The 144,179-nt window shown below is 45.5% G+C and overlaps 1 protein-coding gene across 1 annotated transcript; it reads right to left on the bottom strand.

Annotated features, from left to right (window-relative positions):
- Positions 1-43,388: 43,388 nt before the first annotated feature.
- On the bottom strand, positions 43,389-95,421 carry LOC309545886 (glycoprotein-N-acetylgalactosamine 3-beta-galactosyltransferase 1-like). The gene is made up of 4 exons (XM_082245302.1): positions 95,230-95,421; positions 72,467-72,661; positions 53,209-53,870; positions 43,389-43,708 (listed from the first exon to the last, which is right to left on the bottom strand). The coding sequence occupies exons 2-4, from the start codon at positions 72,657-72,659 to the stop codon at positions 43,448-43,450; spliced, it is 1,116 nt and encodes a 371-aa protein (XP_082101428.1). The 5' UTR covers positions 72,660-72,661; positions 95,230-95,421; the 3' UTR covers positions 43,389-43,447.
- Between the last annotated feature and the right edge of the window lie 48,758 nt (positions 95,422-144,179).

The raw sequence follows: 144,179 nt of genomic DNA, 5'->3' as shown, positions 1-144,179 counted from the left end.
CTGCCGGAGGGGGATCCATGGCAAAACTCCCATGGAAAATTACGTAGTTGACGCAGAGTCGGGTTTTAATCCATAAAGGGCATAAATCACCTAATATTCCTAAATTGTTTGGAATAACGTGCTTTAAAACATCCAGTGTGTGAATACGATCAGGTATGATGTTGTATTGATCAGGTAGTATAAGGGTTACGCCCGCTTCACAGTGACAGACCAAACTCTGACAGACCAAACTCCCTGTTTAAGGCACCGCAAACAACCACAAACAGTCCATTTGCAGTGGGCACAGTACAGTCTGTGGGCCTGAGACTCACTGGCAGGCAACTACAATTATATTACAGAGGAAAAATGTAATTACTTTTTTATCTGCAAGGTGCTGTGCCACCCTATATGAGTGGTGGGCAGTGGGCATAGTACGGTCTGTGGACCTGACACTCACTGGCAGGCAACAGCAATTATATTACAGAGGTAAAATTTAATTAATTTTTTAACTGCAAGGTGCTGTGCCACCCTATATGAGTGGTGGGCAGTGGGCACAGTGCAGTCTGTGGGCCTGACACTCACTGGCAGGTAACTGCAATTATATTGCAGAGGAAAAATTAAAATATATAAATATCACTACTTGTACTAAATTAATAGACGATGTTGTAATCCACTGCGCTTTAGGAAATACAGATAAGACAAACCTGACAGAATAACACAAATAACACAAATTGCTGCTACTTAAATGAGTAAATATAATAAAAAATAAAATTCATCCAGAAAAAAGAGGAACTGGCTTTTTCATTCGAATTTCAGTAGCGCAGGGATGGTGATAACCTCTTACCAAATAAATAAGATGATAACATATACCAAAATATATGAATCAGATGTGATAAATATAAGCATAAAATGATAAATACATAAAAGCATGAAATCGCATCAATAGGAGTCCATAAAGTCCATAGGTATAAAGTGCATAGAGCAATGAAAGTGCAAACATGAAGGATCACAGGTGCAACTTATGGGGACCACCCTTGCTTGCCACCACCACACAGTGCCGGGAGAAGTATCTGAAATTCAGACTCACCAGACGCCTATGCCATACCACTCTCTTGGACTGGGCAACAACAGCATATAGTAAAATCAGGTTTCCTCCAGATCTCTGATTTGTGCTGCAAAGACTCCTCTGGAAGATTTCCTGGTAAATTTATAGTGCACTAGTGAGTCTGAATTTCAGATACTTCTCCCGGCACTGTATGATGGTGGCAAGCAAGGGTGGTCCCCATAAGTCGCACCTGTGATCCTTCATGTTTGCACTTTCATTGCTCAATGCACTGTATACCTATGGACTTTATGGACTCCTATTGATGTGATTTCATGCTTTTCTGTATTTATGATTTTATGCTTATATTTATCACATCTGATTCATATATTTTGGTATATGTTATCATCCTATTTATTTGGTAAGAGGTTATCACCATCCGTGCGCTACTGAAATTCGAATGAAAAAGCCAGTTCCTGTTTTTTTCTGGATGAATTTTATTTTTTATTATAGGAAAAATGTAATTAATTTTTTATCTGCAAGGTGCTGTGCCACCCTATATGAGTGGTGGGCAGTGGGCACAGTACAGTCTGTGGACCTGACATTCACTTGCAGGCAACTGCAATTATATTACAGAGATAAAATTAAATGAATGTTTCATCTGCAAGGTGCTGTGCCACCCTATATGAGTGGTGGGCAGTGGGCACAGTACAGTCTGTGGACCTGACACTCACTGGCAGGCAACTGCAATTATATTACAGAGGAAAAATTAAATGACTTTTTTATCTGCAAGGTGCTGTGCCACCCTAAATGAGTGGTGGGCAGTGGGCACAGTGCAGTCTGTGGACCTGACACTCATAGGCAGGCAACTGCAATTATATTACAGAGGAAAAATTAAATTAATTTTTTTATCTGCAAGGTGCTGTGCCACCCTATATGAATGGTGGGCACTGGCAGTGGGCACAGTTCAGTCAGTGGGCCTGACACACACTGGCAGGCAACTGCAATTATATTAAAGGGTAAAAATTAAATGACTTTTTTATCTGCAAGGTACTGTGCCACCCGATGAGTGGTGTGCACACAGTACAGTCTGTATATATATATATATATATATATATATATATATATATATATATATATATATAGAAAAAAATAAATAAAAGCTGACTGATGTATCAGCCCTTAAAAGGGCTTTTTGGGGTGCTGTCAGGATGCTGTCCTTACAGCAGGAGTGGACACAGAACACTGGCCTAGCTAATGATTTCCCTATTAATTCAGCAGCAGCACTCTCCCTGCTCTAACTAACTCTGCAGCTTCAGAATGAATCTAAGATGGATGCTGTCCTTGCTTTTTTATAGGAGGTGGGAGGGTCTGGGAGGGAGGGTATGCTGATTGGCTGGAATGTGCCTGCTGACTGTGAGGTACAGGGTCAAAGTTTGCTCAGTGATGATGTATAGGGGGCGGACCGAACATCGCATATGTTCGCCCGCCGAGGCGAACGCGAACAAGCGATGTTCGCCGGCGAATAGTTCGGGACATCTCTACGGACAGGCTGACCCCCCACTCCTTCAACCTCTGCAGCAATGCTGGCAACACTCATATGTCTACTTCCCAAAGACAACCTCTGCATATGACGCTGAGCATGTGCACTCAACTTCTTCAGTCTACCAAGACGAGGCCTGTTCTGAGTCGAACCTGTCCTGTTAAACTGCTTTAAGGTCTTGGCCACTGTGCTGCAGCTCAGTTTCAGGGTCTTGGCAATCTTCTCATAGTCTAGGCCATCTTTATGTAGAACAATTCATTTTTTTCATATCCTCAGAGAGTTCTTTGCCATGAGGTGCCATGCTGAACTTCCAGTGACCAGTATGAGAGAGTGAGAGCGATAACCCCAAATTTAACACACCTGCTCCCCATTCACACCTGAGACCTTGTAACACTAATGAGTCATGTGACATGGGGAAGGAAAAATGGCTAATTTTTCCCAATTTGGACATTTTGACTTAGGGGTGTACTCATTTTTGTTGCCAGCGGTTTAGACATTAATGGCTGTGTGTTGAGTTATTTTGAGGGGGCAGCACATTTACACTGTTATACAAGCTGTACACTCACTACTTTACATTGTAGCAAAGTATTATTTCATCAGTGTTGTCACATGAAAACATACATTAAATTATTTACAAAAACTGAGGGGTGTGCTCACTTTTGTGAGATACTGTATGCCCAGAAAGACTACTTTTTGATCTTCTTTGATTCCCAGATTGTAAGCTCTAAGGAGCAGGGCCCTCTGATTCCTCCTGTATTGCATTGTATTGTAACTGTACTGTCTGCCCTGTCTGTTGTAAAGCGCTGCACAAATTGATGGTACTATATAAATCCTGTATAATAATAATAATATTCTTTGCCATCTGATTTTTTATTTTTTGACATTTAGTTTTCTAATTTTCACATTTGTATTCTTACTTTACTCACTAAAATTTTTGTCCCACATATCCTTTTCCAGTATTTATCGCTCTCACCTCAATCACAGACAATCCAAAAGAACATGGATAGAATCAATAAGAGCAGAACATTGCTTTCCACTGAACTAGTGAATGATAAGGTGACTTTAAATGGTCTGTTTTACAAACTAGATGGACTTATGTCCCTTGAGTCCTGCCTCTGGTGGGATTTTACTTCTTTAGAAGAATATTTAAAAACTACCAGGATCCCTAGAGGGCTCAAAATTAAGAAATTTCCTTTGAAGATGAGGATGAAAATTTCAAATCCCAATGGACCAACAGAAGCCCTTAAGGTTAAGATAGGCAGAACACCCCCCCCCCCCCCCCCAGTTCGGTTTGCACCAGAACAGTAGAACATTGCAAAAAGTTCAGACTTGAACACTGAACTTGAAAAATCAAAAGGCCCAATTTTAAAAGCTTATATGCAAGGTGCTTGCCATAAAAGGGGTATGGGGGCCTGGGTACTGCCCTGTGGGACATGTATCAATGCAAAAATGTTTTTTAAAAATAGTTTTTAAAGGATCAGTGATTTTAATGATGCTTAACGTGAAACAAGAAAAATGAAAAATTCCTTTAAATATAGTGCCTGGGGATGGGGGTCCCCTTACTGACATTTCTAAAGGAAAAAAAAAAAAGCATTTAAATGTACTTCATGGCTGCAAGCTATTGCTGGGACCTGGCAATACACAAAGCAAAAATGGAAAAAAACAGTGTGGGGTCCCCCCAGTACATACCAGGCCCTTGGCCTTGGGTCTGGTATGGATTTTAAGAGGAATCCCACGCCAAAAAAAAAAAAAAAAAACAGTGTGTAGCCCCCCCCAAATCTATACTAGACCCTTAACCAAGCATGAAGCCCTGCTGGTCAGGAAGGGGGGGGGCAGGCAAGCTCCCCTCGGAACCATACCAGGCCACATGCCCTCAACATGGGGGGGTGCTTTAGGGCAGGGGGGCTCAACCTCCCCCCCACTTCAAAGCACCTTGTCCCCATGTTGATGGGGACACGAGCCTCTTCCCGATAACCCTGGGCTGTGGTTGTGGGGGTCTGCAGGTAGGGGCTTATCGAAGATCCAGATGCTCCTGTATGTGAATGAGTATGGGGTGCATAGTACACCTATCCATTAAAAAAAAAAAAAAACATGCAAACTGTTTTTGACAATTCCTTTATTAAAAATAAAAAAAAAACATGTCCGCTCATGTAGATCCATCGTCAAACACGACTCCACCACCGTCGGACCCCAAAAAATAAAAATATGCTCCGCCTACAAAGAATAAGCACCCACTGCAGCCTCCGCCATTTGACAGTTTTTATATAGGTAAGGGAACGGAACCACGTGGCAACGTCCCCTGGTGGCACTGCCCCCTTCGTGAAGTCACTGTCCCAGCATGCACTGGTCTGGTCGGTGCTGTCACAAGGGGGCGCTGCCACCAGGTGATGTCCCCAGGTGGCTCCACTCCTTACCACTCCTTACCTATATAAGAACTGTCAAACGGCGGAGCCTGCAGTAGGAGATTAGCCCTTGTTGCATGCAGAGCGTTTTTTTTTTCCTATAGTGTATAGGTGTATAGGGTTTGGTGGTGGCGGTGTGATCGATGATGGGATCTACATTAGGGGACATATTTTTTTTTTTTTTATAAGGGATTGTCAAAAACGATGTGTTTGCAGTAGGGAACAGACACAAAGGATGCTAAGTGTATCTTTTGTGTCTATTTCCTACTGCAGTAGTTTTTATTTATTTGGAACCACTATATGAGGATAGGAGTTGCCTATCTATAAAATTTCCATAACAGATGGCGAGCTTTGCCTAGGAGGGAATTTACAGGTGTACCTTGAGAATCCGAAACAAGGCGCTTGAGACGGTTCAGGAATTTCTGATAATCAGCTGGCTGAAGTAAGCCTTTTGCTTACATTTGGGTTATCAGACTTCCTTGATCGGTAAGGCATTTTCAGGAAAAACGGTACCTCTTTTACTCCCCTTAATTGGACTGTATTGATTGTTGGGTATATGTTATGTCATCACTGTCTACTGTCCATCGAAGTGTTATAGATAAAAAAGGGAAGAACAGTGCTGGTAACAGGTTATATGAAGCACATATCTGCTGTAATAGTAGTTTAGAGGCAAGAGGGTATAGGCACATGTAGACAGGGCCGCCATCAGAAATTTCGGGGCTCATTACACAGATTTAGGCCTGGGCCCCTCTGGGCCCGCCCCCTTGCCGTCCCACCGAATCCACCCACTGGCCATCCCACAAGTCCTTCATGCACTCACTTCTATTTTAACACTCTTACCACTTAAGACATTTAAAAATTAATCCAAGACAGCAAAGAGACATCCCCATATATTAAGAAAAGAGACATCCCAATCCAGCAAAGAGACAGCCTCATATATTCAGCAAAGAGACATTTCAATCTAGTAAAGGGACGGCCTCATATATTCAGCAAAGAGACATTACAATCCAACAAAGAGACGGCCACATATATTCAGCAAAGAGACGTCCCAATCCAGTAAAGAGACAGCCTCATATATTTAGCTAAAAGACATCCCGATCCAGCAAAGAGACAGCCTCATATTTTCAGCAAAGAGACAGCGCAATCCAGCAAAGAGACATCCCTTCAGCTGTATCGGCTTACTCTGCAGCCACCCTGTTTTAGCTATTGCTAGTTACTACAGCAGCAATAACTCGGTCTCATTGGTTGGGGTCTGGGCAGCCGGGCCCCTCAGAATGCTGGGGCCCCCTACATGTGTATGGGCTGTCCCCCCCTGATGGCTGCCCTGCATGTAGAGAAGAGAAAAAGACTGGCCAGTCATTATGAGCATTAAATTAAGTAAGGGAATGAAGGGTAAGAGATCCTTAAAAATGCCCAGCGCAAGAGGAGCACTAGAAAATATATGAACCAAAGGTGCGGTTCCACCTATACTGAGCCCCTAGATAAAAGAGTAAAGTGAACAGGGATCCGCAAGGCATAACAGGGATACCTAGTCCATAGGGACTAAGAATCGTGCAGATTAAACAGCTAGAGGAACAGCAATCTATGTGAGCAAGATGGATTAACCACTTCCCGCCCGCCCTATAGGCGATTGACAGCGGGAATGTGGTTGCATTATCCTGACCGGACGTCATATGACGGCGGCAGGATAATGCGCTCTGCGCGCCCCCGGGGGGCGCGCAGATCGGCGATCGGTGATGCGGCGTGTCACACTAACACACCACATCTCCGATCTCGGTAAAGAGCCTACTGACGTAGGCTCTTTACCATGTGACCAGCTGTGTCCAATCACGGCTGGTCACATAGTACACAGGAAGAGCCATTGATCGACTTTCCTCAGTACGTGCCTGACAGGCACGAGTAAAGGAGAGCCGATCTGCAGCTCCCCTGACAGGGGGGGGGGGGTCTGCACTGGTAATCAGATCATTAATTACCAGTGCAGACACTCGGGGGGGGGGGAGGGTGCCACTAGAACCACCAGGGATGCCCACCCATGACCCCACGGATGCCCACTAGAGATGGCTTTGCGGTTCACCTGGCGGTCGGTTCGCCGCAAATTTTGCTTGTTCGCTACCCGCCAAATTTGCGAACACATGGCGTCATTCGCGGCGGCCATATTTGTTTACATTGTCGAGAACTTTGACCCATGACACAGCCGTCAGGTGGAACGGGACAGCCAATTGAAACATTCCAGCACATGGACAGTCCCCCTACCCTATAAATAGACCTGAGCTATCGGCCATTTCACATTCCGCTTTCTGCCAGTGTAGGGAGAGGTCTGCTGTGCTTATCAGGGAGAGTTTGCTAGACACATAGCGCTTTGAAGATCCACAAAAGTCCTTTTCAGGGCTGGTATTCTTCGATATAGGTCTACTAGTATATTTTGAGCTTAGGGAGAGGTATCCAGGGGTTGCTTTAGGGGCAGTTAGAGATCTGCTGCAGTCACACACAAATCGCTCTGTCAATGTCCACAAAAGTAATTTAAAATGCTCCAATGTCGTTATAGGGTCTATTACAGTCTCTTATATAGGGAGAGGTATCCGGTGGTTGCTTTAGGGGCAGTTAGAGATCGGCTGCAGTCACATACAAATTGCTCTGTTAATGTCCACAAAAGTCATTTAAAGGGCTGCAAATTTTTTGGTATTGCCGTGCAGTGCACTAAAAAGGGGGGGGGGAGGGGGGTAATCCACAGTATAATATACTTTGTAGAAAGCATATTATAGTGGATTAGTACTATTATCGTACACTGTGCAGCATTGTGACAGGTGTGGTGATGAGACTGAGCGTTTCTGCAGCAACACTACACACGGTGACAAAAGCACTTATAATGTATTATAACTGGCTGGTGTGATAGACCAATTGCCCCCCCCCCCCCCCCCCCCAATGCCACATATTGAAGTGGGGTGTTATCTGAGTAAACTTTTTCAAGTGTATTTGTGTCATGCAACAATATTGCCTAGTTTGCTGAGTTAAGTCTGGTACACACAGTGCCAAACTCACTGGCCAATTTTTTGAACTGGTGTGCTACACCAATGCCCCCCATGCCACATATTGAAGTGGGGTGTTATCTGAGTAAACTTTTTCAAGTGTATTTGTGTCATGCAACAATATTGCCTAGTTTGCTGAGTTAAGTCTGGTATACACAGTGCCAAACTCACTGGCCAATTTTTTGAACTGGTGTGCTACACCAATGCCCCCCCATGCCACATATTGAAGTGGGGTGTTATCTGAGTAAACTTTTCCAAGTGTATTTGTGTCATGCAACAATATTGCCTAGTTTGCTGAGTGAAGTCTGGTACACACAGCGCCAAACTCACTGGCCAATTTTTTGAACTGGTAAGCTACCCCAATGCCCCCCCCCCATGCCATATATTGAAGTGGGGTGTTATCTGAGTAAACTTTTTCAAGTGTATTTGTGTCATGCAACAATATTGCCTCGTTTGCTGAGTGAAGTCTGGTACACACAGCGCCAAACTCACTGGCCAATTTTTTGAACTGGTGTGCTACACCAATGCCCCCCCATGCCACATATTGAAGTGGGGTGTTATCTGAGTAAACTTTTTCAAGTGTATTTGTGTCATGCAACAATATTGCCTAGTTTGCTGAGTTAAGTCTGGTACACACAGTGCCAAACTCACTGGCCAATTTTTTGAACTGGTGTGCTACACCAATGCCCCCCCATGCCACATATTGAAGTGGGGTGTTATCTGAGTAAACTTTTCCAAGTGTATTTGTGTCATGCAACAATATTGCCTAGTTTGCTGAGTGAAGTCTGGTACACACAGCGCCAAACTCACTGGCCAATTTTTTGAACTGGTAAGCTACCCCAATGCCCCCCCCCCCATGCCATATATTGAAGTGGGGTGTTATCTGAGTAAACTTTTTCAAGTGTATTTGTGTCATGCAACAATATTGCCTCGTTTGCTGAGTGAAGTCTGGTACACACAGCGCCAAACTCACTGGCCAATTTTTTGAACTGGTGTGCTACACCAATGCCCCCCCATGCCACATATTGAAGTGGGGTGTTATCTGAGTAAACTTTTTCAAGTGTATTTGTGTCATGCAACAATATTGCCTAGTTTGCTGAGTTAAGTCTGGTACACACAGTGCCAAACTCACTGGCCAATTTTTTGAACTGGTGTGCTACACCAATGCCCCCCCATGCCACATATTGAAGTGGGGTGTTATCTGAGTAAACTTTTTCAAGTGTATTTGTGTCATGCAACAATATTGCCTAGTTTGCTGAGTGAAGTCTGGTACACACAGCGCCAAACTCACTGGCCAATTTTTTGAACTGGTGTGCTACACCAATGCCCCCCCCCCCCATGCCACATATTGAAGTGGGGTGTTATTTAACAGTATAATTTTCTAAGAGTGTATTTTAGTCCTGCAAAAATTTGGCCTCTCGCTGTGTAAACAGGGCTACACACTGTGACAACAGTTACTGGCCAATTATTTGTAGAACTGGTGTAATAAACCTGTGCCCCCCCAATGCCACATATTGAATTGAGGTGTTATTTAACAGTATAACTATAAATAGGGAAGGACCCTAAGAGGACTGGGAAAGGCTCAAGGTGCCAGAGCCAAACACCTAAGAAAAAAACAAGCAGGGAAAAGAAAATAGGAAAGAAATGGAGCAGGAAAGGAAAGAAAGGGGGGGGGGAGGAAGGAAAGGGAAGGAAAAAGGGGGGGGAGGAAAAGGAAGAGGAAAAGGAAAGGGGGAAAGAATAGGGGGAAAGAAAAGGGAGGGATGAAAAAAGGGGGAGGGAAACGGAAAGAAAAAGGGAAACTGGAGGAGAAGAAGGAAGGAAAGGAGAGGGAAGGAGAATGGAAAGAACAGAAGGGAAAAAAGAGGGCTAGTGGGATTTTAAATGGTACCGTAGCTCATGAACTTGCAGAATTTTTCAAAATATAAAATATTTATTGATCCATGTTAAAAGCAAAACAAAAATCAAACAAATACAATATCAAGAAGAACTGTGCAGTACAGATACATACAATATTATTGCAGCAGCAGCATATACATAATCCAATGAAAGACTCATCGGAATTTAACCCGACATGTTTCGTGGACTAGGATGATCCGCTTCTTCAGGGGTATGTATCATAATGTAGAAAATGTGCCTTTATTGACCTACATAATATAAATAGCAAATATTGTTATCATCATCAAAAGTATCAGGTCATGCATGCATAAATGGCGCTCCCATGCGTACACCAGAAATCTCACCCATGTCAGATCACCGAAAAAGGACCAAGAGGACAGACGTGCATCCCAGAAACGCCTCCCCAACGGATGTGGAAGGAGAAGAAAGGCAGAGCTGCCCAAATGACCAGCAGCAGGAGAGAGAGTTAATCAAGAATATGACAGGTGTCAGTGTATATAGACACCAGTGAGGAACAAGCCCCATCACCAAGGGGAAGAGAGAACCTAAGTTCAAAATAAATACCTGGGCGAAAGCCACTATTGGAGGTACTGCAATAAATGCAACATGGACAAGTGCCTAATGCGGAAGCATTGACAAGGGGATTCCTGCATACAAACAAATGGCCATAGATACATTTTATTTTTATTTTATTTTAAGATTTTTATCTATAGCCATTTGTTTGTATGCAGGAATCCCCTTGTTGATGCTTCTGCATTTAAAATCCCACTAGCCCTCTTTTTTCCCTTCTGTTCTTTCCATTCTCCTTCCCTCTCCTTTCCTTCCTTCTTCTCCTCCCCTTCCCCTTTTTCTTTCCGTTTCCCTCCCCCTTTTTTCATCCCTCCCTCGCCCTTTTCTTTCCCCCTTTCCTTTTCCTCTTCCTTTTCCTCCCCCCCCCCTTTTTTTTCTTCCCTTTCCTTCCTTCCCCCCCTTTCTTTCCTTTCCTGCTCCATTTCTTTCCTATTTTCTTTTCCCTGCTTGTTTTTTTCTTAGGTGTTTGGCTCTGGCACCTTGAGCCTTTCCCAGTCCTCTTAGGGTCCTTCCCTATTTATAGTTATATTCAATTGGGATGTCGGTACTTTTATACATAATTTGATACAAACACGATTAATCCTTATTTAACAGTATACATTTCTAAGATTGTATTTTAGTCCTGCAAACATTTGGCCTCTTTTGCTGTGTTAACTGTGCTACACACAGGGACAACAGTTACTGGCCAATTATTTGTAGAACTGGCGGACTGACGGAACGGCAGATAGGGAGGAGAGGCAGGCAGAACTTGCATTGCACAAGAGGGAGAAAGCAGACTGCAAATGTATCAGGAGCGAGCCATCAACCATGTACAGTCACATCTGGCGCTCCCAGGACGCCTGCACATGGATCCGCAGTGTGGGCTTTTTTTAATGTGTTCTTTGCTGACACCAGTGTTGCCATCTGCAGCCTTTGCAGTCAACGCATAAGTCGCGGTAAGGCCAATACTCACCTAGGGACAACTGCCTTAAGAAAGCACCTGAAATCCCATCACCAAGCCCAGTGGGAGCAACACCGTCAGAACCCACAAAGCCACACTCCATGCTCTCACCTTCCAGCCTCTTCTCCTTCTCCTGTCTCCTCACAGTTGTCCAACACTCCACCTTCCATGATGCCGTCGTCACGTTGTTCTGGAAAAAAGCAGGCTTCTGTGGCTCAAATGTTGGAGCGTACAAAAAAGTACGACTACATTGGGTTAATGGCCGATGTGGACGCTCTGAGGAGTGATGAACCCCTGGACTACTGGGTGGGCAGCCTTGACCTCTGGCCAGAGCTTGCACAATTTGCAATGGAACTGTTGGCTTGCCCCCAGTCCAGTGTCCTGTTCGAAAGGACGTTCAGTACAGCAGGGGGGATCGTGACCGATAAGCGCACTCGCTTCGCTCATGACAGTGTAGACTACCTCACATTTATAAAAATGAATGAGGCATGGATCTCTGAGGAATTAAACACATGTGACCAGTAGACCAGGTTTCATCGAAATTCCTCATGCCAGGCCACAAATATCCGAAAGACCGCCATCCACTCACAACAATTCCTGGTCCTTGGCTTCGCTAAATACAGCAGCATAAAAGGCATTCCATGTCCATTGAATGGCTAATTTTTGCAGCCTATACAGGCCGACACTTACTGTTCTGTGTACTGTGAATGCCTACTGTACCTCTAGCTATCATATACTAAGTTCTTTGCTGTCAGTTCAACCCATGTGAGCTAATTTTTGCGGACTATACAGGCCGCCACCTACTTCTGTATACTGTGAACGCCTACTGTACCTCTAGCCATCATATACTACGTTCTTTGCTGTCAGTTCAACCCATGTGAGCTCATTTTTACGGCCTATAGAGGCCGCCACCTACTTCTGTATACTGTGAACGCCTACTGTACCTCTAGCCATCATATACTACGTTCTTTGCTGTCAGTTCAACCCATGTGAGCTAATTTTTGCGGCTTATACAGGCGCCCCTATCTAGCTCACAGCTAAATTAAGCGCTTGTGGGGAATTGTATCAAACGCCTTAGCGAAATCCAGGTACACCACATCCACTGGTCTGCCCCTATCTAGCTCACAGCTCACCTCCTCATACAATGTTAAGAGATTGGTTTGAAAAGAACGCCCATTTGTAAACCCGTGCTGATTACTGCTGATTATGCTGTTGTCTTTAGCAAACTCTACGATATAGTCCCTTATCATCCCCTCCAGAAGTTTACATACTATCGATGTCAGACTGACAGGCCTATAATTACCTCTGCCCTTTTTTGAATATCGATATCACGTTAGCTTTCCTCCAATCCCCTGGTACATTTCCTGTCATAATAATGTCAGCAAAGATCAGGAACAGTGGTCTAGATATAACCTTACTGAGTTCTTTGAGTACTCTCGGATGTACACCATCCGGGCCTGGTGATTTGTTTGTGTTCATTTTATCCAGCCTTTCCCTGATTTCACCCTCTGTTAGCCATAGTGGCAAGTCCTGTGTATTACTACTAACCATACAGTCATGGTCAGTGTACCCCTCCTTTTCCTGAGTAAAAACTGACAAGAAAAAAGTGTTCAGCACTGTTGCTTTTTCAGTGTCCTCTGTAACCATCCTCCCATCATCGTTAATTATGTGTGCAATATGCTCTGTTCTAGTTTTTTTGCTGTTGATATATTTAAAGAATTTCTTCAGGTTCTTTTTTATTATCCTCCACTATTTGTCTCTCAAAGTTGATTTTAGCCATTTTGATTTTGCATTTACTTTTCTTATTTGCCTCCTTGTATTTCTCGAAAGCCGATACTGTGCCCTCTGATTTATATTTCTTGAAGGCCATTTTTTTTCCCCTAATAATTTTTTTAACATTACGGATTAGCCAGCCAGGTTTGGCCTTGTCTCTTCTAAATTTATTTCCCATAGGAATGCACTGCAAGATGCCTTTGTTTAATATGTTCCTAAAGCATTCCCATTTTTCCTCCATGATCAGTGATCCTAGGGTTTGGTCCCAGTTTACCCTTTCCATCAATGAGCACAATTTAGGAAAGTTTGTCCTTAACAGAAAAAGTTTGCCCTTAACAGAAAAACATAAAACAGTCAAACCAATTCAGATAAAATAATGGTTGCAGATCCTTGACAACTTTGGAGTCTGTGGTACCATTAAGTTAGGTTCTGTCCTCAGCCTCCAAAACACTGCCTCAAGAACTATCCTAACTGACCACAGATCCCTACCACCTATACTACCCGGTCGATCTAGACTGAACCAGACCAACCAGAGAACTGCATACCTGAGATGGGTCCCACCATTTTATTGTTCGACACCAAGTTTTGGATCCTCATCAAGGACCCCAACTGCCAACATCCAACCTCCTTAGCAGAACAACAGAAAACGGAATCACCAGGGCAGGCAGGAGGGACGTTTCTGCTAGGATTTCCAGTCTGCAAGTGAAACCCCTTCACTCCTCCCCTCCAACTACTCTCTCTCCTGCTCCTCCCCATCACCTCGTCTGTTTTGTCAATAAGGAAAGAGTCCTGACCTCCCATTTCCCAACAACTAATTTAACCCCCTACTGCAAGGTTTTAATTCCACCCTGTCATGTATGCCCTATGCTTATCATTTCCTTCAAGCTCCGGGTGTGTCTTGACTAGGGTAGTTCCTAACCTGTTTAACCATATTATCTGGATCAGTACCCAACAACACCGCCCTTTACCTTTAAAATGACAATACAAATTCAGCATTGGGATTAAATGGCAGGTTCAGCCTTTTATTAAACAAAACCGTAAATAACAGAAAAACATAAAACAGTCAAACCAATCCAGATCAAAGAATGGTTGCAGATCCTTGACGATACCATCTCCCACAACTTTTGAGTCTGTGGTACCATAAAGTTAGGTTCTGTCTCCAGCTGCCAAAACACCGCCTCAAGGACTATCCTAACTTACCACAGACCTTACCACCTTACACTACCTGGTCGGTCTAGACTGAACCAGATCAACCATAGGACTCCATACCTGAGATCCGTCCCACCATTTTATCGTTCGACACCATGTTTTTGACCCTCGTCAAGGACCCCGACCGCCACAGCAGCACAAGTGTGAAACCTTACACTTGTGTCCGCCGCCACACTCAGAAAGCCCTCTGGATACCATACTGTAATCCCAAGGCCTACAGGTCAATACCCACCACATTGAGATGCACTCCATCCCCTCTCAGGTACAACCATGTGTCCGTCTCCAGCTCCACATGTCTAACCACTAATCCACCATTCCTAGCAATGAATCTGCCTACCTCCTTATTCACCTTTATCTGGCATTATTCAACTTCTCTGCCGATGTTGCCCCTCTCTATGCAGTGTGGGCCACCATATCTGACCATACTTTGATCATGTCAGGGAGGGAAGACCTAAGTTGCAGGAAGTCCAGTTTCACATCCCTAATCAGGTCCCTCATAAAACGTAGAATTAAGTTATTCCCACCAACATATAAGACCAAAACATCCGGCGGGCTGTCCGGCAGGGCAAATCGGTGAACCTCAGTTAAGACCAGTGGTGGGATTCAGCCAGTTCGCACCGGTTCCATAGAACCGGTTGCTAACTTTCTGCAAGTTCGCAGAACCGGCTGAATCCCTCTGCGCGTCTGAGGAAGCGCAGGACAATTGAATGTCCCGCGCTCGGACAGACGTGGCGGCCGGGGGGCGGAGCAGTGCGCTCCTCCCCGCCCATTCTGTGACAATAGCGAATGAGAATTAGCTATTATCACATGATCCTCCTCCTGGCCAATCAGGGAGCGGGTCCTCCCGCTTCCTGATTGGCCGAAAGGCAAACACTGTGCCATTGGACGAGGAGGAGGCGCCGCGGGAGGACTCGGAGACGCGGGGAGCCGACTGCGAGACCGTCCATGAGGTAAGTGCATGGGTCTCGCGGGGGGGGGATCGCTGGCACTCTGCAATTGGGGGCAATGTTGTGGCTGGCACTCTGCAATTTGGGGCAATGCTGTGGCTGGCGCTCTGCAATTGGGGGCAATACTCTGGCTGGCGCTCTGCAATTTGGGGCAATGCTCTGGCTGGCACTCTGAAATTGGGGGCAATGTTGTGGCTGGCGCTCTGCAATTGGGGGCAATACTCTGGCTGGCGCTCTGCAATTTGGGGCAATGCTCTGGCTGGCACTCTGCAATTGGGGGCAATACTCTGGCTGGCACTCTGCAATTGGGGGCAATGTTGTGGCTGGCGCTCTGCAATTGGGGGCAATGTTGTGGCTGGCACTCTGCAATTGGGGGCAATGCTGTGGCTGGCGCTCTGCAATTGGGGGCAATGCTGTGGCTGGCGCTCTGCAATTGGGGGCAATGCTGTGGCTGGCGCTCTGCAATTGGGGGCAATACTCTGGCCGGCGCTCTGCAATTTGGGGCAATGCTGGGGCTGGCACTCTGCAATTGGGGGCAATGCTGTGGCTGGCGCTCTGCAATTGGGGGCAATACTCTGGCTGGCACTCTGCAATCATTAGGGGCAATGCTGTGGCTGGCACTCTGCAATCATTAGGGGCAATGCTGTGGCTGGCACTCTGCAATCATTGGGGGCAATGCTGTGGCTGGCACTCTGCAATCATTGGGGGCAATGCTGTGGCTGGCACTGTGCAATCATTGGGGGCAATGCTGTGGCTGGCACTGTGCAATCATTGGGGGCAATGCTGTGGCTGGCACTCTGCAATCATTGGGGGCAATGCTGTGGTCACTATGCATTGAAAGGGGGGCACGCTGGTCTCTCTGCATTGAAAGGGGGGCACGCTGGTCACTGTGCATTGAAAGGGGGGCACGCTGGTCACTGTGCATTAAAGGGGGCATGTACACTGGTCACTGCATTGAAAGGGGGCACGCTGGTCTCTCTGCATTGAAAGGGGGCACTCTGGTCACTGTGCATTGAAGGGGGCATGTACACTGGTCACTGCATTGAAAGGGGGCACGCTGGTCTCTCTGCATTGAAAGGGGGCACTCTGGTCACTGTGCATTGAAGGGGGCATGTACACTGGTCACTGTGCATTGAAAGGGGGCACGCTGGTCTCTCTGCATTGAAAGGGGGGCACGCTGGTCTCTCTGCATTGAAAGGGGGAACGCTGGTCACTGTGCATTGAAAGGGGGCACGCTGGTCATTCTGCTGGGAAAGTCGGAACTGGTTACTAAAATTTTTGAATCCCACCACTGGTTAAGACCCTCTGCCAGAGTATTCCTGGCACCCCAATCCATCTAACAAAGCCCTCTTCTCTTGAAACTCCCAACTGCTGTCCATTGGGCCTAACCTCCACCCTCTTTGCCACCCAGAAGACATAAGAGTGCCCCAGAATCCAGATAAGACACCGGGGAAAATCTGTAAAGACTTAAAGATGACCATGCACCAACTTTACTGGAAGGTCCGGCAACAAAAAACATAAATAATGCAAAGAATGACAGGAAAAACAGACAGGAGGAAAAACAACACCTATCACTGATAAATTACAGCAGGTGAGGCCGCACATATATTTTGTATTTCTTGGACTCCCACCTGCCTCAGTGGCTGCCCCTATGTGCAAATAATGGGAGAAACACTCTCCAGCAACCAACCCCGCCTCCAATAGGCAATTACGGAAAACTGCAATGAGTTGAAACTTGGACAGAAATTTACCATCCGAGTGGATGAACAAGGCACCCTCCCCTCTGGGCCGCACATTCAGAAATTGTTCCATTGCTAAGACTGGACAAAGCTAAGTGCTATTGCCCCTAAACAAGTAAACCTGCACTCCCTTGCCTCTCTGGTCAGTCTTGGATTGCCTAATCCAGAGCCTTACCAATGAGGCAGAGCACATAGCACCCCCCACCAACATTTCTCCAGAGCTCTCCTGGATGGGCTAACTAGCTCGCTAATCCGAAAAGCACAAAAAAAAAAGGCCCCAAACAAAGTCATCTCTGATGAACAAACCATGGGCAAACTGTCCAGCAATGAACTCAGTACTGAAAAGAAAACTGGTTGCCTAGAATCACAACTACGCTTTCCCCTCCGGTAACCCTTAAGCGCCTGACACAACACAAACGACTTGGTGAAATCTGTGATACCTGCCAACTTAAAAAAAAACGCAAATCTCAACAATTTTTGATCCACCATGGACAATGAGGTACCCTGCGTAAGATTAAAGCAAATTAAATATAGCACCAAAGATGACAGGTCCACCCCAAAATCCTCCCCACTTACCTCCTCTAATAAAAATAACCATTCCTTCCACGCTTTGGAGTAGGACACCCATGTTGCCATGCTGAGCGAGTCCTGTATCAGTCCAGCGGTGACTCCAATGCAATCCTCCATAGACGCCGAGGACAAGGCACCCCATGTTGCTCCGCATCCGGTGCCAACACGCAAAACTTGCCCCACTGAAAAGAAGACAAAATGTCTGCTAATTTGTTGGTAGCTCCCGGGATGGGAATAGCATGAATAAGTGTATTCAATTGCAAACAACTCAAAACCAAGTAACACAGGAGCCTAATCACCGGTGGGGAAGAAGCTGGAATGTTATTATTTGCTAAAACCATGCCCATATTGTCACAATTGAATCACACTTTTTTGTTCTGAAAAGCCTCCCCACAAAGTTCTACTGCCAAGACAATGGGAAATAGCTTGAGTACCACCAGGTTCCTCAAAAATCCAGCAGTGTGCCACTCCTCAGGCCATGGCTCAAACCTCCAGCCATAAGGAATGGTCGCTAAAAGATTCAAGAAAAATATCCCAAATACGCAGGTCGACCCTGATCCCCATTGAAAGCTGCACATAATGGCCTGGGGAGGGCCTGGGAAGCTGCCGACAAAGGCCTGAAAAATATCCTGCCCATTGGAAATATTTCTGCAAGCACCCATAAGTTATTCCTGCGCATGCTTGTACCACTTCCATTCAGAGCCAACAATTTATCCATAGGCAAGCTGCATTCCATGGCCACTGAATTGATGGTTATTCTGAGAAAAACCTGTGCCGTAGCCGGGCCTTCTGTCTTTTCCGGTGTAAAAGGCATGCCGAAACATTCCGCAAGATGTTGCAATGTCCCCAGCAGGATCTCACAAGTCCTTGACTCCAGCGGTCCAATGCACAAAAAATCATCCAGATAGTGGATGACTGAGTTCTCCCCTTGAGACCCCCCTAACTATCCATTCAAGGAACAAACTAAACATTTAAAACAAGGCACACTAGATAGAACAACCCATCGGCAAGCAACGATCTTCAAAGTAAGAACCTTGCCAACAGCATCCTAACAAATGGAAATTCTGAGGATGGACTAGGAGCAGCTGGAATGCTGCTTCAACATCAGATTTAGCCATGAGCGAGCCCTGGCCTTATCTACGTACCCAGAAAACAGCTGTGTCTAATGATGTGTAGGTAACTGCACATTCCAGCGGGTCGATATCATCAATTATCTGTGCCTCCTTTAGGATACGAGAGAAGAGGAATCGTCCGAAATTTTCCTAAACTAAGATGGAAGAGGCGGGAAAGAAAATGGGCTCTCATGCGACCCAAGATCACTTCTTTCAGCAGCTTCTTTGACACAACCGACAGTAGAGATGGACGAACATTGGCCGGGGCGGTTCGCGAACGTCAGCCGCAAATTTTCTCAAAAGTCTGCGAACCGCAAGTTTGCGGCGGGCCCCATTGACTTTAATGGGAGGCAAACTTTAAAAACCTTTAGGTCATATTTGTATCCACAAAAGACGTACTAGCTGTGCACAAATAGTCCCAGCACATGGACAATGTCATAACAGAAGTATTGCAATTGAAAAAGTTGCCCTAATTTTTTTTTTTTCAGCAAAAAATATATATTTTTTTTTCATAAATCAGCCAGAACTGACAGCAGCTGGTAAATACATGTCTAATACATATAGGGTCCATTCACACATCTGTAAAATGGGTCCACATCCGATCCACAATTTGGCGGAACCTTTACAGACCCATTGATTTTCAATTCCAGTCTGAAAAATTAGGCATTCACAGGATAAAGAAGTAAGTGTCGGCCATTCCAGGCCCCAAAAATTAGCCCACATTTGTTTACCTGACAGCTAAGAACATAGTATTTGGTGGCTGGAGGTACATTACGCATTCACAGGATACAGAAGTAAGTGTCGGCCTGTATAGGCCCCAAAAATTAGCCCACATAAAGTGGCACTCTGACGGGGACACACTGGATATAAAGGGGCACTCTGACAGGGACACACTGTCAGCCTGTGTCCCCCCTCATCCAGCCTGTGTCCCCCCTCATCCAGTCTGTATTCCCCCCTCATTCAGCCCATGTCACTGCGGTCATGCAGCCTGTGTCCCCCGTCGTCATTCAGCCTGTGTCCGTGTCCCCATCAGAGTCCTCCTTTACATCCAGTGTGTACCTGTCAGAGTCCCTCCTTTACATCCATGTCCCCATCAGAGTGCTCCTTTACATCCAGTGTGTCCCTGCCAGAGTGCCCCTTTATGTGTCCCGCTCAGAGTTCCCCTTTATTATTCCTGTCAGAGTGCCCCTTTATTATTCCCGTCAGAGTGCTCCTTTAATATTGCGGTCAGAGTGCCCCTTTAATATTGCGGTCAGAGTGCCCCTTTATTATTCCCGTCAGAGTTCCCCTTTTTTTAATTCCCGTCAGAGTGCCCCTTTAATATTGCGGTCAGAGTGCCCCTTTAATATTGCGGTCAGAGTGCCCCTTTATTATTCCCGTCAGAGTGCCCCTTTAATATTACAGTCAGAGTGCCCCATTAATATTGCGGTCAGAGTTCCCCTTTATTATTCCCGTCAGAGTGCCCCTTTAATATTGCTGTCAGAGTGCCCCTTTATTATTCCCGTCAGAGTGCCCCTTTAATATTACAGTCAGAGTGCCCCATTAATATTGCGGTCAGAGTTCCCCTTTAATATTGCAGTCAGAGTGCCCCATTAATATTGCGGTCAGAGTTCCCCTTTATTATTCCCGTCAGAGTGCCCCTTTAATATTGCGGTCAGAGTTCCCCTTTAATATTGCGGTCAGAGTGCCCCTTTAATATTGCGGTCAGAGTGCCCCTTTGATATTGCGGTCAGAGTGCCCCTTTATTATTCCCGTCAGAGCTGCAGCAACGCTCAGTCACCACACCTGTCACAATGCTGCACAGTGCACAATAATACTACGAATCCACTATAATATGCTTTCTACAAAGTATATTATATCGTGGATTACCCCCCTCCCCCCCTATATAGTGCACTGCACACCAATACCAAAGAAATTTCAGCCCTTCAAATGACTTTTGTGGACATTAACAGAGCGATTTGTGTCACTGCAGATGCCGATTTCTAACTGCCCCTAAAGCACAGACTGGATACCTGACCCTATACTGAAGAGAGACTGGACCTATACCGAAATACCAGCCCTGAAAAGGACTTTTGTGGAAATTAACAGAGCGATTTGTGTGACTGCTGCCAATCTCTAACTGCCCTGAAAGCACCGACTGGATACCTTCCCCTAACCTGAAAAGATACTAGTAGACCTATACCAAAATACCAGCCCTGAAAAGGATTTTTGTGGATCTTCACAGAGCTATTTGTGTCTGGCAATCTCCCCCTCATGAGTGAGCACAGGCAACCTCTCCCTACGCTGACAAAATGCGGAATGTGAAATGGCCGACAGCTCACGTCTATTTATAGGGTAGGGGGCATGTCCATGTGCTGAAATGTTTCAATTGGCTGTCCCGTTCCACCTGACGGCTGTGTCATGGGTCAAAGTTCTTCTGAATGAAAAAGAAAATGGGGGTGCGGACATATTAGCGAACATCAGCAAAAATCCGACTTTTTGCGAATTTGCGAACAAGCAAAATTCGCCGCAAACCGACCGCCGGGCGAACCGCAAGGCCATCTCTAACCGACAGATTAAGGAGCGCCAAATGTAAATTATTGGAAGGGACCTCCCGCAAGGTACTTGAGATGCGTCCTTTCCAGCCTCACTGGCATCGTCCCTTTTTCCAGAATTGTCGCTGGCACCCCCTTTTACTTGTCTAAAATGCGAATGAGGTAATGATTTCTTCCGTAACCTGAACATTTGTATTTAAAGCGGCAGGCGTGTCCAAACCGACACTTTCCTTCATTAAACTGCCAAAAAAATCCCCTTCCTTTCCTTCTCTTCCTTTCCTTCTAGGGGTTGGTGATCCAGAGGTGGAGGCACCGGCCCCACCCCTGCTCCTTAGGAAAAAACTGCCCCCCAGCCCTGGAAAAAGTCATCAACTTCATCCAGCGGCTCATATCTTTGTGATCCCAGCGTATGGAGGGGGGGGGTGTTATTTTGTTGACGAAACTGTTCGTCATAGTTGATCCATGCCAGCCCCCTGTATACCATGTGAGCCTCACTAATGGCTTCCATGTAGCAAAACAGGGCCGAACAAGTTCTCCAGTGCTTTTTCCCTGATCACACTAACAAAAATTGCAAATGTTTGCAACCAATTCGCAAATGTCCGAGGAATACCTCCTCTTCTCCTCGTCCTCCTTCGGGCTTTTGTCCTGTATAACACGATCCAAGTAAAATTTTTCAAATGGAAGCAGGGAAAATATTTCCACATACTCACCCTTCCAAATTTTTTCACGAACTTCAGCTTTAAAGTGTGCCCCCAACGGTCCCTCGAAGCATACATATACCCAGAGATGTATAGTAACTAAGTAGAACTACTTCACTACTGTACTTAAGTACCGAAAGGCGGTATCTGTACTTTCCTAGAGTAGAATTTTTTTCTCCTACTTCCACTTTTACTTCACTACATTTTTTCAATGATTTCAATACTTCTACTCCGATATATTTTTTTTTGTGCTGCATAGTTACTCATTACAATTATAAAAATTACCACTGCCAGAACAGTAGATGGCAGGTTTCATGAAGCTCAAAACATGTGTATTATCAGCGCATACGGAAATAAAAGCTACTGTATGTAGAAATAAAAGCTGCATTTGAAATAATGAAAAACAATATGATGTTCAAACTTTTGACTTCTTTCTTTAATAACTACATAACACAGTACTTGTACTTTTACTTTCAGTACTTGAGTAGTAATTTTTTTTCAAAACTACTGGTACTTTTACTTTCAGTACTTGAGTGGCAAAATTTAAAAAAAAACTACTTGCAATACTTAAGTACAAAAAATGTTGAATACTTTAGTACTTCTACTCAAGTCACTTTTTGATCGAGCACTTCCACTTCTACTCAAGTCACTTTTTGATCGAGCACTTGTACTTTTACTCAAGTATGTGTTTTGAGTACTTTATACAACTCTGCATATACCTCACATTTTGCTGAGTCAGCTAACGGCACCTTTTCCACTTCCTTGTCTCCATCCTTTGAAGTCTCAGCGGTGATCGCTACAGCTGCCACCATGTCCCCATCCATTTGTGTGCCCATGACTACCGCCGCTGGCGTCACTGACGGAGCTCTTGAAAGAGCACAAACACCCCCTGGAAAACATCTCCCTTCCCTGAGGGGACCCCACAGCAATACTGGCAGGGAGTCCCTCGTCACCCTTGCTTCCAATCTCCGCAGCAAGTCCCGCAGACTATCCCAGAGGCCCCTGCCAGCCTGACCTGAACCCCCCCCCCAACAGAAGAAAACATTGCATGTGCTGCTCCTGTGCTGGGGTACACTGAGGGCTTAAGAACTGTGGTGTAAGGGTGGAAACAGTGGGAACATCTGGCCAATCAGGAGTGACCCAGGGGACCCTATTAATATCCCCTCCTTCGGGTGCGGCCATGCGGGAGACACGTGTAGGAAAGAGAGGCATGTCGTTCACGAAAGGAGTGAAGAGTGTTCCCGCTATTGCTGCCACCATGGGCAAGAACACTGTGGAGCAGAGCCAAGAGTAGACCCACCAGCCCAATCCCCTTCTAGTCTAGGATACCGGTATCTGGATAGTGCCGGACGGCGGACTCACGTTGTGCACCGGAGGAGGTCGGGGGTTCCTTGGAGTGGTATGTCCCCAGTATGCCACTATTACTCTTAAAGTGCAGGCGTGGGTCCAATGTGGGCAATGTGGTGATCTGCTGCTCAGGGCAGAGAAGAGTGAGGGCCGTCCCAAGAAGTTGACCGTTATGTGGGAGACAGGCCTCACTCAGGAGGTGACCGGCAACGAGTCAAAGTTCCTCCGCGGAGTCGGGAGAGGCATGTTCTGGCTGATGATGCAGCTGGATGCCCCGCCAGCAGTCAATGGGCCTACAGTCTGCGGGAAGGGAGTTCAGTCGCAGAGTTCCATAGGGAGGGGATCCGTGTCCACCCAAACAGTTGGAGAATGGCCAGAGGTATCTACCGCAAGGGCCATAACGGGATCCGCCCCTATCAATGTTCCACAGCCTGTTAAGTCAGAAACAGTTCAGGTGTCATCTTCCAGCACCAGCAGTGAGGGTGAGAGACACCCTGTCAGAATTGATTCCCCATCCTTTTATATAAAGTATGGATCACTTACGGAAGACATGGATGATTGGGGATCAATCGATGAGACAGCTCCCCTGGTCCCGAAGGGAATGCACCATTGGACCAGGAAGCCAAGGAGGCTATTGAGAGGGGGGAACTGGCCCAGAAATTTGGGTTCTGCAACGCCTATGTTGCAAGGGTCCCAGACCTTACCCCACCAGGGAACATTGCCAGGGAGCAGAACACAGCGTACGAGGAAATGATACAGAGGGTATGTACCCCATTTTCTCCACCAGAGAGAGGAAACAGGAGAACCCTCCCCCAGTTGTCCAGGATGCAACGGTGGATGCAGAAGAAGGTTGCACTGGAGTACGGCTATGATTACCCCTATGCCCCCAGGGAGGTAAAGCTTCTGGTAGAAAAATTACGGGATTTCTGTTGTGATGAACTAATTTGGGACTTCCTATTTGTTCCAAAGCCTTACAGGGATTCCCCGGAAGAGGGGCTTAAAGAAAAGTTTAACAAAGTAAAGACTCAGTGGTACTATGGGCGCTCTATTTATATAGACAGAGTAGAATTCCTTCGCCCGGATGGGTCAAGACATGCTTGGTCCATCTGAGTCAAGAATGAGCAAGTGGAGTATGTCCAAGTACCCCACCCGGAGTATTACATCTGAGATTGTTAGTATCTTATCCAGAGGAGGAGCTTCAGGAACAGAAAAAAAAAACTGTGTGGCTGGCTGGCTACCACAACTGACCAAGGAAACTTTAAAGTGACATAATGCTGAATCCAAGTTTGCAAGTGTTTGAAGTTCAAATAGACCCCTTGGGCCATCGGGCCAGGGTCTTTTGAAAGTCAAGTATTGCTGTTTCAGACCTTTTTGGGCCATCGGGCCCAGGTCTGCTGGAAAGTGTTTTTTATGATAGATCCCTTGGGCCACCGGGCCAGGATCTTTTGTGAGTTACAAATGGCTGTGTGGGACGTCATCCACAGTTTTGACAGATGAAGATATTGTTACAAAGTTCAAGTGTGTCCAGGAGCTTTAGTGGGGGGTGCCCTGTAGGGATGATCGAACTTTTGAAAAGTTTGGTTCGACCAGAACACCCGAACTTCCCGAAAGTTCGGCCCGGATTTCAGAACCCCATTGAAATCAATGGGACCCGAACTTCGGTAATCAAAAAACCCCATTTTGAAGCCCTAAAACCCAATAAATGCCCCTAAAAAGTGCCTAGGGTTCTGGGTCATGCCCCAGGGACTATTAATCACACAAAAACAAGTTATTAAAAATTGTCATTTTTGATAGAGAGCCAATTATTGAAAAAATCATTGGAAAAAAAAATGAGATTTCTTTGGATTGAGTGTCTGGGGGGGGGTCTAAAAACTGTACCTGTGAAGTTTCAGCTCTGTAGCATGTCCAGAACCAAAAAAAAAAAAGTTTGTTTGTATTAGAATTGCAGTGGAGCAGGATAGTGGCTTCGCTATTTTCACACCTGGCTTTTGGTGCAGGTGTTTATAGGGCTTTTTTGTGGACGTGTTTGGAGGCAGGCATGACATCTGAACTTCTGTGTAGGGGTATATATACACACACACATGTATGTATATATACACATACACATATATAGGTGTGAAAGTAGCAGAACCCTATGCCAGCGCTAATAAAATAATTAGCAGGCATAGGATTTCGCTCCTATCACACCTATATGTGTGTATGTGTATAAATACATATAAGTGTGTGTGTATATATACCCTTATACAGAAGTTCTGATGTTATGCCTGCCTCCAAAGACGCCCAAAAAATGCCCAAAAAAACGCCTGCTACAAAAACGCCCAGGTGTGTTGTTGCAGGTGTTTTTTTGGGCATTTTTTGGGCGTCTTTGGAGGCAGGCATAACATCAGAACTTCTGTATAGAGGTATATATACACACACACTTATATGTATTTATACACATACACACATATAGGTGTGATAGGAGCGAAGTCCTATGCCTGCTAATTATTTCATTAGCGCAGGCATAGGGTTCTGCTACTTTCACACCTATATATGTGTATGTGTATATATACACATACATGTGTGTGTGTGTATATATATACCCCTACACAGAAGTTGTGATGTTATGCCTGCCTCCAAAGACGCCCAAAAAATGCCCAAAAAAACGCCTGCTACAAAAACGCCCAGGTGTGTTGTTGCAGGCGTTTTTTTTGGGCGTCTTTGGAGGCAGGCATAACATCAGAACTTCTGTATTGGGGTATATATACACACACACTTATATGTATTTATACACATACACACATATAGGTGTGATAGAAGTGAAGTCCTATGCCTGCTAATTATTTCATTAGCGCTGGCATAGGGTTCTGCTACTTTCACACCTATATATGTGTATGTGTATATATACATACATGTGTGTGTGTATATATACCCCTACACAGAAGTTCTAATGTCATGCCTGCCTCCAAAGACATCCACAAAAAAGCCCAATAAACGCCTGCTACAAAAACGGCCAGGTGTGAAAGTAGTGAAGCCACTATCCTGCTCTATTGCAATTCTAATAGAAACAATCTTTTTTCTATGGCGGTCACCCTGACATGGAAGGGTTTGGTCACCCTGCCATAGCAGTCAGAGTCAGTTAACCCTACACTACACTACGGTCACCCTGACACTTAACACTTTCCCTACAGAAACTAGATTTTTTAATCTAACTATAGTGGAAAATAGTACCCTAACTACACTAGATATCCCTTTCCTCACACTAATAATTGCTAAATGACACTTTGAAGCAGGAGTAACAGAACTGCTTCCACTCTCTTCCACCTCCCTGTATTACAATGCTAGAGATTTGGCGGGCTATGTTATATACTGGGGGGCGTATTCACTACTGATTGGCCTTTGGAACCCCTAGTCACTCCAATTACATTCCTAGCATCCTCCTGCCCCCTCAATTGGCTTTTACTGATGGTTCTGGTCCAATCACAGGCTTTTAAAGCCCAGTTCCTGTCCCATTGCATTTTGGTCGGTTCTGGTTCCCGAATTCCGAACTTTTTCAGCAAAAAGTTTGAAATTCGGCCGAATTTCGAACAGTCAATGTTCGGGTCGAACCGATGGTCGACCCAAACCGTTTGATCATCCCCATTGCCCTGCTGGACCCCTGTGATGTTTCCTTGACTCAGCAGGACTGTAGGCCATGAGAGACTGTGACCTGCCCTGTTTCCTCACTGAAGTGCTTGGAAGGACAGCAGAGGGCGTTGTGTTTCACTTCTACAAAGGACTCTGCCTAGACAGTTAGTGTTAGGGGACAAGTTCTTCAAGGGAGGAGAGAACCCTGGTGTGTCAAGACACTGGCTAACAGAGGCAGTCAGGGAGGGAGTGGAAATGTCGCCCTTTCAATCCAATGAAGGAGGATCTTTCCACTCAACTGTTCAGATAGTTAGGCTTGTATTTCATATGTGATGCAGTTGACTAACTTTTTCTTCCTTTTTCTCCATACAGGTGGGTCCACCTTAGAGCTAGACAGTCAGCATATTTGCATTGTATTTTTCTTTGTTGTTCCCCACCATGTGAGTTTATTTGGTGGGGGTGCATCAGTTATCATGCACCTTAAACTGTGTATCATACATGTACAGCAGAGTGTAAAGATCTATTTTGTTCATGCTAATTTATTTGTAAATTCGTTTTTTTTTTCTCTTTTCCCCTTTCCAGGTTTTTGGGATACTTCTGATTTTTTGGCAGACTTTTGACAGGAGGCGGCTGCCTCAGAGTCAGAGGGACCTGGCTCAATTTGGTATGGGGTGGGTGTAGAACCCTACAGGTAGGTGCTAGGCAAATGTATAGTGGGCCTTGTCTGCCTAACAGCAGGGCCATGATTTATTTTTGCTAGGGTGTCATGGCTTCCAGGTGTGCCTGCTGAGAGGGGACTCTCCCCACTGGTCCCTGTGAGAGACTTCTCATAGGGCGGTGGAGGAAACCCAATCAGGGAACACATTCAGGCTTGTAACTACCCCAGAAGGCAGATTATGCCGCAAGGGATTCTGGGAGTGGGTATACGTTTGTGGGAAGTGCGTGACTGGGTATCTTTGGCGGAAGCAGAGTCCCAGGAGGGAGAGAACGGCTGTCTCTCCTCCTGTCTGAGGAAGCAGATATCTTGGGGTGTTGCCTGAGAATCCAGAGAGTGCTGAGTTGAGCTGAGGGGATCCGGTGTGCCGAGAACCAGCGGAGAGCAAGAGGGGTCCAGTCCCAGGAAAGCCTACACAGGTCGTGAGTACTTAGGATTGCCCCTGGGGGTCTGCCTGAAGTATTAGAGGAGGCCACTCCGGAAAGAGGTTCTGGGATCCAGTGTCAGCTAGCTGTAAAGGGGGTACCCAGGTTGAGGACCCTGAAGTGACAGAGGGGGTACATAGTCAGTGGACCCTGAAGAGCTAAAAGTGTAAAGGGGGCGCCTGCAGTTTGGGCCCTGAATTGTACAGAGTACCAGTTGAGAGTTGCAGCCATACAGGAATTCACAACAAGCTACCTCAAGCCAGTACAAGGCTGGAGAGAGTAATCAGTGACTTTGCAGTGCAGCAGTGTCAGTAGTTCAATACTCCACAGTCCTGAGTCTTCTGGACTTAAAGTCGAGGATTCAGCACTTCTTCCAAGTTACACTGTGCTCTAAGCGTCAGTGAGCGTTGGCTAGTGTCGGCTGGCGTCAAGTCAGCATTAACAGACATTTTTCCGGATAAAGTTCCAAGTTGTACTTAGTTAAGCCTAAAGGAGTATCCCACTCATTCCCTTCTCCCATCCCCTAAATACAATAAAACAACAAAACAAAGATGCCGGAGTTGTCAATGTCTCAGTTCTCACACCCAGGGCTGCAGCTCACATGGGCTGGAGAGGTAACCGGTAACAATGACAGACCCACATCAGGCTCAATGCCTGGAAAACCTGCTAAACACCTCCTATTATAGAATCCAAAAAAAAAAACGGGGATAGTAACAACACACCTTCCATACACCTTGCTCTGTCATTCTCTTATAAAATCACATCAAGGGTTGATAAATTAAAAGGAGATTCCTGTTCCCTCTCAACCATCAGGATAATGTATCGGAAGAATATTAACTTGTGTTTAGAATCCACCTGAACAAATGTAATGTGAGTCCCTGCAGAGGGATCTTTTATCATTTTATATTTTATATGAAACTATATGATATAGTTTATATCATAAACTAAACCTTATCAGGGGGAAATGAATTCAGTCTGTGGACTCTTGATCATCTGTTGTACACTCCGAATCTGTCCACAAGTGCCAGACCTTCTCAAATTTCCTAGGGCAACCCCGGGACAAATAAGTAGCTTTGTATAGGGGTATAACCTTATTGATTAAACACTTCCAGAAGGGCAGATTAGGGTCTGTGTCTGATTTCCACCTGAACACTATCGTCTTTCTGGCATAAAATATTAAGAGACCCAAGACAATACGCATCCCCCTACTAACAGCCAAGTGTTGACACGTTTGAAGTTTCCAAGTACAATCTATGTAATTACATGCTATTGACTTTAACAATGCTCTTTAAGTGCCGGTTCACACTAGGGCGACCTGTGAGGCGACCTGGTCGCCTCACAGGTCGCCGCAGGTCGCCTCCCATAGGGAAGCTGCGGACCCGTTCTAATAGGAGCGACACAAGTCGCTCCGACTTAGAAAAAGGGTCCGGAGCTTCTTTGGGGCGACCAGGAGGCGACCGCCATAGACTTCAATATTATGAAGTCCGTGGCGGCCGCTCCGAGGTCGCGGCGCGCTGCTCGCACCGCGATCTCGGAGGTCGCCCCTGCAAGTAGCGTCACGGTAATGTGAACCGGCGCTTAGGTTAGCTCACAAGTTAGATATCTGAATAAGCTGGTTATCCAGTACTGTAACTAGAGGTTATGCATTTACAATGTTTATAGTAAAATACAAAAACAAAATGACAAAAGATCCTTCCAAGAACTTATACAAGCACTAGATAGGCTTATCCTTACATCCTTACATCTAGCAGGTCAGAATCTGCAAGAGGTTTGCTAAATTCCTTGACATGTATATAACCAGGGCTTTTTTTTTTTAGAGAATAGGTGCAGGAACTCCCTCTTTTACCCACCTCCCAATACTGCCCTTTAAGACAATACAGAACCAAGTATCATTTTGTGGTGTTAAGTAATGTGTATGGAATTTGGGAATGATAACAAGAAAAGCAGTAAAATAAATCCCCTGCAGCCAGCAACAATAGATCCCTTTAACAACAATGGACCACCCGCAACAAAATTTCCCCCTTAACAACAATAGACTCCCAGCAGCAACAACAACATATCTCCCTACAGCCAGCATTAATAGGCCCCTCCCTCAACAGTAGATCTCTCCCAGCAACAACTGACCCCCCAGCAACATAAGACCCACCCCCAGCAACAATAGATCCCACAGCAGCAAAAATAGACCTCAGTAACAACAGACCCCCCTGCAAAAATATATCCCTTCTAGTTAGAATAGATCCCCCAGCAGTTATTATCAATAGACCCTGCAGCATACCCCAGCACCCTTTGCCATTACATACAGTCAGTCCTGGAGGTGCCGGAACTGCGTTCCCCCGCTGAAAAAAAGCCCTGTATATAACTGACCTGGAGAGAATTGCCTTTTAAACACAAATGGAGTTCCAAGTTTATTGTGATATTTTATTACAAAGTTGAAAAAAAATAAAATAAAAGGACATTTTCCAGGACAAAATTCCTTTGAAAAAAACTTCTGAAAAGCATGCAATTCTCCATATAAGAGACATTTGCCAAGTATAACATTGGCAGATTTCTAAACATGCCCTCTGCATTATTTGAAGAATTACTGTATTATGTTATTCCCTTTATTATATGCATTTTTAAGCAATCCAGTTCAAAATAAATTCTTATTTTGGTCAATCTAGCTTTAATGTAAACAAATTCAAGTGATATTAACCACTTAAGCCCCGGAGGATTTTCCTGCTAAACGACCAGGGGGTATTTTGCGATTCGGCACTGCGTGACTTTAACAGACAATTGCGCGGTCGTGCGACGCTGTATCTAAACAAATTTGGCGTCCTTTTTTTCCCACAAACAGAGCTTTCTTTTGGTGGTATTTGATCACCCGTGCGATTTTTACATTTTGCGCTATAAACAAAAAAAGAGCGTACATTTTGCAAAAATAACAATATTTTTCACATTTTTTTATATGAAATTCCCCCAAAAAAAAATTTAAAAATCTAAATTTTTTAAAATTTTCAGCCAATTTGTTTTATGCTATCTATGTTTGGTAAAAAAAATCGCAAAAAGCGTATTTTGATTGGTTTGTGCAAAAGTTATTGCGTTTACTAACAAAGGGAAAGATTTCTGTCATTTTTGGTGTTTTTTTTTTAACGTGTAATGGCGGCGATCTGCGATTTTTTTTGCGGTACTGCGACATTGGGGCGGACAGATCGGACCCTTGACTGACATTTTTGACACTTTTGGGGTTACCAGTGACATTTCTACAGTAATCAGTGCTATATATATGCACTGTTACTGTAAAAATACACTGGAAGTGAAGGGGTTAACTTTATTTGGGAGGGAGGGGCTGTGTGTGTCCCTAGGGGCCTGCTTTCTACTGTGATTGGCTGTGGCTCTAGCTGTAAGGACACTGATCAACGGATCTACATACTAGATCCGAGTGATCAGTGTCTTTACAGCGAGGAGAATGACAGGTGGCTTGTTTACACAAGCTGCCTGACATTCTCCCTCTCCCCCGCCGATCGCCGAGTGACCGGCGGACATCGGGTCCGCTGGTCACACGCGCGGGGGGGTCCGTGACCGCGCGGGAGCGGGAGCGCGCCTCCGCGGGCGCGCGCTCGCTCCCCAGAGCCTCACAGGCGAGCGACGTAGACCTACGTCGCTCTGCCTGTGAGGGGCTGACTGCCGCAGTAAATATACTGTGAGCAGTCGGCAAGCGGTTAAATCCAAAAACAAACATTTTATACTTTGTAGTTTACCTGTTCCTGGATGTGGTGGCTGTTATTTTTTAGACTTTTTGCCTTTACTGTCACCTGGTGATCCTGCCAGTAAGTCAGTTATTTTTCAACTTTCTTTAAAAGACCAACCTGAAAAAAAGTGGCAGTTCGAGGTTTGAGACAAACCATTTAACACCGACAAGGGTGCTTGCAATGGTAATGCAATATAAAGCAAAAGGTAGTGCAGCGCTATCAGATATGGTGCAACCCATATACTTGAAGGTGAAGTGTTAAAATAAAATAAATGACACTAAATAAAACAGTGAACAACGAAGTCCATAGGGTGATAAAATGTGAATCCAAAACTAAAAAGTCCCAGAGAGGTGATAATAGACCCGAAGACTTGAATCCAAAGATAGAGGCAGGAGTACACCCGTGGGATATAAGTAGCAGAGTGGCAGCTTACCAGAAGCTGAGGCCTCCAACTTAATGGAACGGCCACATACGCCAAGTAATGAATCCAAATGGATCGCCTCCTTCAAAGACCAGGTAAACAGGTATATTCCTCTACATCATATGGGAACTCCAAACGTGATGTCATAGGTGTATAAGGGGAAATAAGCAGCACATAGCGTTTAATTCACACAAAGATTTATTAAAATTGCACTTACATAGGTATCTTGCAAATAAGCACCTCAGAATCATCCAAAGCCAAGGCAGAGACCACGGCGTCCCGCGTGTGTGTAAAGCCGGCGTCTAGGGTGCGTGACAGTTAGGCGTCCGGTACCGCCCGACCGGTTTCATCATATGTGACGTCGTCCGGGGCGTGGTTACCGGACGCTACTGCCACACCAATAAATCCCCCAGAGGCAATGACACGTCCGCATCGCGGGCCAATCAGGTGAAGTAAGGGCACGTAGGGCGGAAGTATCACGCATGTACATGCCGAAGTGAGGGAAAGGAACATCGATATCACCTCAATGTACATCATATATCCAGTACCAAATTCATACAGATATCTAATGGCTTTGTAGCATTAGCGGCAAAACCACTTTTGAAAGCAAAAACAAAAAGAATATCTGCATGTCACAGATGACATCGCTGACATCGGTTCTTATGAAGCTTCATAAAGGGGGGAAAACAATAATCTGAAGTGTAAAGAGAGTATACATATATGAATATATATACACTATATAAAAAAATGTATTAAAATTGTGTGAGGAAATAATCATAATTGTAAAAAGTGGTCCGTACATACACTAGAGACTCAATAGGAGCTCCACTCCATCTAGTGGCAAAATTTGGGTGTAGGACTCAATGTGTGCGTTTAAAACTACCTAAAATATCATGGAGTAAATGAATGACATTTCCCCATGTAAAGGCAACTGCTGCATAAATATCATATAACATCATCATATAAAATATATAAAAACAGCAATTTGGAATATAACAATTAAAAAAGACTTAAAAAACAAATGTAAAAAACCCATAAAAAGTTTACCAGATAAAATACATATTAATTATTATTAATAAAACAATTAATATCCCATTCTATATTCAAGCCATGGGGGACATAAGTTTTGAGGCTATACATCCACCGTGTTTCAGCATGGGATAATTCTCTCTTGGTATTGGATCCTCGCCAGTTGGGAACATAACGGTCAAAGGCTACAAATAAAGTGTTTTTGGGATTTCTCCGGTGACACAAGTCAAAATGTTTTGAAACGCTGTGACTGGGGAATCCCTTACGAATGTTGGCTACATGCTCACCCATGCGTATTTGCATGTTGCACAAAGTACGGCCGATGTACTGTTTGCCGCAACTGCATTGGTGTAACGCTGAGCGCTCCGGTCCCTGCTTCTGGACCGGAGCGCTCGCAGCGTTCGTTCCAGATCCACTCACCTGTGCCCGCTCCGGCTCCCTCCTCCGCTCCCCGCTCACATGGTTCCCGGAGCGTGCGCCCCTGCACCATAGGGCGCGCACGCGTAGGTCATTTGAAATTTAAGGGGCCTGTGCACCAGTAATTGGTGCCTGGTCCAAACCTCCCTTCCTGTTTCCTGTGACCTGTTTCCTGTTTCCTGTGACCTGTTTCCTGTTTCCTGTTTCCTGTGACCTGTTTCCTGTTTCCTGTGACCCGTTTCCTGTGACCTGTTTCCTGTGACATGTTTCCTGTTTCCTGTTTCCTATATAAGTGACCTGCCCCTTCCAGCCATTGCCGGATCTTTGTTGCCTTGTTGCCTTAGTGAAAGCGTTATTTGTGTAATCCTTTGCCTGTTGCCGAACCCTTTGCTAACGACTATCGCCTCTGAACCTGTGCTGCCTGCCCTGACCTTTGCTACGTCTGACTACGCCTCTGCCTGTCCCTTTTGTACTACGCCTATATCAGCAGTCGGTGAGGTTGAGCCGCTACCAGAGGACACGACCTGGTAGTTACCGCCGCAGCAAGCCCTTCCCGCCTTGCGGCGGGCTCTGGTGAAAACCAGTAACTACTTAGAACCGATCCTCCGGTATGGTCCACGCCAATCCCTCACTGACACAGCGGATCCACTCCCTGCATCGCTCCTGCTACCAGTCCGGACCCTGACAGTAAGATCCGGCCATGGATCCCGCTGATGTGCCTCTGCCTAGTATCGCGGACCTTACTACAGTTGTGGCCCAGCAGTCGCAGCAGATCGCTCAGCAAGGTCAACAGCTGGCACAGTTGACCGCCATGCTGCAGCAGCTTCTTCCAGCACAGCAGCAGCCGCCTCCACCGCCTGCATCTGCTTCACCACCGCAGCCTGTGGCCGCCGCCACTTCTAGAGTCCGTCTGTCCATGCCGGACAAGTATGACGGTGATCCCAAGTTGTGCCGCGGATTCCTATCCCAATGCTCCCTTCACCTGGAGATGTCGGCTGACCAGTTCCCCTCGGAACGAGCCAAGGTGGCATTTGTCGTTAGCCTGCTTTCGGGGAAGGCCCTGGCCTGGGCTACACCACTTTGGGACCGCAACGATCCTGCCACTGCCAGTGTCCAGAGTTTCTTTGTGGAATTCCGGAGTGTTTTTGAGGAGCCAACCCGGGCTGCCTCAGCAGAGACTGCGTTATTGAACTTGTCCCAGGGGAGTTCCTCTGTCGGAGACTATGCTATCCGTTTCCGCACCCTGGCTTCGGAACTCTCCTGGAATAACGAGGCGCTCTGTGCTACCTTTAAGAAAGGCTTGTCCAGCGCCATAAAGGACGTCCTGGCCGCACGAGAAGTCCCTACCAACCTGAGTGACCTCATCTATTTGGCCACCAGGATTGACCTGCGTTTTGCTGAGCGACGAGAGGAACTGCTACAGGAAAAGGGAAGTGCTCGTCCCAGACGCTTTCCTCGTCTGGTGCCTATCTTCCAGCCTCCACCGCAACCCTCTTCTGGGCCTCCCGCCGAGGAAGCAATGCAGGTGGATCGGTCTCGCCTGACCACGCAAGAAAGGAACCGCCGTAGAGACGAGAACCTCTGTTTGTACTGTGCCAGTACTGAGCACTTTCTAAAGGACTGTCCTCTCCGTCCACCGCGTCAGGGAAACGCTCGCACCTAGTCAACGTGGGAGAGGTGTTGCTAGGTGTGAATACCTCCTCTCCGCGCATTACGGTACCCGTGTGGATTTCCGTGTCCGCCAAGATCTCCTTTGCTGCCTCTGCCTTTCTGGATTCCGGTTCAGCCGGTAACTTCATCGACGCCTCGCTGGTGAACAAGTTCCACATCCCTGTGGTTCGTTTACTGAAGCCCATCTTCATCTCCACAGTTAATGGAGAGAGACTCGACGGTATGGTGTAGTTCCGTACAGAACCCCTCCAGATGGACATCGGAGTCCAGCATTCTGAGCGATTGGAGTTTTTTGTGTTACCCCATTGCACCTCAGAACTCCTCTTGGGTCTGCCCTGACTCCAGCGCCATTGTCCCGTTCTGGATTGGACCTCCGGAGAGGTTCGAAGCTGGGGTTCGGCTTGTTTCGGCAGATGTCTCAAGTCAGTACGAGTCAAGTCTGCACCTGTTATTTCTCCTCCTCCCGGTCTGCCTGAACCATATGCGGATTTTCCAGACGTTTTTTGCAAGAAACAGGCAGAGGTGTTGCCTCCACATAGGCCATATGACTGCCCCATTGACTTGCAACCTGGCACTACGCCGCCTAGGGGAAGAATCTATCCTCTCTCCCCTCCAGAGACTCTAGCCATGTCAGAGTATATCCAGGAGAACCTGCAGAGAGGGTTTATCAGGAAATCCTCTTCTCCTGCCGGAGCAGGATTCTTCTTTGTTGCGAAGAAGGACGGTACCCTTAGGCCTTGCATAGACTTTCGGGGTCTCAACAGCATTACTGTAAAGAACCGTTACCCTCTTCCCCTGATTACGGAACTCTTTGACCGGTTACAAGGCGCCAAGTACTTCACCAAGTTGGATCTCAGAGGGGCCTATAACCTTATTCGCATCCGAGAGGGTGACGAGTGGAAGACGGCTTTTAACACCCGAGACGGGCATTTTGAGTACTTAGTCATGCCTTTCGGGCTCTGTAACGCTCCAGCGGTCTTCCAGGAGTTCGTTAACGACATTTTCCGAGACCTGCTCTATACCTGTGTCGTGGTCTATTTGGAAGACATCCTCATCTTCTCTACTAACTTGGATCAACACCGTGCTCATGTCCGCTTAGTACTCTCCCGTCTCAGAAAGAACCGTCTCTACGCTAAATTTGAAAAGTGTTTGTTCGACCGTACCAGCCTTCCCTTCCTGGGCTACATCATTTCTGCCAAGGGACTACAAATGGATCCTGCCAAACTGTCTGCCATCCTGGACTGGCCTCGGCCCTCTGGCCTTAAGGCCATCCAGCGATTCCTCGGATTCGCAAACTATTATAGACAGTTCATCCCGCATTACTCCACCCTTGTGACACCAATTGTAGCCCTAACCAAGAAGGGGGCTAACCCGAAATCTTGGCCGCCCCAGGCCGAGAAGGCCTTCAGCGCTCTTAAGTCTGCCTTTGCCACCGCCCCAGTTCTGTCCAGACCGGATCCTACTAAGCCGTTCTACCTGGAAGTAGACGCTTCCTCTGTTGGTGCTGGTGCTTTGCTCATGCAAAAGACTACGAGAGGCAAGTCGGTTACTTGCGGGTTTTTCTCTAAGACTTTCTCTCCCGCTGAAAGAAATTATTCTATTGGGGATAGAGAATTACTCGCCATCAAGCTGGCCTTGGAAGAGTGGCGGCATTTACTGGAAGGATCGGTACATCCCGTGAACATCTACACGGATCATAAAAATTTATCTTACCTCCAGTCTGCTCAGAGACTAGATCCCCGCCAAGCTCGCTGGTCTCTATTTTTTGCCAGATTTAACTTCCGGATCCACTTTCGTCCAGCGAGCAAGAACCTCAGGGCCGATGCCCTCTCTCGTTCGTCTGATGTCACAGGAGAGGAAGTCAAGCCACAGCACATTGTGCCCCCAGAATGTCTGGTCACCGTGGCACCTATAGACTTGCGTAACCTCCCTCCCGGAAAGACCTATGTTTCTCCCCGTCTTCGCCTAAAGGTTCTTAAGTGGGGACATTCTTCTCTTCTCGCAGGACATCCTGGCGTCCGAAAGACTCTACAACTTATCTCCAGGAGATATTGGTGGCCATCCTTGGAGAAGGACATCTCTGAATTTGTACAGTCCTGCTCTGTATGTGCCAGAGACAAAACCCCTCGCCAAAGACCCGCCGGCTTTCTCCAGCCACTTCCCGTACCAGAGACCCCTTGGTCCAATATCGCGATGGACTTTGTTACGGACCTACCACCATCTCACGGGAAAACGATAATTTGGGTCGTCGTAGATCGCTTCTCGAAGATGGCGCACTTCATCCCGTTGCCAGCCTTACCATCCGCACCTCAGTTGGCCAAGCATTTCCTCCGACACATCTTCCGGTTACACGGCCTGCCTTCACATATTGTCTCCGATAGAGGAGTCCAGTTTGTGTCCAGGTTCTGGAGGGCTCTCTGTGGACGGCTTAAAATCAAGCTGGATTTCTCTTCTTCATACCACCCCCAAACCAACGGACAAGTAGAGCGGGTCAATCAAATCTTGGGCGACTACCTTCGCCACTTCGTTTCCTCCCGTCAAGACGATTGGGTCGACCTCCTCCCGTGGGCGGAGTTCTCCTATAACCACAAAGACTCTTCCGCCACCAACAAGTCTCCCTTCTTCGTGGTTTACGGTCATCATCCTCTGCCTCCTCTGCCGTTATCCTCCTCCTCCGGTGTACCTGCAGTGGATGACCTGGTGCAAGACTTTTCTGCCATCTGGCGTGAGACGCGCCTGTCCCTCTTACAGGCCTCATCCCGCATGAAAATCCAAGCGGACAAGAAACGTCGGTCTCCTCCTGTCCTGGTTCCTGGGGACAGAGTTTGGCTCTCCTCCAAGTACGTCCGCTTCAGGGTTCCTAGTTACAAGCTTGGTCCTCGTTATTTGGGACCCTACAAGGTCAAGAAGAGGATCAATCCTGTGTGTTACCAACTCCATCTCCCTCCCTCCCTTAAAATTCCCAACTGTTTTCATGTCTCCCTCCTCAAGCCTGCGGTCTTTAATCGCTTTTCCCCCAAGAATCTTCCTCCCACGCCTGTATCCGGTACCTCGGATGTCTTCTCCGTTCAGGAGATATTGGCCTCTAAATTGGTCAGGGGGAGAAGATATTTTTTGGTGGACTGGGAGGGCTGCGGTCCTGAAGAGAGATCCTGGGAGCCAGAGGAGAATATCTTGGACCGTAACCTCATCCTCAGGTTTCTGGGTACCAAAAAGAGGGGGAGACCAAAGGGGGGGGTACTGTAACGCTGAGCGCTCCGGTCCCTGCTTCTGGACCGGAACGCTCGCAGCGTTCGTTCCAGATCCACTCACTTGTGCCCGCTCCGGCTCCCTCCTCCGCTCCCCGCTCACATGGTTCCCGGAGCGTGCGCCCCTGCACCATAGGGCGCGCACGCACAGGTCATTTGAAATTTAAGGGGCCTGTGCACCAGTAATTGGTGCCTGGTCCAAACCTCCCTTCCTGTTTCCTGTGACCTGTTTCCTGTTTCCTGTGACCTGTTTCCTGTTTCCTGTGACCTGTTTCCTGTGACCCGTTTCCTGTGACCTGTTTCCTGTGACATGTTTCCTGTTTCCTATATAAGTGACCTGCCCCTTCCAGCCATTGCCGGATCTTTGTTGCCTTAGTGAAAGCGTTATTTGTGTAATCCTTTGCCTGTTGCCGAACCCTTTGCTAACGACTATCGCCTCTGAACCTGTGCTGCCTGCCCTGACCTTTGCTACGTCTGACTACGCCTCTGCCTGTCCCTTTTGTACTACGCCTATATCAGCAGTCGGTGAGGTTGAGCCGCTACCAGAGGACACGACCTGGTAGTTACCGCCGCAGCAAGCCCATCCCGCCTTGCGGCGGGCTCTGGTGAAAACCAGTAACTACTTAGAACCGATCCTCCGGTACGGTCCACGCCAATCCCTCACTGACACAGCGGATCCACTCCCTGCATCGCTCCTGCTACCAGTCCGGACCCTGACAATTGGAGCATGTAGACAACATTCGGTGTTAAGCATGTGATAAAGGAATTAATAACATATTCCCTTCCTGTGCTGTTGGATTTTATTTTTTTATTCTCCTCCCCTTAAAGGAATTTAAAGTACAAATATTGCATTTTTTGCACGGATAGAAGCCCTTAAATTCGGGAAAGAATAAGGGTCTATTGGGTTTTTCTATCACGTTGCAAGCTATTTGACTCCTTAAAGAGGGGGCTCCCCTAAATATAACATTTGGTTGTTCAGGGAGTGTTGGACCCAGAATGAGATCATTTTTGACCACTGACCAATGTTTACGGACAATCTTCTTAATCTCATGGTGTTGTGTGGAGAATGAGGTAACAAAACTATTTTTAAAAGACCCTTCATTTGAATTACGACGACTACTTGGAGCCAGTAAGGTAGATCTTTCCAAATTGGCAAACTAATGGTTTTATCTAGAGTTTCATGTGGGTAGCCCTTATCCAGGAATTTTATTTTTAGCTCAGATGCCTGTGTCAAAAAATCCCCCGAATGGGTGCAATTGCGTCGTAGCCTCATGAACTGTCCCTTAGGGACAGCCTTTAGCCATGAGCTATGATGGCAGCTGTCCATAGGGATAAAACCATTGCGGTCAGTTTTTTTTGAAAAACGTTGAAGTAATTAGTTTGTTCTCCTCTGCCTTAATTGTTAAATCAAGAAAATTGATCTGTGTAGTACTACTACTACAATCCAGCTTGATCCCCCTGTCTTTCATATTCAAATTTGACATGAAGGAATCAAGAGAGGCTTGATCTCCATCCCATAGGAGGAGGATGTCATCTATATACCTCCGCCACAGAATGAGCTGTGGCGGTCGGTCCCCATAGATGACATCCTCCTCCCACCTGGCCATGAACAAGTTAGCCAAACTTGGAGCAAATTTGGCTCCCATGGCCACACCATGATATTGTAAATAATATACACCGTTAAACCCAAAAAAATTGTGGGTCATGGCGAAATTAAGTGCATCCAAAATAAAGCTTATCTGTTCCCTCTCTAAATCGCTGTTCCGGTCTAAATAATATTTGGCCGCTTCTAATTCCTTTCGATGGGGGATAATGGTGTACAGTGACGTTACGTCCGCTTTAACCATAATGAAACCATCTTTCCACGTCACGTTATTTAAGATGTTAAGAACGTGGGTGGTGTCTTTTAGATAAGACGGCACCTTTACCACTAGCGGCTACAGGAACTCGTCTATATGTTTTCCAACACGGGAGCAAAGGGAGTCAATCCCACTTATTATAGGGCGTCCCGGTGGCTTCACTGGGTTTTGTGCACTTTGGGGAGAAAGTAAATAACTGGTAAACGTGGGGCTAAAGGAACTAAAACATCTTTTTCTTTTGTGGTCAAAATACCATCATTGTGTGCCTTGTCCACAAGAAGTTGCAATTCCCCTTTAAATTTAAGAGTGGGGTTACCATTAAGAATTTTATAGGTATCCCTATCACCCAGGATGTTATTCATCTCAAGGACATAGTCATCCTTGTCCATAACGACAATACAGCCACCCTTGTCAGCCGGACGGATGACTATGTCCTTGCGTTCGTTGTGTTTGTATAATGGTAATGCAATGCAGCTTTTATTATTTTATGCAAAACCTTTATCTCAAAAGAGAAATAAAGTTGCTGTAGCTGCCTAATTAGTGTTAGCTGGAGTTAACCAACTACAGTTAGCTTTAATTTGTAAGTCAAATTCATCTGAATCTGCTAGGGTATCTAACTCTACACTCTCCCCAGGCGGAAAATGCTGCTGTCCAAAGGTGTCTAGTTGCTCCTCCATCCACAGTGGAGACACCGTAAGACAGGAAGTGTGGTAATGGCCAGATCATTGACTGAAAATAAAGGCAAAAAGCGTAAAGATAGAAAACCAATGCAGCCACCACATTTAAGGATTGCTAAGCACAATATATATATTTTTTTTTTCGGCTTTAATACTGCTTTCAATAGTTTATCTTACTTTTTGAAATGCATTTACCATTTGCTTTATTGCTCATGCAGTAACCTTCAGCAAGCAGACACAGCCTGAGCAGAAAAACTGGTCTATGGTATCATGCTGTAGGGAAGGAACTTTTGCTCTCTGTGCAGAAGCAGTTCACTTCATGAAGTCATTTGACATGCCCCCTTCTAAGTTGGAGCTAGAGCTCTTCATATAGTAAAGCTCATTCTTCCATGCAGATAGGAGAGCTCTAGCTCTGACTCAGTAGGGGGCATGTCCGACATCTGCAGAGAGATCATTGTTTCCATACAGGGAGCTAGCATCCTTTTCCTCAGCATGCTGGCAGGAGACAGGCTTTTCTATTCAGGCCGTGGAATAGAAATTACTACACAGCACCAAAGAGTTATCCTACTAGGTCCTAAGAATAGGAGAACTTTTGGTGAGAGAACCCTCCACAATCAATTCAATGCAAAAGAAAGCCAATACACAATAGATATAGGCTCTACCTGTCACCATACTCACTAAATTGTCAATTATGACTATTGCATGAAACACACCACTTATACCCCTCTAAATACATAACTCAGCTCCCAATTAAAATATAATCAAAATCTTTATTTCATATAGATTAAAAATTATTCCACAGACAACATATAAACCTATATGGTTAAAAACAACCTGCTGCCCCAAATTCACCCATCCAACCTATATAAAGCTATTTAACCATATGTTTATATGTTGCCTATGGAATAATTTTTCAACTATATGGAATAAAGATTAAGATTATATTTCAACAATTGGGAACTGAGTTATATATCTAGAGAGGTATAAGTGGTATGTTTCATGCAATAGTCATAATTGACAATTTAGTGAGTATGGTGACAGGTAGTGCCCATATCCATTGTGTATTGTCTTTCTTTTGCATTCTTCTAAAGAAAGCATACTGTGAGATGTATACCTTTTTGTTTTGAAGCACTTGAAATAAATGTACCAATTTAACTAAATGTAGTACCCTCCTAGGTAAGTGCTAGTATAGGTGTATATAGTTTTTAGTTCAACTGCTTAACAGGGAGACAGCCAGGTAAATCTAGGAGCTGTCTGGTTAACAGGGACATGTGATTGTTAGATAGGACCTGCCCAGCGTGCTCTGATGTTGCTCATCCTGGCTTGATGTTTCACATTGATCCAATAGTGTTGCAGTGTATTGGACAATGGGAGGAAACCATGCAGAAGTGTTGTATGGTTCAGCAGAAGCTCTGCTATTCACTTCCACTAAGTGAGGTGGGCCAAGTAAGAGTTGTCCTCACCTGTACATAGTTGAATTTGGAGTATCCCACTAATGCCTTCTCCTATCCAATTTCTCCAAATAAAACACCAAAAAAAAAATACCCTGGACTGGTCATTGAAGACAATGTGCGCAAGTGTGTGTCTGTGTGTGTCTGTGTACACCTGGCAGTGTGTGAAAATACCCGGTATCTGGCAACAGGAAAATCATAGGGAGACGCAAGATAGTTCTATACTCAGCAGCCCCTACAGGGGTAGGGCTACATAAACGTTAACTTATGCTTTGAGGTTTGGCTGCTTTGGGGCACAGGAACTGGCAGCCCTTTTCCAATCCACTGCAATTACAATATATTCAATAAATAAAGCACTTCTCCCAATACCTCAATCAGTTATCCTAATAAATATATTTCTAACTTATGACAGCTTCAGTACAACCCTTTTCCAATAAACTGAAGTCTCAATCTATTCAATAAATAAGGCACTGTACAAAGTCTTCTCCCAATAACCCTAATCAGTAATCACTATAAATATAGTTCTACATTATGATCTCACAAACATTCCAATAGTTCTGCATGTTGAAACTCAATTCCAGAGATTGATCAGCTTCAGTTTTGTTGTTGCAAAAACAGAGTATTTGCTAACATAACTTAATCACATTATCCCAGGGTTGCAGGTAAAACATAAATAATGTGTATTGAGACTGATCTTTTTACAGTTTGATTCACAGCCTTCTCAAGTGTTCTGCATGTTCTACTTTTGATTTTCTTAGTAACTGATTTATGTACATGTGGTAATAAGAATGTAATAAAATGTTCTATCCATTGCACGTATTTCCTCCTTTAAACTGTGCTACATAATCCAATTGTTAAAGCACACCCAGTTCATGAGGAAGTGGCTGTGTCATTTGAGTGTTTAGCATTCAGCTTGGTTGCAGAATTTTTTTTATAGGGCATTGGAAATCTGTCTTTATTGGCCACCTCTTCATGCATTGGCAACTTGTCTGCCGCCTCTGGCAGTTTGGGCTCGTAGCGATACAGGTATCCATACGCCCGCAGGTGGTAAACATAGTACTCCAGAGTATGCATAAGTTCAGGATTCACATAGTGAAAAGATATAGCCAAATCTGAACAGCACTGAGGACCCTAAAGAAGAGAAAAATATATATGATTCATATAAAATATAATGGACACAATAAATGACACATAATATGGTAACATTAGAAAAGCACTACCATTACCATTCACAAATGTTCATGACTCATGACAAATTTTAGAACTATGGATATTAGGGCAGATGATTTTTCTATATGCAGAAGACTTTCTACCTGGATCTTTGCAAATACTTGAATTTAATGAACCAATTTAGGGCCAGTTGCTTAACACCAGGAACGGTAAAAGCTTTATATTGATTTTGGTAAAAGTTACATTTCCCAAATTCCAGAGATGGAACTCTGATTTCCACAAAGTGCCCTTACTTCATTCACCTTAGGCTGGCCATAGAAGGTTCAAATCTTGGCCAGTTCAGGAGGAACCGGCAGAGATTCGAACCATGTGTGGGCAGGCAAAATGGACCAGGTTGATCAATCAATCAAATTGGGTACAACCAGCCTGGCAGATTCACTTGCGATTATCGCTAGCAGCTCCTATAGCCACTCACAATAATCAATGTCTTCTCCCGGCAGGGAAGACTTAACCCGTCCCCGCCGGGAGCAGACAATTGCTCGGCAGGAGGTATTCCCCTGTCAGCACTGTCTGTGTTGATGGCGGAATCATTCAACCCGTGGTTGCAGGAAAGAAATTTGCCTATGGCCTGCCTTAGACATGTTTTAGACCAGATTAGCCTTGCTTTAACAGAAGGACTGAATAAAGCCTGCAAACAACAATTGCAGGCTTCTTAAAAAAATACAAATTAACAATACACTGTAGTACAAAGTAATGTGTTCAGTGCTTCTATTCAGATCAATGATTTGTCCTTTGATATGCACATAATGGCATTGACCTAAAGTGGTTCTAAAGGCAGAAGGTTTTTTTTTTATCTTTATGCATTCTCTGCATAAAGATAAAAAACCTTCTATGTGCAACAGCCCTTCTCAGCCCCTCTAATACTTACCTGAGCCCCATCTCGATCCAGCGGTGTTGTAATAGAGTCTCGGCTGTCTGGGACTCTCCCTCCTCATTGGCTGGGACACACAGCAGGCGACATTGGCTCCCGTTGCTGTCAATCAAAGCCAGTGAGCCAATAAGGACAGAGTGGGGGCAGGGCCAAGACTGCAAGCTGCCTGCAGTGGGTGCACTTGGCAGGGAGGGGCCAGGAGTGGCAATGAAGGACCTGTGAAGAGCAGGATCTGGGCTGCTCTGTGCAAATCCACTGCACATAGCAGGTAAATATTGAGTTGGAACACAAGGAGGAGGGTACTGGCAGTGAGGGGAAGGAGGAATGTTTTGGGATTTAGGGATTTGCTGGCACCATGCCAGAAGGAGCCCACAATGCGGCACTTTGAGGATGTGCTGTGAACAACCCAGTGATTTTTTTTTTGGGGGGGGGGGGGTAAGAGGGCGATTTGTGATAGGAGTGAGAGTTTTTGGGGGTAGAAAATGTATGTTAGGAGGGGGGATTTGGTGGGGAGAGAAGATTTATTCTGACAGGGGGGGGTTCGAGGGGAAGCAGGATTTGTGTTGGGGGAATTCAGCTTTTTCTGTGCAGTCAGTGCCCTAGTAGAATTGAATGGGCTACCTCCATCCAAGGACGTCCTCCCAAAACCACACCCACCCCCCCTGGGGAGCGCAGTCAGCACTCTCTGTGATAGCTGTGTTCTTCAGATACAGCTGATCACAAATCAGTTATCGGCAGTCATCTCCTCATTGGCTGTCACAGCGTGACACTGACTTTTACACTGACAATCAGGGCACCGATCATCAGTATCCTGATAATCAGTGCAGCCCTAACAGCGCCAATCAGTGCTTTTCAGTGCCCATCAGTGATGCCTACACAGCATTTTGCTATATGGAAGTAATATTAAAGTGGAGTTCCTCCCTGGGAACACTTTTTTTAATAAAAATACCCCCGGGACAGTCAGGGCTAGTACATTCCACAATGGATAGCCTCTGATCTGTCCCGGGTTGCACTTACCTTTTAGAAGAAATACTTACCTTGAAAAAGTATTGTCCAGCGCTGCCATCTCAGGTGTGGGCAGCTTGAAGCCAGCGCGATCCTCTTCTGCGTCCTCTTCCGTCTTCTTCGGTCCCATGATGCACTGCACCGGCCCCGCCATCACTTCCGGTGCGGCAGCGTCATCCCTGCACAGCTTCTGGGCATGCCCAGAAGCTGTTTAGCAAGGTATGACGGCGCTTGCACCGGAACTGACGTCGGGGCCGATGCAGGCGCATTGATTCCTGGGAGCGATGACGTTCAGCTCCCAGGAATCATTGCAAGTCAGGAAGTGACGAATCGCCGTGGCCGCCGAGGGGAGGAAGAGGAAGTAAGGTAAGTATATTTTCTTCTAAAGCAGGTAAGTAAAAAAAAAAAATTGCGATTATCCATTTGTTTTTCAGGTGACCCCGGGCATGAAGATGGAGGTAAGTTTAATATTAGGGTGGAACTCCGCTTTAACAGCGCTTGCCCTCACAATCTGATATAGAATGCAACAATAACAATCATAAAACAATTATTCAATAAAGTGTTTGTGTGCAATAAAGAATATTCACTAAAGTGTTCATGTGCAAAATATACATAATATACATAACATCAATGAAGTGCTAAACTGTTGATGTGTATAAAATTCATCACATCAATAAAAACTTTAGTGTTCAAACAAATTCTTATAAAGTTTCTGATCAACGTGCCAAGGTGCTCCAATGTGTCCACACCGTATACTAAAGTGCTTCAAAGTGAAAAAAAAGTGCTGGGGTGCTTCAAGGCAGAACATGTGGTGTGGGGTTCTCCTGTGTCCCCACTCACCAGAAATAATGGACCCTCAGCTATTTCAGTCTGGGGTCGGCAGAGCTTTAAACCAATGAGATGGAAGCCATTTGAATATCTGGATATTGCCACACCACCGCTGTACACTGACTTGTTAAAATCTTTAGGGTAGAACAAAGGACTGTGAGGAAGCAATTTTCTATGCACACCACACTTCCTGTCTGCAGAGGTGATGAGGGACAAGTGTTTCACTGGGAGCCAGTCAGTGCAGAGAGAGGTCTCACTGCGCAGATCCTGCAGGCCTTTGTTCTACCCTAAAGATTTTAACAAGTCGATGTACAGCAGTGGTGTGGCAATATCCAGATATTCAAATGGCTTCCATCTCACCAGTTTAAAGCTCTGCCGACCCCCAGACTGAAATAGCTGAGGGTCCATTATTTCTGGTGAGCGGGGACACAGGAGGGGGGTGTACTACCCAGCACCACATGTTCTGCCTTAAAGCACCCCAGCACTTTTCTTCACTTTGAAGCACTTTAGTATACTTTGTGGACATTTTGGAGCACCATAGTATGTTGATCAGGAACAAGAATTTTTTTGAACACTCAAGTTTTTATTGATGTGATGAATTTTATACACATCAACAGTTTAGCACTTTATTGCTGTTATGTATATTTTGCACATGAACACTTTAGTGAATATTCTTTATTGCACACAAACACTTTATTGAATAATCGTTTTATAATTGTCATTGTTTCATTCTTTATCAGATTGAGAGGGCAAGCACTGCTAATATTACTTTTCATCTAAGTTTTTACTTGGTGAACAGCAGCTGCACATTTAATTAATTTTTTGTATCATTATATATGTTTTAGCGTGGGTTATTTTTTGAAAACGTCATTTTGCTAGCTAAGGGAAATTTAGTAAGGGCTTACATCCACTTTAGGAAACCAGTGAAAACAAGCGCCAAGCTAATTTCTCCCTATGCACATTTTCATTATCAGCAGCAACACTTCCTATGTTCTCCCTATCACAGCTAAGCGCATAATCAAAATGGCTGCTAGAAGTTCACAGTTTTAAAGTGAGGGGGCTGGTTTACCCAAACATCCCCACTTTCGCCCTTCTAAGCCATATGACCAAAGCTCAGGACAGGAAGTGCAATATTGTTGGTTGGTTGCTATTGCGGTGAAATTCCACATTCGTTTAACGCGTCTGCAAACTGTAAACCCAATTATCTCTGCTTCTGACATGTCTATTTATTCTCTATGGTAGCTACCATCCTGCTGCTGATTTAAGCAACTTTGATCAGAATTATAGGTTATCTAAATAAAAAGTGTGCAATTTTTTTAACCACTTCCCGCCCGCCCTATTACAAATTGACGGCGGGAAGGTGGTTCAGTTATCCTGACGTCATATGACGGCGGCCAGGATAACAAGCTGCTGCGCGCTCCTGAGAGCGCGCACCGCAGCGATCGGGCATGTAATGTGTCCCTCGGACACAGCGCATTCCCGATCAGGGTAAACAGCCAATAAAATTGGCTGTTTACCACGTGATTGGCTGTGTCCAATCACAGCCGGTCACAATAATAGTGCTGGAGCCAGCGGTTTCATTTAGGAGCTTCTGCGCGCTCCCGAGAGCGCACACTGCAGCGATCGGGTATGTGGTGTGTCCCTCGGACACAGCGCATACCCGATCAGGGTAAACAGCCAATAAAATTGGCTGTTTACCACGTGATCGGCTGTGTCCAATCACAGCCGGTCACAATAATAACAATGAGAGCAGTTACTACTGATCTGAGCTGTTCTCCTCACACACACCGATCGTGTGAGGAGAACAGCAGAGATCAGTTACCTGTGAGTAAAAATTTTTTATTTTTACAGTAAAAAGTGCACTACACAGCCCCCCCCCCCCCCAATAAAGAGGACCTGTCACCAGTGTCACAGCCCATCTGTCACATCTGGATCTGTCAGAACATCAGGATCTGTCACCACATCTGGATCATCTGTCAGCACATCAAACAACCAGCCAGTACCCATCAGTACCGCCAGTACCCGCCAGTACCCGCCAATACCCACCAGTACCGCCAATACCCACCAGTACCGCCAATATCCACCAGTACCGCCAATTCCCACCAGTACCGCCAATACCCACCAGTACCGCCAGTACTATCAGTACCACCAGTATGTCCAGAAGGCTTTTCACAGCACAGGAGGCATTTGAAATGCTAGCCATGTCAGGTGATGAGAGCGCCGGGGAGCTCGCATCATCCGATACTGGCTCGGAATATGAGCCAGTGGAGGATAGCGGATCAGACCTTGAATCCGAGGAGGAAACAGTCCGTCCTCCTAAAAGGATAAGGAGAGTAAGCCCAGAACACCATCCTACAACTAGCAGCACCAACACCGCCGCAGCTAGACCCCAAGAAGAGGAGCCCAGTACCAGCACTGGAATAATGAGTGCAACCCGAAGAAGCCGGGCCCAAACCCACCTTCCCGATGCCCTGGCAAACCCTGTATGGTTGCCTGCCAGCTCAGGAACAGCTATAATCCCCCCTTTCACCGCACAGCCAGGTGCAGGCCAACACTTCCAATTTTTCCCTATTAGATTATTGTTATTTGTTTTTTCCCCAAGACTTGCTGCAGTACATGGTGGACCAAACAAACCTTTACGCAGATCAATTTATTGCCTCCAACCCCAATTCTTCCTATGCCCGCATGTTCAATTGGCGCCGTCTTACAGTGGACGAATTTAAAATATTTTTGGGACTTACACTCAACATGGGACCTTCTAAGAAATTCTAATGCCTACTGGTCCTGCCACCCCATCCACCACATGCCTCTTTTTTCCGCTGTCATGTCCAGATAACGGTATGACATGATCATGCGCTTCCTCCATTTCAATGACAATTCACAGTGCCCTCCCCGAGATCATCCCAACCACGACAAACTATATAAATTGCGCCCCCTAATAAATTATTTTTTACAAAAATTTGCGGAAGTGTATGTCCCAGACAAAAACATCTGTGTGGATGAATCCCTTATTCATTATACTGGCCGGCTGCATTTCAAGCAATACATCCCAAATAAGAGAGCCAGGTATGGGGTGAAAATGAACAAACTATGTGAGAGAGCCACTGGGTATGTCTATGCCTTTCGTGTCTATGAAGGCAAAGACTCCCAGCTCCAGCTCCAGCTCCAGCCCCCCGAATGCCCAACATACATTGGAACCAGTGGGAAAATTGTCTGGGACCTGGCATACCCCCTGTTCAAAAAAGGATACCATCTTTAGGTAGACAATTGTTACACCAGTCTTCCCCTTTTTCATCACCTGTACCTGGAAAAAACCCTGGCCTGTGGTACCAGCAGAAAAAATAGGAAGGGATTCCCACAAACTTTGGTCCAAAAAAATCGACAGCAGGGGGAAACCGCATTTATGAGGAATGAGGAAGTGTTGGCCATGAAGTGGAGGGACAAGAAAGATGTTTACATCTTGTCCACCATCCACAATGACACCGTGGCCGAATTACAAAGCTGGAATGCGTCCACGAATATAATTTGTTCATGGGGGGGGGGGGGTGGATTTAAATGACCAGATGCTGCAACCCTACTTATCAACCAGGAGGTCCCGTTACTGGTACAAAAAAGTTGCATTTTACCTTTTTCATATGGCCATGTACAATTCCTTTGTCTGCCATCAAAAAACACCAGGAAACCAACACCTCCACTACCTCAAGTACATTGAAGAAATCATCACTGCCCTAATATACCAACAAGGACCGGTCCCAGAAAGCATTCGCTCGGATTGTGTGAGTAGACTTCACGAGCTACATTTTCCCTATAACATTCCCCCCACAGAATCAGGAAGAAGGCGCCAAAAGAGATGTCGTGTGTGCAGCAGAAATGGAATTAGAAGAGACACAAGTTTTCATTGTCCCGATTGTCCCTCCCAACCTGGCCTATGCATTGGAAATTGCTTCAAAATCTACCATACAGCTATAAGATTTTAGATCCCCTTAATTTTAAGACTGCCATTTCCCATTTTGAAATACCCGTCCAGATCATTTGCCTGCTACCATGTTTCTACGTTACCAGACCCTGGCCTGTTTACCGACGATGCATTTTAAAAACCACGTTTCTGAAATCCACGTGCACCGACCTCAGCCTGTTTACCGACGATGCCTTTGCCTGCCGTTTTAAAAACCACATTTCTGACATCCATGTGCACCGACCTCAGCCTGTTTAGCGATTATGCCTTTGCCTGCCGTTTTAAACCAAGTTTCTGACTTCCAAGTGTACCGACCCGGCCTGCTAATCAACCACGCTTTTTGCCTGCCACTTGGACTGATCTTTTGCCCTTCTACTTCAGTAGACAGAGGTCTCACACATATGTGAGGGGCTTCAGAAGAGAGTTTGGAGTATAGAAAAACCGTTTTTGGTTTTCTGTGTTCCCATAACAGGGTCTGGAGTCCGGAGGCTTCAAAGCGATTTGGGTGGGAGAAGCCTCTACCCCGTCCCCATTCTTTCCTGACAGAGGCCTAAGCGTGATGGTCCTTCCTGCTGCCTGGATCAATATTTTGGCTGTGTTGAACATATCGCTGCAAATAATGACCCAGGACTTTATAGACCACATCTCTGCCTGCTACCTGGACCAATGCTTGGCTGTGCTGACACTATCCCTGCTTGCTGCCTGTAATGACTATGGACAGTATCCCTGCTTGCTGCCTGTAATGACTATGGACAGTATTCCTGCCTGCTGCCTGTAATGACTATGCACAGTATTTCTGCCTGCTGCCTGTCCGATTGCTTTTGCTGTCACGGACCACATCCCTGCCTTCTACCTGGATGCTCTCCTCTGTGGACCACTACTAAAACCACAGGTAATCTTTTGTTTACCCTTTGCTCAGCAGAATATATTTTGGGGTGTAATTGGTATGTACATGCTATGTGTTAGAAATATGAAGGGCCTTCAAAAATGCAATAGGTTGTCAGGAAATTAGATGTAAAATGCATGCTCCTAGAACGTCTGAAGGTGTCTACTTGGATGTTGGGTCTCGGTTTATGGCTAGGCGGTGTAAAAGTCTCACATATGTGGTATCGCCATACTCAGGAGGAGTGGAAGAATGTATTTTGGGGTGTCATTTTTTCTATGTACATGCTATGTGTTAGAAATATCCTATAAATTGACAACTTTGTGTAAAAAAAATAGATTTTCATTTTTTTCCCACATTTTCCAAAAACTTGTGGAAAAAAAATGACATGTTCAAAAGACTCACAATGCCTCATAGAATATACGTTGGACGGTTTTCTTTCCAAAATGGGGTCATTTTGTGGGCAATTCCATTGTCTTGGTGCTCCAGGGCCTTCAAAAGTGTGATAGGTAGTCAGAAAATTATGTGTGTAATTTATGCTCCTAGAATGCCTGGCGGTGCTACTTGGATGTTGAGTCTCTTTATGTGGCCAGGCTGTGTAAAAGTCTCACACATGTGGTATCGCCATACTCAGGAGGAGTGGCAGAATGTATTTTGGGGTGTCATTTTTGCTATGTACATGCTATGTGTTAAAACTTTCCAAAAAGGGGTAATTTGGGGGGTATTTGTACTGTTCTGACATTTTAGGGCCTCAAGAAAGGAGATAGGCCGTTAGTACATCAGGTGTGATCAATTTTCAGGAATCGGTACCATAGCTTCTAGACTCAATAACTTTCACACAGACTAAATAATATACACTAATATGGGTTATTTTTACTAGAGATAAGTAGCAGTATACATTTTGGCCAAAATGTATGAAGAAAAATTAATTTTTTGCAAAATTTTTTAATAGAAACTAAAAAAAAGTGTTTTTTCTTCAAAATGTTTGCTCTTTTTTTGCTTATATCACAAAAAATAAAAAACCCAGTTGTGATCAAATACCACCAAAAGAAAGCTCTATTTGTGTGAAAAAAAATAAAAATTTTGTTTGGTTACAGTGTAGCATGACTGAGCAATTGTCATTCAAAGTGTGAGAGCGCTGAAAGCTGAAAATTGGTCTGGGCAGGAAGGGGGTCTAACTGCCCCGTATTAAAGTGGTTAAATTCTTCTTAGAGCAGGGCTCGACAAAACCCAGGCGCCAGGTTGCAATGGCGACTGGAAATCGCATCCTGGTGCCTGGGTTATACCGCAGCAGTGGCACAGACTAGTGTCGGGCTGGCCAATAATTGAGGCCATGGGTTTGCTGCCTGCTGCAGCGGGATATACGCTCCTATGTGAAAACCGGTGCTCTGGTGGACAGTGCTGTGATGAGCGCGGCTTGCTCTCACTGCCTGTCCACCTCCGACATCATCTTCCCAGGTTGAGAGCTGGGCTTGATCAGTCGCCCTTTTCTTACTGCCGCTGAGTGGACGGGGAGTGCCATCTATCAGTGCCACCTCATCAGTGCTTATCAGTGCCACCTGTCAGTGCCCATCAATGCCACCTGTCAGTGCAGCTTATTTGTGCCACCTATCAGTGCCGCCTAATCAGTGCAGCCTAATCAGTTCCCATCAGTTTTTTTCAATGCTCATTTTTTTTTTATCACTTATCACTTGGCACCAAGCGTGAGCAATTCTTATGCAGTTCTGGGTGCTGTGCAGGAGATTTAAAAAAACTGTCTCCTAACTTTTTTTTTTTTTTCTGGCTCCTAGATTCTAAGCAAATTTGTCAAGCCCCGTCTTAGAGCACAGATCCAGCAGTAGTCTTACTGTAAATCTTACCTCCACAATAGGATACATGCAGTAACTCCAATACCAAAAGCTCTTATCATAATGGTCAGTAAGATGGGACCCAGGTGTAAATGGGTGGAATGTTTCTCTTTTTTCAGTGTCCCTGGAATCTCCAGCTTTAACACCCATTTTCTCCATACACTGGCCCAGTGCCAAGTCCTCCACAGACGTGGTGTGTTTGCATGTCCCATTACGGAAACCTTCCACAAAGCGATTCAGGGCCTCTTTACTAAGTACATATCCAGCTCCTCCACTCATGTAGCCCTGCTTGGCAAATGGTTTAAATCGCTTTCCAAAGTAGATGGGCTGATCAGCTGTATAATTTGAAAGCATCCAACGCAGGTTCTCCATTACAACATAGGTATCATCATCTGCTTTGAAGAACCAGTCAGCTTCCTCTAAGTAGTTCTTGTGCACATAGTGGAATGCTTTAATGGTCTTCCAGTATAATTGATCTCTCCCTTCCCTGGTTTCCAATCCCACTGTTGGGAAGCTATTGTTTTGGACAGAACTCATAAATAGGGCAACATTACAGTGGCGTGCCCAAGAGTACTTCACATGAATGGCTTTGGTGTCCAGATTTTTTGGTCCAGTCATAATCCAGCAAAGTATTCTGACTTTTTGTGAAAGTATATCACTTACTTCACGGTTATCTAAAAAAAACAAAAAAACAGATAAAAGAACTATTCACACATGTGCGCATTCTTATTAATCTACGTAGAAACAAACTCAACAGTCAAAGTTTACATTTGACTTCTGATTGCTGACATGTTTTTTGGGTGACAGCCTCACACCAAGCATCACCTTATTCAATTTTCCCCCATGCTCCAGCAGTTGCCACTGTGTGCAAGGCTATTACCCAAACAAATTTCAGCATTTCAGCACATCAAATTTTATGTGCAACTCAATTTCCCATGATGTGTAGTCATCTACAGGTGTCCCAACAAAAAATGAAGGGGGCTTTAGAAGGAAGTCTTTTTACTGTGTTCACAGTTTTCTAATGAAATTCTATAAAATTGATGGTACCCATAGATTTGAGATTACACATGGCTACTGAATAAGTCAACTCAAAAGGTATCAAAGCAAAAAGGAGCACTGGAATGTAGGCTCGTGGGTGAGTGACATACCCATATGTCACTTTGCCCAGGAGAGGCTGACTGCCGCAGTACATAGTCGTGCGTCAGTCGGCACTCACATTAAAATCCTTACACAGGAAGCATATTTGAAGAGGTAACTTGTAACCAGGAGTCCCCAGAAGAGCCACCAGTATGGGTTTTCCAGCTTGAATGGAGCTGAGGTGCGATTTGAGAAACATATGCTACCGGTAGCACAAGAACCTCTCCCACAGTCTTCCGATTCTTTGTCTGAGAATTTTCATGTGTGGGTGCATTACTTTTATTTCATTTTTGCTTTGTTGTTTTTAAAGTTCAAAGAGCTCTGCACTCTGTTTCTCCAAGAGATGTAAGGGAAGAATATGTGGACATTGCATCATACAGTATATACAAACTTTTTGGTCTTATATGGCTTATATGTAACTCTTTATTTATTTATTTTTTTTTATTTTACTTTGTGATTCACATTTACTTCCATGGAGGGCTAGGTAAAAACATCAGTAGGTTACTCTCTCTGACTATAGTTTTGTTACATACATGTTAATGATATAAACCATGCTGGAATAAAACCCAATAAAGTTTTTTTTTGGAAATATAAAAACATCAGTGAGACTCTTACACTATCAGTACCATCACACCACAGTACCAGTACATTTTCAACTAACCAGCAGAGGACACTGCCATTACACATTTTGTTGAGAAAAGTTGAAAGATAGCATTAAATTATCTTATTGGTATTGCTATCTTAAAGAGGAAGTAAACCCTCCTCGTACCTATATTAAGGCTTACCTATAGGTACTGTAAATATCTCCTAAACATGTACCGTTTAGGAGATATTTACATTTCATGCAGCCAGTGACGTCACTGGCGCATGCGCTCTGAAGGAACGGCCGATCGTGCCATTCCTTCAGAGCCCCGTGCCGTGACCGTCGGCTCCCGCGCGCGTGCGCGGGAGTGACGTCACCGGTGCTCTGGCCAATCAGATGGCCGGATGCCGCGATCCCGGAAGACGGGCGACATGTCCAGTCGCCCGTCTTCCGGGATCGCGGCATCCGGCCATCTGATTGGCCAGAGTCATAGAGGTACGCGAGCGGCGGGGGCTAAGGTAAGTATTTGATAATGAGCTAGTATGCGATGCATACTAACTCATTATGTCTTTCTCTTTCAGGATGTAAAGAAAAAAAAAATGTTTTTCTCGGTTTACAACCTCTTTAAAGTATTGATGTTGAAGGCTACTTTTTGATATTGTCCTCCTTACCTTTATTGGAACATAGTTGTATTTGGACCTCTTTGTAGTGATGTGGCCATTCAATTTCCGTTTCTGTCGCATTCTACAATTTTTAGTCACTTTTAGAGATGATAATTTTCATTATTGAAAATAATATGGTTAATTTACTAAAAGCAAATATACTGTGCATTGCAAGTGCACTTGCTCCAGAGCTTGGTAAATGAGGTAAAGCTTCACTTTGCTAAGAATACCCAATCACATTCAAGGAAAATAAAAAGAAGCTTTTCTGGTTGCACGTGTTCGGATGATAGAAATTAGCAAAGCTTCCCCTCTTTTCACTTGCAGTGCACCGTATATATTTTCCTTTTAAGCTCAATGTTTATAGCCTTATATATCTAAGACTCACAATGGTCATTCCAATACCAGCTAAACTACAGAATTAACAACATTGTGAAAGCTTGTATTTTATTGTACTTTACTTCCCTGCTTATAACAATTTAGGGGATGTTTGTCAATACTGTTTTAAAGGTTTTGTTTGCTAATCTGTCACAAGCTGATTACAGGGAGGTGACTAAGCAGTTTTCATTACCTATAGTGGAAAAACAGTGAGGTCACCATAGGGGCTTTGCTGACTGGCAGAGCTGTGTAAATCTCAGGTTAGGCTGGGCAAAATTACAAAGTCTTTGCAAATGAAACAGCTCCCGTATTTGTATTCCAGCTATGTATGAAAGTTTGCATAAAGTTGAGTTGGAACTAAACCACATCCCTGCAGTTAAATATTTTTTCCTTATGTAGTACTGTCCCCTTAGGGCCTGCTGGATGATGACTTGATGGGTTCCCCCAGTTACTAGCACACGGTTACCTTGAGATATAGTTCATTGATCCCTCCTTGCTCCTGCTGGCTCGTCACACAATAAAAAGTCTAGGGGTGTTGTTTTTTTTATGTTTATTTGGTACTTGGATAGGAGAAGGAAATAGTGGGGTACTCCAATTAGAACTATATACATCAGCTGAGGACATCTACAGTATCCCTAGACCTCAAAGGTTAATTGGCAACAGCTGGGATGCTCAATCCACACTGCCACAAGTGTGGAAAGGATTAAGTCCCTTGCTCTTCACTTCCTAGCAAAAGACTTAGTGGATGACAACTTATCTTCAGGATACTCTCACTAGCATCCCTTTTCAACTGACACCCATCCCCTAACTAATCTAGGAGCAGGGGTGGCCCCCCTCAGGGCTCCTTGACACTAGATTCTGTACTCCCTGTACTGCAAAGCCAGATCTTCCAGTGGCTCCCTTCTCGGTCAGCTCCTCTGGACCTTCGGGTTCAGTTCCTCACTGCTACTCTCCATGCCCTCAGGATGACCCCCTGAGGCCTCATGACACCTCTGCAGAGGAGGAGGCAGCCACCCCCACCCTCCAGGACTCCACTATCCAGACGAAAGACCTCAAGCACATGTGTTCCTGGCTTTTATACAGTATCCCAGCATGCACCAAAGCACTTTTCCTCTGACAAATTACCAGGGCTGTATCAAAAGCCTGTGCACTCATTCGTCAGGTTTACTCCCACTGTCCAATATGGCTCCCTATTGGACTAGTGTGAAACACTCTCCAGACAAAATGAGTTGCATCCTGAGCACAATGAGCAGACCTCACTAATAGATCCTGCTCTCTGGTAGGCAGAGAACAATATAGATTTACCTGCAGCTCTTCCGGTAAGCAGACAGAGCTCAAAACTATACTTTCTCACTAGCACCTACCTAGGAGGGTGCTACACTTATAATTAACTCACTGAGTAAAAATTTCTTCAAATGACTATACTTTTTTTTATTTTTCAGAAGAAGGTGGTTTACATATTCTGCAATTCTTTCTGCATGTATTATTTGCTTAAAAAGGAACTTCACTCTACCTATCTGAAATGAAATTCAAAATCCCTAACAGTTCTCCCTTTATGAAAATTAAAAAAAAAAAAAAAACATACTTACTAGTCCATGCAGTCCAGCATTGTCTTCTTGCTGGCAAAGTTTCCCTTGCTATACATTAAAAATATGTCTGCAATTGTGTAAGTAGTAAGGGGTAGAAAGCAGGTGAGAGGATGTTTTCTAAATGTACTGTGTTAGCTGTCGATTATTGAAGAAAATTTGGAGTTTAAGTGATTCTCTTTATTGGCTAACTTAATTTTTTAAAGAGGATTTTGGGATGCCTTATGCCTAGTACCCACTACAATTTTTTTTTTGTTCAACCCAGCAGATTGAATGAAAAAAACTCTCAGCTCCGGTCGGAGCCGCTGTACATAACCACCAGTTAGTACAGCAATCTCCCTCACTGAGCTATTGTGTTCTGACAGCGGGACTGACCCCCCCCCCCCACCAGAACACACCGGTCAATGCTCTCTGCCATTGGTAGTTGGTCGGCTGCTAGTTTTCCAGCATGCTTGTCCGACGAAGCCGACATCTGTCAGACAGACCAAGATACACACAGCCCAAATGTCGACCATTTTTTTTTTCCCAGCCAATGTCTCCCAACACTTAGCCGTGTTGGGCTTTAGATTCCTTAATCAAAGGTAGTACAATTAACTGAGATACTGTAAATTCAATTATAAACCTGTTAAGGCTGGTACACATGGGTCGAATATCGGTCAGTATCGGCCGGTTTAACAGGAACTAGCCAACATTCCACCTGTGTGTACAGAAGCCTGTCTGGCAGAAGCCGGCTAATGACCAGTTTTTATGGAACAGGAATGCTGGAAAACCAGCATCTGATCAGCGCTTGCAGCCTGTAAGCATTGCAAGTATGTTCTGGCGGGAGTCCCTCTGTCAGAACACAATAGCTCAGCGGAGAAGATCACCACGCTAACATCGCTTAGTTAGTATGGTGATCTCTCAGTAATAATTTTTTTATTTAACACGTAGGGTTGAACAAAAAAAAAAAACTCCCCATGTGTACCAAGAATTAGGGGAAAAATACAATACTTTTGCTCTCCTCTTTGGAGTTGAAAAATATTTTTTCCCCAGAATATATCTGGTGCACAAAAAAAAAAGGGGGGGGGATGGTCTAGCTAGAATAGTTGGGTGTAATATCCCTGGGAACACCGCAAGTATGGTGTTCCTTCCCCTGGCTCTAGGACGTGTGCAGAAAAAAAGCTATACTGGAAGGGACCATTAGACATGAGTAGGTCAAATAGAATGTGTTTTATTGGTGTAAATATACACAGTTACAGACTATGGTTCCAGAAGAGGAGTACAGAGGTGTGGATAGTGCAAATAAGGGTGTATAGAATAACACTTGTAGTGTAACCAACATGGGGAGAAGTGGTGAAAATGATAAAGTAATGTGATAAACAATACAGTACAATAAAATATAAAAACATAGATAATGCATAGCTTCGTCTGGGCGTCATGTTGACGTCATTAGCACACAAACGCTGATGGGCGGAGACCGGCAACAGCACGAGGAAGCACAAGCACAGGCGGACCCGTAGACCGCAGCGCACTGTCTCCTCCACTATCGCATCCCACCCCAGAACCCCAGTGACCCCCACGGACACTACAGAGAGCCCCACCCGGATCCCCAGGACCCCAGGAATCAACACACTCGAAGACGAGACTAAAGAAGACTCAGAAAGAACCGACAGCAGCGGAGCAGCAGTGTAGAGCGGTGATTCATCCATCCCCTCGCTTCAGAGAGAGACGGACTACACAGAAGTAACAGGAATCAGGCGGGTTGTGCTCCCAGGACTAAGGTACTGTCAATTGACCCCCATCCCAGGAATCCCTGTCAGAAAACGGCTTACGCTTGGTCAATCTGTGGTACACCTACATCACCTGGGGTACTACACTGTTCCCTGCCAGATCCCTGGCACCTGTAACCTACGAATACTGGCCCAAGTTTGGCCATCCTGTGGGACACTCACACCCCCCCCCCCCCCCTGTGATACTACACTGCTCTTTGGAAATTCAGTGTATCTTTGCCAAACCTCTGGCAACTTCCAGCCCATGCATACCACAGTCCTGTCATTGACACTGGCTACCTATGTTCCCCCCTCATACTGACTATCCACACGGTTTATTATAAGCACTAAGCCTGAGGGATATCTCTACCAGTGCCATCCCCCCCAACAGACGTCTGATTGATTCATTGCAATCTATATGTAACTTTTGTTTATTGTTTATCACATTACTTGATCATTTTCACCAATTCTCCCCATGTTGGTTACACTACAAGTGTTATTCTATACACCCTTATTTGCACTATCCACACCTCTGTACTCCTCTGCTTGAACCATAGTCTGTAACTGTGTATATTTACACCAATAAAAAACATTCTATTTGACCTACTCGTGACCCTGTGGTTTCATTATCCATCCCCAAAAGGCTCTCTTTTTGTCTACTTGTCCCTTCTAGTATAGCTTATATCTGGTGCAGTAGCTTCCCCTTTGTCACTTTTGAGCAGGCAATTCTCACTGTTTTCAATTTCCACAACCCCATAACCCCACCTTGTCACTGAACTTCAGCCCTGTTTTAAACCAATTGCCTATGCAGATAAGGGGCATCCGCAGATAAAAACAAACTGTGTAGCTCTGACTAAAGTCAAATAATACCTTGCTATAGGTGTAGGTCATTTACATACCTCATGAAGCCTGACTGTTATACTCCCAGGACGTTGCTTGGATGTCGCTATGTGAGGCTTGGTCATTACTGCTTACCCTCACCATGGCAGGGAGTGGGCTTTTAAAAGCTGAGCTCAAGGCTACAACTTTAGAGGGGAGAAAGAGCATGTGAGGTAAAGGTAAACAGTAATAGCTAGGCTTCACTTAGCAACGTCCTTGGTGTATTCCAGTCAGGCTTCTTGATGTACTTAAATGGCCAACACCTATGAGAAGGTTTTATTTCAGCTTTAGTTAGATCCACACAGTTTGTCTTTATCTACAGACACCCCTTATCTGCATAGGCAGTTTTATTGTGAAGGTGAGCTAACCCTTTAACAAATCTCTTCCAATATAGGGTGACCAGACGTCCCGGTTTCCAGGGGCAGTCCCCTGATTGAGGACACTGTCGCCGGACTAAAGGCCCGTACACACGTACCGATCGTCGGCATACAAACGTCGGTGGACGAAGGATCTGCCGATTGTACGCGTGTTAGTATGGTGCCTCCGACAGATGTCTGCGCACAACACGCGGACAAAAGTCTTTCTTGCAAACATGAAAATTTTTGTATGCCGACACCAGAACGGACGATTGTTCGCCTGTCAGTACACAATTCGGCCGACAGACCGCAGATTTGCAAGACTGGGCATGCTCAGAAAATAGAAAACACAGGGAAAGTTAACCATTACATGACATCACTTCTGCAGTCGGCGGACAAAATTCTTGTGCTGTCCTTGTGCTGTCTTTGCACTTTTCAGCAGACACCGACATCCCGGGGAGAAAAGAGGAACATTTGTAAGCCGACCATCGGTACGTGTGTACGGGGCTTAAGTCTATCCCCGGTTTTGTCCCCAGATTCAGGGCCCGATTAATGTAGACAGGTCATCCCATGTTGGATGAGAAACAGCCTGGTGGACGATCTCATTGCCGCTCCTGCAGCTGTTAAGTTGAGGAGAGGCAGAGCCAGAAATTGACTGTGTGAAGGGCTGAGACCGGGAGGTAAGCAGATTGGGGTGGGGAGGTCTGTTTATACACAGGTGAGGGCAGTGGGGGAGCAGGGGACAGAGATGATGCAGCTGCATGGAGAGATGGAGAGTTTAGTTGTTGTGGGGGGAAGGGCTAAAAGGTGACTGCAAAGATAATCGGTGAGAGAAGGGTGCAGAGGTAAGCTATGCATGTGGGGCAGAAGTTTCCTCTGTGCATAACAAACCTCTGAACCCTGTACTCTATGCCTAACACCCTCCTGTATATTATGTAGTCCTGTGCCCAGCACTCTGTGTATTATGCATCCTGTGCCCAGTGCTCTGTGTATTATTCAGCGCTCTGTGTATTATTCAGTTCTGCGCCCAGCACTCTGTGTCATATGAAGTCCTGTGCCAAGCGTTCTGTGTATTATGCAGTCCTGTGCCCAGCGCTCTGTGTATTATCCAGCGCTCTGTGTATTATGCAGTCATGTGCCCAGTGCTCTGTATATTATCCATTGCTCTGTGTATTATGCAGTCCTGTGCCCAGGCCTCTATGTATCATGTAGTCCTGTGCCAAGCGCTCTGTGTATTATGCAGTCCTGTGCCCAGTGCTCTGTATATTGTGTAGTCCTGTGCCCAGCACTCTGTGTCATATGAAGTCCTGTGCCAAGCGCTCTGTGTATTATGTAGTTCTGTGCCCAGCGCTCTGTGTATTATCCAGTGCTCTGTGTATTATGAAGTCCTGTGCTCAGCGCTCTGTGTATTATGAAGTCCTGTGCCCAGTGCTCTGTGTATTATGCAGTCCTGTGCCCAGCGCTCTGTGAATTATGTAGTCCTGTGCCCAGCGCTCTGTGTAATATGAAGTCCTGTGCCCAGCACTCTGTCATATGAAGTCCTGTGCTCAGTGCTCTGTGCATTATGCAGTCCTGTGCCCAGCGTTCTGCGCATTATGCAGTCCTGTGCCCAGCGTTCTGTGTATTATGCAGTCCTGTGCCCAGCGCTCTGTGTATTATGCAGTCCTGTGCCCAGCGCTCTGTGCATTATCTAGTTCTGTGCCCGGCACTCTGTGTATTGTTCAGTCCTGTGCCCAGTGCTCTGTGTATTATGTACAGTGGCTTGCGAAAGTATTTGGCCCCCTTGAACTTTGCGACCTTTTGCCACATTTCAGGCTTCAAACATAAAGATATAAAACTGTATTTTTTTCTGAAGAATCAACAAGTGGGACACAATCATGAAGTGGAACGAAATTTATTGGATATTTCAAACTTTGTTAACAAATAAAAAACTGAAAAATTGGGTGTGCAATATTATTCAGCCCCTTAACTTTCAGTGCAGCAAACTCTCTCCAGAAGTTCAGTGAGGATCTCTGAATGATCCAATGTTGACCTAAATGACTAATGATCAGGGCCGGTGCAAGGACTTTTGACACCCTAGGCGAAATCTAATTTTGCCGCCCCCCCTTGGCTCTGCCCCTGACTGCACCCCCTTTCCCCTGCCCATGTATACGGTGTAGGTGGCAGGGGTCAGAAGTGTGTAATGCACAGAATGCAGGGGAGTGCAGCGTTGCGGGGTGCGCTACATACTGCGTGCAGGGTTGAGGGATGCACTACGTACTGCGTGCAGGGTTGCAGGGTGCTATTCGTACTGATTGCAGTGTTGAGAGGTGCGCTAGGTACTGTGTGCAGGGTTGAGAGGTGCGCTAGGTACTGTGTGCAGGGTTGAGAGGTGCGCTAGGTACTGTGTGCAGGGTTGAGGGGTTTGCGCTAAGTCTTGAGTGCAGGGTTTTGGGGTGCACTAGGTACTGCGTGCAGGGTTGAGAGGTGTGCTAGGTACTGAGTGCAGGGCTGCGGGGTGCGCTTTTTGGATAGTGCAAGGTTGTGGGGTGCGCTAGGTACTGTAACTGAGTGCAGGGTTGAGGGGTGTGCTATGTACTTCATGCAGGGTTAAGGGGTGTGCGTTAGGTAGTGAGGAGGGGGGGAGGAGAGGGGGATGGAGAGTAGGAGGAATGGAGGGGGGGTGGAGAGGAGGGGGTGTATAAAGAGGAAGGGGGGAGAAGGAGGGGTGGAGGTGTATGGAGAGGAAGGAGGGGAGGAGAGGAGGGGGTTTATGGAAAGGAAGGGGGGGGAGAGGAGAGGTGGATGGAGAGGAGGGGGGGGGGGGAAAGGGGGTTGGAAGGGGGGGAGAGACGAGGTGGGGAGGATTCTCAATTAGTGTAGGCTGCAGAGTGCATGCTGGGAGTTGTAGCCCGTCATCCCAACAGCATGATGGATGTGGAGCCCCTCAGAACCACTGCAGATGGCATGCTGGGCATTGCAGTCCATCTACCTCACTGCACAGGGCATGCTGGGCATTGCAGTCCATCTGCCTCACTGCAGAGGGCATGCTGGGCATTGCAGTTCCTCAGGATCACTGCAGAGGGCATGCTGGGCATTGCAGTTCCTCAGGATCACTGCAGAGGGCATGCTAAGCATTGCAGTTCCTCAGGATCACTGCAGGGGGCATGCTGGGCATTGCAGTTCTTCAGGATCACTGCAGGGGGCATGCTGGGCATTGCAGTTCCTCAGGATCACTGCGGTGGGCATGCTGGGCATTGCAGTCCATCTGCCTCACTGCAGAGGGCATGCTGAGCATTGCAGTTCCTCAGGATCACTGCAGAGGGCATGCTGAGCATTGCAGTCCCTCAGGATCACTGCAGAGGGCATGCTGGGCATTGCAGTCCCTCAGGATTACTGTGGTGGGCATGCTGGGTATTGCAGTCCATCTGCCTCACTGCAGAGGGCATGCTGCCCAGCGTGCCCACTGTAGTGATCCTGAAGAACTGCAATGCCCAGTATGCCCACCACAGTAATCCTGAGGGACTGCAATGCCCAGCATGCCCTCTGCAGTGATCCTGAGGGACTGCAATGCCCAGCATGCCCTCTGCAGTGATCCTGAGGAACTGCAATGCTCAGCATTGCAGTTTCTCAGGATCCCTACAGTGGGCATGCTGGGCATTGCAGTCAGTGGCGTCACTAGGGGGGGGCCAGAGGGGGCCATGGCCCCACCAAAACTAGTCTGTGCCCCCCCATGTGCCCCCCCAATTTATGTGCACAACAAAAGTCATGGATTCTCATTCTGCGTCTCCGCGGATTGATGGGAAGCCAGGCAGCTGCAAGGAGAGAGAGTAGAGCTGTCAAAATGTAGCTCTGATGTCGGGGATGGGCGGAACTGTTATGCGGGACCCGCCCTCTTTGTCAGACAGCCCATGCACAGACAAACAGCGGAGGTTACATTGCTGGGGAGGAAGGAGACGGGGAGGGACTGATTGTAACTACTGTATGTGGACACAGCAGTGTATAATTCAGGTTTATTATACATGCTGTGGGTACACATACAGTAGTTATAATCAGTCCCTCCCCATCTCCTTCCTCCCCAGCCAGCAGGGATGGGGGGAGAGGTGGGCAGTGAAGGCACCTTGGACAGTGGCGTACCAATGGGGGCGGGCCGGGTGCCACGCACTAGGGGGTGTCAGCCGGTGTCCTGCCCAGCGTGTTCTGACAGATCCTATGTGCAGTGGCTGCTCCTTCAGTCTGCTGCTGCTGGCAGGCATCGGCGGTAATAAGGGGGCGGGGCCTCGGCGGGAAGAAGGGGGCGGAGCCTCGGCGGGAAGAAGGGGGCGGAGCCTCGGCGGGAAGAAGGGATGCAGCCTCGGCGGGACGGAGCATCGGCTGGGAGAAGGTGAGTGCCCAAGTACAAGTGTAAAGTGAATAGGGAGGTAATTGGCGCTGCCAGATGTAATTACACAATTAAGTAAAGTGTAGGTGTCAGTGTGGGGGTGTCAGTGTAGGAGGGGTCAGTGTGGGGGTGTCAGTGTAGGAGGGGTCAGTGTAGGGGGCTCAGTGTAGGTGTCAGTGTGGCGGGGTCAGAGTACGTGTCAGTGTGGGGGTGTCAGTGTGGCGGGGGTCAGTGTAGGAGGGGTCAGTGTAGGTGTCAGTCAAGGGGGGTCAATGTAGGGGGGCTCAGTGTAGGAGGGGGGTCAGTGTAGGTGTCAATGAAGGGGGGTCAGTGTAGGTGTCAGTGTAGGAGGGGGGTCAGTGTAGGGGGCTCAGTGTAGGAGGGGGGTCAGTGTAGGTGTCAATGAAGGGGGGGTCAGTGAAGGGGTCAGTGTAGGTGTCAATGAAGGGGGTCAGTGTAGGTGTCAATGAAGGGGGTCAGTGTAGGTGTCAGTGAAGGGGTCAGTGTAGGTGTCAATGAAGGGGGGTCAGTGTAGGTGTCAGTGAAGGGGTCAGTGTAGGTGTCAATGAAGGGGGTCAGTGTAGGTGTCAATGAAGGGGGTCAGTGTAGGTGTCAATGAAGGGGGTCAGTGTAGGTGTCAATGAAGGGGGTCAGTGTAGGTGTCAGTGAAGGGGTCAGTGTAGGTGTCAATGAAGGGGGTCAGTGTAGGTGTCAATGAAGGGGGTCAGTGTAGGTGTCAATGAAGGGGGGTCAGTGTAGGTGTCAATGAAGGGGGGTCAGTGTAGGTGTCAATGAAGGGGGTCAGTGTAGGTGTCAATGAAGGGGGTCAGTGTAGGTGTCAATGAAGGGGGACAGTGTAGGTGTCAATGAAGGGGGGTCAGTGAAGGGGGGTCAGTGAAGGGGGTCAGTGTAGGTGTCAATGAAGGGGGGTCAGTGTAGGTGTCAGTGTAGGTGTCAATGAAGGGGGACAGTGTAGGTGTCAGTGAAGGGGTCAGTGTAGGTGTCAATGAAGGGGGGTCAGTGTAGGTGTCAGTGAAGGGGTCAGTGTAGGTGTCAATGAAGGGGGTCAGTGTAGGTGTCAGTGTAGGGTAGGGAGGTTAGTGTAGGAAAGGTCAGTGTAGGAGGGTTAGTGTAGGAGGGGTCAGTGTAGGTGTCAGTGAAGGGGGGTCAGTGTAGGTGTCAATGTGGGGGGGAGGGGTCAGTGTAGGTGTCAGTGAAGGGGTCAGTGTAGGTGTCAATGTGGGGGGGGGGTCAGTGTAGGGGGGTCATTTTAGGAGTCAATGTGTAGGGGGGGTCAGTGTAGGGGGTCAGTGTAGGTGTCAATGTGGGGGGGGGGGTCAGTGAAGGGGTCAATGCAGGGGGGTCAGTGTAGGGGTCAGTGTAGGTGTCAATGAAGGGGGTCAGTGTAGGTGTCAATGAAGGGGGTCAGTGTAGGTGTCAATGAAGGGGGGTCAGTGTAGGTGTCAATGAAGGGGGTCAGTGTAGGTGTCAATGAAGGGGGGTCAGTGTAGGTGTCAATGAAGGGGGTCAGTGTAGGTGTCAATGAAGGGGGTCAGTGTAGGTGTCAATGAAGGGGGGTCAGTGTAGGTGTCAATGAAGGGGGGTCAGTGTAGGTGTCAATGAAGGGGGGTCAGTGTAGGTGTCAATGAAGGGGGGTCAGTGTAGGTGTCAGGGAAGGGGTCAGTGTAGGTGTCAATGAAGGGGGACAGTGTAGGTGTCAGTGAAGGGGTCAGTGTAGGTGTCAATGAAGGGGGACAGTGTAGGTGTCAATGAAGGGGGACAGTGTAGGTGTCAATGAAGGGGGGTCAGTGAAGGGGGGTCAGTGAAGGGGTCAATGAAGGGGGTCAGTGTAGGTGTCAATGAAGGGGGGTCAGTGTAGGTGTCAGTGAAGGGGTCAGTGTAGGTGTCAATGAAGGGGGTCAGTGTAGGTGTCAGTGTAGGGTAGGGAGGTTAGTGTAGGAAAGGTCAGTGTAGGAGGGTTAGTGTAGGAGGGGTCAGTGTAGGTGTCAGTGAAGGGGGGTCAGTGTAGGTGTCAATGTGGGGGGGAGGGGTCAGTGTAGGTGTCAGTGAAGGGGTCAGTGTAGGTGTCAATGTGGGGGGGGGTCAGTGTAGGGGGGTCATTTTAGGAGTCAATGTGTAGGGGGGGTCAGTGTAGGGGGTCAGTGTAGGTGTCAATGTGGGGGGGGGGGTCAGTGAAGGGGTCAATGCAGGGGGGTCAGTGTAGGGGGGTCATTTTAGGAGTCAATGTGTAGGGGGGGGTCAGTGTAGGGGGTCAGTGTAAGTGTTAGTGTAGGGGGGGTCAGTGTAGAGGTCAGTGAAGGTGTCGGTGCAGGGGTCAGTGTAGGTGTCAGTGAAGGGATCAGTGTAGGGGGGGTCAGTGTAGGTGTCAGTGAAGGGATCAGTGTAGGGGGGGTCAGTGTAGGTGTCAGTGAATTGGGTTCAGATCCCCATAGACAGGTCCCATCCTTCTACTTATTTCTTTTCCTACCTTTTTATCAAGCACCTTTTTTTTGCTTTTATGGGTCAAACTGGGAGGAGTATGTGCTTCATTGGTGTACCACCCCATGTCTGACTTCCCTCTCCTCTCCTCTCGACCCCCTGTTCTCCTCTCCTCCTCTTCTCTCCTCCTGACCCCCTGTTCTCCTCTCCTCCTCTTCTCTCCTCCTGACCCCCTGTTCTCCTCTTCTCTCCTCCTGACTCCCTGTTCTCCTCTTCTCTCCTCCTGACCCCCTGTTCTCCTCTTCTCTCCTCCTGACCCCCTGTTCTCCTCTTCTCTCCTCCTGACCCCCTGTTCTCCTCTTCTCTCCTCCTGACCCCCTGTTCTGCTCTTCTCTCCTCCTGACCCCCTGTTCTCCTCTTCTCTCCTCCTGACCCCCTGTTCTGCTCTTCTCTCCTCCTGACCCCCTGTTCTCCTCTTCTCTCCTCCTGACCCCCTGTTCTCCTCTTCTCTCCTCCTGACCCCCTGTTCTCCTTCTCTCCTCCTGACCCCCTGTTCTGCTCTTCTCTCCTCCTGACCCCCTGTTCTCCTCTTCTCTCCTCCTGACCCCCTGTTCTCCTCTTCTCTCCTCCTGACCCCCTGTTCTGCTCTTCTCTCCTCCTGACCCCCTGTTCTCCTCTTCTCTCCTCCTGACCCCCTGTTCTCCTCTTCTCTCCTCCTGACCCCCTGTTCTCCTCTTCTCTCCTCCTGACCCCCTGTTCTGCTCTTCTCTCCTCCTGACCCCCTGTTCTCCTCTTCTCTCCTCCTGACCCCCTGTTCTCCTCTTCTCTCCTCCTGACCCCCTGTTCTCCTCTTCTCTCCTCCTGACCCCCTGTTCTCCTCTTCTCTCCTCCTGACCCCCTGTTCTGCTCTTCTCTCCTCCTGACCCCCTGTTCTCCTCTTCTCTCCTCTTGACTCCCTGTTCTCCTCTTCTCTCCTGACCCCCTGTACCATGCTCCATAGCACCCCATGTCTGACCTTTGACTGAGGGGGGGGGGGGGCATTGGGTGGAGTATGGGCGGTACTTTTTAAATGTGGGAGGAGCTTAAGCTGGACTTTAAAATGTGGGAGTGGTTATCAAATTTACCTTCGGGCTGAAGCCCCTGGTCTTTTTCCCACCTAGCAATGCCCCTGCTAGCAACACAACAGACAGGCCGGCGGGTGTATGTATATATATATATATATATATATATATATATATATATATATATATATATATATATATATATATAAATTGCGTTTTATAGTTGGCCCCCTACTTTTGATCCCGTCCCCCCATGTGCCCCCCCTAAATATAAAAGCTGGAGACGCCACTGATTGCAGTCCCTCAGGATCACTGCAGAGGGCATGCTGGGCATTGCAGTCTGCCAGCTAAGTATCTTTAAACCCAAGGCAAGGCCATGCTGAGAGCTCCCCTATGGTACTTACCACAGACAGTGAAGTTGTAGTAGACAGTAGTCGGCACACTCGGCTACAAGTCATGTGGCTGCTCTGACTATACACTGACTTCTCTCTTCAGCACGCTGCTCACTCACAAACCACGCCCCTTCACCGGCAAATTGTACACAGCTATAGATGCATAGTCAGTACAGTAGTTGGACCCGCCCCCTCCACCTTCTTCTCCACCCACCAACCACTGTTGTAGGGGACAAAGGGGCGGAGCCCCGCATATCGGCCCCGCCCTTCCCGACATCAGAGAGTGCATTTGACAGCTCCAGGCCACCTTCTTCTCCGCCCACCAACCACCCACCGCTGTTTTGTCTAGAGACTACAGTATACAGGGGACAAACGGGTGGAGCCCCGCATATCGGCCCCGCCCTTCCCGACATCACAGCATCAATTTGACAGCCAGCTCCACCTCCACTCCGCTGGCTTGGGATTCAAGGTATGCTGCTCCTTCTCAACAAGTGCTGAAGGCAGAGAGGGGGAGAGAGAGGAGAGCGAGGAAGGCAGAGAGGGAGGGCGGGCGCCGGGAGGGCAGGCGCCGCCCCCACTGATGTGCGCTCTAGGCCACCGCCTACCTTGCCTATAGGTAGCGCCGGCCCTGCTAATGATGATAAATAGAATCCACCTGTGTGTAATCAAGTCTCCGTATAAATGCACCTGCACTGTGATAGTCCCAGAGGTCCGTTTAAAGCGCAGAGAGCATCATGAAGAACAAGGAACACACCAGGCAGGTCCGAGATACTGTTGTGGAGAAGTTTAAAGCCGGATTTGGATACAAAAAGATTTCCCAAGCTTTAAACATCCTAAGGAGCACTGTGCAAGCGATAATATTGAAATGAAAGGAGTATCAGACCACTGCAAATCTACGGAGACCTGGCCGTCCCTCTAAACTTTCAGCTCATACAAGGAGAAGACTGATCAGAGATGCAGCCAAGAGGCCCATGATCACTCTGGATGAACTGCAGAGATCTACAGCTGAGGGGGGAGACTCTGTCCATAGGACAACAATCAGTCGTATACTGCACAAATCTGGCCTTTATGGAAGAGTGGCAAGAAGAAAGCCATTTCTTTAAGATAGCCATAAAAAGTGTCGTTTAAAGTTTGCCACAAGCCACCTGGGAGACACACCAAACATGTGAAAGAATGTGCTCTGGTCAGATGAAACCAAAATCTAACTTTTTGGCAACAATGCAAAACGTTATGTTTGGCGTAAAAGCAACACAGCTCATCACCCTGAACACACCTTCCCCACTGTCAAACGTGGTGGTGGCAACATCATGGTTTGGGCCTGATTTTCTTCAGCAGGGACAGGGAAGATGGTTAAAATTGATGGGAAGATGGATGGAGCCAAATACAGGACCATTCTGGAAGAAAACCTGATGGAGTCTGCAAAAGACCTGAGACTGGGACAGAGATTTGTCTTCCAACAAGACAATGATCCAAAACATCAAGCAAAATCTTCAATGGAATGGTTCACAAATAAACATATCCAGGTGTTAGAATGGCCAAGTCAAAGTCCAGACCTGAATCCAATCAAGAATCTGTGGAAAGAACTGAAAACTGCTGTTCACAAACGCTCTCCATCCAACCTCACTGACCTCGAGCTGTTTTGCAAGGAGGAATGGGCAAAAATTTCAGTCTCTCGATGTGCAAAACTGATAGAGACATACCCCAAGCGACTAATGCCCCGTACACACGTGCAGATCGTCGGCCGAACGATCGGCCGTCTTTTGTCCCCGGGCTGTCATGTCTGTTGAAAAGTGCAAAAGACTGCACAAGAATTTTGTCCGCCGACTACAGCCGACTGCAGAAGTGATGTCATGTGATGGTTAACTTTCCCTGTGTTTTTTCTTTTCTGAGCATGCCCAGTCTTGCAAATCTGCTGTCTGTCGGCCGAATTCTGTACTGACTGGCGAACAATCGGCCGCTCTGGTGTCGGCATACAAAAATTTTAATGCTTGCACGACAGATTCTTTTCGGCCGAAAGTGCGCTGTTGGCTGTCGGAAGCATCATACTAACAAGCCGAAAATCGGCCGATCGTTCGGCGGCCGAACATTTTCGGCCGACAATCTGCACGTGTGTACGGGCCTTTACAGCTGTAATCGCAGCAAAAGGTGGTGCTACAAAGTATTAACTTAACCACTTTACCACTAGAGCATTTTGCTGTCTTACGTCTGAGCCACTTTTTGTGATTCGGCGCTGTGAGAATTTAACTGACAATTGCGCGGTCGTGCGACGCCATACCCAAACTAAATTTACGTCCTTTTTTTCCCACAAACAGAGCTTTCTTTTGGTGGTATTTGATCACCTGTGCGATTTTTACTTTTTGCGCTATAAACAAAAAAAAGAGCGTAAATTTTGAAAAAACAACAATATTTTTCAAATTTTTTTATATGAAATTCCCCCCAAAAAAATGTAAAAATCAAAATTTTTTAAAATTTTTGGCCAATTTGTTTTCTGCTACATATGTTTGGTAAAAAAATTCACAATAAGTGTATTTTGATTGGTTTGCGCAAAAGTTATTGCGTTTACTAACAAAGGGAAAGATTTCTGTCATTTTCGGTGCTTTTTTTTTTAACGCGTAATGGCGGCGATCTGCGATTTTTTTGCGGGACTGCGACATTGCGGCGGACAGATCGGACCCTTGACTGACATTTTTGACACTTTTGGGGGTACCAGTGACATTACTGCAGTAATCAGTGCTATATATATGCACTGTTACTGTAAAAATGACACTGGCAGGGAAGGGGTTAATTTTATTGGAGAGGGAGGGGTTAATGTATGCCTGGTGCTTACTGACGTGTGGGGGGGGAGGTGACTGTGTGAGCCAGAGACAGATCGGATGTCCAGCTATGCTGAACACTCCGATCTGTCACTCCCTGTCAATTGGGAGATCCGCCCGCTCTGTTTACACAGGCGGGCGGATCTCCACGCTAGATCCCCGACGATCGGGGCAGAGCAGCGGCGATCGCCGCTGCTCCTCCCCTGGCCCGACTCCCGCTGTGACTGAATACAGCGGGAGCGAGCCTCCGGCGGCGCGCAAGCGCCGCCCACAAGGGGGAGTGTCTGACGACGTAGGTCTACGTCGTCAGACGATAACGAGCCACTTTGCCGCAGTAGTACTACGGTACTCAGTGGCAAAGTGGTTAAGGGGGCTGAATAATTTTGCACGCCCAATTTTTCAGTTTTTTATTTGTTAAAAAAGTTTGAAATATCCAATAAATTTCGTTCCACTTCATGATTTTGTCCCACTTGTTGTTGATTCTTCACAAAAAATTACAGTTTTATATCTTTATGTTTGAAGCCTGAAATGTGGCAAAAGGTCGCAAAGTTCAAGGGGGCCGAATACTTTCGCAAGGCACTGTAGTCCTGTGCCATTTGCCAATAAAAAAAAAAATATGTCCCTGGATTTCATTTTAAAAAACTGGTCACCCTATTCCAATAGCGCTCCTACTTGTTGAAAAAAGTGCCTTGGTGGTGCCCCAGAATGATGATATTCCTGCAGTGGTACACGCCTTATTATTAGGGAAATGCTTTTCTTTACTTTGTAAACAGTTGCAAAGACACTGTTGATCCAATAATCATTTATAGTAAGTAGTTTTATAACTTAATTGAATTAGCTATTGATATTATCACCTAATAAGCTATTGATCTTATTTACCTAAAAGGTGAACATGGGGAAACCCATCTAGTGACTTTAGCTTCTCCATATTTCTCCAATACTGAATGGCTGGAGGTTGCTTGTTCCTGGAACTGCGAAAGACGGTGTGAAAACAGAGAAATGTTGTGAAGAAACCCATCAAGATGCCAAGAATGAGTGCCATCCATGATTTCTTGCCCGGAAAGAGTGTCATGGCTGTAAAGACAAGTGTAAAAATGTAATACATGGTTTAAAACTAACAAAACTTGCCACACTTAAAGTGATTCAAAGTTTAAGTCTAAATGTTTTTTACCCTAATATATTCCCTGCAGTATGGTTAAAAATGTTTAGCTACCTTTTCTAGCCCCCACTTAAACACTTCAGCTCTTCTCCCTTCACTTCCTCTTCTCACAGGAGACTAAAGGCCTATACACACGATAAGAAAATCGGAAGTAAAATTTCATCCGACGAACGATCTGCCGATTTTCGGATCGTTAGTATAGTGCTTTTGACAGTTGATTACGAATTTTCGTATGATAAAAGCTGAATGTGCAGGCTATAAAATTTTTACCGTAAGTGAATGCAATGTCCAATTTTGTTTTAATTACCGTAGTATAGTTTTCATCTTATTAAAAATCATAAGAGTAAGACTACGCATGCTTGGAAACAAAAGAATACATACAAAACAATTCAACACATAACATCACTTCTGAAGTTGAATTCTGTCGTAACTAAAATTTTCGTATTTGAAGTAACCTCTTCACTTTTCATATGAGACCAGCATGCAACAAAAAAACGGACCAAAATACATCCAATAATCTGTACAAGGCTTTAGGCTGGCCATACACAGCTCGAATCTAAGCGGGTTTAGCAGGAAGTTGTTCGATCAATCAACTTTAGTACAACCAGCCAGCTGGATTCTCTTGCGATAATCGCTAGCGGCTGCTTTACAGTGCCTTGAAAAAGTATTCATACCCCTTGAAATTTTCCACATTTTGTCATGTTACAACAAAAAACAAAAATGTATTTTATTGGGATTTTATGTGATAGATCAACACAAAGTGGCACATAATTGTGAAGTGGAAGGAAAATGATGAATGGTTTTCAAAATGTTTTACAAACAAGTATCTAAAAAGTGTGGAGTGCATTTGTATTCAGCCCCTTTTACTCTTATACCCTTTAATAAAATCTAGTGGAACCAATTGCCTTCAGATGTCACCTAATTAGTCCACCTGTGGGTAATTTATTCTCAGTATAAATACAGCTGTTCTGTGTAGCTCTCAGAGGTTTGTTAGAGAACCTTAGTGAACAAACAGCATCATGAAGGCCAAAGAACATCCCAGACAGGTCAAGGATTAAGTTGTGGAGATGTTTAAAGCAGGGTTAAGGCCCGTACACACGTACCGATTGTCGGCCGAAAATGTTCGGCCGCCGAACGATTGGCCGATTTTCGGCTTGTTAGTATGATGCTTCCAACAGCCGACAGCGCACTTTCGGCCGAATAGAATCTGTCGTGCAAGCATTAAAATTTTTGTTGGCCAACACCAGAACGGCCGATTGTTCGCCAGTAAGTACAGAATTCGGCCGACAGACAGCAGATTTGCAAGACTGGGCATGCTCAGAAAAGAAAAAACACACGGAAAGTTACCCATCCCATGACATCACTTCTGCAGTCGGCTGTTGTTGGCCGACAAAATTCGTGTGCAGTCTTTTGCAGTTTTCAACAGATACGACAGCCCTGGACAAAAGACGGCCGATCGTTCGGCCGACGATCGGTACGTGTGTACGGGGCTTTAGGTTTTAAAACAAATATCAAATATTTTTAACATCTCACGGAGCACTGTTCAACCCATTATTCAAAAATGGAAAGAGTATGGCACAAACCTACCAAGACACGGGCATCCACCTAAACTGACAGGCCGGACAAGGAGACCATTCTCTTTAAACTTCTCTAAACCTCTCTAAAACTTTGGATTTCCTGTAACTTTCTGACCAGGTGGTAACCAAGGCCAGGGCCATCTTACCGAATGGGTATGCTGGGCAGTTACTCGGGGGGCCCCACTTGCCCGGGGGGCCCAACCTACCCAGTGACCCAGCCCCAGTCAAGCATTAGTCCTGATTCCCGTGTGCATCCTGCCGCTGAACTTAGCAGGTGGTAAGCGCCTGTCGGCCCTGCTCTGCTGTCAGCCCACAACTGCAGGAATGCCTGTCCGACCCCATGGGAACAGGGCCACACAGGACATTCAAGTCTGACCCCCATCTGTGTGTGTGTTTTCCATACCCAGCCGCCGAACCTGGAAGCTGTCATTAGCCTGGCACTGCTGCACCAATAAATATTGCCTTATCGATAATTTGCATTTTTATTCCCATGGGTGGTTGTGTAGGCAAGGCCCTAGTGCACTGCATTGCACAGGCCCTTTAATCCTCTTAAGAGAGAACTTATCAAGGCAAATACCAATTTGGGATCAGTAGTTTATAAAATATTGAATCTATTGGAAAGCACCACAGCAAGACAACTAGGCTTTTCAGACAGAAAAGTCAGCAGTGGCTGCTTACATATTTCTTTTGGCGCAGGTGTCCATGAGTAAGCTTTTACAGAATTTGACAATATCTAATGTTGCCACTAGGTGGTGCACAAGTACAACACTGTTATGAAAAAAACAAATTAAACAATTTTACTAAAGTTGGCAATGCACTATTAGAATTTTGTTTAAAAATGCTAGTTTTAGGAATATTCATTTGACTTCCTAATCATTAGTAAGGTCGATCCGACATTCGTATTTTGATGGTAATGAAAAGAAAATTTGAAGAAGCATGATTGAAAACTTTTCTCAAACAAATTTCTAACAGTGAATGCGGTTTTTGAAGTAATTTTGAACTGAATTTTTCAAGACACTCATGCATAAATATAAAAGTGTACACATTTATTAAACACTTACAGTATCTCTATAGACACACTGGGGGAGATTTAATAAAATTGGTGCACAGAGAATCTGGTGCAGATGTGCATAGTAACCAATCAGCTTCCAGGTCTTAGGCTGGCCATACACTATACAATTTTCTTGTTCAACTTTCCTTTAGATTTACCAAAACCATGTAATATAGGGTCAAACCTAAACACTTTCAATTGGTATGCAGTCAGGCAGGCCCTTGCACTACATAGTTTAAGGTAAATCTAAAGGGAATTGAATAAGAAAATTGTATAGTGTATGGCCAGCCTTAGCCCTCGTTCACATTGGAGGCGGGTTTAAATCATGTCAGTTCAGCTGAACGCGCATAATTGCAAACCTGCATTTCATTGCGAGTTCTGTGTCAATTTGAAATCCATCTGTGCGGGTTCATGCACAGATGTCTATTGAAATTGCCCCCGAAGTCGCCAAAAGGAGTGCAGGAATCGGACGGTGCCATTGCCGGCAATAGGCTACAATTTGGCATTTAACATGTCAAATCGCCCTGATGTGAACGGGGGCTTATTGTCAAAGCTTAATTGAAGAAGCTGAAGTTAGAAGCTTATTGGTTACCATGCACATCTGCACCACATTCTGTGTGCTCCAGTTTTTGTAAATCCGCCCCCCCCCCCCCCCCCCCCGTTAAAATCACCTGGCCAAGATAGACTTAAAGTAAAGGACCAACACACCTTTGCGCCCCATATTGTCGGTTCCTGTAAATGAAAATATGAAAAACTTGAACCCACAAAGATCATGTGAAGCACCTCGTGACAATCCAATGCCGTAAAACCTGCATATATAATATGACAATTTCCTTTCGCAGATACAGGTGGTAGACCTTGGCCTACATATAGAAGAAATCCTACTATTTGCATGCCAAAATCTACCTCCTGTAAATTTGTATACTTTTGTATTGATACATTAGTGTTTTGAGCAGTTGATCTGTTACTTTTCTTTTAAGAAAATTGATATACTGTATAATTGTGGGTGTTTTAGTCTTAAACTGGTTTTATTGGTGTTCAACAGTGATTAAGGCCCCTTTCAAACTTATGCGATGCAATTTTACCGCGCGATTTTGACGCGACTTTGCCGCGATTTTGAAAGCAATGGCTATGGCTATATACCTCAAAACGCATTAAAATTGTGCCAAAGTAGTGCATAAACTACTTTGAAGTCAGTGCGACTTCAAAACGCACTGATATGAATGGGGCTCATTGAAAATAATAGAACACGACTTGTCATGCGATTTTGCGGTCCAAAATCGCGGGACAAGTCGCACTAGTGTGAAAGGGGCCTTACCGGTGAATTCTCCCCTTTCACCCTGTTTCACCTTTTTTTAGGAACCTCACGTTTTGTTATGTTGCATGAGAATGTGTGCAAGGTGTTTGCAGTTCATATTCTAGCTTTTGTTGCTGAACATCTGCGAATATTGCGCCATTCCCTGTTTTGCGATTGTCTGCGGCCAATTTGCAAATTTCTGCCCATATTTGCAAATTTGATGCCAGTTTAATGGAGTAGCTTGCAACAGAATTAACACAATGATCTGTTGCACAATTAGGAAGTAATGTGGACCACTTTTCAAATAGGCATGATAAACTGAAAAACGCTTTTTAAATGCTTAACTGAGCCCTTTTTTTAAGGCAAATTGCAACAATTCAGCAAATCTGCCACATTTTCACATAATCCGCAAAAACAACAAGCAATGCAACACATTTTTTACATGACATGCAACATCAGGATAAAGCTGGATACACACTATCCAACTTTTGTGGTTAGATTTCCTTCAGATTTACCTTTTCTATGTAGTGCAAGGGCCTGCCAGATTGCATACAAATTGAAAGTGTTTAGGTTTGACCTCATATTATATGGTTTTGGTAAATCTAAGTGTCGGTTCACACTTTGGCGACACGACTTAATGAAGTCGCCGTGCACCGCTACTTCGGCGCGACTTGCACCGACTTCACATAATGGAAGTCAATGCAAGTCGCTCCGACTTTGTCCAAAAGTAGTGCAGGAACCCTTTTCTAAGTCGCTCCTATTAGAACGGTTCCAATTGCACAGCACGGTCCGTGACATGTCAAGCGACCAAGTCGCCTGACAAGTCGGAACAGTGTGAACCGGCACTAAAGGAAAAAGTCTTCAGAAAATTGTACAGTCTGTATGGCCCATAACTCCAGCGCATTTCTATGACAGATTAACAGACTTCAGCACAATATGAGGCTGCCACAGCCTAGCTTCTGGAAGTGCTATTTGCCTGGCTGTCACTCTGACCCTTTGTAGTAAAAGAAGAAGTACCGTTTTTTTTTTTTTTTTTTTTTTGTACAGCAATTTGGTTTCCAATGGGACAAGTTTAGGGTTGCCACCTCATCACTTTAAAGCAGGACACATATTAATTACACAGGTTCTGAGGCTAATATAATGCACATAAGGTGAGATTAATTACCACCTTAATCAGCCACAGAACCTGTGTAATTAATGTGTGTCCTGGTTTAAAGGGATGAGGTGGCAAGCCTAGACAAGGTACATGTAGTTTATTTTGTCCCATGGGGTACTTTGTCCCATCTGCTTAGGTGCCCTGTAAATCTAACTACAGCGTCGGGCAGAGCCCCCATCCTTGGCGCATAGTCGCCCAACATCACAGCTAGCAATAAAATGGCTGTTTTGCAAGAGAGACCTTGTCTCTGCCCCCCCCAAACCCCCCCCCCCCCCCGCAATTGTCGAAGGCCAACATAAAGAACAGGAATGCAAAGGGAGGTTAGACGGGTCAACCTCACGTCATGGTTGACTTTGGCGACATTTACAAAGATACCTTCATTTTGCCCTAAATGGCAAGGTCATAGCGTCCTTAAAAAAAAAACTGCATGAGACAAAATGTCCAGCTCATACAGCTTAGCATTTAAAGATATGAAAGATGTGAAAAAAGGGCCTGTAAGGAGCCCTAACCTCTGCTACTGACAATATCACATTGTTACATAGGTCATACCCCTCCTCCTCCTCAGCTGGTCATAAAACTTAATGGTTCACAGGCCACTAAAGTTTTTACAGTCAGGCCAACTTTTATACACAACGTTTAAACAATGGGAGGAAAAACATAAGTGTCTTGATTTCTGGTTTCTCTACCAACAGGGGTTCAGTTCTTGGGAGTATTCTAAAAACCTGTTTGCATATGTTTTATTTTTATTTTTTTATGCAGGTTGCAAAGCTAATTTTCAAGCTAGTATTCAAATAAGGGCCTTGGGAGGTGGGCATTGACATGCGGGGCAAGAACATAAAGAAAAATACCATTCAGTGTTTGTATTATCAATAAAATATCTTTTTCAAGGTGTGTTACATTTTACTTTTTTTTAGGGAATATGTAATAAGGTGTAGTAATGTATTCATTCACCTTTCAGCGGGTGGATACCTAGTTAGAATATGAAGGGATGCCCCACGCTGTTCTTTCCCTTTTTTTTTCTTTAAAGACTACATTGTACTGTTCCATAATACCATGTGTAGATTTAAAGTGGTAATAAACCTTTTTTTTAACCACTTGCTTACTGGGCACTTATACCCCCTTCCTGACCAGGCCAATTTTCAGCTTTCAGCGCTGTCACACTTTGCATGACAATTGCGTGGTCATGCAGCACTGTGCCCTAATGAAATTGTTATCATTGTTTTTCACACAAATAGAGCTTTCTTTTGCTGGTATTTAATTAGCATTAGGTTTTTTATTTTTTGCTAAAACCAAAAAAAAAAAAACTTTTTATAGTTGTTATAAAATTTTGTAAACAGGTAATTTTTCTCCTTCACTGATGTGCACTGATGAGGCTGCACTGATGGACACTGATGGACACTGATGGACACTGATGGGTGGCACCTCTAAGAAAAGTTGATTACCGGCCTTCCTTTTTTTTTCCTCACACTGAAAAAAAAAAGCTAACAACCGTCTCTTGTTTACTTTCATGGACGCCCTCCCGGCATTTAAGCCTGGGCTGTAGCCGTCTTTTGGCTATAGCGTGGGTGCCAAGTGGTTAAAGACTTGCAGACAGGCAGGGTGTTTATGGTCCTATTGGTCTCTCTTCTGTCATAATGCTCACCCTGTCTATCAGCTCTAATGTATACTGAGTAGCGCATGCGCAGCTCAGCATACATTTACGGCACACACTGTGTGTTGTGTTGATGAGACATACATGTGCATGAGCGAGAGTGACATCATCACGGCCCGCTCAATCAAGAGTCTGAACAGTCAGAACTTGGAAGAAAAACTGGGAAAAGATACCTGTGGGATCATTGAAAGCACAGTGCTGGAGGCCTCTATTTAACAGGTAAGTCTGTCATAATGTACTAATATGTGGTACCTATTAACACATTATTGCATAACCCACCTGTGGCTCATGCAGTTAAAACAAAAATTAAAAAATAATTTATTACTGCTTTAGGGCATCCCCAAAGCATGCTATTTAGAGGATGTTTGTATGTTCAGTGTTGCATTTTTTTTAGGCCCCTTTCACACAGGGAGACCGTTCAGATCCACCTGTCATTTTTTTAAGCAGATCTAAACGGATGCCCCGTGCATCTCTATGGGGCATCGGATGTCACCGGAGGCATGTCCACTGACATTCAATTCGATCCGTCAAAACCGGACGGATGGAAACCCTATTTGGCGGATCAGATGAAAACGGACAGACAGTCTGTTCCCATCCAACTACCCCATAGAGAAGAATGGGGACCTGAAAACTGTGTCTCCACACACAGCACGGAGACACAGCTGTCATCCGCCTGCTAAGTGGGGGATTGGCGGATCGATCCCCCGCTGAGAAAAACGGGGTCTGTCTGACAGACTACAAGTGTGAAAGGGGCCTTAAAGTGTTACTTTAAAGAAGATCTTCACCCTGTAAAAAAACATTTTAAAATCAGCAACTTCAAATACTGTAGCTACTGACTTTTAAATAACACACACTTACCTGTCCCAAGATCCAGTGATGTCTTCACCCGACCTGGTATTCAGGTCCAGGTGCCGGCATCTTAACTATGGGCAGCCAGCTGTGACTTCTTGCAGCTTCACAACCGGCTGCCCACTGCGCATATGCGAGCCGCGCTGCACCCCATGAATAGTTCCGCATTCTCCTGTGACGTGTCCCAAGAGGCTTCGGAGGGTGAACTTCCGTTCTGATTGCCTAGGCAGTCAGAGCAAAAGTGGGAGCAGGTACCTGGCAAAATCAGGTAACCCCCCCCCCCCCATCCAAAAAAGGTTCCAAATATGGGAAAAGAGGAGGAAGGTGAAGTTGTTTTCACCTTTAGGGTAAAGTTCTGCTTTAACTTGTAAACATTATCTGACTCTGGGGCTAAACTTTTCATTTACTATTTTTTTTACCTATTTACATATATCACTAGAGGGGTCCAGTGAATTTCTATCAAACTGTGATTAAGGATTGGTTCACCCCTACATGTTTGACCAAGTGTGGGCCCATTCCCGCACGTGGCTTGTAGGAAAGGCTATTCATTTCAATAGGCTACCCCTAAATGTGGGAAATGCAGAAAAGAAGTCCCAGATTCTTATCCAAAAACACATTGCACAAAGACACTTTAATGCACCTGAGAAAGGTGCATCTGCTAAATGGCAGTGTGTTCCTCTGCGTGTCAGGAAAGTGCACTATTTTGTATGCTTTCCCAGTATGCAGTGTGAACCTAGCATAAGAATTAAGAGATCACAAATGATGCAGTTAAGCCCCGTACACACGTACCGATCGTCGGCCGACGGAACGTCCTACAAATGTTCGCGGCTGGTGTGTTTGTTGTTTGTCTGTTGAAAAGTGCTCTAAACTTGCCCAGGACATTTGTCTTCCGACAGAAAATGACGTCACTACGTTCCACGCACGTTCGCCGCTACAAAAGAGGAAGTAAGTGTTTGGCCGTGACCCTTCTGGGCATCTCGCGCTGATTTCGGTAGCATTTGTTTGGTTGACGACATTTCGCTATTTTCCGAGACATCGTTCGAGAATTTATTATGGCGACCGTGAATTCGTCCGTTGCTGTCGTTAGTGTTGGAGTTTTGGCTCTGAGACGACGTACGAGCAATAGGAAGAAGAAGCGGACCTCCTGGACGAAAAATTGGTTGCTTAACCGTGATCAATTTTCTCATATGTCCTTGCTGAGGGAGCTCCAGGAAAATAATCCTGATGACTTCAGGAATTATTTGAGGATGACGGATCCCATCTTTTACCGTCTTCTTGCCCTGGTGTCCCCCTATATTCTGAAGCAGGATACTTGTATGCGGCTTGCAATTACTCCTGAGCAAAGGTTAATTGCGACGTTGAGGTATCTTGCAACAGGGAGAAGCCTGCAGGATCTGAAGTTCACCACAGGCATCTCCCCCCAAGCACTTGGAGTCATCATCCCTGAGACCTGCTCTGCCATCATCAAGGTCTTGCAGAAGGACTATATCAAGGTATGTTTGATTTTTTACATTACATTACATGTATTACTAGTTTCACCTGAATTATGATGTTTTTGGATGTACAGCAATTGACACAGGCCATTATTTGTAAACTACCCTCTGTCCGCATGCACATAGTAGTAAAGATGTAGATTATCTTTAACCATTTGTAAAATTACCCACTAACCACCCCACCATTCTCTCCTATGTGTCCCTAAACGCATTGCCTGTTAACAGTATGTCGAATTTATCTAATTTTATTGCTTTCCCTCAAACAATTATTCCTTGGCCAATGTTTTAGTACCTAGTTAATGATTTATCTAAAATACATCAGTCCATCCATTCCCACCTATGATTCTGTATGTTTATGTAATGATGTTAAAACCTTCACTGACCACAAGCCCTTATTGATGTATAAATGCCCAGTTTTACTTACCCATCCCCCACCCACATGCTAAATCTCAAAGTCAGCATATACCAAAGCTCAAGTTCAGAGGTCTTCAAACTATGGCCCACCAGTTGTTCACGAACTTCAATTTCCATCATGCCTAGTCATGTCTGTGAATGTCAGAGAATTACAAGGCCTCATGGGATGTGTAGTTCTGCAACAGCTGGATGGCCGTAGTTTGTAAATCTCAGCTCTAGCTGGTGAGTATAATGGGCCATACACACTAGAAGATTGTCAGAACAATTTATCCTTCCAATTTACCAAAACCAAATAATATGAGGTCCAACAAACACTTTCAAATCCTATGCAATCTGGTAGGCCCTTGCACTACATAGAAAAGGTATATCTGCACGAAAAAGTCTTCAGAGAATCTTCTAGTGTGTATGGCCCTTTACAATATAAGAACAATAGGAGGTTGAAAATAAATGTATGTAGATGTTACATCCCCATATCCAAACCTTTGCCTTCCTGTTGTATATTTTTTTAGCAAGTTGCATAAGGATTTAACAGACAACTGTGTGTGTAATTAATAATGTGATGTGCTCAAGCACTAATTTTATTTTTTGTATTTTTTCCCCACAGTTTCCTTCAAACGCAGAGCAATGGCTGGAGATTTCTGATCAATTTCTGGAGAAGTGGAATTTTCCCAATTGTGGGGGTGCTATTGATGGGAAGCACGTCCGCATTGTCCCCCCTCCGAATTCCGGCACATTTTATTATAATTATAAAGGTTTTTTTAGTATAGTCATGCTAGCCATAGTTAATGCAAACTATGAGTTTATTTTTTTGGATATTGGCAAAAATGGCCGCAATTCGGATGGGGGAGTTATTGATCAGACGGAGTTCGCTCGTCGTCTAAAGAACGGCACTCTGAACCTGCCATCCAGGGAGCAAACTGTTGAGGGTATGAGCTTTGTGTTTATCGCAGATGAGGCTTTTGCGCTTGGGGAGCATCTCATGAAGCCCTACCCTCAGAGGAACCTCACCCCAGACCAAAGGATTTACAACTACCGGTTGTCCAGAGCTCGCAGAGTTGTGGAGAATGCTTTCGGGATAATGGCCAACCGGTTCCGGATATTCCTGACGTCCATAAACCTGGCACTGTACAAAGTGGATAATGTGGTCTTGTGTTGCTGCATTTTGCACAACTTCCTACGCAGGAATGCACAAAATTATGTATTGCAGCAACTGGATACTGACCCTGCTATGCCAGGTACAAGTGGAGAGGCCCAACCTTCTAACCAAGTGGAGTCCATGCCGTCAATGGAAGTTGGACGGTCAGCATTGGCATCACACAGGGCCCGTCAGATCCGCCAGGAATATCTGGACTATTTCGTGGGGAGAGGAGCTGTGTCCTGGCAGCAATCACTGTCACAAACACATTAATCTTGTTAAAGATTGGACACACAAGATAAATGTCAGAGATATATTATTTTTCAACACATTAAACAAAAATTGCAATGATTCTGTATTGTGGATTATAATCATTTGGGCACATATGCCAAACACAATTATTTGGGTTAATCATGTGTTATATATGTGTGACTTTGGAAGGGTTAATACATTCATCAGTGTGTTTCTTGACTGTAGTCTCTCACCAGCTGATCCAAAGTGATGATGGCCATGTGTTATTTTTTAGCCAGTGGTGTAAATACAAGGGCCTTCTGCACCCCACAAAATGTACACAAACCCTGTCACATTGAGAACTAGGTCACACCCAAGGTTCATCTAATGTCACCTTACATTGGTGTTCATTGTCCAGAAGTTGCCCATACTATATATTTCAGATAATACATTAGGGTATTAACAAAGTACCTACATCTGTTATGTTGTGTTCATTTATGACATCCTTCTCACTGCCCACCAATGTTAGGATATGTCAGTGTTATGTGAAACTTGATCATTGTTCATCTCAAAGTGTTGTATATATATAGGTAATGGAAAGTGAACTAGAGCAACGAACAAGCAATACACTATAGATTACACTGATCTCCCTACACTGATTGCTACTGGCAATATCAATGCCATATTGAATCCTAGGACTGCTAGTACCTTGAGTGTTGAGTCACACTTATGCGATGCGGGAAGTCTGCGACTTTGCAGCCTTCCAGCATTGCATAAGGGTGACCCGCCACTTACTTTTTCCACAGGATTGTATTCCACAAGTGTTAAGCACTGTGCGATCCAATCCAGATACATCAGAAATAAAGGGTCATGTGCGACTTGTATGCGTGTTCAGTGCGAATGTAGCCATACAAAGTGTATGTCTCAATTCACACTGCACATCTGATGGCATGTAATATCGTAGCGCACTGCTCCTTTATTACATGCGATCAGATGTTCATGCGAAAATCAGCTATACAGTTTGTATGGCTCAATTTGCACTGCACTCGCACAAAAGTCGCACATGATGCATTTATTCAGCCGCATCAGGATAGGATCGCACAGTCGTTCAAACTTGTGTGATCCGATCCTGTGTGAAATGTCAGATCGCACTGTGATATGCGTTAAAACTGGGGGTATCTTTAACATTTCATTGACACCTCCAGCAACTTGCATATGGCAGTGTCCAAAATGCTTTCATTAACATGTAAATATGTGAATAGGACAGCCATCATACATTTAGTGCTTCTTTACACAGCTTTAGACCTCGACCCCCCAACGAAAGTCTAATAAAGAATTGAACACACATTGTTGAATGTAAAAATGTTTTAGTATCAAACATTCACAGGGTTAGGGTTAGGGTTAGGGTTAGGGTTAGGGTGTTGGAAAGTGCTTTTCCCAAACTTGGGTACACTCTTTAACATCTGAGTGTCATAAAACTGGCATAAAATATTATATAAAAATGGGAACATCCCAATACAAACAGTAAAAAATTTTAAAATAATTTTTTTTAAAATTTGGCAAGCATGTCCACAAAATCACGCATCTTTCCTTGCAATGCCGTTGCAGTCTCTTTTATTTGCTCGAGGTCTGAGCAGCATTGAAGAGCCTCACGGGTCAATTTGGCCAATGTGCAAGTATGTAATACATGATCTGGAAAATAAAATACAACGGAGTCAATGTGAATCACCTACATGAGGTCATAATATAGAAACATTTGGTGTGCAGGTAATCTTTAAATTCCTCTCGAGTTAATACCTACCCTGTTCTTATGCTCTTTTGCCCTAGGCTCTTCATCTTCCTCCTGACCTCCTCCAATGCTGTTGCTGATGATTCTGCCGGTCTCCTGAGCTTACTATATATTCATTAGGGGTGTGAACGCATGATGACGTCATTGTGAGGGCATGGTTGTAATGTATATATATTAAGATGCAGAGACCAGAGACGGGCAGAATGCACGGCAACAGCATTGGAGGAGGACAGGAGGAAGAAGAAGAGCCTAGGGCAAAAGAGCAGACAACATAAGAGCAGAAGATTGGACAGCAGAAGACTGGAGAGGAGAAGATCCAAAGAGCAGAGTGGAGAAGACCGGATGAAGATCTTTAAGAACATTTCATAAACGTCTCCTGTCGTTATTCACATACACTTCCATTTATGTGGTTAATGTGTAGGGGTACTATGTACCCCATACCCATTCACATAGTGATTGGGGTCTGGGATCTGGGGGCCACCCTTTGTTAAAGGTTGCTTCCAAAGTCCTAGGAACCCCCTGGCCGCATGACCCCCCAAAACCACCAGACAGGGTTGTGGGGATGAGGCTCTTGTCCTCCTCTACATGGGAGTAAGGTGCTTTTGGGTGTGCGGTGCAGAGGCCCCCTGGCCCAAAGCAACAAAACCCCCCCATGTTGAGGGCATGTGTCCTGCTGTGGTCCAGGGGGTGTTTGGTCCGCTTGCTCGTTCTCTTTCCTGGCCTGACAAGCTGCATGCTTGTATAAGGGTCTGGTAGGGGTTTTGGGGGTAACCCACGCTGTCTTTTTGTTGTGGGCATACCCTCAAACTCAATACCACACACAAAAGGCCTGGTTGTGAACTTGGGGGGACACCCACGGTGGGTTGTTCAATTTTTTGGTGTAGTTCCCCCTCAAAAATCTTCACAACGCAAGTGGCCCCGCAAGTCAGAGCATCCTGATCCGACTTACGGTGCGACTTCCATTCAAATAAAGAGGCTCCCATAGGGAACTAGTGTTGTAAATTGGAGGCTAAAAATAACACTGATAAAAATCATTCTGCAAAAACCTACGTGGGCACACAATTGGCTCTTGGACACTTGGTCCTGGTTCCTCCACAGTTTCGGAACTGGCTTCCATGCTGCTTGGCAAGTTGCCAGGAGATCGGGCTTCTGACCTGGCTGGGGATGCCACATCCTGGCATGATGCAACATCTGCAATGTAAATTTGTAAGGGAATACAAGAATATAAGGTTAAACAATCATTGCAAATACACATATTTCTATGATCCCACTACACAAAAATCTGTGACTACCAACCTTCTTGTTGCTCTGGTGTCTCATCACTTGTTGGCTCCACCAGGATTATTTCCGGAATAATGTCTTCATCTACATAATACAAAACATTGGCCATATCATAAAAGTCACAAGAGGTACATTTGTTAGGACATGGTGCCCTGCTTGATAGCTCTTTTAGTAACAAATATGAAGACATGTACATGGTTATCTACGAAAAATATGGTACATTAATGTTTGACAGTGCATAGGAACCAATTACCTTTAGTGGAATCTGTGCCACCTTCTGTGCCCATGTCCTCATCTTGTTCGGCAACTGCCGATGGAGCTGCCAGACCTCTCCTCCTCCTTTCCCATAGTTTGGCACGGAGTTTACGTTTTTCTCCTATTTAAAGGTTTGAATAATAATCTGTGATTAATAGGAATGTTTGCTGAGAAGATTCGTGCAGGAAAGAACGTTCGTTGCAACACAATACATATATTTTTAACTATGGCTTCCTGACTTTTAATGTCATATACTAAAACATCAACAATAGATCGATCAAATCACGACATGACAACTAAAATGAGTAATCTAACTTTTTACATAGACATTATAATCTAGACATGTTAATACAACATACACAAAATTATAAAAAACATATTGCATGATTAAAAAAATAAAGAAAAAATAAAACTTACTTTTTTTCAAAATCCGATGGATTTGGGAAAGCTGATCCTGCTCACGGTGTTTGAGGTCAGACCACCGTTTCCGAATCTGATCTTTCGATCGCTCGACACCGAATTTTTTGACCAAACAGGCCACCACCTTGTCCATGATGCCATCTTTCCTGGCATTGGGCCGCTCGTAATTAGCCAACTTGCCATCATAATCCATTTTTTCTAAAATGGAGACCATCTCCACCATTTCTGGCTTTGACATGGGTGTAGCCCTTGATTTTCTGGTGGCCCAATCACTTCGGCCCCCACTTGATGAACTCTGAGATCTTTCAGACATTCTTCTTGATTAAAAGATTGTTCCTCTGCTTCAGGTGTGAGTGTCGCATGTAGGCCTGATCTTCGGCACGTACACACCCCTGCACAAGCCCGCCACTGGAGGAGGAGTTGACGCCTGCGCTGTATTTAAAGGACGCCAGATCGTTCGGCCGACGATTCGCTAGCGGACATATCGAGAGTTGGAGCACGATCGAGCGGCGAATCACGACTTTTCCCCACAAACAAAGGTACGACTCTTTTAATAGAAAGTGTGTGTTTTGGGCCCTATACAGCTTTTATTAGGAATATCTTTATTATGTGCCAAAATACATGCTCTTTTAATATGTTTTGTGTTGTTTTGTGTCTTGCAGGCATATACTGTCCTGCAATATGGTGGACAATTTCACCACCCACAACTTTCTCATCAGTTTCATTGATGAATTCAGGCAACTGCCCTGTTTGTGGCAAGTCAAGTCCGCAGATTATAAAAATAGAAAACTCAGAAAACAGGCCATGGAACATTTGGTGGCCTTCTACAAGCCCGTCTGTCCTGGGGCAAATTTTGATTATATCCGCAAAAAAATAAACAGTATTCGCACTGCCTACAGGCGGGAGTTAAAAAAAATAGAAGATTCCACCCAGTCTGGAGCAGGGGCACGGAATGTATATGTACCACGGCTGTGGTACTTTGATAACATGCGGTTCCTGGCAGACACCATGGAATCCAGGCCGTCAATTTCTACGCTGCCTTCGACTTCGGCAGAGGGCTCAGTGTCTGTAGATCCAAGCCAGGATGAGGATTTCCTGGAGGAGAGTTTTACTCAGGTATGGCATTTCACAATATATTGTCTGCTAAAATGTAATCATGTAACAAAATTATAAGCTAAACCATAATTGACCCTTTAGGTAAACGGGCATAGCAAGGGGTTGGCATGACAGGCAACCGCCAGGGGCGCAGGCCAAGGGGGGTGGGTCACAAAAACATTGGCATTGTTTTATTGTTTATTTTAACAATCCACTCAGCCTGCACACCCCAGAACCCCCAGTTTGCAGGCGGATTCATGCAGGTGTAAAACATTGAGAGCAGCTTCATGCAGGTGTAAAACATTGAGAGCTGCTTCATGCAGGTGTAAAACATTGAGAGCAGCTTCATGCAGGTGTAAAACATTGAGAGCAGCTGAGCCAAAAGACCAGGAGACTGAGACTGCCTCTCACTGCATCCCCAGCACACCTCTGGTCTTACAAACACTGCTGCATCCCCAGCACACCTCTGGTCCTAACAAACACTGCTGTAGCCTCAGCATTCCTCTGGCTCAACCTTTTTTAATACAAAACTAACAGCTCCTGCAAATGATCCATCCATCCTTGCTTCCATGTCTCTGGTCTCTCACTCTGGGTCAGCAAGGCAGGTGGCTTCCTTATTCATGTTTCCCTGCACTGCTTCACCCTCAATGCCCTACATCAAGTCCTCTGCAAGTTCAGGCCCCTCTCTCTCTGCAACCCCCTCCTCTCTCTCTCACACCCCCTCTTTCTCTCCCTCTCTCTATCTCTCAACCCTCTCTTTCTTTTTCACACCTGAGACAATGATTGCCCACTAGAGAGCTCTACACTGGGCAAACAAGGGGCAAATTAGAAACTTTTAATGCCCTTTAATTTTTTTTTGGGGGGGTGGGTTACAGCTTTACATTGATCTTGGGGGGGGGGGGGGTTGTTGCCAAATACAGCTCCTCAACAAGGGCACTGGAGACCCTAGATATGCCACTGTATGTAAAGTCTGCTATTTGTTCACAATAATATAACAAACATGACTTTTTATATACACTATAACATTCTAATCAATTGTTCATTTCATCAACAGGGAAGTGTCACTGAGGAGGAGCCAGGTTGCAGCCAGGAGCCTGGGGAGCCTGCGGAGCCTGAGGAGCCTGTGGAACTATTTCCACCACCACCTCCTCCTGCCAAACGGAGGCAAAAGAGGAAGCACGTGGATGACATCACCGACGAGTTTATCCAGGAGGCCACCATAGCCCTACGTCGGAAACCGGAGGCCAATGAGTCCTTCGGCAACATGACGGCAAAAATTTTAGATAAGGTGGACCTCAGGCAGTGTCAGTATGCCAGAAAAATCATCCTCGATGTGCTGCAAAAGGCTGAAAACGGCATACTTAATGAGCACAGCCATGCATGCCAGGAGCACCCGTGCCCTCCACCTCCACCTCCACAACACCCACCACCTCGCCAAATGCCACATGGCCAGTGGCAATATGGCCAGCAGGATCCAAACCTGCCCTCATGGCAACCTGATTTCAGTTACCAGCAACTTTAATTTTTGTAACCCCCTATTATTTATTTTACCCCTGTTTGCCAGTTTCTAGTTTAATTTTGTCCAAATGGACCTTTTTTATGTTTAGTTATACGGAAAGTATTGATGTTTGCTTTGTTTTTTTTTTTGCTGAGATCCAAAAAATAAAGAAAATTGAAAATAAAAAATGGCCTATCTGAATTTGTTAACATGTTTAATATTGTGCATAACCTGAAAAATATGTTTTAGACATTAATTCATACAAGAATAAAGGGTCATATCAATAGTTAGATCTTTGGTGTGAAAATACAAAAATAATGGTGAAGAGTTCAAATTATTTAATTCTAAAATTTGATAGAACAGATAGAATAGACAAACATTATCTTCATCATAACAGAACACATGCCTTTTTATTAGAAAAGTATGGCATTATGAGCAGCATCTTCCTTCTTCTCACATTTATCAAGATGAGCATGTGCTCCGCATTTCACCTATTTCTTGGACTTCCGCGAGCCGAAAGTTCTTTCTGAATAAAATGTTGAGTTTACTAGAGAAAATTCTTCCGGGAACTCATTTGGTTTGATCATGCGTGTTGGGATTTGTAGCTGTGTGTCGGCAGAATTGTGTACTGACAGGCGAACAATCGTCCGTTCTGGTGTCGGCATACAAATATTTTCATGTTTGCAAGAAAGACTTTTGTCTGCGGATTGTGCGCAGACATCTGTCGGAGGCACCATACTAACACGCGTACAATCGGCAGATCCTTCGTCCACCGACGTTTGTATGCCGACGATCGGTACGTGTGTACGGGCCTTTATATTGAAAAAGTGCCAACAGCAGGACACTTTTAAATAACAATTTTAGACCAAAAGTAACTAAAGATAAAGACAGGAGGTAAGGGTTTAAATACATGAATGAAGAGACCGCAGAGGATATAGCAGTGGAAAATAGGCCAGCAGCAGAACAATTTTAAATAACAATTTTAGACCCAATGTTGCTAGAGACAAAAAGCACAGGTTTTGGATTTGATATACAAAAATTTAACTTTAAAAAATCATAGACCGACAATGGGGCACTATTCCTCCCATTGATACCAACGATGGGGAACTATTCATCCCATGACACCAATGATGGGGCACTATTCCTTCCACAGACACCAATGATGGGGCATTATTTCTTCTACAGACACCAATAATGGGGCACTATTCCTTGCCCAGACACCAATTATGGGACACTATTCTTTCCACAGACACCAATGATGGGGCACCATTCCTTCCACAGACGCCAGTTATGGGAAACTATTCCCTCCACAGACACCAATAATGCAGCACTATTCCCTCCACAGACACCAATAATGCAGCACTATTCCTTCCACAGACACCAATAATGCAGCATATTCCTTCCACAGACACCAATTATGAAGCATTATTTCTTCCACAGACACCAATAATGGGGCACAATTTCTTCCACAGACACCAATTATGAAGCATTATTTCTTCCACAGACACCAATAATGGGGCATAGTTGCCAACTGTCCCGTTTTTGGCGGGACAGTCCCGCCAAATTAAACCTTGTCCCGTCAATTTTATACTCCCGGGACTTGTCCCGGGCATTCAGTCCGGGAGCACCGAGCGTGGGGGAGGCAGGAGGGGCGGTCTGACCTTTATTCTCCCTGCGATCAGTGAGTCACTCCAGCCGTCATTACTATCTTCTTGTCATTACTATCTTCTTGTCTTCCTGCTGGTCGGCGGGCGCACTGTGATTGGGTAAACTGTGGTGGGGGCTGGCCTCTGACTCTGTGCCTGTTGAATGGTTTCACTTCAAGTACGCCCCGCCCCCGCCCGCATGCCCCGCCCTCACACTCAGCGCGCTCAGAGCAGACTGAACACAGTCGGACGTCCTCTGAACAAGACAGAACAACATTCCTCCTCAAGAACTGTGAGTCAGTGAGTCACAGTACAGTGCCTCAGCTGCAGTGCCGGCAGATTTCTTTACAGACTCCACTCGATGGAGAGAGCAGAGTGAGTCAGACTCACTTGTAGAGTAGGGGGATGGGTAGTGAGTTCCCCTTGCTGTGATGGTTTGGGCCTCCATGATATAGGAAACCTTAGAAGGGCAAACCTGTAATATATGGCACTACTTATGTATATGGCAGAGATAGCAGATATTACTAATGAGATATAGTCTTCTGTTGCAGGTCAGTGGCTCCCTAGGGAGGAAAGCTAGGATAAGGGTGATCTGTGATCTGCATCTTTCAAAAATAAGCAGACAGCTCCTATAATCTTTTTCTTCCCAGGTGCAATTATTTTTCTTTGCCTGTAATACATCCAAACATATAGGGCTCTTTCACACGGGCTTTCCGCGTGAGAGCTCCGCTGCGGTCCTTTTTTTTTTTTTTTCACGGAGCGGATGACATTTCTGTCTTCCACTCCGTAGGTCCGCATATCATCCCATCCGTTTGCGGATGATATGCGGACATAGTGTAAGTCTATGGGCATTGCGGATGTCAGCGGATGACACCACTGACATCCGATTTTCCTTCCTTTCCGTTTTTGGAACGGAGGAAAAATAGGGTTCTGTTCCGTTCCAAAAAACGGAACAGAACTGAAAGGAAGAAAATCAGATGTCAGCGGATGGTATTCCGCTGACATCCGCAGTGCCATTGACTTACATTATGTCCGCATATCATCCGCAAAAAAATAGGATGATTTGCGGACATACGGAAAGCCCGTGTGAAAGAGCCCATACTGTGTATAACGGATTTGTATGATGGGTTATATTAAAGCCTAACTCCAGGTTTTCTATGACTTCAGATTTCAGTTTGTTTGGGCCAAGCTGGCACGAACAAATTATCTCTTTTACCAGCATATGTGATGATGTACTGTACAGTATAAACTTTATGTTTAAAAACATGAACACAGTCTGTGGTCCTCTTAAAATTCATATCAAGCCTTCAGGTTTTGTAATGATTTAATGCCATTGTTTTGTGCAGTCCCCCAAAGTTTAATACCAGGCAAGGGTTTGGCATGGATTTTGAATTTTTGAATGGGGTTCCCCCTTAAAAGCCCTTTAGGGAAAATACCCTGCCCCCTATTTTTTGTGGGGCCCCCCATTAGAATCTTTCTCCGATCCTGGTAAATAAGCTATCATTTATCAGCAATTTAAACAGCATTTTTTTTCTTTCTAATGCCCCATACACACGTGCAGATTATCTGAAGACTTTTGTCTGCAGACTTACCAAAACCATATAATATGAGGTCAAACCTAAACACTTTCAATTTGTATGCAATCCGGCAGGCCCTTGCACTACATAGAAAAGGTAAGTCTGCAGACAAAAGTCTGCAGATAATCTGCACGTGTGTACGGGGCATAAATGTCAGTTTTTTCTGCAGCAAGTTGTATGCAGCATACCGCTCTCTCTCCCTCTCTCTCTCTCTCTCTCCCTCTCTCTCTCTCCCTCCCTCTCTCTCTCTCCCTCCCTCTCTCTCTCTCTCCCTCTCTCCCTCCCTCTCTCTCCCTCCCTCTCTCTCTCCCTCCCTCTCTCTCTCCCTCCCTCTCTCTCTCCCTCCCTCTCTCTCTCCCTCTCTCACTCCCTCTCTCACTCCCTCTCTCACTCCCTCTCCCTCTCTCACTCCCTCTCCCTCTCTCACTCCCTCTTTCTCTCCCTCTCTCACTCCCTCTCCCTCTCTCCCTCCCTCCCTCCCTCTCTCCCTACCTCTATCCCTCCCTCTCTCCCTCTATCTCTCTCTCCCTCCCTCCCTCTATCCCTCTCTCTATCCCTCTCTATCTCTCCCTCTATCCCTCTCTCTCTCTCTCTCTCTCTCTCTCTCTCCCTCTATCCCTCTCTCTCTCCCTCTATCCCTCTCTCTCTCCCTCCCTCTCCCTCCCTCTCCCTCCCTCTCTCTCTCCCTCCCTCTCTCTCCCTCCATCTCTCTCTCTCTCTATCCAGCTCTCCCTCCCTCTATCCCTCCCCTCTCTCTCTCTCTCTCTCTCTCTCTCTCTCCCTCTCTATCCCTCCCTCCCCCTCTCACTCTCTCTCTCCCTCCCTCCCTCTATCCCTAATCTATCTCCCTCCCCCTATCCCTCCCTCCCTCCCTCAATCCCTCCCTCTCTCTCTCTCCCCCTCTCTCTCTCCCTCCCTCTATCCCTCCCTCCCTCTCTCTCTCTATTCCTCTCTCCCTCTCTCTATCCCTCTCTCTCTCTATCCCTCTCTCCCTCTATCTCTCTCCCTCCCTCTATCCCTCTATCTCTCACTCTATCCCTCTCTCTCTCTCTATCCCTCCCTCTATCTCTCTCTCTCTCTCTCCCTCTCCCTCCCTCTCCCTCTCTCTATCCCTCCCTCTATCCCTCTCTCTCTCCCTTTCCCTCTCCCTCTCCCCCTTTCCCTCTCCCTCTCTCTCTCCCTCTCTCCCTCTATCCCTCTCTCTCCCTCTCTCGGCAGGTATGCCTAAAAGTGATAAAATGTACCTGCCTGATATAGATGCTGTGCTGTGAATGTATCTATTGCATACCAAGGATGATGGTACTGTTGGTGGGAACTTGGTGTTATAACGGCCTACTCAATAAAGAAAGAATTACAGGAAATTGTGATGAGAATTTTAAACTTTAGGCAGAAGTAGTGCAGCTGAATGGGAGAATTATTCCAACTCTGCTACATTGGCCTTAAGTTTGAAATTCCCTTTTTTAATCTCCTGTAATTCTCTCTTTATTGAGTAGACCCTATAATCTGATAAATAGGCGGAGATTATGCAGAGTGGGTGGAGCTTCGGGGAAGTGGGCGTGGTGAGTAATTGATAGCTGTGCTGCAAAGTGTCCCTGGAAATTTTTTTCAAATGTTGGCAACTATGATGGGGCACTATTCCTTCCACAGACACCAATGATGGGGCACTATTGCTTGCACAGACACAAATGATAGGGAACTATTCTTTCCATTATATCAACGTTGGAGCACTATTCCTCCCACTGCCACCAACAATTGGGCACTTTTCCTGCCACTGACACCAAGAATGGGGCACTGTATACTCCCACTGATGCCAGGACAGGACATATATTAATCCCACTAGCCACAGTCGCCCCCCCCCCCCCTCTAAATTTAGAAGGACAATAAACTGCCCCTTTGTTTAAAAATTGTGGAGACCCCTGATCTAACTAAAGAAATGGCTCAAAGAGTGCAATCTGCTTTATAAATGTAGATACCACAAACTCAGCTCTGTTCCTTGGAATCTAGAAATGACAGTTATTATTTCTATATATCTGCCTGTATTCTATAGAGTTGCCTTTATTGTAATTACCTTACTCACGCAGTGATGCCTCTAGCCAATGTAGTTGGGATGAATTTTCTTTCCAGTAAGGGCTGATGCCTGTCACTGGGATGTGAATCTTGATAGCTGGAGAAGGTCTCAGTGTTCCAGATGAGAATTCCAGCACTGCAATCAGCTGTAGATAGACACAGTCACACAAGACCTATGGTATGGCATGCTCTGTCTTATCAGTGAATGGGGCTGAACTGTACAGCACAAGTTTCACACACTCATTAACTTCAGTACAAAGAGACTTGTAGGATAATAGCCTTGTACACGTCACAGGACACAATACACTAGAAGTATTCCTTATCCTTAGCACAGGAAGATGCTCTCACACCACCCACTTTTTCCTGGTGTCCCCAGCACAGAATTAGGAGTTAATCTGCTTCAGAAGGGATCCTCAGCTTTTCTGTAAAGTCAGTAGAGAAGCCAATCTGTCTTTAGCATCTTACATTCCATGCCCACACATGACTTGCCCAATTGATGTGCAATAAAGGAAAGAGCTGCTTTGTATTACAAAGAACTGAAAATACCGGTACGACGTGTTCAATCACAGGTGTTTGTAACAAAGCAGAAATAGGTGGCACGTATATTCTGTAACAGTCCACTAACTTTTAGATTTGTTGACAGAATAGGAATGTGACTGTGAAGGAGGATCCAAAAACCTGAATATGAGTGCATATGCACTATGATTTGGGCTATCAGATGGACCTGCCATAAAAGCAGAGTAGGTGTATCATTTGTACCTGCAATGGTTGTATTCTGTAGACATAGGTGTGTGCAGCCTATTGCATTAGGGTTCTTTCACACAGGTGTTCCACCAGGCTGACTCTGTTTAGCTCAGTGGGGGGTCGGTCCGCTGATCCCCACTGAGCAGGTGGATGACAGGTCCTTCTCCGCTCACTGTGCTGAGACAGACATGTCAGAGTCTCGCTCTCCTCTATGGGGGGATCAGATAAAAATGGACCGCCTATCCCATCCGATCTGATCCTCCAGACATTTGGATTTAAAGCGGTAGTATACTCCGCTTTTTAACTTTTACCTACAGGTAAGCCTATAATAAGGCTTACCTGCAGGTAAAATTAATATCTCCTAAACTTGCATGGTTTAGGAGATATTCGCCCTGCATGCAGCCGCTATCACCAGCGGCACATGCGCTCTGATGGTCCACGGACCTTCAGAGCTCCTTGCCGGCTCCTTGCTGGAAAGTGAACTCCCGTGCGCAGAGCCGCTGAACCCGAAAGAGATGCCGAGGGAACATGTCAGCTGCCTCAGCGGTGTCCGGACGACCGTGTCGGGGCTTCATTCAATGGTAAGAATTTTATAATGAGCTAGTATGTGATGCATATTAGCTCATTATGCCTTTGTCCTGCAGAGTTTGCTTTTTTTTTTTTTTTGGAGAAAACAGCCACTTTAACGGAAAGGATCGGATCGGATAGCAGCGGATATCAGTGGACATGTCACCTCTTAGGCAGTGGACGGTGAGGACAGCTAGTCAGTGAGCAGTGTGTGGTGAGGACAGCCAGTTGGTGAACAGTGTGCAGTGAGGACAGCCAGTAAGTGAGCAGTGTACTGTGAGGACAGCCAGTTAGTGAGCAGTGGGTGGTGAGGACAGATAGTCAGTGAGCAGTGTGCCATGAGGACAGACAGGCAGTGGACGGTGAAGACAGCCATTTAGTGGGCAGTATGCTGTGAGGGCAGCCATTTAGTGAGCAGTATGCGGTGAGGACAGCCAGTCAGTGAGCAGTGTGTGGTGAGGACAGCCAGTTGGTGAACAGTGTGCAGTGAGGACAGCCAGTAAGTGAGCAGTGTACTGTGAGGACAGCCAGTTAGTGAGCAGTGGGTGGTGAGGACAGATAGTCAGTGAGCAGTGTGCCATGAGGACAGACAGGCAGTGGACGGTGAAGACAGCCATTTAGTGGGCAGTATGCGGTGAGGGCAGCCATTTAGTGAGCAGTATGCGGTGAGGACAGCCAGTCAGTGAGCAGTGTGTGGTGAGGACAGCCAGTTAGTGAGCAGTGTGCAGTGAGGACAGTCAGTCAGTGAGCAGTGTGCAATGAGGACAGCCAGTCAGTAAGCAGTGTGTGGTGAGGACAGCCAGTCAGTGAGCAGTGTGCCATGAGGACAGCCAGTTAGTGAGCAATGTGTAGTGAGGACAGCCAGTCAGTGAGCAGTGTGTAGTGTGGACAGACAGTGAGCAGTGTGCAGTAAGAACAACCAGTTAGTGAGCAGTATGTGCTGAGAACAGATAGTCAGTGAGGAGTGTGCGGTAAGGATGGCCATTCAGTGAGCAGTGTGCAGTGAGGACAGCCAGTCAGTGAGCAGTGTGTAGTGAGGACAGATAGTCAGTGAGCAGTGTGCCATGAGGACAGCCAGTTAGTGAGCAATGTGTGGTGAGGATAGCCAGTCAGTAAGCAGTGTGCAGTGTGGACAGACAGTCAGTGAGCAGTGTGCAGTAAGAACAGCCAGTTAGTGAGCAGTATGTGCTGAGAACAGATAGTCAGTGAGCAGTGTGCGGTAAGGATGGCCAGTCAGTGAGCAGTGTGCAGTGAGGACAGACAGTCAGTGAGCAGTGTGCGGTAAGGAGGGCGAGTCAGTGAGCAGTGTGCAGTAAGGACAGACAATCAGTGAGCAGTGTGGGGTGAGGACTGACAGTCAGTGAGCAGTGTGTGGTGAGGACAGCCAGTCAGTGAGCAGTGTGGGGTGATAGACAGTCAGTGAGCAGTGTGCAGTGAGGACAGACAGTCAGTGAGCAGTGTGGGGTGATGACAGACAGTCAGTGAGCAGTGTGTGGTGAGGACAGACAGTCAGTGAGCAGTGTGTGGTGAGGACAGACAGTCAGTGAGCAGTGTGTGGTGAGGACAGACAGTCAGCAAGCAGTGTGCAGTGAGGACAGACAGGCAGTGTGCAGTGAGGACAGCCAGTCACTGAGCAGTGTGCGGAGAGGACAACCAGTTAGTGAGCAGTGTGTGGTGAGGACAGCCAGTTAGTGAGCAGTGTACCATGAGGACCGACAGACAGTGGACGGTGAGGACAGCTAGTCAGTAAGCATTGTGTGGTGAGGACAGCCAGTTAGTGAGCAGTGAGGCCGGCCAGTCAGTGAGCAGTGTGTGGTGAGGACAGCCAGTCAGTGAGCTGTGTGCCATGAGGACAGATAGGCAGTGGACGGTGAGGAAAGCCAGTCAGTGAGCAGTGTGTGGTGAGGACAGCAAGTTAGTGAGCAGTGTGTGGTGAGGACAGCCAGTCAGTGAGCAGTGTGTAGTGTGAACAGACAGTCAGTGAGCAGTGTGCGGTAAGGAGGGCGAGTTAGTGAGCAGTATGCAGTGAGGACAGCCAGTCAGTGAGCAGTGTGCAATGAGGACAGCCAGTCAGTGAGCAGTGTGTGGTGAGGACAGCCAGTCAGTGAGCAGTGTGCCATGAGGACAGCCAGTTAGTGAGCAATGTGTGGTGAGGACAGCCAGTCAGTGAGTAGTGTGGACAGACATTCAGTGAGTAGTGTGCAGTAAGAACAGCCAGTTAGTGAGCAGTTTGTGCTGAGAACAGATAGTCAGTGAGCAATGTGCAGTAAGGATGGCCAGTCAGCAAGCAGTGTGCAGTGAGGACAGACAGGCAGTGTGCAGTGAGGACAGCCAGTCAGTGAGCAGTGTGCAGTAAGGACAGCCAGTCAGTGAGCAGTGTGCCATGAGGACAGCCAGTTAGTGAGCAATGTGTGGTGAAGATAGCCAGTCAGTGAGCAGTGTGCAGTGTGGACAGACAGTCAGTGAGCAGTGTGCAGTAAGAACAGCCAGTTAGTGAGCAGTATGTGCTGAGAACAGATAGTCAGTGAGCAGTGTGCAGTAAGGACAGCCAGTTGGTGAGCAGTGTGTGGTGAGGACAGCCAGTTGGTGAACAGTGTGCAGTGAGGACAGCCAGTAAGTGAGCAGTGTACTGTGAGGACAGCCAGTTAGTGAGCAGTGGGTGGTGAGGACAGATAGTCAGTGAGCAGTGTGCCATGAGGACAGACAGGCAGTGGACGGTGAAGACAGCCATTTAGTGGGCAGTATGCGGTGAGGGCAGCCATTTAGTGAGCAGTATGCGGTGAGGACAGCCAGTCAGTGAGCAGTGTGTGGTGAGGACAGACAGTCAGTGAGCAGTGTGCCATGAGGACAGCCAGTTAGTGAGCAGTGTGCAGTGAGGACAGTCAGTCAGTGAGCAGTGTGCAATGAGGACAGCCAGTCAGTAAGCAGTGTGTGGTGAGGACAGCCAGTCAGTGAGCAGTGTGCCATGAGGACAGCCAGTTAGTGAGCAATGTGTAGTGAGGACAGCCAGTCAGTGAGCAGTGTGTAGTGTGGACAGACAGTGAGCAGTGTGCAGTAAGAACAACCAGTTAGTGAGCAGTATGTGCTGAGAACAGATAGTCAGTGAGGAGTGTGCGGTAAGGATGGCCATTCAGTGAGCAGTGTGCAGTGAGGACAGCCAGTCAGTGAGCAGTGTGTAGTGAGGACAGATAGTCAGTGAGCAGTGTGCCATGAGGACAGCCAGTTAGTGAGCAATGTGTGGTGAGGATAGCCAGTCAGTGAGCAGTGTGCAGTGTGGACAGACAGTCAGTGAGCAGTGTGCAGTAAGAACAGCCAGTTAGTGAGCAGTATGTGCTGAGAACAGATAGTCAGTGAGCAGTGTGCGGTAAGGATGGCCAGTCAGTGAGCAGTGTGCAGTGAGGACAGACAGTCAGTGAGCAGTGTGCGGTAAGGAGGGCGAGTCAGTGAGCAGTGTGCAGTAAGGACAGACAATCAGTGAGCAGTGTGGGATGAGGACTGACAGTCAGTGAGCAGTGTGTGGTGAGGACAGCCAGTCAGTGAGCAGTGTGGGGTGATGACAGACAGTCAGTGAGCAGTGTGCAGTGAGGACAGACAGTCAGTGAGCAGTGTGGGGTGATGACAGACAGTCAGTGAGCAGTGTGTGGTGAGGACAGACAGTCAGTGAGCAGTGTGTGGTGAGGACAGACAGTCAGTGAGCAGTGTGTGGTGAGGACAGACAGTCAGTGAGCAGTGTGTGGTGAGGACAGACAGTCACTGAGCAGTGTGCGGAGAGGACAACCAGTTAGTGAGCAGTGTGTGGTGAGGACAGCCAGTTAGTGAGCAGTGTACCATGAGGACCGACAGATAGTGGACGGTGAGGACAGCTAGTCAGTAAGCATTGTGTGGTGAGGACAGCCAGTTAGTGAGCAGTGAGGCCGGCCAGTCAGTGAGCAGTGTGTGGTGAGGACAGCCAGTCAGTGAGCTGTGTGCCATGAGGACAGATAGGCAGTGCACGGTGAGGAAAGCCAGTCAGTGAGCAGTGTGTGGTGAGGACAGCAAGTTAGTGAGCAGTGTGTGGTGAGGACAGCCAGTCAGTGAGCAGTGTGTAGTGTGAACAGACAGTCAGTGAGCAGTGTGCGGTAAGGAGGGCGAGTTAGTGAGCAGTATGCAGTGAGGACAGCCAGTCAGTGAGCAGTGTGCAATGAGGACAGCCAGTCAGTGAGCAGTGTGTGGTGAGGACAGCCAGTCAGTGAGCAGTGTGCCATGAGGACAGCCAGTTAGTGAGCAATGTGTGGTGAGGACAGCCAGTCAGTGAGTAGTGTGGACAGACAGTCAGTGAGTAGTGTGCAGTAAGAACAGCCAGTTAGTGAGCAGTATGTGCTGAGAACAGATAGTCAGTGAGCAATGTGCAGTAAGGATGGCCAGTCAGCAAGCAGTGTGCAGTGAGGACAGACAGGCAGTGTGCAGTGAGGACAGCCAGTCAGTGAGCAGTGTGCAGTAAGGACAGCCAGTCAGTGAGCAGTGTGCCATGAGGACAGCCAGTTAGTGAGCAATGTGTGGTGAAGATAGCCAGTCAGTGAGCAGTGTGCAGTGTGGACAGACAGTCAGTGAGCAGTGTGCAGTAAGAACAGCCAGTTAGTGAGCAGTATGTGCTGAGAACAGATAGTCAGTGAGCAGTGTGCAGTAAGGACAGCCAGTCAGTGAGCAGTGTGCCATGAGGACAGCCAGTTAGTGAGCAATGTGTGGTAAGGATGGCCAGTCAGTGAGCAGTGAGGACAGACAGTCAGTGAGCAGTGTGCGGTAAGGATGGCCAGTCAGGGAGCAGTGTGCAGTGAGGACAGACAGTCAGTGAACAGTGTGTGGTGAGGGCTGACAGTCAGTGAGCAGTGTGCAGTGAGTACAAACAGTCGGTGAGCAGTGTGCAGTGAGGACAGACAGTCAGTGAGCATTGTGTGGTGAGGACAGACAGTCAGTGAGTAGTGTGCAGTGAGGACAGACAGTCAGTGAGCAGTGTGTGGTGATGACAGACAGTCAGTGAGCAGTGTGCAGTGAGGAAAGACAGTCAGTGAGCAGTGTGTGGTGATGACAGTCAGTGAGCAGTGTGCAGTGAGGACAGTCAGTGAGCATTGTGTGGTGAGGACAGACAGTCAGTGAGCAGTGTGCAGTGAGGACAGACAGTCAGTGAGCAGTGTGCAGTGAGGACAGACAGTCAGTGAGCAGTGTGCAGTGAGGACAGACAGTCAGTGAGCATTGTGTGGTGAGGACAGACAGTCAGTGAGCAGTGTGGAGTGAGGACTGACAGTCAGTGAGCAGTGTGGGGTGAGGACTGACAGTCAGTGAGCAGTGTGGGGTGAGGAATGACAGTCAGTGAGCAGTGTGCGGTAAGGAGGGCAAGTCAGTGAGCAGTGTGTGGTGAGGACAGCCAGTCAGTGAGCAGTGTGTGGTGAGGACAGCCAGTCAGTGAGCAGTGTGTGGTGAGGACAGACAGTCAGTGAGCAGTTTGGGATGAGGACTGACAGTCAGTGAGCAGTGCGCAGTGAGGACAGACAGTGAACAATGTGCGGAGAGGACAGCCAGTCAGTGAGCAGTGTGTGGCGAGGACAGCCAGTTGGTGAGCAGTGTGCCATGAGGACAGACAGGCAGTGGATGGTGAGGACAGCTAGTCAGTGAGCAGTGTGTGGTGAGGCCAGCCAGTTAGTGAGCAGTGTGCGGTGACGACAGCCAGTCAGTGAGCAGTGTGTGGTGAGGACAGCCAGTCAGTGAGCAGTGTGCCATGAGGACAGATAGGCAGTGGACGGTGAGGACAGCCAGTCAGTGAGCAGTGTGTGGTGAGGACAGCCAGTTAGTGAGCAGTATGTGTTGATGACAGCCAATCAGTGAGCAGTGTGTAGTGTGGACAGACAGTCAGTGAGCAGTGTGCAGTGAGGACAGCCAGTCAGTGAGCAGTATGTGCTGAGAACAGATAGTCAGTGAGCAGTGTGTGGTAAGGATGGCCAGTCAGTAAGCAGTGTGCAATAAGGACAGATAGTCAGTGAGCAGTGTGCGGTAAGAAGGGCGAGCCAGTGAAGAGTGTGTGGTGAGGACAGCCAGTCAGTGAGCAGTGTGCGGGGAGGACAGCCAGTCAGTGAGCAGTGTGGGGTGAGGACAGCCAGTCAGTGAACAGTGTGCAGATAGGACAGCCAGTCAGTGAGCAATGTGTGGTGAGGACAGACAGTGAGCAGTGTGTGGTAAGGAAAGCCAGTCAGTGAGCAGTGTGCAGAGAGAGGACATCCGGTCAGTGAGCAGCATGTGGTGAGGACAGCCAGTTAGTGAGCAGTGGGTGGTGAGAACAGATAGTATGTGAGCAGTGTGCCATGAGGACAGACAGGCAGTGGACGGTGAGGACAGCGACTCAGTGAGAAGTGTGTGGTGAGGACAGACCGTCAGTGAGCATTGTGCAGTGAGGACAGCCAGTCAGTGAGCAGTGTGTGGTGAGGACAGCCAGTCAGTGAGCAGTGTTACATGAGGACAGCCAGTCAGTGAGCAGTGTGCAGTGAGGACAGCCAGTCAGTGAGCAGTGTGTAGTGAGGACAGATAGTCAGTGATCAGTGTGCCATGAGGACAGCCAGTTAGTGAGCAATGTGTGGTGAGGACAGACAGTCAGTGAGCAGTGTGCAGTGAGGACAGCCAGTCAGTGAGCAGTGTCTGGTGAGGACTGACAGTCAGTGAGCAGTGTGTGGTGAGGACAGCCAGTCAGTGAGCAGTGTGCAGTGAGGACAGCCAGTCAGTGAGCAGTGTGTGGTGAGGACAGATAGTCAGTGATCAGTGTGCCATGAGGACAGCCAGTTAGTGAGCAATGTGTGGTGAGGACAGACAGTCAGTGAGCAGTGTGTAGTGTGGACAACCACTTAGTGAGCAGTATGCGCTGAGGACATGGCAGTGAGGACAGCCAGTCAGTGAGCAGTGAAAGGTAAGGATGGCCAGTCAGTGAGCAGTGTGCAGCGAGGACAGCCAGTTAGTGAGCAGTGTGTGGTGAGGACAGACAGTCGGTGAGCAGTGTGTGGTGAGGACAGCCAGTCAGTGAGCAGTGTGTAGTGAGGACAGCCAGTCAGTGAGCAGTGTGTGGTGAGGACAGCCAGTCAGTGAGCAGTGTGTAGTGAGGACAGCCAGTTAGTGAGCAGTGTGTAGTGAGGACAGACAGGCAGTGTGTAGTGAGGACAGCCAGTCAGTGAGCAGTGTGTAGTGAGGACAGCCAGTAAGTGAACAGTGTGTGGTGAGGACAGATAGTCAGTGAGCAGTGTGCCATGAGGACAGACAGGCAGTGGATGGTGAGGACAGCCAGTCAGGGAGCAGTGTGCTGTGAGGACAGCCAGTTAAGGAGCAGTGTGAGGTGAGGACAGCCAGTGAGCGTGCGCACCTCTTTGATGTACAGAAAGTGCTACAGCAGCACTATCATTTACAAAGAAAAGTATTAAAAACTGCCGGCAAATGATTAGACTGACCATTTCTTCTTATTTACAAGAAGTCAGCAATGAATGTTATTTTCCAGTATATTAACTGTATAATTTTTTTCTTTGTAAATGTCGCTTTCGCTGTAGCATAACATTAAAAAAAAAAAAATTGCATAGAGTCCCACCCAAAATACAAACCAGACCCCTGGGGTCGGTTATGGATTTTAAGGGGGTACCCTTAAATGTGCAATGTCCCTCAGGAAGTTCATACTAGATCCTTATCCATGCATGCAGCCTGGCCAGCCAGGATAGAGGAGATATTGCTTGCTCAAACCATCCATACCGGGGTATATGCCTTCAAAATGGGGGGTACCTTGCCAGGGAGGATGGAGAAAAGGGCCTTCCACTGATCTCAATGGCACTCAGAGTTAAATGATAGCTCTCCAAGCTGTCATCAGCTGGGATGGTGGTGACTTCATTGACTAAATATAGCCATGGCCTTTGCTTTAGAGGCGAGGATTTCTGGTGATGTTAGTGGTTCCTAGGGATGCTGCAGGTGTTTTGATATAGTCTCCAGTACAGCCATGGGGAGCAATGTGGCCCCTTTGTATGCTTATTTCTGCATTGCAGACTTTGATATCATCAACCTAAGTCATATACTTTTGTGATTCAGACACACAGATTACTTTTTATTTTGGCATTTATGTAAAATAGATTGATTATTCCATTACCATTATATTTTCAAGGGAGTACAGTATAACAATTTTCAAACTGAATCGCTCCCAACTCAAAAATAAACAACCAAGAAAAAATATTGTTGTGGTTTGATAGTTTTCCTACAGTCTTTCCAATAAAAAGCCTTCCCTATAGTCAGTTTGTTAGGTGAGAAGGATAACTTCTTCAGCGGACTTGTTTTTGACACCAGTAAACTTAATTGTTGAATCATTAGTATGCGGATATGGGAACTGACCTTCTGACTTCTCTTATCAAGGCTCTATCTTTAGATAGGAAATCTCTTAAGCAGTTTAAAAAGAATCAAGTCTGAAAAGTACATTCGGGGTGAACTATCCTCTTTTAAACCTCCACAGCCATACTAATAAATAAACATTGGCCTACGTTTAGAAAGACATTTCAAGGAGCCTCCTGTTTTTGAGTTTCTAAGATCCCAAAACCTCAGGGATGATCTAGTCTGTAACAAAACATACAATGCATCCGGAAGGTATTCACAGCACTTCACTTTTTCACATTTTGTTATGTTACAGCCTCATTTCAAAATGGATTAAATTCATTATTTTTCTCAAAATTCTACAAACAATACCCAATAATGACATTGTGAAAGAAGTTTATTTGAAATATTTGCAAATTTATTTTAAAAAAAAATAAATCACATGTACATATGTATTTAGAGCCTTTGCCATTACACTCAAAATTGAGCTCAGGTGCATCCTGTTTCCACTGATCATCCTTGAGATGTTTCTACAACTTGATTGGAGTCCACCTGTGGTAAATTCAGTGGATTGAACATGATTTGGAAAGGCACACACCTGTTTATATAAGACCCCACAGTTAACAATGCATGTCACTGTATAAACCAATGTTTCTCAACTCCGGTCCTCAGGGCACACTAACAGGCCAGGTTTGCAAGAAAACTGAAATACATCACAGGTGATATAATTTGCTGCTCAGAGATTGCAGAATTCTAGTCTGCATCTCCCTAAGGTAATACTTAAAACCTGGCCTGTTAGTGTGCCCTGAGGACCGGAGTTGAGAAACACTGGCATAAACCAACCCCTAAAGGCAAAGGAATTGTCTGTAAACCTCCGAGAAAGGATTGTATCGAGGCACAGATCTGGGAAAGGGTACAGACAAATTTCTGCAGCATTGAAGGTGCCAATGATCACAGTGGCCTCCATCATCCATAAATGGAAGAAGTTTGGAATCATCAGGACTCTTTTTAGAGCGGGCCACCCAGCCAAACTGAGTAATCGAGAAAGAAGGGCATTAGTCAGGGAGGTGACCAAGAACCCGATGGTCACTCTGACAGAGCTGTAGCATTTCTCTGTGGGGAGAGGAGAACCTTCCAGAAGAACAACCATCTCTGCAGCACTCCACCAATCAGGCCTGTATGGTAGAGTGGCCAGACGGAAGCCACTCCTTAGTAAAAGACACATGACAGCCTTCCTGGAGTTTTCCAAAAGGCACCTGAAGGTCTCTCGGACCATGAGAAACAAAAATCTCTGGTCTGATGAAACAAAGATTGAACTCTTTGGCCTGAATGGCAAGTGTCGTGTTTGGAGGAAACCCAGGCACCGCTCATCACCTGACCATCCCTACAGTGAAGCATGGTGGTGGCACCATCATGCTGTGGGGATGTTTTTCAGTGGCAGGGGAGACTAGTCAAGATCAAGATGAACGCAGCAATGTACAGAGACATCCTTAATGAAAACCTGCTCTAGAGTGTCCTGGACCTCAGACTGGGGTGAAGGTTAATCTTCCAACAGGACAACGACCCTAAGCACACAGCCAAGATAACAAAGGTGGCTACGAGACAACTCTGTGAAAGTCCTTGAGTGACCCAGCCAGAGCCCAGACTTGAACCCCACTTAACATCTCTGGAGAGATCTGAAAATGGCTGTGCACCGACACTCCCCATCCAACCTGATAGAGCTTGAGAGGTCTTGCAAAGAAGAATGGGAGAAACTGCCCAAAAATAGGTGTACCAAGCTTGTAGCATCATACTCAAAAAGACTGAGGCTGTAATCGGTGCCAAAGGTGCTTCAACAAAGTATTGAGCAAAGGCTGTGAATACTTCTGTACATGGGATTTTTTTTTTTCATTTTTTATTTTTAATAAATTTGTAAAGATTTAAACAAATTTCTTTCACGTTGTCATTATGGGGTATTGTTTGTAGAATTTTGAGGAAAATAATTAATTTAATTAATTTTGGAATAAGACTGTAACATAACAAAATGTTTAAAAATTGAAGCTCTGTGAATACTTTCCGGATGCACTGTAGTCTCAAAAGAGTTATCTTCAAATAGGTTTGAAAACCCTATTAGGTAAGAGATATTTCCTTCTCACTGTATTTTACTCACACCTCAATTGGCAAGAAAAAATCCATATTGGAGTATGTAACAGCACCTAATAAGAATATTATCATGTTTGTTAAAATATCTTTGATCGGGAAGTCCAGATTTCCTGGATTTGGATATGCTCTGAGGAACATCACAATAATACTTTCTGCTATGACCTTAAACCTCCCATTTTATAGTTAGCTAATTAATAAAGCTTTGAACCATGTTTCATTGTGATAATAGAAGTAATTTTTTCCTAAACACATTAGATATAGTTCTCTACCATACTGCAGAGAGAGTCATTAAATTAATAGGTTTGATACAGTATACCGTAAGGATTACTAAAGAACACATTTTACATTCTTTATGTAAATAAAAAAAAATAATTGTGTTGGAAATATATTTTACCACCTACGTCAGATGTCCTATAATTCTAATTTGTTTTAATTTTTGGGATCTGTGTGCATTCTATTGTAATTAGACTTCCCCTACACAGATTGATTTATTCTGATATATAATAATGCTTTTATTTTTTTGTAACTCTTACTACTTTCATATATTACATTTAGCAATATTATGTTGCCTTTGTCTTCTTTTACCTATTTTATTTTTCTGGATACCAGCACTTAATAAAATATCTCTCCCTTTCTTTCTCACTTTTTGTCTCCTTTCTGTTTAGGACAGTGGCGGCTAGTGCTCAAAATTTTTTTTTTGGGGGGGGGGGGGGGGGCGCAAACAGAAAAATGTAATAGGCATTGCTTTGCGGCAAAAAAACGCTGTAAAAAATTGCGTGACTTTGAGGTCGCAAAAGTCTGAAAGGGGCCTTCAGTAATTAAGGTATAGTGTGCCCCCTTTCAATGCAGAGAGACCATTGTGCCCCCTTTCAATGCAGAGAGACCAGAGTGCCCCCTTTCAATGCACAGTGACCAGCGTGCCCCCTATTAATGCACAGTGACCAGCGTGCCCCCTTTCAATGCACAGTGACCAGCGTGCCCCCTTTCAATGCAGTGACCAGTGTACATGCCCCCTTCAATGCAGTGACCAGCATACATGCCCCCTTCAATGCAGAGATCAGCGTACATGCTCCCAATGCAGAGACCAGGATACATGCCCCCTTCAATGCAGAGATCAGCGTACATGCCCCCAATGCAGTGACCAACGTACATGCCCCCAATGCAGTGACCAGCGTGCGTGCCCCCTTCAATGTAGTGACCAGCATACATGCCCCCAATGCAGTGATCAGCATGCGTGCCCCCAATGTAGTGACCAGTATAGATGCCCCCAATGCAGTGACCAGTATAGATGCCCCCAATGCAGAGATCAGCATGCGTGCCTCCAATGCAGTGACCAGTATACATTTCCCCAATGCAGTGACCAGTATACATGCCCTCAATGCAGTAACCAGTATACATGTCCCTAATGCAGAGATCAGCGTGCGTGCCTCCAATGCAGTGACCAGTATACATGCCCCAATGCAGTAACCATTATACATGCCCCCAATGCAGTGACCAGTATACATGCCCCCAATGCAGTGACCAGTATACATGTCCCCAATGCAGAGATCAGCGTGCGTGCCTCCAATGCAGTGACCAGTATACAGGCCCCCAATGCAATGACCAGTATACATGTCCCCAATGCAGAGATCAGCATGCGTGCCTCCAATGCAGTGACCAGTATACATTTCCCCAATGCAGTGACCAGTATACATGCCCTCAATGCAGTAACCAGTATACATGTCCCTAATGCAGAGATCAGCGTGCGTGCCTCCAATGCAGTGACCAGTATACATGTCCCCAATGCAGAGATCAGCGTGCATGCCTCCAATGCAGTGACCAGTATACATGCCCCAATGCAGTAACCATTATACATGCTCCCAATGCAGTGACCAGTATACATGCCCCCAATGCAGTGACCAGTATACATGTCCCCAATGCAGAGATCAGCGTGCGTTCCTCCAATGTAGTGACCAGCATACATGTCCCCAATGCAGAGATCAGCGTGCGTGACTCCAATGCAGTGACCAGTATACATGTCCCCAATGCAGAGATCAGCGTGCGTGCCTCCAATGCAGTGACCAGTATACATGTCTCCAATGCAGAGATCAGCGTGCGTGCCTCCAATGCAGTGACCAGCATACATGTCCCCAATGCAGAGATCAGCGTGCGTGCCTCCAATGCAGTGACCAGTATACATGTCCCCAATGCAGAGATCAGCGTGTGTGCCTCCAATGCAGTGACCAGTATACATGTTCCCAATGCAGAGATCAGCGTGCGTGCCTCCAATGCAGTGACCAGTATACATGCCCCCAATGCAGTGACCAGTATACATGCCCCCAATGCAGTGACCAGTATACATGTCCCCAATGCAGAGATCAGCGTGCGTGCCTCCAATGCAGTGACCAGTATACATGTCCCCAATGCAGAGATCAGCGTGCGCGCCTCCAATGCAGTGACCAGTATACATGCCCCCAATGCAGTGACCAGTATACATGCCCCCAATGCAGTGACCACTATACAGCCCCCAATGCAGTGACCACTATACATGCCCCAAATGCAGTGACCACTATACATGCCCCCAATGCAGTGACCAGTATACATGTCCCCAATGCAGAGATACATGTCCAGTATACATGTCCCCAATGCAGAGATCAGCGTGTGTGCCTCCAATGCAGTGACCAGCATACATGTCCCCAATGCAGAGATCAGCGTGCGTGCCTCCAATGCAGTGACCAGTATACATGTCCCCAATGCAGACATCAGCATGCGTGCCTCCAATGCAGTGACCAGTATACATGTCCCCAATGCAGAGATCAGCGTGCATGCCTCCAATGCAGTGACCAGTATAAATGCCCCCAATGCAGTGACCAGTAAACATGCCCCCAATGCAGTGACCAGTTTACACGTCCCCAATGCAGAGATCAGCGTGCGTGCCCCCTTACTTACCTGGAGCAGCAGCGGCGGCGATCGGCTCCTCCTCAGTCCCCCGAACAGCTTCTTCTGCTCGGTCCCGGCGCACCTCCTGCAGTACTTCCGGTCCTGCCTCCTCCTCGGCCAATGGCATGGGGTTTGCCTAGCGGCCAATCAGAAAGCACGTATCAGACACGCTTCCTGATTGGCCAGGAGGAGGATTTTCATTCGCTATTGTCACACAATGGGTGGGCTCGGGACGCACTGCTCTGCACCCCGGGACCACCATTTCCATCGCCCTATTAGAGCCTCTGGCTCTAATCAGGTGATGAAAAAAAAAATCCCCATTGAACTCCATGCGTCCGGTGCCCCTGCATGCAGATTAGGGGGCCGGACGCATGGATGGGGGGGCGGCGCCCCTGTGCCCCTAACGAGCCGGCCGCCACTGGTTTAGGACTGTATGTACTATACTGTATAATCAGTAGTCAGCTCTGGTCCTGAACACCTGCATTGTAGGTATTTTGCTTATAACAACATTGTGTGGCTTGTCTCATGACCAGGGGCTGACTGGCAACTTTCGGCCCAGGGGGCAAGTACAAACCCGAGGCCCATGGTGCAGCAACTCTGCCCTCCTCCCACTCTCCCTCTTCCTGGCCTCCTCCTGACCCTCATTCCAGGCTGAAGCTCCACTCCAGGTACTCTCTACTCACCGGCCAAATCCGGGTTACCGACCAGGTCAACAGGGGGCAGTTGGGGGAAGGGGAAGCTGGGACAGCTCGGTCGGGTCTGCCTGGGGGAGGAAAGTCTCCAGTGGGGCATGGAACTGGCCTCTTCTCAGACACAGTTTACACCAATCCATGCTGGGGGGAGGTCTGCGCTCTGTCCTTGTCTTCACCCCGCACTTAGTAGGTCAGCAGTGGGGACTTTTTACTTCTCTTCACCAGGAATCCTTAAGGCATGTCTGTAGCAGAAGCGGTGCAGCCTTTTTATGGAGCATCAGAGAGGCCCAGGGGACAATTGCCCCCCCTGCCCCCTGGCCCAGTCTTCCCCTGCTCATGACCTAGTGCAGTGATGGCGAACCTTGGCACCCAAGATGTTTTGGAACTATATTTCCCATGATACTCATGCACTCTGCAGTGTAGATGAGCAGCATGGGAAATGTAGTTCCAAAACTTCTGGGGTGCCAAGGTTCATCATCACTGACCTAGTGGGAGCTGGCTGAGAATGGAATATTCTGAAGACAACATTTCAAATCCTGCTGCTAACGTTACTTGGGAAAACCTATTTATAGCACCTATTACAATATACAGTATACAAATATATTACAAAGATGGGATGCACAGTTAGAAAGTCTTTGACCAGAACCTGAAACACTGGATTGAATTGCTTAGGGTAGGTTCACACTAATGCAGTGTGGGAAATGCTGTGATCTGTGCATGGTACCCGCACCTCATTTAAATCACACTGCCTTGTAATCCACAGAGGGTGTCAGTGCAATCATGGGCGTAACTACAGGGGTTGCAGGGGTTGCAATTGCAACCGGGCCCCATGCTCCAGGGGGCCTGTGCGGCTCCCCTGTACACTTGGATTGGTGGTGGGGGCAGCATGTAGAGAAATCACTGTCCTTTTCCTCATAGTCAGTGACATTGTAAAAAAATAAAATGATAAAAATAAAATGATAAAAAATAATACAATTAAAGTACCAAAAAATAAAAACTACTGACACCAGTGGGTGAACTTCCAGGATCGCAAAGGTCACACTTGCAACCAGGCCCTGGCATTCCACCACCGTAGGGAGGCCCCAAGATGGCAGGAAGGGGCCCACCGCAGAACTTGTGAAAGGGCCCCGCAATGAGATTAAAGGGCCCAGGATCAGGGGGAAGGGCCCCAGGCTTGAAGGGGCCCTGGGGGCCCTTAATGGTTTCTTGCACCGGGGCCCTGAAGGTTAAAGTTACGCCTCTGAGTGCAATCTTAAAGGCACCCCAAACACAGTGAGTTTTGCCAGCACTGGATCGCATGATACAAAACAACTATGCGATTAAGTTGCAGTATGGTTCCAAAATTGCTGCATGCACGTCTTTGGTGCGTTTTGCTGCAATTTGAGCCCATTCAAAATGAATGAGCTCAAATTGCACCGCACTGAATTGCATGTAATTTGAGCAGGAATGTGTTGCGGTTCCTGTGCGATTCACATGCAGTTCATAGCGTGAACCGATCACTTACCAACTTTGACACCTATTTATTTGATGTCTAGTTCCTTTTTCTTATACTTCTTGCAGGTATCTATATTTACATTTTCATAATATTATTCGATAACACTGTGTTAGTAGGAAGTGATTGGAATTGTTGCGCACCTTCTTCCATTGCAACACTGCTGCTCAGCTCGGAAATGCGCCCGCACGAGTGCCCCCTTACCACACAGCTTGCTGAGGGGGGGGGGGGGGGGGGCACCCTGGGGAAGGAAGAGCAGAGAGCACCAGCGGGGGCCTTTAGGTAAGGAGATAAGGGATTGCTCCAATATTGTTTTTATTTTAAAGCCAAAAAAATAGCATTTAGTATCACTTTAAAGCTGAAATCCAACAATTAATCCAGTTAAGCCACTTTCTAAATGATGCTGGCTTACTATGGCTTAAAGAGGTTGTAAAGTCAGAAGGTTTTTCTTATCTTAATGCATTCTGTGCATTAAGATAAAAAGCCTTCTGTGTGCAGCAGCCCCCCTCAGCCCCCCTAATACTTACATAAAAGGTCCATCTAGATCCAGCGATGTTGCAGGAGTGTCTCGGTGCCATTGGCTACAGCTGCAGTCAATCAAAGTCAGTCAGCTAATGAGGAGAGAAAGGGGGTGGGTCTGGGCCACGGCTCCATGTCCAGGGAGCTGTGGTTCGGCTCAGGTGCCCCTATAACAAGCTACTTGCTGTGGGGTCACTCAACAGGAGGGGGGGCAAGGAGCACCGAAGAGGCACCCAAGAATAGGAAGATCTGGGTTGCTCTGTGCGAAACCAACTGCACAGAGGAGGTAAGTATAACATGTTTGTTATTTTTTACACAAAAAAATAAGACTTTAGTATTACTTGAAGTTCTATGCATGCCACCTCATGGACCTATCCCTGTTATTTACAACTGTCAATCTCCTGAGCACCAGGAGTACAGCTATAACGACATTCCCAGCACTCTGACAGGAGATACGCTGTCTTCTCACACACATCAGCTTTGCCCGCCCCATCCATCCACTGTCCATTCACAGAAGGATTTGTATTTTTTGAATGGGTTCACATAATACAAAGCACTCTGTGACTGGGTGGGAGGAGGAGAGCCATGGATGGAGCAGCAACATGTGACTCTGCAACTGCTGGAGCTAAGACTAGAAGGCCCAGTGTCAAAGAGCCAAAAATATAGTGATAGCTATGTTTGTAGTGCTCAGTAAAAATGTAAACTGTAAATTAAAGACATAAGTCCATGTGATGGCATGTACTTCATTGGACCTAACCAGGGCCGGCCCTACCATGGATCCCGCAGGGTCCATTGGATCCAGGCAGAACTTTAGGAGGGGCAGCAGAGGCTGTGCTTTTTTACGTCTGTCCCTGTCCCTGAAATGTCCGTTACCGACCAGAGATGTATAGTAACAAAGTAGAACTACTTAAGTACTGTACTTAAGTACCGAAATGCAGTATCTGTACTTTCCTAGAGTAGAATTTTTTTCTCCTACTTCTACTTTTACTTCACTACATTTTTTCGATGATTTCGATACTTCTACTCAAGTATTTTTTTTTTGTGCTGCATAGTTACTCGTTACTTTTAAAAAAATTACCACTGCCAGAACAGTAGATGGCAGGTTGCATAAAGCTCAAAAAAATGTGTATAATGTCATTTGTAAATCAGCGCATACGAAAATAAAGGCTGTGTATAAAAAAAAATTGCTATACCAAATCTTTCCAATAAAAAGAAAATATGAAACAAACAAATAAATGATGCTACAGCGCTTAAAGTGCATCAAGAAACTACTAACAAACACCGGTTAATCATTTGAATAAATCATTTGAAATAATAAAAACAATATGATGTTCATACTTTTGACTTCTTTCTTTAATAACTACATAACACAGTACTTGTACTTCTACTTTCAGTACTTGAGTAGAAATTTTTTTTCAAAACTACTGGTACTTTTTACTTTTAGTACTTAAGTAGCAAATTTTTTGAAAAAACTACTTGCAATACTTAAGTAAAAAAAATGTTGAATACTTTAGTACTTCTACTTAAGTAACTTTTTCTGCGAGCACTTCCACTTCTACTCAAGTAATTTTTTGATCGAGCACTTGTACTTTTACTCAAGTAGAAATTTCGAGTACTTTATACAAGTCTGTTACCGACATCCTTTTACTAAAAAAAATCCTGAGGCTATAGCTGCTCCGCCTCTCCACTGCCTCCTCAGCCAATGGGAAAACAGTGTACCCACCCTCTTCCCCAGCGCGCCTTATTTGACTTCAGAGCAGGAGATGCGGACTGATGGAGGACAGGAGAGGGAGGAGTGTACACAGCCTGCAGTGTGGGTCAGGCTGCAGCCTCATAGAAGAAGGTGAGCTGGGGAAGCCAAACTAAATGTATTCCTGTCAGTGCTTACCCTCCTGAGCAGGGGGAGGGTGGAGACTGTGTTTCCTCCAGCAGGGCTCCTCCTGTCTCTGAGATTAGTAGATGGATTTTCTGTGTGAGGAGCAGTGCACTGCTGTTAGAGGATGGACATGTTGTAAAAAAAAATAGCAAATAAAAAAAAACTAATAATATAGCATATACAATTGCGATACTTGTCATATTTTAATTGAATGTTATTAAAAATTAGTTTTCCTTTTCAATCTGCAATGCTGTAAATTTTCGGTAATATGCAATACAATATGGCTACCTGGAGGTGTTCTGTAAACAGAATGTGTACAGAACGCCCCCCCAAGAAACATACCAGAAGTCTGCCCTAAGATACAAGTCATATTTCAGGCATCCCCTGCAACCAAAACGTCATCTGGTGAGAAACTCCCAATAGGAAATCACGTCTAAAAAGATGCAGACCCTGCAATTTTCCTCATTAGAGCCCTGCAGGTGCAGCAGCTGGTTGATATTTATGAAACCACTCCCATTAGAACATGGGCACAGACAAACATACAGGGATTTCTTCAGAATAACAAAAGGTAGGAATCTGCAACAAAGTTTGTTATAATCCCTGCAATGTACAGAGATCACCCAGAGGGGAATGTTTTTTTTTCAACAAAAGTGGAGTTACGCTTTAAATTCAGTTAATGTCAGGGCCTAAATTAGACTTACTTTGCATAAGTCTCTTGCTGTTGTGTACAAAGGCACTCAGACTGGTGGAGAGATGGGCAATACAAGGAGCCAATCAAGTATGCTGTAGTGCACATGTCCTGACAAGAAACTTGTGTACCAGGAGGGCAAAGCAGTGTGAGCAGAGAGGTGAAATGCTGCCTACTGTCCAATCACAGGCTGGGGGTGAGACGTGACCTTGTTTTAGTAAACTAAGGGCAACAGTCTGCCTGTGCTGTTTGACTGAACTGTGTCGATATCAGGATGCAGATAAAAAGGTCTGATAAATGAATTTCAAATGTGAAAAACAAAACTCGTGTAAAAACTTGCACTGAGAAACAAAAAGAGGAAGTAGGACTGAACAGCCATGACATGATAAAAATGCAATATTAAGCTGTAATATAAAAGCGATGATAAAGACCAGAGATCTATACTGACCTGGAGGAAAATAGTACAATCTTTTTTGTCCTGGGGCCTTCAGGAAGTGAGATTCTATGCAAAGGAAGCGGAAAAAAAAAAAGATAATTGATGATGACTTTGCTTCCTGTCAGAAAATACTGAAAGGTCCTGACACAGATATTTGAAAATGAAAATGAAATTCCAGCTAGCTTAAAGGGACAATTTGACTATATTCATAACATAGTATAGAAAGCATTGATATACAGTGGTCAGCTATTATTATCGTGCCCTCATTACACCACCATACCTCACAACTTTTTAAAATGGGAATGAGGGGCACCTATTAGCAAACGTACGTAGGCATAGGACACACCCCCTGCCACTCTCCCTTAAAGAAGAATTATTTAAAAAAAAAGATTGGTTAAACCCACAAGTGCTTTTTTACCACTACTATTCCTTTATATTTGTTTTTGAAATTTACAAATGCAGCCATTTAGAAATTGGATAAAAGGCTTAGCACTGGGAAGCACTTTATGAAAGCTAGAAAGTGCATTTTATATACAACTATATAGATCAGACCAAAATGAGGACAAATGAGGAGGAAAGAGGGACAGAGGGACTTTGTTCCAAATCAGGGACAGTCCCTCGAAATCAGGGACAGTTGGGAGCTATGGACACCACTAATAACACTGGGTATGTCAAATTTGCACCTAACATAGTAGCTTTCTTGTTTAACCACTTCTGGACCGTAAGGATTCCCTCCCTTAATGACCAGGCCATTTTTTGCGATACGGCACTGCGTTACTTTAACGGACAATTGCGCGGTTATGCGACGCTGTCCCTAAATTAAAATTGTTGTCCTTTTTTTCCCACAAATAGAGCTTTCTTTTGGTGGTATTTGATCACCTCTGCAATCTTTATTTTTTGCGCTATGAAAAAAAAGAGCGACAATTCTGATAAAAAAAAAACAATATTTTTCACTTTTTTCTATATAGCGTTCCCAAAAAATAAATAAATAAATAAAAATCTATTTTTTTCATCCTTTTAGGTCAATTTGTATTCTGCTACATATTTTTGGTAAAAAAAATCCCAATAAGCATATTATGATTGGTTTGTGCAAAAGTTATCGCGTTTTCAAATTAGGGGAAAGATTTATGTTGTTTTTATTTTTTTAATTTTTTTAACAGTAATGGCAGCAATCTGAGATTTTTAGCGGGATTGCGACCTTGCAGCGGACAGATCGGACCCCTAGCTGACATTTTTTTTACACTTTTGGGGGGACCAGTGACATTACTACAGTAATCAGTGCTAAAAATATGCACTGTTACTGTAATAATGACACTGGCAGGGAAGGGGTTAAACCAGGGGTGATCAAAGGGTTAATTTTGAGCCTAGGGAAGGGTTTTATAACTGTGTAGGGGAGGGACTTGTGAAATGAACATAGAGACCTGTGATCCTATATAGGATGATCACAGGCGCTCTGTGATTATTTTAGACCCGGTTCACACTGCCACGACTTGTCAGGCGACTTGGTCACCTGACAAGTCATGCTCCATTCTGTGCAATGGAACCATTCTAATCAGAGCGACTCAAGTCGCCCTGACTTAGAAAACGGTTCCTGCACTACTTCGGAGCGACATTGGAGCGGCTTGCATTGACTTCTATTATAGAAGTCGTTTGCAAGCCTCGATGAAGTCGTGCGTACGGGGCGGCTCAAAGTGTGAACCGGCTCTTAGAGAGAACAACGGTCTGCTGTGTTTACAACAGCTGACCAGTGTTCTCTCTCAGCGGGGAGCGATCGCAGCCACCGGCCCACGTGGATCGGCATCCCCACTGCATAGGATCGCTCCTGCGAGCCGCCATACAGGTACGCTGATTTGTGTGGCTGAGCCAGCCTGCCGCAGTATATATGCGGCGGGCGGTCAGTAATCGGTTAAGCAAAACACTACAACCTTGTGAAAGATACTTATTCTACATGTACACTAGCCTACCCTGATCGCGGCCACTAGAAAACGTAAAGCGCAGCAAGAATGCCAACCACATTTTTGATGCAATTTCTGGTTCCCCATGGCTGGTGGTCAAAACTCTCCTATCCTGAATGTGATTGTTTCACATTCAGGGTAGAGAGGTTTAACCTCGCCTAAAAGCAGCAGCTCCTAAACTCTGCTAAAAGCCTAGGTGTACATGGACACAATAGGCTTTATGGAGTTGAGGTTAGGAGTTTGGGCAAAAAAAATGCCAGAAGCTCCTACACTCAAGTTTAGGAGCTGCCAGTTTACATGAAGCCTTTCTGCACTACAAAGTCAATTCAGGGACGTGCGGTGAGGTCAGTGGCTGGAGAGGGACTGGCTGGTATCAGAGCCAGGTATACACAGGCTACATATTTCCAAGTTATGTTTTCGATTCTCATTATGTAGGCGATTGCAGTTCTACTAGTTCTACTCATTTATCAAAATTATTTACAAATGCTGTCTCTTTAGGATGTTTTTTTAGTCACCCGTTTTGTTGATGCTGGAAACAATATTAACAGTAAAGATGACAATAGAGATTGTAGAAAAAATAAAACAGGTCTCTATTTTCTGAAGCCAGTTTTCTTTTGTTCATGGCAGGTGAGGCTCTGACGCACCTGCCTCCCTTGACTGCCTGTCCCTGGTGCACTTGGAAGTACACCTGAAAGTGCAGTGGCTGTAGATCTGAGGGGAAGCTCTGCTGATTTCTATTATCCAATCATGTGCAAGCAAAAAATGCTGGTTTTTGTTTTCTTTGCATGTCCCCCTCAGATCGACAGCGATTGTACTTCCACGTGCACTTGTGGCTCATAATGGATTTGGCTTTGGTAAATCAACCCCATTGTTTTGAAGGGTGGGCACTGGGCTGCAAATTAACTAATCGTCCCTTCTGAGAAAACATAAGTGAAAAGTTGAAATTGATTTAAGCTAGGTAGCTTCACACTGCTGCAATCACATTTTGATCCAATTTTCAGTGCACTTATGTAGTGCAACTTGGAAGCAGTTTGCATATTCTATGGGGAAAATTCGCACTGGAATCACACCAAAGTATTACAGTAACTTATTCAAAAATCACGCAATGCTGTGTTGCATTGATGTGAAACGAATCCCTTGAAAACAATGTGATTTTCATGGTCATTGTGCCCTGGGCTGGCCATACACGGAACACCACAGGTTGCAGGAAAGAAAATGGCTTGAATCCCGCATCAATACAGACAGTGTTGATGTGGGAATCCCTCTTGCCGGGCCATTGTCTTCTCCCGGCAGGAGGATGAGGGGGGGGGGGGTAGCCATCCCCACCAGGAGAAGACAGTGATTATTGCTAGCGGCTGTAGCAGCTGCTAGCAAAAATCGCAGGTAAAACCCGACATGCTGGTTGTACCCAAGTTAGTTGACTGATCAACTTGGTGCATTCAGCCTGCCCAAAAACGATTCAGATCTCACCCGAATTAGCAGGAACTGTGTATGGCCTGCCTTAGCTCCTTGTTTTTTTACCAAGTTGCAGACTCTGGGTTTATTAGGCATGGCCAAAAACAAGCCATCATTGTACACAGGGCATGTCTAGTATGTCCAGTCCTTCTGCTTTGCTGCCGGAATTTCCGCTGTTCCAGTACAATGCAATTCAGCTTCGAATAATCAAAACTGCATTGAAGAGTACACAGAGAAGGCCAGCAGAAGGAGCTGTCAAAAAAAAAAAAGCAGTCTGGCAATATTTATCAACAACATTGCTCAGACAGGAATACAGAAAGTGACACTGAAACATTGTCTCATTTGTAACTTTCTGTGTTTTTTATCTACAGATCAAAGGGATGAATTTTGATCTGCAGATGAAGAGAGCTAAAGCAACCTTGACAAGTAAACAAAATGATTATTTTTTTTTAATAAATATTCCTTATTTAAATAGACCCCTTATTAATCCCTTAGTTTACTTAATTAATGTACATACAAACAAAAATCCTACAATAAATCCTACATAAATAAATAAAATAAATAAATATGTGCCTGTTTACATTTCTATAAACATTATATCATGAATTCCCTGAAGAAAATATGCAAAATAGAATGAATATAAAGTCCCTCAATGTGCTGAAAACACTCGTGCCAACTGTGAAGAAATCGTGGATATGATCCTCTCAGTAATCAGAGTCCCATGTGCACTATCCAGCTTGTGAGTAAAAATCAAGCACCTTAAAGATTCTTCCACCAATGTGCCACAAACCACTCCCAATGGTTAAACTCTTTCCAGAGATCATGGTCCCCCATTCTCATGGTGTATGTATGAGTATTATGCACTTTAAGATAACCATAGTGTCCAAGACCACCAGGCAAGATGGATGTTGAATAATCACAGAGTCTCCTCTTGCACACAAATCCTCAGTGATCATATATAAAAAAGAGAAAATTTCCACTCGTGTGATAACGTTTTAACCACTTCAGCCCCGAAAGATTTTACCCCCTTCCTGACAAGGCCCTATTTTGCGATTCGGCACTGCGTTACTTTAACGGACAATTGCTCGGTTGTGCGACGCTGTACCCAAACGTAATTTGTGTCCTTTTTTCCCCACAAATAGAGCTTTCTTTTGGTGGTAGTTGCCTGTGTGATTTTTATTTTTTGTGCTATTAACAAAAAAAGAGCTATAATTTTTTTAAAAAAACAATATTTTTCACATTCTTTTATATGACATTCTCAAAAAACAAATTTAAAATAATTTTTTTTTAACATTTTAAGCCAATTTGTTTTCTGCTATATATTCTTGGTAAAAAAAATTAGCAATAAGGGTATTTTAAATGGTTTGCACAAACGTTATTGCGTCTACTAACTACGGGAAAGATTTATGTAATTTTTATTGCTTTTTTTGTTTTTTTTACTAGTAATGGCGGCGATCTGCAATTCTTCGCGGGACTGTGACATTGCGGCGGACAGATCAGACCCCTAACTGACATTTTTTACACTTTTGGGGGTACCAGTAACATTACTACAGTAATCAGTGCTAAAAATATGCACTGGTACTGTAATAATGCCATTGGCAGGAAAGGGATTAATACTGTTGGTGATCAAGGGGTTAAATGTAAGCCTAGGGGAGTGATTCTGACTGTGGGGGGCGTGGCTTGTGAGATGACCATACAGACATGCGATCCTTTATAGCAGGATCACATGGTCTCTGTGATCATCCCAGGGAGAAGGACGGGCGGCTGTGTTTCCAACAGCCGACCGTCCATTTCTCTCAGCGGGGAGAGATCGCGAGTGTCAGGCGGCAATCAAAGCCACCTGACACACGCACTGGCTTCCCGGCTGACGAGTGGGGGTGGGAGCGTGCAGCCGGCGGTGCACGCTCTCCCCCTAGACTCCCCATAGCGAGCGCCGTACATATATGGCGATTTGCCTGTAGGAGCCAGCCTGCCGCAGTGCATCTGCAGCGGCTGGTCGGAAAGCGGTTAAACTGGTTAATCTAAATGGTGAACCTTCTGCTTTTGCACTTACATGGTTAACTTTAAAAAAGCAGATTGGTGTAATTATGGACGTGAAGCGTTCCTGGGGTCCTTACCACCTCCACGCTGGTTACTGGACCTCTGAAACAGTCCTCCACTCCTTTGCCAAACGATCCGGTATGCCATGTAGCCACGCCCCAACTTTTCGTCACTTCCGACTTCTACCCAGTAGGATAGGACGTTTTCACCACAGCTGTACTTCATTTTAACTTTGATTTATAATGTGAAGTAATTACTTTTCTTTTCTGTATTGCAGCAATAAATGTGTGTTTTGCTCTATAATATAAAGTTATAAGCTCCTGAAGAAGCGGTGACCTTCCCGCGAAACATGTCGAGCGCCCAACACTCAGATGGTATTTGCTATATGGTTATCCTTCAGAGGTTACCTCATCTGTGATCTTATAGAGCCAATTGTTTAGGACATGGTGTTCAGTGTCTATTTTTTATATCTGTGTTTGTGTTTTAACGAACTTTGGAATAAAAAATAAGTGTTAAATAATAACAAAATTATCGCCGAATAAATAGGCTCATAGCAGAAATTTGAAAATTGCTCTGGTCCATAAGTGGTAAACAAGTGTGAAAGCCGAAGTGGTTAAAACAAGTCACTATTCATTCCTATGGAAAGCCGCCCACCTTTCGGTCTGGCGGTGAATAGATTTTCCATAAGAATGAATAGAGATTGCAGTGCATATTCGCAGGCAGAGTAGAACACAGTAGGGGGAATTTGGATATACAATATGTAGCATCCTACAGGTAGGTGCTAGGTAAAAGTATAGTGGGCCTTGGCTGCCTAACAGCAGGGCCATGATTTCAGCTGGCTGTCATGTCTCCCAAGTGTGTCTGAAGGAGGGGAGTCTCCTCACTGGCTCCATGAGAGGATTCTCATTGGGCAGTGGAGGAAACCCAATCAGAGACACACTCAGGCCTGTATCTACCCCAGGAGGCAGATTCTGCCTCAGAGGATTCTGGGAGTGGGTATAAGTTTTGAGGGAACGCACGAGGCAGCGTCTTTGGCGGGAAGTAGAGTCCCAGGAGGGAGAGTACGGCTGTCTCTCCTCCTGTCAGAAGGATCGGGTGTCTCGGGTGGCTGCCTGGGAATCCAGAGAGTGCTGAGTTGAGCTGCAGAGGGGATCTGGTGTGCTGAGGACCAGTGGAGGAAGAGGGGTTCAGTTCCAAGAAAGCCTGCGAAGGTTGTGAGTACTATGAACTAGGGGTCTGCCAAGTGTAGATGGGACCACTCCAGAGAAGGTTCCAGGGATCCAGGAGTCAGCTAGCTGTAAAGGGGGTACCTAGTTAGAGGACCCTGAAGTGTAAAAGGGGGCACCAGTGTGTAACGCTCTAGCGTTTGTTTAGAGAGTTGGATTTGCAGCTGCAGAATCTCCACTCAGTAGTCATGTAGAGATGTGTTGAATCACCATGTCCAACTCTCCAGACTAATCATTGTGGCCAGCCTGCTTCAGCATACAATATACAAACACTCAATAAGATGTTCCTGGAGTGATAGGTTGTATATGATAGTATAGAGGTGATGTGCTGAAAGGACAGGCGTGAGTTGTGATAGCAATGATGAGTACTCAATAGTAATGTTCAGGAGATTAGTAGATGATGGTAGATAGGTTAGCAATCGTGTGCAATAACAGGTGGTAGGGGACAGCAGATGGAGTGTACAAGAGAGGCTAACTTAGTGCAAGGATATAGATGGTAGTAGACTCAAGAGCTAGCAATCTATGTAACAGTGCAGATGATAGAAATAGTAATGCATAGATAGTAACAGTCCTTAGTATGCAGAAGTAGATAGTGTAAGTTTGATAGGAAGGAATCCCCTGTGGGGTACTTATCACTAGTTAGATTAGTAAGCTGAAGGGTCCGGTAATGAGTGAATGATCGGGTAGCGAGATACGGGATCAATAGCGAGGTTCCGGTCTATCCAGGTATGGCAATAGCTGGAGGCTCCGGCAGCGTAAGACAAGGCTGTATACCATGCGGTTTGAACGAACAATTTGTGAGAGAGAAGCCGGCGATTGAAATAGCCACTCAGAGCGGCGCTTAGTGATGACGTCATGCGGCTTAAAGGTATATGCGTTCCACCTAGCTGAAAAGGTGGGACGCAATATGAAGAAGGAAATGACCTATAAGGGTAATGACCTATAAGGGTACCGAAGGTACCAGAATCTTACAGTACCCCCCCCCCCCCATAAGGCCGGCTCCGGAAGGCCTATAGTACTGGTCTCTCCGGGTATTTGGAGTGAAACCTTCTTATAAGCCTGGGAGCGTGAACGTCAGAAGTATCCAACCAGGTGTCGTCTTGGGGTCCATAGTTCTTCCATCTTATGAGATATTGGAGTTTTCCTCTGTGGATACGAGAATCCAAAATCTCCCTAATCTCAAATTCCTCTCCGCCTTCAACTTGTACTGGAGGTGGAGGCGAGATGGTAGGCCTTATTCCTTGGTTGGGAACATGTGGTTTCAGTAACGACACGTGAAAGATGGGATGTATTCTAAGATCTGCCGGTAAAGTGAGTTGCACTGCAGCTCTTCCAATGAGCTTTTTAATTGGAAAAGGTCCGAGAAATAGAGGTCCAAGCTTTTTACTGGGTATCTTTAACCTCAAATTTTTTGTAGATAGCCAAACGAGATCCCCAATAGCGTATTGAGGAGAAGGTTTTCTACGAAGGTCGTAATACCTTTTTTGTTGGCTATGACCATGTGAGATGGTGGTGTTAAGTAAAACCAGAGAGTCTTTTATTTGGGTAAGATAATCTGAGGCTACTGGGTTACTTGATGGAAGGATGCGTGGTGGAAGAAGTGTTGGATGAAACCCATAGTTTAAGTAGAACGGACTCTGCTTAGTAGTACTGTGGATTGCATTGTTATAAGCAAATTCTGCCAGAGGGAGGAGGTCCACCCAATCATCCTGTAGGTATGAGGTGTAGCAACGTAGGTATTGTTCAATGCACTGGTTGACTCTTTCAGTTTGTCCGTTGGTCTGAGGATGGTAAGGAGAAGTGAGTTTTCGCTCAATACGTAGTATATGACATAGAGCTTGCCAGAACTTGGAGATGAACTGTGAACCTCGGTCAGATAGAAGAGTCTTTGGAATTCCATGTAGCTTGAACACATGTTTCACTAGTAATTCCGCTGTTTGTTTAGATGAAGGTAGTCTGCGAATAGAAATGAAATGTGCCATCTTTGTCAGATGGTCCACTGACACTAGAATGGTATTAAATCCCCTGGAAGGTGGTAATTCTACTATAAAGTCCAAGGATACAACTTCCCATGGAACCTGGGGTATTGGTAGACTGCAAAGTAGACCAGATGGTTTTGTAGTGTCAATTTTGGACCTTGCACAGATGTCACATGAGGAAACAAACTTTTGTACAGACATTTTCATATCAGGCCACCAAAACTGCCTGGTGAGCAAATTAAATGTCTTAGTCATACCCATATGTCCTGCCATAGGTACGTCATGTGATAATTCCAAGATCTTGGTACGCATACTAGGAGGTATGTAGAGTTTGTCATTAAAGTAGAGGAAGCCTTCTGCATCAGCACTTAGTTGTGGTGGAGGTGAATCCAGTCCTATACTGTACAGAATCTCTTCCTTCAGGGAGCGAACAACACCAACAATACGATCATAGGGTATTATAGGAAATGAAGGGATTTCGGCGCAGTTATCTTCGGTTAATCGTGATAGCGCATCCGCTTTTTTGTTTTTGTCTGCAGGCGTGTAGGTCACTAGGAAGTTGAATCTTAGGAAGAATAGTGACCAACGTACCTGCCGTGGGAAAGGGTCTTGTTAGTCTGAAGGTATTGGAGATTTTTATGATCTGTATATATGAGTATTGGCAATCGGGTACCTTCAAGTAGATGTCGCCAATTCTCTAATGCCAGTTTTATGGCAAGCAACTCTTTTTCACCCACTGGGTAATTCACCTCTGGGTTGCTTAATGATTTAGAGAAGAAAGCAACTGGGTGAAGTGGTGAAGTATTTGTTGGTCGTTGGGAGAGAACTGCTTCTACTGCCATATTTGACGCATCTACCTCCAGTATATATTGGAGGGATGGGTCTGGATGGCGTAGTATGGGAGCGGAAGTGAAGCTTGATTTTAACAAGCGGAAAGCTCCATTGGCTTCTTCAGACCATTTAAATGGTTTCTTTACACTTGTAAGTTGTGTGAGAGGTCTCACAATAGCAGAGAAGTTCTTGATGAACTTCCTATAGAAGTTTGAGAATCCAAGGAATCGTTGTAATGCTTTACGAGTTGTTGGTACAGGCCAATCCAGAATACACGATATCTTGCTCATATCCATTTTGATTCCGTTCTTAGATATGATGTATCCTAGGAATAGTACTTCTTCTTTATGAAATAGGCATTTTTTTAATTTTACGTATAAATTGTGTACGAGTAATCTGGACAACACAAGTCTTACATGTTTTATATGTTCAGACAAAGATTGAGAATAAATGAGTATATCATCTAGATATACCACAACACAAACATCAAGTAAGTCTCTGAAGATGTCATTTATGAATCACTGAAAAGCTGCGGGAGCATTACACAACCCGAAAGGCATCACAAGATATTCGAATAATCCGTTTCTGGTTCTGAATGCTGTTTTCCACTCATCCCCGTCACGGATTCGGATTAGGTTGTATGCCCCTTTTAGGTCCAATTTAGAGAAGTAGGTAGCTCCGCGCACTTGTTCAATGAGTTCAGGAATGAGAGGTAAAGGATAGCGATCCTTTATTGTAATGGTATTTAATTGCCTATAGTCAATAATAGGCCTAAGACTTGAATCCTTATTGCGGACAAAGAAAAGTCCTGCAGCTGTGGAAGAAGTAGAGGGTCTGATGAACCCTTTCGCTAAATTCTCATCCAAGTATTCCTTGAGATGAGAAAGTTCATCCTGAGAAAGAGGATAAACATGACCGAAAGGTAATTTGCTATTAGGGAGTAGATCAATAGAACAATCATAGTCCCTATGGGGAGGCAACACTTGAGCGTTTTTCTCAAGGAAGACTTCTGACAGATCCTGGTAGCATGGTGGTGGTGTAATTTCATCTGACACCATAGGCAGGATTTTTTTATATGATTGGAGGTTACACGTGATCTCGCAATAGTGAGAAGGGAAGGTTAGAGTCCGTGTCTTCCAATCAATGGTTGGTTGATGTATGTGTAACCAGGGAAGTCCCAAAATAATGGGTCTTCATATAAGCTAGCGAGTTCCGCTATGAACAAAGGATAGGAGTTGAGAAGAGGGTCCTCTTTCTCAAAGAGAGAGTCTGCCCAAGCCCGTGGATCACCCGATAAATATGAAATAGTAGTACAGACTTTAATTTGGTCTGTAGTATAAGTACGAGGTTTTAAATTAAAAAGCAATTGACATGCGTTTTTAAATTCACTAAATTTTTTCCGATCACCTGTAAACACTAGAGGAGGGTTTATTTTAGGCTCACGAGGTTGAGCAGCAGTGAGTTGTGAAACACGGGCTATCTGCTGTCTTAAAGTCCGATTTTCATTTTTTACTTCAGTAAGAGCAAGGATTAATGCATCTACCTTTTGTGTTAATTGTATCACTTGAGTGGCTAATTCTGCTGAATCCATTTTTTAAAGGTTCGTTCAATCTGTAACGCTCTAGCGTTTGTTTAGAGAGTTGGATTTGCAGCTGCAGAATCTCCACTCAGTAGTCATGTAGAGATGTGTTGAATCACCATGTCCTACTCTCCAGACTAATCATTGTGGCCAGCCTGCTTCAGCATACAATATACAAACACTCAATAAGATGTTCCTGGAGTGATAGGTTGTATATGATAGTATAGAGGTGATGTGCTGAAAGGACAGGCGTGAGTTGTGATAGCAATGATGAGTACTCAATAGTAATGTTCAGGAGAGTAGTAGATGATGGTAGATAGGTTAGCAATCATGTGCAATAACAGGTGGTAGGGGACAGCAGATGGAGTGTACAAGAGAGGCTAACTTAGTGCAAGGATATAGATGGCAGTAGACTCAAGAGCTAGCAATCTATGTAACAGTGCAGATGATAGAAATAGTAATGCATAGATAGTAACAGTCCTTAGTATGCAGAAGTAGATAGTGTAAGTTTGATAGGAAGGAATCCCCTGTGGGGTACTTATCACTAGTTAGATTAGTAAGCTGAAGGGTCCGGTAATGAGCGAATAATCGGGTAGCCAGATACGGGATCAATAGCGAGGTTCCGGTCTATCCAGGTATGGCAATAGCTGGAGGCTCCGGCAGCGTAAGACAAGGCTGTATACCATGCGGTTTGAACGAACAATTTGTGAGAGAGAAGCCGGCGATTGAAATAGCCGCTCAGAGCGGCGCTTAGTGATGACGTCATGCGGCTTAAAGGTATATGCGTTCCACCTAGCTGAAAAGGTGGGACGCAATATGAAGAAGGAAATGACCTATAAGGGTACCGAAGGTACCAGAATCTTACACAGTGGTTGGGCCCTGAAGAGTCAGTGTACAGTGTGCAGTGTACAGAGTTAAGAGTTGCAGCAGCACAAACAGTGACAAGGAGCTACCTCAGTCAGTGAAGGGCTGGAGGGAGCTGTTCAGTGACTTTTGAGCTAAATCGAGTGTCAGGAGTCAAGTGTTCTACAGTCCTGGATCTTCTGAGTTATCAAACAAGTTAAAGTCGAGGTTCCAGCACAATTTCAACATAACAGTATCTTTGAACGCCAGGAAGCACTGGTCAGCATTCAGCTGGCGTCAAGACAGCGCCAACGGGCATTTTTGTATATATATGCACTGTACATATCCAAAATATCAATACAAAAAGAAAAAACCCTACAATCACACATTTTCATAAACAATCCCTTACTCTAAAATAAGCGTGCACTTACATTCAAATACCTATGATTGTAACCTCCTGAGTGCCAGGACTGATGTGAATGTACAATATATGTATGTAAAGCATTGCGTAAATTGATTGCACTTTATATAAGTACCTGTAATAATAAATACCTTAACCGACAGCTAAAATTTACTGCTGCCTGAAGGTGGTATTTAACTAACATTGTGTAGGGATCTGCCGCCCTCTACTGTTAATTATGTAGTAGCACTTTCTGTCTCAGGAACTGCATTAATGCAAAACTGTATTTCATCCAGACCAGTAGCAGAGATTACTAGGTAATTGTTCCCAGAGCCATATTAAACTCTGTGGAGGCACCTAGGAAGTTAAAACCTAATGTTGTTATTGGGTAACTTATATTTATACAGTATTTTTTCTAAAAAGTCTTTAATGTAAAGTTTTTGTTTCTTTAAGTTGAATATGTTTTTTTTTTTTAAACAATTTAAGAAAGCTTCATTATAGATTTTTTTCAAGATCAAATCAATATTGTTATGATGCGTTGTTGCGAAGACCTTAAATGGCTTGGGGCCCATAGGCCGATGTCTACTCTGCTTCTTTGATAATCCGTTGATGATTGTTCCTGTGTTCTGGCTTTTTAACTGTAGCTCCCCAAAACTTCTTGATCTGAATCCTAGTGACAGAAAAGTCTCGGTCCTATTATTTTTATCTCACACACACACAATACAGGATAGCTAGGTCTGTGCTACTGTATGTATGTAGTGGCCACCTTCTAGTATATTAATAGTGGAATCTGTTTATTGCAATAGAGCTTAAATTAAGCTCCTGTTATTTTACTCAAAGCTGTTTTTAAACCCAAACCCAAAAATGTAATATATTCCAGCTTACCAATCATTAGATATGGTGGCAGTTTTGGTTTTCTTTTTTTAGGCCTTTTTCCCTTTTGTTTTTACCTAGTGAGGTGGCCTGTAACACACATCCTGTGTTAGAGTGCCCCTACTCTGAATGAATAAGCATAGGGGGTACAACAGACAGCAGCATTGTCAGTGTGAGGTGGAGGGTAGCATTAAAGGTGCTATTATATTTAAATACATTGCAAGTGAGGTTCTGAGCTATGCAAGGTTGCTGTTTAAAGTGCATTCCTTTTTTAAGTGTTTAGTTTCATACAAGGAGTGGCAAAGCAAGGTAAAGCTATAAAACAAATCTATATTTATTTTGTGTGGGGGTTGTGTTTACTGCGAGTGGGGAGCTATAGCTGTGAAAGGGCTTTGTGAGGCTGGAACTGTAAAATATAGTGTCAACTATAAACTATCCCCATAAAACTGTAGGAGCCATGTCTTCCCAGACTGGTGGTTCAGTGTACATCCTGCTCTATGTATGGGCAATAATGCTGTGCAAGATATGAGCAAGTTGTTTGTTTGTAAGCCCAGAACATGGATCTAAAGCTTTTGGACCTTACCTATCAGGTGCTGGCTGGGATAATATAGGGGTGGATGAGAAAATGGAAGAGATGGGGGTCAGAGGTAGGTAAATGGGTTAGAGTTAGAAGATGAAATAGAGGCTAGTCCTATGTTGATACATCCCAATAGATATGCCCATTTGCATGATATTGGAGATATCAGTTCCAGCGTAGCTTTATTGGAGCAGATTACCTCCTCTAGCATCCAGAATAATGTCTAATCCAGTAAGGATGGGAACAGGTTTGTAGGCAAAGAGAGGGAAATACTGGTAGTAGAGGACTTGACTATTAGAAGGCTGGACAGGATAATTTGTGAAAAAGACAGCAATCACTGAACAGTTTACCGGGTGCTCGGGCTCAACACTTTGCCGATCGGGTTGACAAATTGTTAGTTGAGGCTGAGGAAGACACAGCTCTCATTGTACGCATTGGTACAAATAAACAAAATTAGAGGAAGATAGAGCATCCTAAAAAAAAAAAAAAAAGATTTAAAAGCCTGAAAAAGTTAAGGAAAAAAGCCCTCTAACATAGTATTTTGAAAAATACTTCTTGTGCCACCAACCCACATCAGAGAGACAACAGGAGCTTAGGGAGTTGAACATGTGGCTGAGAAACTGGTGTAAGAAGGGGGGAGGGTTTGATTCCAGTAGCGGAGCCAGAGAACTAGCTGGGGTGGCAATTGCCACCCCAGACGAAGTCCTTGCCACCCCTGTTGCCACCCCGCTGAACACATTACACCCTAATCACTCTCGTGCAGTGCTTCTGCCATGGCCGCCACCGCTGTGTCTGCTGCTCTCTGCCCCTGGCTGCTCAGCTCCCGAACCCAATCCTGTCGGTGCCGCCCACTGTAGACTGGTGGGGGAGGCGCGCGGTGCGGAGACTGAGAGGGACTGTCTGGGGGAGGGACTAGCCTTTGCAGCGGCCACCCAGCGCAGCTCGGGAGAGAACCAGGCAGTGAGCAATCGAAGAAGCCGGCGCGACGAGGAGCGGAGGCGAAGTCGGACAACAGAAATCCAGTCAGGACTCAGCATCAGCAGCATCGCCAATCGCCATCAATTATTCAGGCTCAGCAAAGAAGGTGGCGGGGGAGAGGCCAGAGAGCTGGTGTCTGTCTGTGGTGCTGCAGGAAAAACCTCGCCTGGGGAGTCGGGACAGGTGAAAAAAAGGTAGGTAAGAGACTACTACTGTAGTACTGTCTGACTGTACTAGTGACTGACTGAGTAGTGAGAAGTCTGTAAAGGAAAGGGGATCTATCTTATGGGGAACCTGCCCTTGCCCAATGCCTGGCCTGCTGACTGTAAGGGGAGGATCTATATGGGGGACCTCACCTCACCCTGGCCTGCTGTAAGGGGGGATCTATATGGGGGTCCTCACCTCACCCTGGCCTGCTGTAAGGGGGGATCTATATGGGGGACCAGGTCCCCCATATAGATCCCCCTTACAGCAGGCCAGGGTGAGGTCCCCCATATAGATCCCCCCTTACAGCAGGCCAGGGTGAGGTGAGGACCCCCATATAGATCCCCCTTACAGCAGGCCAGGGTGAGGTGAGGTCCCATATAGATCCCCCCTTACAGCAGGCCAGGGTGAGATGAGGTCTCCCATATAGATCCCCCCTTACAGTAGACCAGGGTGAGGTGAGGTCCTGTCCCCCATATACAGTAGATCTCCCCCCATACAGTGGGCCAGGGTGAGGTGAGGTCCCCGGACCTCATCTCACCCTGGCCTGCTGTAAGGGGGGATCTATATGGGGGACGGGACCTCACCTCACCCTGGCATGCTGTAAGGGGGATCTATAGGGATCTATATGGGGGACGGGACCTCACCTTACCCTGGCCTACTGTATGGGGGGGAGGTCTATATGGGGGACAGGACCTCACCTCACCCTGGCCTGCTGTAAGGGGGAGATCTATATGGGGGACGGGACCTCACCTCACCCTGGCCTGCTGTAAGGGGGGATCTATATGGGGGACCTCACCTCACCCTGGCCTGCTGTAAAGGAGGATCTATGGGGGACCTGCCCTGGCCTGCTCTAAAGGGGGATATATGGGGATCCTGCTCTAAAGGGGATCTATGCCATAGATCCCCCTTTAGAGCAGGGTCCCCATAGATCCCCCTTTAGAGCAGGGTCCCCATTGATCCCCTTTATATCCCCTTTAATACCTTGCCACCCCTGTTTTAAAAGTCTAGCTCCGCCACTGTTTGATTCTTTAGACTTACTTATCAGTTATCAGGGCAGCCATCAGGGGGGGACAGCCCATACACATGTAGGGGGCCCAGGCGTTCTGAGGGGCCCAGCTGCCAAGGCCCCAACCAACGAGACAGAGTTGTTGCTGCTGTAGTAACTAGAAATTGCTAAAGCATGGCGGCTACAGAGTAAGCCGATGCAGCTAAAGGGATGACTCTTTGCTGGATTGCACTGTCTCTTTGCTGAAAATATGAGGCTGTCTCTTTGCTGGATTGGGATATCTATTTGCTGAATTTATGAGGCTGTCTCTTTAGTGGATTGGGATGTGTCTTTGTTGAATATATGAGGCCATCTCTTTACTGGATTGGGATGTCTCTTTGCTGGATTGGGATGGTCAGTGGGCGGATTCGGTGGGACGGCAAGAGGGCTGCCCTGCGGAATGTTGGTGGTCAGGCCCAGAGGGGCCCAGGCCTACAGCTGTGTAAGGGGCCCCAAAATTTCTGATGGCTGCCCTGTCGGTTATTTACTGGCTCTTCTGTAAGGACAGACTGCATCTAAATAGGGAGGGTGCAGCTCTGTTGGAGGAAAAATGGTTAGAGGCCTGGAGGAGCTTGTGAAATAGGATCTGGGGAAGAGGGTTTAGAAAATAATATACCATATGGAGAGCAAGGGTTTACAGGGGAATAGGACTAGACTGCAGAGATATTGCATCACTAATATTCAATACAAAAATAATAGTGGTATCAAGTTATAACTAGAAAATTAGTAATAATTAAAGTGAATACAAAATTAAAAAATATATATTCACAAATGTCTAGCAAACAAAATAGATGAGCTGGAACTTCTGTTATTTGAGGAGCACTTTGTCTTGGTGGGAATAATGAAAATATGGTCAGACAGCTTCCATGACTGGGCTGCAAATATCGAGGGTTACATTCTATTTTGGAGGTACAGAATTAGAAGAAGGGGTGGAAGGGTATGTATGTATGTATGTATGTGAATAGTGATCTGAAAGTGGGATTTAGAGATTATATCACTAACAAGAACTGTGATGGTGCAGAGTCATTACGGCTGAAACTCAATAAGAGTGCAATAAATAGCAAATTACTTGTGGGAGTATGTTATAGGCCATCCACTGGAAAAGCCATCAAAACAGTATGAATCAGCAAAAAATGTCCTTTGTTTATATGCAGGGAAATATAGCCAGTGAAAGTCAACACGTTTAGCCATTACAGCCTTGATCATCATGTTATAAGCCCCCTAACATAAAGGATGAAAAGAAGGTCTCTGTTCTTTTCACAGATTGACATGGCTGGGAAGCAGGGCAATGTTATTATTATAGACAATGTTAATTATTGTGGTATTGATTGGATAAATGGAACTGCATGCTCAACAAAGGCTTGTCAAAGGTATTGCAGGACAATTTCATGGAACAGATGGTGGAAGCCCCAACAAGGAAAAATGCGCTGTTGAATCTAGAAATTTCAAACAACACAGAAATTATTACATAGGTGCAAGCTAGAGATCCCTTTGGTAATTGCAATCATGGTGTAAATAACATTTGCCATAAGTTACTGAAAAAGTAGAATGTTGGTGTGACAAAAAGCTAACTTCAATAAGCTGTAATCCTTAGTGCATGCTACTCAATGGGATTAAACATTTGCAACAAGAGCACGCAAGGCAAATGGTAATGTTTTAAAGATGAATTAAATAAGTAAAACCTATGTAACTAAATTCTAGTGTTGAAAACAAATACATGAGAAACTATGGGTCTTTACAAGTAAAAAGAACACCCTCTACATTCTAGATCTACAAGGAATGCATCAAGAAATGCAAGGGAGCAATGAGGGCTGATAAACAGAATATGAGAAACACACTGCTACAGTAAGTAAAACAAATCCCAAAAACTTTTTGAAGTGTATCATTAGTAAAAAGTTTATGAAAGAACAGATAGGCCCCACAACAGATAAACATGGGAAGCTGATCACAAATGATAGGGGAAGGACAGATGTATTAAATTGATTTCTACAGATGAAGAAGATGAGTTTGATAGTCTTAACAGTAATATTAATGATATTTCACTAAAGGCACCTCCCCAGGCATGTGCACAGGGTGTGCCAGGTGTGTCCGGGCACACCTTAATCACCATGTGTGGCACAGGTTTTACCTGTTTAGACCCCTGATATTTCAGCAAAGCCCCATAACAGAGCTCCTAGAAAAATTGTAAAAAAAAATAATAAATATAAAAACAACTGACACTGTCCTCTGCCCTTCTGACACCAATCTTTGCCCTACTTACACCGTCCACTGCTCTGCTGACACCGTCAGTATATAAACCCATTCACACACACACAAATACGTTTGAGCTTTGGAGTGCACACCCTAATGCAATAGGCTGTGCACACCCATGGGCACCTCTGTGGTTGACTGAAAACCAGGTACAAAAGAGACTAAAGAAACTTAATTTGAACAAATCACCAAATCCAAGTGGCTTACACTCGCAAGTCCTTAAGAAACTTAGCTCAGCTATAGCAAGGCAGCTATTTATAATTTTTAAAAAAATCTTACTTTCTGGAATAGTACCAACTAATTTGCACAGAGCAAAGCAGTGCCAATTTGCTAAAAAGGAAGGAAGGAAGGTATCAGATGGAACGGTAAGGAACTCTATACAGAAATTTGTCTGCAATAATAGTATCATAAGTGACAACCAACATTGATTTATGAAAGTCTGTTCTTGTCAGACCAACCTTCTATGAGGAAGTATGTGAGAAATTGGAAGGTGAAAGTCAGAGGCGTAACTAGAACCTTCAGGGCCTCGGTGCAAGAAACCATGAAGGGCCCCCCTGGACCCCTGGCAGCCTGGGACTCTTCCCACTGATCCTGGGGCCCTTTACTCTCATTGCGGGGCCCTTAATTACGGTCCTGTGGTCCTGGGACTCTTTCACAAGTTCTGCAGTGGGCCCCCTTCCTGCCATCTTGGGGCCTCCCCACAGTGGTGGAATGCCAGGGCCCGGTCGCAAGTGTGACCTTTGCAATCCTGGAAGTTCACCCACTGGTGTCAGTAGTCTTTATTTTTTGGTATTTTAATTGTATTATTTTTTATCATTTTATTTTATTTTGTTACAATGTCACTGACTATGACTCTGTCCATTCAGAAAAGGAAGGAGCTGGTAAATTACATATTTACCGACCCCTTCCTGGTTCTCTATTGTGACACATCCCCTGCAGCAGCCGGCAGGAGAGGGGGGGGGGAGCACAGTGGAGAAGGGGGGCAGCACAGTGGGAGGGGGAACACTGGAGCAAACAGGGGCCCAGAGACAGCAGAACACAAGTGAACTGGATAGGAGGAGTGGCGGGGGCAGCATTCAGAGGAATCAATCTCCTCCATTTTCCTCCTGCAGCTACAGGAGGAAAAAGGAGGACAGTGATTTCTCTAAATGCTGCCCCCGCAGCCCCTCCTATCCAGGTGTACAGGGGAGCCGCACAGACCCCCTGGAGCATGGGGCCCGGTTGCAATTGCAACCCCTGTAGTTACGCCACTGGTGAAAGTGCAGTGGACATATTTTATATAGATTTTGCTAGTTTTAGGCCATATGGTTTAACCTGCTGATGGGAGCACAACAAAACTTCCAGCAATCTGACTTGTTTAGAAGAGACTCCATTCAGAATACCTTGTTCATTTAGCTCAATTTTTAGAGGTATGGATGGGAAACAGACTCTAACCCTTGGCCAATAATTTCTGGATGTGTCATCTTATCTGCCATGAGGAGGTGTATGGCCTCCTGAAGTGGTCATATAGGTTATATGGGCCATCCAGTTCTGATGGCTTTGTTAGGATATCGATTTCCAATATCAGTGCACCATTCCAATTGCAGCAGCCATCTTTATCCATATAACATATCCATATAGCCAAGTCTGTCCCAAGGGGGTTCTGTACAACTAGAACATCTATCTAAATCAAAGGTTCTGTCTAGCGAGACAGAACATCGGTTTTTTCATGTTTGCTCTCTTGCTTGTGCTGAAAGTTAAAATTGTACTGCTGAAGAATTATACTCTTGCACCACAATTTTCCATCATCCCCAGCAACTCTGTGGAAACAGTTAAGAGGGTTGAAATCATATCATAGATCATAGAGATTGTGCTGCAGCTTTTGGATTACCCATACAATTTCCAAGCCCTCTATCTCTATAGCGGCCTAAGCTAACTCTCTGGGCAGTAGCTTACAGAACCTTAGAATACGAGTACTCAGTACTACTGAGACCAACATTTTGCTCCTCCTATGCCCTTTTGAATGAGATCAAAAGGGGAGAATACAGTTGATGCCTGGAGCATCCCACAATTGGCGAAGAACAGGTGGGGTAGATACCATCCCCAGTCTCTCCCCCGAGGATTCTACAAACACTTTTAGCATCTCCTGCATGTGGTAGGGACTGGCTACAATAAGTTCCTGCTGCATCCTCTGATGAAAATATTGCATTAGAAGAGACATAAATTGCATGCCAGACCAGCAAGCATCTCACAGGAAAAAAGAAACTACAGCAAAACCTTGGATTCCGAGCATAATTTGTTCCAGAAACATGCTTGTAATCCAAAGCACTCTTATATCAAAGTGAATTCCCCCATGAGAAATAATGGAAACTCAGATAAATCATTCCACAACCATTTATTCATATGTCCTTCAGCTTATAGTCCATAGAAAATAATTAAAGAAAAGTGATAGGTTGTGTATCCATTAAATGTCCATCCACAAATGGCAGCCTCCACAAGGGGATTAGAAGAAAAATCCAGTAGGAGCTACAGAGTATAAAAGAGAAGAGAGGAGCCTCTAAGCGTAGCAATATGGTTACATTTAATGAAGGTTCAACATTTAGCAACTCACATGGTTGATAACTCAAACAGGCACATCTACGTATGCAGGCATCCGGGATAAAGCTGTTTACATAGACCATCCTTCTCACCTCCAGCTCTCACTGCCGTCAGCCTGCAGTCGTGACCAGGAAGACTACCCTGCAGTAGATTGATCTGAAAGCGAGGCTTGAAACACTTGTGAAGTGCAGTGTGGAAGGGATGACCTTGATTGCGGTGCGAAGGATGGTTTATCTTAGGGATCCTCAAACTACGACTCTCCAGCTGTTGCGGAACTACACATCCCATGAGGCATTGTAAAACTCTGACATTCACAGACATGACTAGGCATGATGGAAAATTGTAGTTCCTGAACAACTGGAGGGCCAAAGTTTGAAGAACCCTGGTCTATATGGACAGCTTTACCCTGGATGCCTGCATACTTAGATGTGCATGTTTTAATCATCAACCATGTGAGTTGCTAAATGGTGTACCTTCATTAAATGTAACCATATTGCTACACTTAGATGCGCCTCTCTTCTCTTTTATACTCAGTTGTGACATGACGCTACTTGTTTATCAATACATTGCTAGTTTTATCAAGTGAAAATGTATAAAAAAAATTAGCTTGTCTTGCAAAACGATCTCAAACCAAGTTTTTCTCAATCCAAGGTTTTACTGTAATGCAAAGTCATTTCCTAGCATGTCTGCTACTTTGTCTGCCCAAATGTATAGGGAGACCTAAAGAGCTGACTGCCTAATAGGCGTGTTGCTCCCCGTGTCTATGTGGAGAACAGCAAGATTGCCAGGCTGAGGCATGCAATGAAGGTACCCTAGTAGGACTCTGCCAAGTCAGACAGCCCAGCCTGCTGCTTTGGGTACTATTGGGGTACATTCAGCTGCCAGACAGCTCAAGAGGGAGCCTACATCGTCCTTTCAAATATAATTTGAGAGCACTTGTCTAATTGTTGACCACTGAAATAATAGAGACATTTGTTTACTGATGACCACTGAAAATATAAAATATCTGTGATACTAAGTCTAGTCTATATTTTAATATCACAGGCTGTAACGCTCCTGCGTTTTATGTATGATGTGGATTTACAGCTGCAGAAATATTCCACTTCAGTAGTCATGTAGAGAAACGCTGAGACACCAATCCCAACTCCCAAAGACTCATGTGTGGATGATCTCAATTCAGCAAGTAAATACACACACTCAATAAGATGTTCCTAGAGTGACTTATGTATATAGTAACTCAGTGATGATAGGCTGAAGAGACAGGTTGGGTAGAGATGGTAGATGACAGACACTTGAAAGGAAATGTTCTTGAGAATGAGATAGTAACAGGTGGGATGCAGATAGGTTAGCAATCATGTATGGTAGTAGATGATAGGATAGCAGATGACATACAGGAGAGACTAACCCAGTGCAAGAGCAGATGATAGTAGGCTCAAGAGCTAGCAATCTAGATAGTGCAGATGTAGTAACAGTCCTTAGTATGCAGAGCTAGACAGTGTAAGCTTTAGTATGAAGGTTATTGAGGTTTCCCCTGTGGGGTACTTATCACTAGTAGCAATGTAGCAGAGGAGAGGTTCGGCAAGAGCGGATGATCCGGTAGCGGGATACAGGGATCAGCGCAGCGTGGTTCCGACAGCGAGGTATGCTTGCAAGCATGAGAGCTTCAAGACAGGTTAGCATCAAGGCACAAAGCAGGTTGAACGAACACATGTGAGTGAGAGCTGGTGATTTAAATAGCTGTTCAGTCCGGCGCTCAGTGATGATGTCAGCACTCTTAAAGGGAAACACGCCTATATGTGCTTCATCTATCTAGGTAGATGGAAAGCACCCGGAAATGATGTGATAGGAGGCACTGAGAGTGCCAGAACCTTACACAGGCCTTGTTATAAAAATCATAAACCATAAAAATCATACCATACCTCCTGAACTGGTCCGTTACTCACATCTTCACAGAGTTGCCCTACAGTATGTAGATACTCACAGTCAACTTTATTTAAAACTTGACTTCAGGAAAATTATAAAATACCACCATTTAATCCAGGTATACTCTTATATTTAAATACAGATAGTAAAGGTACCTCAATCTGTTGTTATGTCAGTTTCCCGTGATGCTATGCACCACAGAAAAGGCTTGCATTGTGAGTCAGGGAGGCTCTACTGCATTGTAGAGTGTTTATACTGTATATTCCACATAGGATATGCAGCGCACTCCTTAAGGAGGGTGGGGGAGGGGGTATACTTGGTTCCTTTCCCCCAGTTAAAGTGCACACAATAAGGCGCACAGCATTTCTTAACCCTCTCTCTGGCTTTAATGAAATGTCTAGGGGTGTCTTTTTAGGGTTTTATTGTAGGGCTGGGTTCACACATATGCAAATTGGATGTGGGTTTGATATGGTGAAGGGAGCATGAATACCCCAAAATTGGTGAACTGAACTCTTGGAGGACTCCTCGCTATCTTGATGAGCTGCACAAAATCTCCCACAGAATCTCTAATGATGACGGTTGACTATGACTTCTATCAAAAGTCACTAACTTCCAGCACTTGGGTCATCTATTAACAATGTCCCAGGATCATTGGTTGCCTTCTTTTGGCACTCTACAGTACAGACTCACACCACCATAGGACAGCTGAGCACTTTTCCCCTTCTTCTTGGCACTCTCAAGTGAGCTTCTCCAAACCCATACCAATTCCAAGACTAAACTTTGCAAATAGGCCCCCCAGCTAAGGCTACAGCTTGGACCTCAATTTCTTCTGGGTGGCATCTCAATGAATCTGCACACAGGGGTCTCCTCTAGCAGGACTGACTGGACCCATGAACTCTCTCCCTCTGCCTTATGTGTTTCCAGCCACCTACTACTAGTCACACCCCCAGGGATTGGCTGAATTCCTCATAAATATTTAGGCCGCCCACCCTGTTCTTCCTCTAACTATGATTCTAGAATCCTCTAGAATACAGGGGGAAGTAATCAGAGCAGCAGCCTACAAGACACTAAGAAGGCCAGAACAATCAACCACTGCTCCACTAAATACAGAGCTAAAATAAATTTGACCTGCACTAACTAGAAGGGTGCTACAGATATATAAAACATGCATTGTCTAGATGGTGCTTATAATGACAAAGGCAATAGCAGAACTACTAGCAAGCTACCCATGACGTTATATAATACTTAAGAGCCTTATGTCCTGAAAGTCTGGATCCAAAGAGGTTTCATACATAACCCTGATAATGATGTTCACAAGTAAACTGTTTCACATTTGTCAAAAAATATAGGAGTGAACACTTCATTTAATGTGATTACATCAACCTTCTGCAGGTTCATAATTCTCATCAGAAAATAAAAAACGTAGTTATAACATAACGCATATAGCATTTTAATTGATCTTTAAAGTACTTCTAAACACTGTCTGTGTCCCCAGGTGGTAAGATTCACTCCTCTATTGAGTTGTGCTTCTTTTCAAAAGCCAATATACTGTATGGAAAAGGCATACCTGCTAGACCCAGTCTGTGCAGACAGTATGGCAACTTGCTTACTTAGCCAAATATACAGGCAGTTTAAAGTGGGAAATAAGGCCTTATGCACACTGGACATTTTTGTAGCTGCTTTTAGGGGTCTCTGGCATTTTTCCTGCTGCCAAACTCCCCTACATGTTAGCCTACTGTATACAGTATGTCCATGCCCACATAGCCTTTTAGCAGCATTTAGTGGCAGAGCCTTTTAAAGGCAGAAAAAAACACTGTTAGTGCGTCTAGGAGCAACAGAGTTTTCGCAGAAAAAAACGCTTGACCGCAGGATGCCCCCACTCATCCATATTGGCAATGCCCTCACCTGCTGAAAGATGACTTATGCTCTAATCTAGGCATTACACTGTTAAAGGCAGTTTGAATGTATTTTCTTCACTCTGGACTAGACATGTTTATAATGGTGCTCTGGACAGCGGTTGAAGGTGACATTGCTACAGAGATGGTGCAGGAGGACAACTTATACTGTAAGTTTGTGGCTGCAGTTTTTTTTTTTTCTTTGAATTTTAACAGAAATTTCATTAATATACTCGCTACTCTTTTTTCCTTAGTACATTACTGTGTATATATAGATATATATATATATATATATAGAAATAGGTTGAGACCACCAGTGGAATGGGAAGGATGACTGTACACTTTACATAGTCACTGGGGCTTATTGGTTTATTAACTCTGCAAAAGTGCTACATTGGACCATCAATAGTTTGAAAGCAATAGCATCCCATTGCAAAGAGAGCTTCTCCACTGGTAAATCCTGTAGCATTTAATGGGTATTCCTATATGTATATCCTATATATGCAATAGCCAGACCAAGGAACACCCCAGCTTAAGATATAATTATTCATTAGGATTGAGCAAGTTTGCTTCCTCCTACACGATACAGTCATCACCAAAAGTAATTGGTCATGACAGCAGTTAAGGCAAGTTTTTTGATCCTTCTTTGCACAGCAGGTAATTATTATATTCGGGTGGAGCTTATCTGATTAAAGTTTAATCTCATCTGCTTCATTTTATTTTGAGCAGTAATTACAAGCATTTACGTGTGTCCTGTGCACAGTATCAGCAATACACACAGATCCTCACACCCAAAGGCTGATTCACAAGTTCTACAGGTATGTAGGTGGTAATGATGGACGTTGATAACCATCTTGAAAAAGGCCAACCTTTACTAACAAGTAAGCATGGCCATATGTGACCTAACAACAGAGCTGGATTAAGAATATACTGGGGCTTGACAGATAATAAATTGGGACCCCCATATATAAAAGTCAGGAGCAAACAAAATGCGTCTGCAAAAACACAAGATTTCAAGTGCATGCAGGAAAAAAATAGATTACTTTTCAAGCACCACTACAGCAAAAAAATGATGAACTGTATTTTAGTAACTGCAAGGCAATACCTTTAAATATAGTATTAAATATATGAATGAATTTTTCCTCCTATACATGCCTTTATTGATATTTTTCTTCACATTTACGTGCAGGCTAGCAAAACTGACACTCATAGGGGTTAGAAGAAAACATAGAACCACACTGGTGTGCTTACAACTAGGTATGCACCAATACCGGTATCGCCACCGATACCAAGTATTTTCACAAATACTTGCATGCATGGAAATGCTTCCGATATCCAAAAGAGATACTTTGGGGTGCGATTTGTGTCAATACAAAATGATTGTGCGTAAATCACGCTGCAAAGAATCATATGCAGTTTGAACATGGATATGGTGCGATTCCTGTGTGAATCGCATGCGACTTCCCAGACTGCTACTGTGGGAACCCAGGCTGAAATCACTATGACAAGCCTAGGTCCACACAGAGGCAGTGGGGAAAGTGCATGCGATTTGGGCAGGAATCGCACTGCATTCCTGTTCAATTTGCATGCGATTCTTTGCAGTGCAAGTTGTGCTCATTCATTTTGTATGGACGCAAATCGCAGCGCAAAGTATCGGTACTTGCTATCAGTGAGTGCTTGACCCAAAAGTATCAGTACTCGTACCCGCCGATAAAAAAAGGGCATCCCTACTTACAACGCTTACAATTTTATTTCATATGGCTTGCACCTTTGTTTCAAAACAACAGAAAAAGCTGTTATTGTTTAAAATGTTGCTGTAGATAGAATATTAATGAATAAAATGGACTACACTAGTGCCCAGAATTCAAGGAAAGAATTACAAAGCCCTAGCTCGCAGCATAGATGTGTGCACAGGGTGCCAACTGTCTTGAAAGACAAACACATTATTGGGACCCCCAGCAGTTTCAGGTGCTCCCGGCTCTCAGGAAGACTGCAGGAACATACTCCTCCTTGCTTTCTTCTAGTACTGCAATTAGGAGTGGGCGGGATGGGGATGCGCCTTGCCTTGGAGATTGCACTTGGCCCGCCTTCTTCTGGTGATGTGTCAAGTGTGCACTGAGCAGAAGTCAGAGGGAGTGTGTGCTAAAACTATACAGTATATATACAGTATCTCACAAGTGAGTACACCCCTCACATTTTTGTAAATATTTTATTATACCTTTTCATGTGACAACACTGAAGAAATTACACTTTGCTACAATGTAAAGTAGTGAGTGAGTGTACAGAATGTATAACAGTGTAAATGTGCTGCCCCCCCCCCCCCCCCCCAAATAACTCAAAACTCAGCCAGGGCCAGATTAAGAGCATCATGGGCTTGGTGCTGAGGATTTTGAAGGGACTTAAGAGCCATGCCTCGGCATGCGCCCTGAGGAGGAAGGGTGCAGCCGCACAGGCCTAATACAACATGGGGTTCCCTCTCTGAAGCCCATAAACACATCCATGCATCGGCAACTGTCCCTTTGTGTCTGGCCTTTGTGCTGTGTGGGGAGGTTCTTCTGTGTTTACAAGTGACAGTGAATCTGGCCAGCCCGGGCCTATATTAAGGTAGGGGCCTGGAGCTGCAGCTCCAATAGCCCCAAGTTAATCCGGCCCTGCACACAGCCATTAATGTCTAAACCGCTGGCAACAAAAGTGAGTACACCTCTAAGTGAAAATGTCTAAATTGGACCCAAAGTGTCAATATTTTGTGTGGCCACCATTATTTTCCAGCACTGGTTTAACCCTCTTGGGCATAGAGTTCACCAGAGCTTCACATGTTGCCACTGGAGTCCTCTTCAACTCCTCCATGATGACATCACGGAGATGGTGGATGTTAGAGACCTTGCGCTCCTCCACCTTCCTGTTTTGAGGATGCCCCACAGATGTTCAATAGGGTTTAGTTCTGGAGACATGCTTGGCCAGTCCATCACCTTTACCCTCAGCTTCTTTATCAAGGCAGTGGTCGTCTTGGAGGTGTGTTTGGGGTCGTTATCATGTTGCAATACTGCCCTGCGGCCCAGTCTCCGAAGGGAGGAGACTATGCTCTACTTCAGTATGTCACAGTACATGTTGGTATTCATGGTTCCCTCAATGAACTGTAGCTCCCCAGTGCCGACAGCACTTATGCAGCCCCAGTCCATGACACTCCTACCACCATGCTTGACTGTAGGCAAGACACACTTGTCTTTGTACTCCTCACCTGGTTGCCGCCACACACGCATGACACAATCTGAACCAAATAGGTTTATATTGGTCTCATGAGACCACAGAACATGGTTCCAGTAATCCATGTCCTTAGTCTGCTTGTCTTCAGAAAACTATTTGTGGCTTTTTTGTGCATCATCTTTAGAAGAGACTTCCTTCTGGGACGACAGCCATGCAGACCAATTTGATGCAGTGCGCGGCGTATGGTCTGAGCACTGACAGGCTGACCCCTTAACCTCTGCAATGCTGGCAGCACGTCTATTTCCCAAAGACAACATCTGGATATGGTGCTGAGCATGTGCACTCAACTTCTTTGGTCGACCATGGCAAGACCTGTTGTAAGTGGAACCTGTCCTGTTAAACCGCTGTATGGTCTTGGCCACCGTGCTGCAGCTCAGTTTAACGGTCATGGCAATCTCCTAATAGCCTAGGCCAGTGATGGCAAACCTTGACACCCCAGATGTTTTGGAACTACATTTCCCATGATGCTCATGCACTCTGCAGTGTACTTGAGCATCATGGGAAATGCAGTTCCAAAACATCTGGGGTGTCAAGGTTTGCCATCACTGGCCTAGGCCATCTTTATGTAGAACAACAATTCTTTTTTTCAGATCCTCAGAGATTTCTTTGCCTTGAGGTGCCATG

Source organism: Pelophylax lessonae (assembly GCF_965119305.1).
Source record: "Pelophylax lessonae genome assembly, chromosome: 2".
Lineage (NCBI taxonomy): Eukaryota > Metazoa > Chordata > Amphibia > Anura > Ranidae > Pelophylax > Pelophylax lessonae.
Note: the sequence above shows the minus strand (reverse complement) of the source record. Positions and strands in the feature narration are given on the sequence as shown.

What these genes read in the sequence shown, in the direction of transcription:
- LOC309545886 (XM_082245302.1), bottom strand. Translation starts at nt 72,659, where the DNA reads ATGACACTCTTTCCGGGCAAGAAATCATGGATGGCACTCATTCTTGGC. An exon ending in TCCCCATGTTCACCTTTTAG is followed by an intron (nt 53,871 to 72,466) that starts GTAAATAAGATC and finishes TGTTTTTTTTAG; the next exon opens with ATAACCGTGAAGTAAGTGAT. An exon ending in GCATGTATCCTATTGTGGAG is followed by an intron (nt 43,709 to 53,208) that starts GTAAGATTTACA and finishes TCTCTTCTTTAG; the next exon opens with GGTCCTCAGTGCTGTTCAGA.